General features: G+C 42.3%; 1 protein-coding gene across 1 annotated transcript; it reads right to left on the reverse strand.

Moving 5' to 3' along the window:
• Positions 1–50,649: 50,649 nt before the first annotated feature.
• LOC109898085 (beta-1,4-galactosyltransferase 6) lies at positions 50,650–99,621 on the reverse strand. Its single transcript, XM_020492867.2, has 9 exons — positions 98,816–99,621; positions 79,187–79,303; positions 68,864–68,977; positions 65,447–65,571; positions 64,576–64,692; positions 61,189–61,376; positions 60,438–60,560; positions 60,235–60,336; positions 50,650–56,237 (listed from the first exon to the last, which is right to left on the reverse strand). The coding sequence occupies exons 1-9, from the start codon at positions 98,928–98,930 to the stop codon at positions 56,090–56,092; spliced, it is 1,149 nt and encodes a 382-aa protein (XP_020348456.1). The 5' UTR covers positions 98,931–99,621; the 3' UTR covers positions 50,650–56,089.
• Positions 99,622–104,128: the final 4,507 nt, after the last annotated feature.

A 104,128-nucleotide genomic window follows, 5' to 3' on the forward strand; every position in this document is an offset into this window, starting at 1 on the left:
GCTGCTAGTGAAACACCTGTCCTGATTTGTCATAGACGCTTGCTAAAAACTTCAATGAGCAAGCCTTCCTTCATGACCTGGCCTCTGTAAATTGGCATAGAATCTGGTTGATCCCTTCTGTCGAAGACGCTTGGACCTTCTTTTTTGATAATGTTAACAAACATGCTCCAATAAAGAAAATGAGAATTAAAAACAGGTTCAGCTCCTGGTTTGACCGTGATCTTGCAGAGTTACTCCACCTCAAGAACTGCATTTGGCGAAAGGTTCAGCACAATCATACTCAGGCTGGCTGGCTCTCGTTCAGGCAAAAGAGAAATAAGTGCACTCAGGCTATCCGGAAGGCCAAAGTTTGAGAACTTTAAGGAGCAGTTCTCTCTCTGTGGGTCTAACCCCAAGACCGGGAGAATAAACCCTCAGAGAGATTAAAGTAGATGTCACGTGTCAAAATTTTGATTGATGACCCTATGTGAACCTATGTGAACGCTATGTGAACCCTATGTAGTGATGACGTGTGCATGTCTTCTGGTCAGGCAAGCCTGGTTAGGTGGGGGCTATGGGGTGAGTAAGGGTCCATTTGACAGGCCGTTAATGATTGATGACCCAAGCCTGATAGGCAAGCCTGGTTAGGTGGGGGCTATGGGGTGAGTAAGGGTCCATTTGACAGGCCGTTAATGATTGATGACCCAAGCCTGATTTATGACCCTATGTAATGATTTATGACCCTATGTCATGTAGAAGGGTGCATGCCCAGGGTTGAGTAAGTGACCATGTGTCAGGTCAACCTGTTACTGTTTCTCACGGTTTGGGGTGGTTAATGCCCCTTATAAAGCGCCTGAACAATACCTGTTTAAGAGTGCACAAGATCTTAAGAATAACCATGGAATTTGGGATCGGTACCAAACAAGTGATGACGGTAACAACTGAAGCAGGCCCTCGGGTTGCCCATAGAGCAAGGGCAAAGTATCAACCAGCAATATATGATGCGCCAAAAAAACGTTTTTTAAATGTGTATAGAACCCAAATACCGCCAGCAAATGCTCTGACAGATCAAGTGTTGATGTCTAATGGCCAGCAGTGGGGGTATCGGTTTGATTACCTGGCCTGTAGAGTGACCCTCTATACGGTAGATGAAGGAGAAGAATATACAGACCAGACTGTAGGCTTGGAATATGGTGTTGAAGACTGGTCGGTTTTTCGCAAGGTTGTGTGTCCTGAACTGAGCCTTATCACCAAGGGGTATAGTGTGTTCACGGGCCACGAGACCCGTTGGGAAGGTACCCCGGACTCCTCAGGACAAATATTTCACAGGGTGAAAATACAAAGAAAGAATGGCCGACCGTGCGGCAGCGTGGAGTTCTATATCGGCACCGAGGCAATCCGAAACCACAACCTTAGGGGTGGTGGCCTGACTGGGGATACCCGACTGCGTCTGCTTATTCCTTTTAAGAGTTGGGATGTACTGGAATTGAAAATGTTGCAACCGTTGGATGCTCTCTTTGTACAGAGCCAACAGCGTCAGAGCCTTGTTCATTTAAAGAAGTGCATAATATATACGAATCGTAAAGATTACGATGCAAAAGAGCCTCAAGAAGATACAGCGTCAGAAGAAAACTAAGTAAGCGGATGCTTTAACCCCGCCCCCCAGATACCCAATGGCCTTGTTCTACAATAAAAAGAAAAAAAGCAGCCAGTTCTTCATTTCAGCATACACCATGGATCTCCAGACCATCTACGAGGAAGCCACTACGTCATGGGGGCCCGACACTAAAGACTCTATGCCACGAAGCCCTACACTCTACGCACCCCTGGCAAGACCCGTGACACCCCCGACATTTACCCAGCCTGAGGATGTGTTTGATGGGGTGGCCAGTACTATTTTTGTGGATACAATCAAGGCCTCTGTAGCTACACTTTTAAACGTGGTGATTGGCGAATATATACGAGAAAAATGCATCGGCTGTGAGATCAATCATCCCAGCCAGCGTCGTCATCCTTGCCTCTACGACCCTCCTAGATACTACTTTTTCAATCATTTTGAGGAGCTGGTGAAAAGACTGTGGTCCTGCCGTTTTATACCAGCGCTGGTCATCGCCCTGGAGTCTATGGGTATTGCGCCGTCTATCCCTAGAGTTTACGGGGTAACCGAAGCCTTCCTACATGAACTGAAGGAGGCCATCTTCATCCATGAGAAACTCAAAGAAATCCGACACACCCTGGTGGACGACAACAAATACAGGGAAGCTGTGGTGGCTGATGTGATGCTTTTCTGGCTCAATAAATCCCAAGAGACCGAGTGACATTTGTTTATTTAGAGCTATGGGTAACTATGTGTCTACGATGTTTGAGCGAATAAATACATTTTTTCTTTTGAGAGACCTTACAAATGTTATGCATCAGATTATTGAAAATAAAGTGAACAATGTAAAGTTCTACACAACCCACAATACAGGGGTTATTGTAGAGCGTGTGTTAAAAATGGAGCAAATCATGAAACATGTCCGACATACGGGCGAGAGTTTACAATGGTCACATATGGTATCAAGGCTTGTTGAGGATTCTGAAGAACTAGAAATAACTTTGGCTAAGATTTTACATTATTTGTTTGAACCACCCTTTAATGTGAATGTGTATCATATTTGTTGTTTATATACTTATATATCAGACGTGTGTGTTTTAAAAATTCAGCGAAACAAACCTGTAAATCTAAACAATATATACAGGGTGTTGCATGCTGTGATTGTTGAGAAAACGGGGACTTGTATCTTGCAACAAATCCTGAATTGTCTGTATACGTAATAATTGTTGCATTCTTAAAATAAAAATTCACAAACTGAAATGTTGTCGTTATATGAAAGTGGCTCATTACAGTTATTGTACCTCAGAGAGGCAAGAAGGATGGCTGAGCAGCTGTTGAAAAACATATATTATAATCCCTCTAACCCCGGGTCTTATGGGGGTAAAGAGCGTTTACAGAGAGCTATAGTCGAAGAAACAGGTAGTCTGTTAAGCGATGCTAAAGTGAATGAATGGTTATCAGAGCAAGATGCCTACACTCTACATAAACCTGTAAGAAAACATTTTCCAAGAAATAGAGTTTTTTCTACGCATCCATTATCCCAATTTCAGGCGGATCTATGTGACATGCAGTCCCTTGCCGATAAAAATGATGGAAATCGCTACATGCTAACGGTTATAGATATTTTCTCTAAATTAGCCTATGTAAGGGTGTTAAAAAATAAGAGCGGGGCAGAGGTGACCAGGGCCTTTGAATCGATCTTGAAGGCAGGAGGCGCCCCCAAGAAAGTGCAGACGGATGGCGGAAAAGAATTTTTTAATAAAACATTTCAGAAGCTAATGAATAAGTATAATATAGTACATTTTGCTACAGGCTCTGATTTGAAAGCTTCGGTTGTGGAACGCTTTAATAGGACTTTGAAAGAGCGGATGTGGCGCTATTTTACAGCTCACAACACCAACCGATATACAGACATAGTTCAGGATTTAGTAAACGGGTACAACCACAGCTACCATAAGACTATACGTATGAAGCCCTCGGAGGTCTCTTCGGAAAACTCTTTTCAAGTCTTTAAAAATATGTATGGTTTGTTCCCACTTCGCCGTAAGAAAAAAATGACTTTTAAATTCCTAGTGGGTGACTTGGTGCGTATATCAAAGTTGAGGGGTGTTTTCGACAAAAAATACGAACAAGGCTTTAGCTCGGAGTTGTTTACCGTTACCGAATGTCTGCCACGCATTCCGCCGGTCTACAAATTAAAAGATTATGACGGGGATCTTATAGAGGGATCTTTTTATGAGAAGGAATTACAGAAGGTCCAGTTGGGTAAAGACAAAGTCTTTCACGTGGAGGAGATTCTAGATCAGAAGAGAGAAAAGGGTAAAAAATGGTTACTGGTCCGCTGGAAAAACTGGCCTCAAAAGTTCAACAGTTGGGTATTGGAGCAGGATGTGGTGGAGGCAACGGGGGTTAATTTAAACCCCAAGTCATGATAACTAGCGCATCATTCGCGTGTACACAGTTGGGCATCATGGAACACAGCGGCTTCTACCTGACTCTCCCCAGTAATGCGTCGGCACAGATATATCGTAATAATCAGAGTTCGAAGTATACAACCAATTTTCCAAAGCCTATAGAGTTATCAGAGGCTTGGGAAGTAGGTCTCAGCGAGATTACATACCCCCATAGTTGGTATAATATCAAAGCTAAGGACCGTGATTTTTATTGCAAAAGGTTCTCGGAACCTGCGATACTTATTAAGCTTAAAAAAGGTTTCTATAGAACCGTCGACAGGATCGTCTCAGAGTTGAATGAACACCTAACCCTGAACAAGATGGAAATATTCCTATTCTACAATCCAATCCATAAAAGGATACAAATCTCAGGGCCTGCTAACGGAGGTATAAAGACCAGCGGTAATTTATCCTACATGTTGGGGATGGGTCCCAATAAATGGACGTATGTGAACGATAAATTATTCCCATTCCCTGCGGATATACATGCAGGCTTTTACAACATATTTGTCTATACCGACATCATAACCTATCAAAGGGTCGGAGACAGCTGTGTGCCCCTCCTGCGAACAGTTCATATAGACGGCAAGGATGGGGACATCGTCACTGTCAATTATGACAAGCCGCACTACGTACATGTCAGCAAGAACTATATTGAAAACATTCTGGTTGAGCTTAAAACGGATCAGAACGAAAACATTGAATTTACTTATGGTAAAACGATTGTAAAACTCCACTTTAGACCCACCAAAACCTCTCTACATATATAATAGCTGTATTATATTTATAAACATAATACAAATAAAAGTGTTATGGAGCACCATCAGCTCGACCCTAACCGTTATGTTTCATACTATGTGGATCAAGTGGGTAATGGACTACCAGGATATCATGGAGCGCCGACAATGTATGGTTCGGGGATAGGAGGTATATTCCGTAACCTCTTCAGGATGGTTTTACCGTTTATGAAGAGAGGCTTCAGCATAGCCAAACCACATTTAAAATCAGCGGCTAAAAATATAGTAAGTGAGGTTGTAGCCAATGCTATGACCCGAAGGGCGTCACCAGAGGTGGAGCATCAAGAAGGCTCGGGGCTTATGATATTGTCTCGAAGGCCAAAAAAGAGACCCCCTGGTTTAAGGTGTGGACCGGCACCTAAAAAGCGGCGGTTAACTGTTAAAAGAACCTCAGTAAGTCAAAGACGGGGTAAAGTGAGGAGGTCTGTACCAAAACAGGCTAAAAGAATAAGTGACATGGCTCTTTTACATCGAATGTCCTCTGAAGCTATAAAGACAGAACTTGATCTTTTCACGGCACCGTTAACGCAGCATTCAATAGATAGATCCAGTTATGTGGAGATAGCCCCTCTCTCTGCTATTACCGATAACGGGCCTATCGAATTTTTCATACCAGGCCATGGTGACAACTATCTGGACCTCAACAACACCTTGGTGCATTTACGTCTAAAAGTGACCAAAAGAGATGGGTCTAATATTGCAGACGATGCCAAAGTGAGTCTCATTAATTACCCCTTGGCCACCATTTTCTCCCAAGTTGATGTGACTTTGGGTGAACGCCTAATCAGTCAAAGCAGCGCTACATACCCTTATAGAGCCATCATGGAGTGTTTACTAAACTACTCCGAAGACACTCTCAAAACCCAATTTAGCGCCGGGCTGTTTAGCAAGGATACTGCAGGAGCCTCTATGGAATCGACAGACCCTTCCACCGGTGCAAACAAAGGACTAGCGGCACGAGCTCGCTACTGCGCCGAATCTCGAGAGTTTCATTTGCTAGGCCCTATACACTCTGACATTTTCTTTCAAGAACGGTTACTCTTAAATTCGGTTGATTTAAGATTAAAATTAACCAGGGCCAAGGATGATTTTTGCCTGATGTCTCCCCAAGACGGGGATTTTAGTTTGAAAGTGTTGGGGGCAACCCTTTTTATTAAAAAAGTATCTGTATCTCCGGCCGTGCGCCTGGGTCACTCACATGCTTTGATGAAAGGAAATGCCCTTTACCCTCTCCAAAGAATTACCATGAAAACCTTTAGCATACCTGTGGGCAGTAGAATCTGCAGTCAAGAAAACCTATTTCTAGGCCCTTTACCTAGATATGTGGTTATAGGTCTGGTTGATCACGCCTCTAATACGGGCAGTTTAGATAAAAAAACCTTTAATTTTCAGCACTTCAATGCAGAGTATGTAGCGCTCTGTCAGGACGGACGTCAGGTTCCGGCGAAGGCTTTCCAACCACAATTTAATAACAACATATCTGTGCGAGAATTTTACAATCTATTCCTGGCTACAGGGCGACATCTAAAAGATCTCTCTTTACCTATTGACAGAAATGATTTTGCAGAGGGTTACACATTGTATGCTTTCAATTTATCACCTGATGATGACACCTCAGGAAATCTGTCTGTGGTGTCCCAAGGTAACCTCAGGCTGGAAATGCGTTTCCGTACACCTTTAGCCTGTACAGTTAGCATGATTGTTTACGCATGCTCTGATTCAATCTTGGAAGTGAATGCCCGAAGACAGGTCTTAGTGGATTATTATTAAGGACCTTTGAACAAAGACATGAATACCCAAGAGTTGGACGGGCTCATGAGCCGCTTGATTGGAAAACAATTTTGTGGAGTGTTGGCTTGTGATGAATTACCTATTGAGATATGGTCTGAGAGGCCTGCAATGTTTATTGTCAATACCCATCCTAAACACATGCCTGGTGAACATTGGCTAGCTATGACATTAGAACAGGAAGGTGGACGAAAAATCTCAACTTTTTTTGATTCCTATGGCTTTCCCCCCGGTTTTTCACATTTCCCTAAATCTATTAAAGATTTTTTGACCCTAAACGGTACAAAGATCTACTACAACATCAAACAAGTGCAAGATAACCTTTCCACTACATGCGGTCACCACTGTGTATTTTACCTGTGCCAAAGAGCCCGGGGAGTTTCTTTTGAAGATGTTATGTCTCTTTATAAGGATGATTTAAGAAGTAATGATAACCTTGTATCTTGTTTTGTTAGAAAATATCAAAAGTGTTCAAATGTGTGTCCTTTAAGAACGCGTAATCAAGGCGTATGCTCACGTCATATGTTTCAAGAATGCCACAAATGTTAACTTGCTTATTTTTCAAATAAAAATTTTATTGAATTTAATCATAGTCATTCAAAAGTCATTTTCAAAAGTCTAACCACGCCGAGAGATCGGGTTTAGGAAAAGGTCCTGAGACGTTCATGGGAGTAAATGAGTTAGCATCATCGCTTTCATATGGGGCCGGTGTCGTTGGGGCATCTTTAGGGGTGCTGTATCTCGTTGAAGGCTTTTGTTTTAAAGCTTGAATCTGTTGACGAAGCTTATGGTTGGGTACACCGGAGAGGGGGATGTTGAGGATTGCCAGGGCCTTAAGAAACTGACGCCAGCCGGGAGGCCTTCGGTCATCAGCAACCTTGTGGGCAGCCGTGGTACTTTTAAGCAAGTCCTGCATATGGGACCCCCTAACCACAGAGCCCTGAAGGATAAACTCTCCAGAGTCGTTCCAAGCAGCTATCCCCTTTGAGTCTTTTATCTTGTTCATAATGTATTTAACATTCTTCCTGTTACGTAAAGGCACATGTGTCAGTAGGTCATGCATAACTTTATCTTCAAATGGCATTTGAGCTTCACCCGACATATTATCTCCACTAGGTAAGATCGACGGTACAGGCCTTACAGGGGCATGGCTATCGTTAGGTTCGACATCTGTTAAAGGGTCCGGTAGGGAAAGGGTTAAATGGTTAGTCTCTCTCTCCCCTTGCTTTACCCGAGTCAAATACCTTTGCATTAGGTTTGTGTATTTTTGAATCTTATCATAGGGGTTCAATCCTTTTCGGTTCAAAACATCCTTCATGGCCGTATCCAAATCATTTTCCGCTGTTTGTCTGATATCTTCAGGACCCTGCATTTGTTTTTTAAGTCTATCCAACTCTTGTTGAGGCACCAAGTACATTTTAGTGGCCATCACACCACGTGTTCAACCCCCACGTCTGGCCGCAATAAGGCTGGTGATGAAGGGCACGGCTATACTGAGTAAAGGTAGAAGAAAACCCCCAGACTGTTGTATACTATGTCTTTTCTTTTGAAGACTGGCCCTTTTATTGGCAAAGAGTTTGATCGCTGTCTTTTGTCTCCTTAATTTTTTCAATTGGTTCAGGGTGAGTGGAATGCGTCCTTTGAGAAGATTCAAAGCAATCTCACATAGGGCTAATATGAGATCTGAAGAACAGCGACCCAAGATGGCCTTCCGTTCTTTAGCTGTAGAACCCACTAGCCTTCTCAAGAGGGGGAGGTTTCTTTTTAAACGCAGAGACATAGCGTTTACTTTTTAGGAAGGTATGCAGCAGGCCTCTCCCCCGGAAACAGCCCTGTACGTAGCCTAAGGTGTTCTGGAGTATTTGCTTTTAAATCCACGATTAAATAAGAAAATGGCTCTTTGGTAGCGTCCTCATAGCTCTCCATAAAGTATGATTTCCGTCCAGGGTACATCTGCTGAGCTAGAGTGCTAATTTGCAGTTTGTCTCTAGGATTTTTAAACAATACCATGTAGTTGGCATTCAAGCTAATGGTCCGACTATTTTTACCTTGGTGAAACACATTCTGGACCAAGTAAAGCACGGACAGGTTTCTATGATGAGTATATTGGGTAAAAGCTCGTGCAATTTCAGGGTGTTCGCTACCAGCAAATAGCATATCGTCCAAAACCAGCAGATTATTTACATGTGGGGGGAGAAGTTCATCATCAGACAGAGAATCGGGTATTCCTTCAACAAACTTGATTTTTATTGTCTTCAATAATTCATCATACAGAGGTTGGTAACATGAATAACACCATACAATATTGTCAGGCTTTTGAGATAACACATGTTCAGAATTCTCTAAAATACTTTTTACAAAAAAAGTTTTACCACTGTTTGAAGGGCCTGCAATTAATGCTGAAAAAGGCAATTGTAGCCGGGGGTCAAAACCCTCGACAGCAGTCATAATATCTTAAGCTTTAAGACACACTGGGGCTTGTAGCATAAGTCAGTAGCCAAAGGGCAATGTGGTACCGTCAGGCAATAGCTGTCTCTTGTCATAGACTACCCTGAATCTTTTAGTGAGTGGTGCGTTTCTTAGATGGAACCCCTTTTTATCCCTCACTATTTTGTTGTAGGAGCTCAAAATCTCCAAGTCACTATTCTTGTCCTTTACGAACCCCTCGACCAAGCGCGTGATTGATTCCAAGTTTACACGCGGTGCATTTTCATAGTTTTGAGTCACGCCTTTGGCTTTCAACACCACGTGATTGGCTTTAGTCCTAAAAGCATAGCTTTTTGGACCACATGAGGACCATTCTGTAATATGGTCACCCTCTTCGAGTTCACTCGTTAAACCCCCAAGATAGTTGCTAAGTGGGGGGGTCCAATCCCCCGGTTTGCTTACATAGACCACAGAGTCTGTGTCGTGGTAAAGAACCCGCCTCTGAAGCTGTTCCATGAGGGTGTACAGTTCAAGGCGGCCATAGGCTGTGATAAATGCTGCAAGAAACACATTTACATTACCCGGGGGTAGAACCCACTTTTGGTGGCGCCTCCATTGCACCAAGGCAATGTCTTGACTCAAGAAGGAAAAATGTGAAATTTCGTATTGGTCCGAAAAAACAAATTCCAAAAATTCTTCGGGGTCTTTAATGATCGAAGTTGTTAGCATATTGCATCTCTGCGCTAATTTCCCCCAAAGGGAGTTCAAGTACAATTTCGACACATTTCTTTTGGTTTTGTTGACCTCTATTCTGTCAGGGTCAAGAAGTATGCCTTCTCTGTCATGGTAGTCTTGAATGTACTGGTCTTTACTTTCTTGATCTGTGACCGATGCAGGATAGCCTGAAGCCATCTGCTTGCATCTCAAGAAGGTTTTGATGTACTCTTTAAAAAGTGTGTCTGATTTCCTGGAAAAGTTCCACACTTCAAAGATTTTGGCCACACGATACCCCTTCTCTAAAGCCTTAGAGAATTCTACAGTGACCCATACACCGGTCAGGGCTCTTTCTTGATCTGTGTGATCACAGGGGTTTTCCTGGTTGTGGTTTTCACAGCATGTGCGACAAAGGGGAAAGAAAAGTTTTCCTTTAGGACCCTTGTAAGGCAACACAGGTATAAACAGCCCCCTAGGAGGGTAGACAGTCGCTTTGATTAAACCAAAATAATTTTGGGGTTCGTCAAAGTCGCTGTGAATAATTTCAGGATGCCCTATAGGATAGAATGAGGAACTCATTACATGAGGATATAGGGATGTAAAATCTACATAGCCTATTGTCTCGTCGGGTTGAGCTACATAACGCAATGTCAAAGCATTGGTCCGGCCTCCAAACAAGGCCTGTCGCGGTTCCAGGGGCTCTGGAGGGTCATAATGGGTAAGGAAGGCCTTAACACTAGGATCTGCCTTTTTGAGGGCTGTCCATTCGTGCTCCCACAAAACCACAACTTTTAACCCGTAAGTAGCCTTTAAAGAATTCAGTTTGTCTTGAAACTCTTGGTACATTTCCCCAAAAGTCTTTTGGGTTAGGACACACAAGGTCTGGGGGACAAAGCATAATTTACAACCGTGGAAGAAACAACCGTTGTACTCATACACTGTCTCAACCCCGTCAATCTGTGTGTATCCATCTACATGGTAAGGCCCAAAAGCCTTCTCCCCCCGATTCAAAGCATGTTGGATAAAAATATCTTTATCCTGGGCCAAGTACTCCAACCATTGAATGGAACCACTAGAGTAGGCCTTGAATTGGCGTCGGTAGTTGTCTGGCGATGGGATAGCTATAGATTCAGGAGTTAGATAGTGTGTACGATAGGTTTTCATGCACGCTGATGCAATAGTTGTACAGCTCCAGGGGTCAATGCCCGCATCTTTGATTACCTCTTCTCTGAATCTGAGGCATCCTTCACGAAGTATAACAACGTCATTGTCACAGTATGATTCCATCTCTTTATGGAAATCAAAAGTGCCATGTCTTACGGTCTCGTACCATGTCATGAATCTCTCACGCTCTTTGGGAGACATTTGATCACACCCGTACATTTCGGGGGCTGGATAAGATCCTATATAATGTAGATTCTCCTCAGATGTGAAGAAATGAGGGAAATAGCCTTTGACAGAGTTTTCAAAACCCAAGGCCTCTGGCATTTGAGCCAATCTCATGGGTAAGAAGCTTAAGCTGTCAATGTATCTCTGTTTGAAGGCGGGGTCAACAAAGCATAATATTTTACTCCCTTGAGCTATGACACTGGGTGCCACGCCTTGCTGTATCAAAGGGTTCAGAAGCAGATAGGAGTCATAGGCCCTAGCATTGTGAGCTATAAACGTGAAGTTTCTGTACTGGGCTTTTCTAAAATGTTTTAGAAAGAGCCGGGCACAATTGGGTCCCTCGGCCGACCATTTTTCACCCTTGAAAGTCATGGTTGACACAAAAATAGGCAAATGAACCCCTGATTGCTGATTTGTCTCAAAATCATAAAACACATATTTCTCTGTATGTTCATCTTCAGCCAAGGGCTGAATGTAACACTCATGTGTTACTTCTTGAACCGCTTCCGCGTCTCTGCTTTTCAAAGGACCTTTACAGATTGGGCAGTGTATAATTCCACAAACATGAGGTTTAGGGCTATCTATTTTAAGGTTGTAATTGCAATGACATTTTGGACATTTCTTGTTAATGTCACAACTGCTTACAGATTTACATGCCTTGGGATGCCATGTTTCAGTATTGTGTTTTTCGTAACAGTAGGCCGAACAACATGTGCGGTGACAATCCGCACAGGGGGTCAAGTTTAGCGGCTGCATAGGGCAATGTTTATCCAGACATACTGAACAGTTGTAACGGCACGAGTGCCCCCCCATGCGTGTGTAGCCGGTATGACAGGCTGGACAGACATATGGCGCGCCTAAAAAGGCTGTGATGTTAGTTACGGCATAGTAATGCTCATTTTGCACATAAAAGTACATAGTCTTAGGATGTGGTTCGGGTATATTTTGGAACTTGAGGAGAGCGTCATTAGCCCTACTGTGGTACAAAACCACAATCTTGATGTTCAGAAAGTTTTCAAATTTGACTATGTCTGAGAAAGCCACAGCATCCTGTATACCGAGACCCACCGCAGTTTGTAGCTCTCGAGCTTTTTGTAACGCGGCTTGATCAGTACATCCTGGGCTGAGTAAGTGGGCCAAACCTATGGCAAAACATAGCTTATTACCTGGATTGTGAACGTTTATGAGATAGGCCCTTTTATTGCTTATGATTTCGGACTGCATTAAACTCTCGAGCTTTCGTCTCTGACCCCCGCCCCCTTGTGGTTGTCGTACTAATTGTACTACAAGTTCGAGGGTCCTATCTGCTAGCACGTTTAAATTTGACTGAACAAGGCGTTCTAGCAGTTTAACAAATTGTTCAAGCTCTGCTTCACCATTCTGTAAAATAAGCGATACCTTGCTCTGTAGACTGTCTCCACAAATTTCCAACTGTAAGAGATCCCTAGGTTCGCTATAATCTCTAATCCTCGCTAACAGTTCATTCAAAGTGTCCATAAGCATTACGTAAAACACAGCATATTCCCGAATCTGACCCCCCCATGCGAAATTGAAAAACTGGCGAACCTCAATATTGTTGAATTTATTTCGACGCAAAACATGTACACTTCGATCAAGACCTCCCCCCTCCAGATTTGCTAGGCAATTGTCCAACTGTTCAAAAACATCGTATTGGGTTTCAGACTCTTCGGACATTGGTGTTAAAGGCTGATTTATAGGTGTCTGGGGTGCCGAATTAAACCTAGCGCTCTCGTTCTGTACACTGATCTCAAGACCACCCCCCTCCAGATTTGCTAGACATTTGTCCAACTGTTCAAAAACATCATATTGACTTTCAGACTCTTCGGACAATGTTGTTAAAGGCTGTCTTAGAGGTGTCTGTGGGGCCGAATTAAACCTAGGGCTCGCGTTAAGCTGGGTAATTAGAGATATGATGGTTTCGGGAATCTGTGTTAACATGTTTTCCTCGGAAGGCCCTGACTCATTCATACGTGTAATAATGTCTATGAGTTCGGAGGGAATCTGGGATAATAGATTTTCATCTATTGTCATTATGTCAATTACCCCCGAATCATTCATATGGTTAACTATATCTTGGAGCTCTGTAGGGATCCTGGCTAAGAGGGTTTCAATTGTCTCACTTTGGTCTATAGGGGGCGCCATCTGTCTAATTAAGGATGTGTGTGTGTGTGTGTGTGTTTACATGTGTGTTTTTTAACGGCGGTATTTGCTTGTTTTAGCCCTAATGTTTTTTAACATACGGGGTAGCTCGCTACGCCAGAATGACACATCCTGATTGTATTGATGCTCGAGTAGAATACACATGCGCCTCTGGAGTAGAGCCTTTCGTGATTTTAAACCCAGGGTAAACGCTTTGAAAAAACGTTCTTGGTCTATTTCAGAATCTGCTGTTTCCCCCACAGAATTGGCCGATTCAAGAAGGTTGGCAGCTTCACAGAACATCAAATCGTCTACCTCAGAAATGTCATTTAAATCTTTGACATCATCAGGTTTCGCTGTTTTCTTGACTGGTGTCTTTGGAGCCTCCTCGGGGATGCTTGTCTGGGCATCCTCCGATGTTTGTGCGTTATCTTTATAAGCCGGTGAGGAGTCTGAAATAAAAATAATACATACAAAAATAGGTTATTAACCCTAAAATATGTTAAAAATGCCAAATACATTTCAGATATAAGCCTATATATTAACAATACATTAATTAAATACCTCGGCTTTTTTGACGAGGGCTGTTCTGAAGAAGCTCTGAAACCAGGGGCTGATGTCTTTGTTCAACCTGTATTACAGCATCTGCAGGTTCGGTAGATGGTGAGCCTGAAAAAAACAAAAAACAAAACAAAAAAAAAAAAAAAACAGCATTAGGCCTTGTTTTAACATATTCCGGCATAAAAAAAATATATAAATATTAAAATAATAATATATATAAATAATAATATATAATTGATTCATACCTAGTCCTTGGAACGACGTCTCGTGAATATCGGCCAAGTAGAATTGTTCGGGTGAAGCGGAACTGTGGATCTGAGCACTAATTATCCTTTGGTGTTTAGAAATATGGGGGACAACGTTGTCCTGGCCAAGGGGAGTTGACCTGCCGTTTAAAGTCTCTGTTCGCTGCTTTTGTGTAAATACATCCTGGGAGTAGGGCAGAATTGTCTCGTAGTCATATGCTTCGCAGAAACCGTTCAGGCTCCATAGGGCCTCGTTTAACCTTCTAGGCTTTAGGTCCTCTGTAAACATATAAAATAACTTTTAATATAAGATGCCCACACTTTTTGTTTTTAAGGTATAAATATTTTTATGTATGGAATTCTTGGAGCTTACTTACGTTGACAATTCAGGGCAGGCGTTTGTTTGTCTGCACTTTGTTTCGGAGCCCCATTGGATGGTTCGAGCTCAGTTATACCTCGGAGTATCTGCGTGAATGCTTCAGAATCTATAAAACATTCGACAATATTAAAGCTATAATCACTTTAGCTAATATTGCCTTGTTATACGGTAAGCATACTGATCCTAATGATTGTTTAATATTTCTATAACATCCCACGCTTTTCAAACAATTCCCCACAACAACCAAATCTAATAAAGATTTATTTCAAGAACTCACCTTGCGATAGATCCATTAGACTGTTTTCCCCGATTATCTTTTTTAACGCTTCAGTCCGATAACGATTCTTGGAGTTTCTGGAGGTGCTGTTTGCATCGGAACTAAAACGCTGCTAACATTGCCCATGGTTTCTAGCGCTTTTGTACCCTACGACCTAGAGAAAAACCCCTGAATGATTTTTTACATAGCATTTGGGGTTTGTCGTTTTTTTCGGGCTATACCCCCGCCCATGGTATATTTGACACATTTCAAACACATGGTATTGGGTGTGTCTAAACATTAGGATCCTTTTGGATCTTCTAAAATCTCCGGGGTGCTAGCACCTAGATGCATGGGGGGTGGGTTGTTCTCGACATCGCTGGGATGAATGACTTTTTAGCCCACCTAAAAAAATAGTTTTATGAAAGGCCTTTAAGATTAGGAGTCGTAAGACACAATATTATTGTTGGGGGGTAGGCATCTGTTTTGCAGGCTAGTGTAAACCTTGGTTTCAAACGACCCACCAGGCATGCAAGGGTATTTTTTTAACAAACAACCCGCCCCCCCTTTTTCTGTTTTTGAAACACACACACACACACACACACACACACACACAGCCACTACAGAAAACTCCCTCACGCACATACGCGCGCACATGGCTTTTTCCGCAAGTTTTTTCTCAGGGACAGACTGCGCTAAGAGTGAACAAACGCGAGAGTTCATAACGTGGTGAGATTCTGATTTTAAAACCATTTATTTCATTCAAAATATTTAGTACATACATTTTATATCCTTACATTCTTAAGGTATTTTACGATGCCTTTCTTACAGATCCTGGGAGCTTATGCAACCAACCGCCATTGTCCGTGTCGAGTTCACCCTCAAAAGGCAAGGCTCTCTTGCTAGGTCCATCAACACTTGGTAAGTTTTCACTCCAGGGGTAGATCCTCCGTCGGGCCTTTTGGTCTTGACTCTGTCTCAAGGAAAGCCTCGCCCAGCGCTTTAACTGTTCCCCATTTTGGAAGAGAATGTCCAGCTTATTCATAAGTGTTATGAAAATTGGATAATCCACCCATTTAAAACTAAACACAGGAATAAAAAAGTTTACATGTTTGCGTGCTCTGGAAGCTACAGGAGAATTGACAGACTTTGTAGCATTATACTTATCATAAAGGTCACAGGCTAAAATTGTCACTTTGTTGTCAGGGCTATAGTCCATTGAAGCAATTCTTAGAGCCTTGAGATCACTGCGGCCGCAGACCTGTTCTTCCAACGCTTATCCTGGCACATTTGTAACACTCAGGACCTGTTCAATTTTACAAAGAGCCAGCCTGATGTTTAGCCATTCTCTCATCCCCAGAGCCGGGGGAAAACTCCCAGGTTTTGCAGGATAAAGGGGTTTGGGTCCACGGTCTGTGAATATCTTTACCGTAGAATCCTCCGGGTGGAATATGTAAGACATGTGGCCCTCACTCGTACCCAAAAATCCTTTAAAACATTCTGGAGATTCACACAGAACTTCTTCAAGGCTTTGGTCACTGGGTTCATGACAAGCCGAGCATAACATCCCTAAAATTGGCATAGGTGTCATTTTTGTTTAATATTCAGGGGGGTTATCATGTACAGTCTTAAACAGGTATTGTTCAGGCGCTTTATAAGGGGCCTTAACCAACCCAAACCGTGAGAAACAGTAACAGGTTGACCTGACACATGGTCACTTACTCAACCCTGGGCATGCACCCTTCTACATGACATAGGGTCATAAATCATTACATAGGGTCATAAATCAGGCTTGGGTCATCAATCATTAACGGCCTGTCAAATGGACCCTTACTCACCCCATAGCCCCCACCTAACCAGGCTTGCCTATCAGGCTTGGGTCATCAATCATTAACGGCCTGTCAAATGGACCCTTACTCACCCCATAGCCCCCACCTAACCAGGCTTGCCTGACCAGAAGACATGCACACGTCATCACTACATAGGGTTCACATAGCGTTCACATAGGTTCACATAGGGTCATCAATCAAAATTTTGACACGTGACATCTACTTTAATCTCTCTACCCTCCTCCTCACAGTTGCCCATGTCCCTTAAAGTTGATGATGTGGTTGTTACTGACAAGAAGCACATGGCTGAGCTTTTTAAATCACCACTTCAATAAGTCAAGATTCCTATTTGACTCAGCCATGCCTCCTTGCCCGTCAAACATTTCCTCATCTCCCACCCCTTCTAATGCGACTAGCCCCGTTGCTCCTCCCTCTTTTTCCCCTGCCCCGCTACAAAGTTTCTCTCTGCAGGCGGTCACTGAGTTTGAGGTGCTAAAGGAGCTCCTTATACTTGACCCCAAAAAAACATCTGGGTCAGATGGTTTAGACCCTTTTTCTTTAAGGTTGCTGCCCCTACAATCACCAAGTCTCTCTCTGACCTTCTTAACCTGTCTCTCCTCTCTGGGGAGGTTCCCATTGCTTGGAAGGCAGCCACAGTTCATCCTTTATTTTAAAGGGGAGCTGAAGCTGATCCTAACTGTTATAGTCTTATTTCTAATATGCCCTGTTTATCAAAAGTGTTGGAAAAACTTTTCAATAATCAACTGACTTGCTTTCTTGATGTCTATAGTATTCTCTCTGGTAAGCAATCTGGTTTCCGCTCAGGTTATGGATGTGTCACTGCAACCTCAAAGGTCCTCAATGATGTCACCATTGCCCTTGATTATAAGCAATGTTGTGCTGCTATTTTTATTGACTTGGCCAAAGCTTTTGATACGGTAGACCATTCCATTCTTGTGGGCTGGGTAAGGAGTATTGGTGTCTCCGAGGGGTCTTTGGCCTGATTTGCTAACTACCACTCTCAAGGAGTGCAGTGTATGAAGTCAAAACAGCTGCTGTCTCAGCCACTGCCTGTCACCAAGGTTGTACCCCAATGCTCGATCCTAGGCCACACGCTCTTCTCAATTACATCAATAACATAGCTCAGGCAGTAGGAAGCTCTCTCATCCATTTATATGCAGACGATACAGTCTTATACTCAGCTGGCCCCTCCCCGAATATATAAAAAAAGTTATACAACAAAGCTTTCTTAGTGTCCAACAAGCTTTCTCTGCCTTTAACCTTGTTCTGAACATCTCCAAAACAAAGGTCATGTGGTTTGGTAAGAAGAATGCCCCTCTCCCCACAGGTTTTATTACTACATCTGAGGGTTTAGAGCTGTAGGTAGTCACCTCATATAAGTACTTGGGAGTATGGATAGACAGTACACTGTCCTTCTCTCAGCACATATCAAAGCTGCAGGCTAAAATTAAATCTCCTCTTTCACTCCAGCTGCAAAACTAACCCTGATTCAGATGACCATCCTATCCATGCTAGATTACGGAGACGTAATTTATAGATTGGCAGGTAAGGGTCCTCTCGAGCGGCTAGATGTTCTTTATCATTCGGCCATAAAATTTGCCACCAATGCAACTTACAGGACACATCACTGTACTCTATACTCTTCTGTAAATTGGTAATCTCTGTATACCCTTCACAAGAACCACTGGTTGATGCATATTTATAAAAGCCTCTTAGGCCTCACACCCCCATATCTGAGATATCTACTGCAGCCCTCATCCTCCACATACAACACCTGTTCTGCCAGTCATATTTTTTTAAAGGTCCCCAAAGCACAGACATCCCTGGGTCACTCGTCTTTTCAGTTCGCTGCAGCTAGCGACTGGAGCGAGCTGCAACAAACACTCAAACGGACAGTTTTATCTCAATCTCTTCATTCAAAGACTCAATCATAGACACTCTTACTGACAGTTGTCTGCTTTGCGTGATGTATTGTTGTCTCTATCTTCTTGCCCTTTGTGCTGTTATCTGTGCCCAGTAACGTTTGTACCCTGTTTTGTGCTGCTACAATGTTGTGCTGCTACCATGTTGTTGTCATGTGTTGCTGCCATGCTATGTTGTTGTCTTAGGTGTTTATTTATGTAGTGTTGTGTTGTCGTTATGTGTGTTTTGTCTTATATTTTTATTTTATTTATTTTTATTCCCAGCCCCCGCAGGAGGCCTTTTGCCTTTTGCTAGACCGTCTTTTAAATAAGAATTTGTTCTTAACTGACTTGTCTAGTTAAATAAAGGTTAAATAAAAATAACAAAATATGGACTTGGTCTTTTGCCAAATAGGGCTGTCTTCTGTATACCACCCCTACCTTGTCACACACAACTGATTGGCTCAGACATATTAAGAAGGAAAGAAATTCCACAAATTAACAAGACACACTTGTTAATTGAAATGCATTCCAGGTGACTACTTCATAAAGCTGGTTGAGAAAATGCCAAGAGTGTGCAAAGCTGTCATCAAGGCAAAGGGTGGCTACATTGAAGAATCTCAAATCTAAAATATATTTGGATTTGTTTAACACTTTTTTGTGTTATGATTTCATATGTTATAATTCATAGTTTTGATGTCTTCTACAATGTAGAAAATAGTTCTAATATACCACAGGTATGACAAAACATGTATTTTTTTGCGCGCTAATTACATTTGTAAAGAGTTTATAATAGCAATAAGGCACCTCGGGAGTTTGTGGTATATGGCCAATATACCACGGCTAAGGGCTGTATCCAGGCACTCAGCATTGCGTCGTGCATAAGAACAGCCCTTAGCTGTGTTATGTTGGCCATATACCACACCCCCTCATGCTTTATTGCTTATACATATTATAGTCATAGCAAGTAAGAAGTTTCTGTAACCGTTACTGAGAATGTTGTATCTGTTCGGCCGGCTACTTGCAAATGTATTTGAATACAAAATACTGTACATGTATTCTAATTAAATTTCAATAGTTTGCAAAATATATATTTTTTAATTATACCGGGTATTCCAGAAAGCCAAATTAGTGACTAAGCGAGATCAGTCAAACCAGAACTAAGTCAGCTAAGTCAGAATATCCGGTTCCAGAAAAGAGCTTGAAAGAGAGCCTGATCAGAAACCATAGCAACGAATGCTCTGAAACAAACCCGCTACCTACTAGGTTAACTTGATCTTAGCCTGTCCTGGTGAATAAGTATAAAGTACTTTATCGAGTCAGCCTAAACTACATATTCTTACCTCAAGGCCTCTCGGAAGATGCCGAGATCGTCTCCTCATCATAATGCTCATCCTCCAACATAAAAAGGTTCTGCTGTTGTACCGCAATGTATTCAGTTGATGACCCCTCCAGAATAGTGATTGAGCGGCCAGTGACTGAAATAAAGAGAAGGAGAAGCATTCATATGGATTTATCTTAACATTCAAATGTGATAAGGCTACCCTTTATAAACGGGCTCCTGTCCAGGGGGTCCTCTTTATTTAACTAGGCAAGTCAGTTAGGAACCAATTCTTATTTACAATGACAGCCTACCACGGCCAAACCCTAATGACGCTGGGCCAATTGTGCGCGGAGTAGGACTCTCAATCACGGCCGGTTGTAATACAGCCTGGAATTGAACCAGGGCCTGTAGTGACACCTCTAGCACTGAGATGCAGTGTCTTAGACCTGCCGCGCCACTTGGGAGCCATTTTTGAGCCTCTACTGTGGTCCAGGACCAACTTCTCAGCTGGGGTGAACCCTGGAGGTGGAGCCCCCCCCTGCTGTCTTCCTCTGTTCAACCTCTATTTTGGTGGCTGAAGGAATACAGTGCAACAAATAATATAATCATCAAAACTGGCCTTTAGATAAATCAAAGAAATGTGATGACTTTAATTAGCAAGTTACATGATTTTAACTCCGCGATTTTCTTAGCAGTAGCCTGTGGGCTAGAGGATACCATGGGTTAGGCTACAGTTTATGCAGGCCCAGAAACTACTTTCCGGGCAGGGTGCCATCTGATTAATATGAAAAAAAAAGAAAAAAAAAGATCAAGTTGGGGTTATCTGTTGCCAGGTTATTTTGGCACCCCGGGGTTTACAACTAAACACAGAATAGAGGCATTGTCCTGAAAAGCACTATACATCCAATACATTATTAATCCTAGCGACATTTGCATTGTGACACAGGCTGCTATACAACTTACAGGCTACAGCCTTGACACATAATATACCCAGCATCAATAAAAGTGCTCTGTAAAGTGAAAGCATTATTACTAAACACATATGTGTATTACATATTGAAATTCTGTCACTTCACTTACGCATTTACTCTGTCAGTCATGTTCTGCCATGCTCCCTCTGGCATTTGCCGCTGCAGTTGTGTTACTTTTTTTGGTAAAGATTTCAAGATAATCCTTGTAGACAGTTACTACCCTTTCTTGTTCTTGAGGTGTAAAATGTTGCACCTGAGCGCAAACCATGCCTACTCAACACTAAAGCTCTTGTTTAAATAGCTAAAAGCTTAGCAGTAAATGTTCAAGTTGATTTATAGTGGAATGTCTGACTAATTTCTTACATCTCTTACACTCCCCTGCAGAGTTCTGTCTTCACAGTCACACATTTCTCAGACAGTTTCTTCATAAGAGGCAGAGAGCCTAGAAAAGTATTGTGGAACAATATTAAACCTCATAATGTACATATATTGTTCATCTGTAGTCTAGGACCCTACAAATGTAAGGAGGGAGGGGTTTTATAATTATTCTATTAATACAACATAAGCATAATCAATTATCATAATACATCAAACATTTGGTACAGCCCCTATCATGACCCCTAGGTGAACCCCTTTCACTACCATCACAAAAACCATAGCCAAATCAACACGGGTGTTTCTAATGGTTTGCCTTGTCCAGGTAGAGTCTGTTGGTCTTCCAAGTGTGCAGGGCAGATAGAGTGGAGGAAGCCTGGGACTGTTTGAGGAAGGTTGTGTCTGTGAGGTAATTATGTCCCCCGTACTGTCCGGAGGAGAAAAAGCTACTCTGTCCCTTATCTGTCATCTGATACATGCTCTCCCGATTCAGATTGATTGTCCGCGGACCAATCAGAGGAGGACCTGGAGCCGAAGACCTCTTCCCTTTCTGGTCCAGAAGCCCAACTAGCCCCACCCCTTTCAGGGAGCCGTCTGTGTCCACTGCAACACCAGTGGAAGGTGCAATCAGCAGGACAGCAGATTTCTGACCAGAGATATCAGAGGGTAAGGACAATGATAATGGATGTCCACAAACACACATATCAACAAACGCACAAGTACACAAACACACAAACTCATCAATGATAGATGAGCTAGGCCAGAGGAAAACTGATCTCACCCCTTCCTCTCGGAGAGCCTCTGTTTTAGACTTCAGCAACATTTACATTTTACATTTGCCATCACTAGAGACATCCATGTAGATCTTCACTCCCTTAGTGGTGCAGTAAAACAAAAATAATAGACCTGCATATGAAATAGAGTTGACAAAAATGATAGACGTGTAGTATCCTGTAGGATAAGTCATATTAATATCCAATGGTATGTGCAGTCTGCGTAGTGAAGTATTTTATGTAGTAATAAAAGGACAAAGTATCAGATGTGACTAAGTGATGATATGGAATGAATACACATGTGGGGGTAGAGGGATAGTGGGAGGGATGGAAGGGAGTTTAAAGGTGATTGACAATATGAAGAGGGATGGAATTATAGAGAAAGGGGATTTAGAAAGTTAGGTAGAGAGAGAGAGAGGGGGGAATAAAGTTAGAGAGGGCAGAGTGTGTGAGAGAGAGGGAGAGAGAAAGCAGAAGGATTACAGTGGTATCCAGAGGACAAATGCACCATAAGGATATCATCTTTTGAATGTTCAGTGTTCAGACGGTTTCCCTCCATGTTTGGTATTCTCCTGTGTTTACATGCACAGTAATAATTATATACACTTTTTTAGCCAGGCAAGTCAGTTCAGAACAAATTCTTAATTACAATGACCGGGGTACAGAGGTTAACTGCCTTGTTCAGGGGCAGTACAACAGATTTTTACCTTGTCAGCTCAGGGATTGGATCCAGCAACCTTTCGGTTACTGGCCCAACGCTCTAACCACTAGGCTACCTGCCGCCCCAAAAGGTAACACCTTAATCGGCATTCCAGCAGTGTAATTCATCAGCGCATGTGCTAGCACCAGCTGAGAAAGCCTCCCTCTTTAGCATGAGTGAAGTGAGTTCGGAACAACTGAATGTATGCGTCTTAGAAGTGGTTTTCACATACAAACTTTATATGTCCAAACTCAAATATGTCCAGAATCAAATATGCTTCCCCAAAATAACATGGTCGCTGTGGTAGAACGTTTATATTGATTGCCGATTTTCTGCATTTATCATCAGTTAGCCTGATTTCAGATTTGTACATGTAAACAGGATTATTTAATCAAACTATTATATTAATCTATCCACAATAATTGCATTATTGTGTGCATATAACCATTCTGTGTGTGTGTGTGTGTGTGTTTGTGTGCCCTGCATGGTATTTGTGTGCCTGACAGTGTACAGTATGTGCCTTGCAGCATATGGGAATGTGCCCTGGAGTCTGTGTGTGTAATGCAGTGTGTGTTTACCGAAGTGTGTATGACCTGCGGTATGTTAGTTCTACTGTGTGTGTGTGTGTGTGTGTGTGTGTGTGTGTTTACAGCATTATTAACATTCTAAGGTATGTGGTTGTTTAGGGAATAATCCACTTACTCAGCAAATCTTTCAGTGTTATATCTACACTGAGAGTAAAATATTTAACACTGGTCCAGTGTCTATATGCGTCCACACGTTTCAGTGATAAATAAACACTGCTCAGTGTAAAGCCTTATTTCCATATTTCCAAGAGTTGCTTGTGGAGTTACCACCCATGACAGCATTTTCTAGTGACAGAGACATGGTTGTTGCATTTATCAATATCTAGTCCTGTGGCTTTCCCCATGTGAGATCATAACTAAATTCAAATTAAATTATTTGACTTTATTTTGAGGGACTATTTTTACCCTAATACAGTGGCCTGACACTCATGGTTTACAGGCCACATCAGGCCTGCCAGTCACATTATGCTGGTTGGCAAAGTGATGTGTAATTCCTATTGGAATCCAGCCAGTGTGGGGATATCGAACATTTTCATTTTTATTCATCCACAACCTGCATTCAGGTTAGGAAGACTAAAATATGAGAATACCTAAACCATGTAAACTGGAACAACTATTTTAGTAACGGGTGCAAGTAACAAATTGGATTAGTTTAGAAAAATGTATGCTATTTATATTTGCGCAGCACAAGACTGCTTGATTTTTATTTTTTACCTTTATTTAACTAGGCAAGTCAGTTAAGAACAAATTCTTATTTTCAATGACAGCCTAGGAACAGTGGATTAACTGCCTGTTCAGGGGCAGAACAACTGATTTGTACCTTGTCAGCTCGGGGGTTGGAACTTGCAACCTTCCGGTTACTAGTCCAACGCTCTAACCACTAGGCTACCCTGCCACCCCATTAATCAAGCAATGTACATGCAAAAAATGTATATTTAACAAACAATTATAAAAATCTACCTGCAATAGAGCATGCTTAGAAATACGCTAACGATGGGCTTGGTTTTGGTTTAACACTGGTTACTAACACCAACAATGGGGATTATTTTACACCAATGAGAGTTAATTTAACACTTACAGTGTTAACACTAGGTAACACTGGCCAATTGCTGTGTATTTATTAACTCTGCCACTAAATGGAGGGTGACACACACAAACACACTCTGCCACTAAATGGAGGTTGACATTTTCTGTGTGCTGCCTGACATTTAGTTTGACATTTCACTCTTTTGAGGCTGCAGAGGTCTGGCTAGGGCTGATACACACACACACAGAGGTCTGGCTCTGGCTACGTCTCAAAAGCCACCCTATTCGCTATATGGACTGAATGAAAATATAAACGCAACATGCAAAAATGTAAAAGACTTTACTGAGTTACAGATAATATAAGGACATCAGTCAATTGAAACATATACCTTAAAAAAGGTAGGGGCATGGATCAGAATATGAGTCAGGATCTGGTGTGACCACCTTTTGCCTCATGCAGCGCGACACATCTCCTTCGCGTAGAGTTGATCAGGATGTGGATCACCTTCGCATTGAGTTGATCAGGATGTGGATTGTGGCCTGTGGAATGATGTCCCACTCCTCTTCAAAGGCTGTGCAAAGTTACTGGATATTGGCTGGAACTGGAAGACCCTGTCGTGCACGTCAATCCAGAGCATCCCAAACATGCTCAATGGGTGACATGTCTGGAGAGTATGCAGGCCAGAACTGAGACATGCAGAACTGGGACATTTTCAGCTTCCAGGAATTGTGTACTGATCCTTGCAACATGGGGCCTTGCATTATCATGCTGAAACATGAGGTGATGGCGGCGGATGAATGGCAAAAATGGGCCTCAGTATCTCGTCACGTATCTCTGTGCATTCAAATTGCCATCAATAAAATGCAATTGTGTTCATTGTCCGTAGCTTATGCCTGCCCTTACCATAAACCCACCTCCATATGGGGCACTCTATTCACAACGTTGATATCAGCAAACCGCTCGCCCACTTGACGCCATAATTCCTGCCATCTGCCTGGTACAGTTGAAACCGGGATTCACTCCAGTGTGCCAATGGCCATCAAAGGTGAGCATTTGCCCACTGAAATCGGTACGATACAGAACTGCATTTAGGTTAAGATCCTGGTGAAGACGACGAGCACGCAGATGAGTTTCCCTGAGACGGTTTCTGACAGTTAATGCAGAAATTCTTCAGTTGTGCAAACCCACAGTTTAATGAGTTGTCCGGGTGGCTGGTCTCAGATGATCCCGCAGGTGAAGAAGCGGGATATGGAGGTCCTGGTTTGGCATTGTTACACGTGGTCTGTGGTTGTAATTTAACACCCACCTACTAGAGAGCAGAGACACACTATGACCAGCTAATGAGAACTACCACACTCACTTATCACTGCTGTAACTTAGACAGACATGCACACGCAGGCACACACACACACGAGAGAGAGAGACAAGTCTGCCAAGACAAATTCCACACTCAGCTTTCCAAAGAGCTGCCTCTGAATTATAACAGTGTGAGCATATTATATTGGCATCATTAATCTTTCTGTCAGTGTCTCAGCCAGTATCTCAGTCTGTAGTGCTCTCTCACTGTAGCAGTATTTTTGTTTGTGTCAGTCGAGTAAAAGACAAGAATTGACACCCAAAAAAGTGTTGACTAACAGAGTAATAGCATACCCATTAAATAATTGGGAACATACACTATAAACACAAAAGTAGTGGATTCGACTGCGTCAGTCACACCCGTTGCTGACAGGTGTATAAAATCGAGCACACAGCCATGTAATCTCCATAGACAAGCATTAGAATCGCCTTACTGAAGAGCTCAGTGACGTTCAACGTGGCACCGTCCTAGCCACCATTCCAACAAGTCAGTTTGTCAAATTTATAACCTGCTAGAGCTGCCCCGGTCAACTGTAAGTGCTGTTATTGTGAAGTGGAAATGTCTAGGAGCAACAACGGCTCAGCCACAGAGACCTATTGGTCACAGATATGTGAACATTTTCATATTTGATTGTAAAACCTTCGAGATAAATTATTGCAATTCAAGATAATCCATAGGATTTACTACAATCATGCCAGAATGCATGCAGGGCACCCTGAAATGTCACATCTCTGTCGGAGATGCAAAAAAATATATAAAGGAACTCTATTACATATGCTGCGGTCCTGTGACAAACTGACACCATTTTCATATGGCACATTACTAATGGTGACCAATATCAATGTTTTGTAACTTAGGTCTAATTGCTGCAAAATAATGTATAGCTATCAATTGGAAAGCATTGTACTCACCGTCAATAACAAACTGGAGGGCTGAACTACATAGTTACGTTCCAATACATTCTGTGTTTTATCAAATTAAGCAAAACAAATTATGTTTGATATAATCTGGAAACCTTACATTGACCATCTTGAGGAGTGTGACATTTTCCCAACAGGTCAATAATCAGGTTTGAATTTGATTTGTACACTGTGTGTACAAAACATTAGGAACACCTGCTCTTTCCATGACATAGACTGACCAGGTGAAAGCTCTGATGACTTATTGATGTCACCTGTTAAATCCACTTCAATCAGTGTAGCTGAAGGGGAGGAGATTGGTTAAAGAAGTAGGATTGTGTATGCGTACCATTGAACGGACTATGGTAGCAGGTGCCAGCAACAATAGTATTGTGTGTGTATCAAGAATGGTCCACCACCCAAAGGACATCCAGCCAACTTGAAACAATTGTGGGAAGCATTGTAGTCAACATGGACCAGCAAGCGTGGAACGCTTTCGACACCTTGTAGAGTCCATGCCCCGGTGAATTGAAGCTGTTCTGAGGGAAAAGGGGGGTGCAACTCAATATTAGGAAGGTGATCCTAATGTTTTGTACAGTCAGTGTACATGTGTATTGAGAAGAGAGGCAACAGTGTGTTTTTGTGTGTTCATGGACAAGTGGAGGCATGTTGTGGTGTGTGTCAGGTGTGGTGGTTGTGTTGTTTTTGTGTTAAGTTGTTTTTTTATAAATAAAAGTAAGCAATACAACATGTTGTAGTCCTTTGTAGCTCAGTTGGTAGAGAACGGCAGTATAGTGGATTCGATTCCTGGGACCACCCTTGTGTAAAAAAAAAATGTATGACTAAATCGTTTTAGATAAAGCATCTGCTAACTGGCATATGTTGTATAATTTTAAAGCAATACAGAATAATTGAGCAAACAATTCTCTGAATACTTTGAATTTCGCCTCCATATAGAAGGCATCATTTGATGTGGCAATCAACAGTAGAAACAATAACAAAGTGTCCGGTTCGGTTCAGTAAAAAGCTGAGGGTTGAGCCTGGAGACATATAACCACTCTCATATTCATAGACAGAGCTATGGATGCAGGGACTGAGCATCCATGATATCAACATTTGTTTACATTTTATCTGTTCACAAACATTGGAATTATATTTTGGGTTCTGATGGGATAAGACAGTTGAACTAACCTCATGAGGCATTTATAAGTTAAGTTAAATTCTTCAAGAATCAATGAGTACATATCATTAACTGCTGATTGCCCCTTTAAGCGATAGTTCACCCAAATTACAAAATGACAATTCCATAGTTCATAGACTGCTTAAGGGCAAGGAAACCAACATGTCATTTGTGTGAACTTTAACTTTAATTTTGTGGGTTTTAAAACTTCCCATTAGTGCGGCATGAAAGTGTCACTTTTGCACTTGTTTTTAAGAACACAGCTCAATATTGCCACACCTCCCTCAGCGCAAGCGAGCGGATATAAGACAGGTAAATTGCCAAACCTGGCGTTAGGAATGGAATATGCCAGAGATGGGATCAAGTCACTATTATTTGAGTCATAAGCAAGTCTCAATTCATAAGGGCCGGATTCTCAAGTCGAGTCCCAAGTAGAACGGGTCAAGACTCGAGTCAAGTCCAAGTTGTGCAAGTCAAAACTCAAGCACAGTAAAATAAAATAAAAAATGATACATGCAGTGCCTTGTTCAACTACAAATCTTTGTCTATTTATTGAGGCTACCGACAGACCTTTTCATTATTTTTCTCTACAACAGATTTCGATTAGCCTATGTAATTGCAAAATAGGGACCTTGTAGCAGTCGTAAGGGCATGAAATCAGCAGAAGGCCAGGCAGGTTGACGGGCTCAGAGTGTAGATTTATTTACAGGTCTTGGTGATCCAATGGTGAAAGCATCATATCATACAAAATATACAAGCAGATTTACTAAATATGCAAGGTCCTCTGTATCGGGCTTAACCTGTCCAATCTGAACGGACAAAGGTAGAGGGCAAGACAGTGCAGCCTCCCATTGAGAAACCAAATCGAATCTATCCAACAGGAGCTCAAACAGGTAGGTCTACACAATATACTGTAAGCACTTGGCCCCCAGGACCATACAATTACCCAATGATTTTTTAAATTACATGTATTTAACCCTTGCGTTGTCTTAAAAGGTCAAAAATGACCCGCCACTATGTTTAACAGCAGAGAAAACACTCAAAATTATGTTTTTTCAACTTGAAATTTGATGACTTTTCCTAGAGTGACCCCAACATTAGAAAAAGAGAAACATCGCCTTTGTTCATATTTCCATGAAAGCTGTACACCACCAGGTTACATAGATTGTCTTCGGGTCATTTTTGACCCGGCAGTTATAAAATCATTTACACACCACAAAAACAACAAAGACACAAAAACCACAAAGACACACACACACACACACACACAATAAGAAATGAAGATGATGTGTGCTACTGATTGAACTCAGACAAAACTAAAACTTTCTTGTGCATGTGCAGTATCTTTCCTCCACGACCTCAGACATGTGACTCAAGTTCACAGACAAAGTCAACACAATTTCAGACAAAATAAACATTTCTTCAAAGCATTGTTTCCTAATGGGAAATGCAGTCAGATGCTACAAAGGTGCTGCAGAAGACGTTTGAGTGCACATTTCAATGCCCAACAGGTCGTAGATCTGATTTTTTTCAGATGTCCAGGAAGAACAAGAGAACTGTGATTTAGAAGAGGAGGGAGGTATCTGAAGAAGATGGTGGGGAAGTATACAACCCAGAGCACGATGCATCATCTTCAGATGAAGAAGAAATCCCCCAAGCTGAAAGAGAGACATTTTTATCAAAGAACAGCAAAATAACATGGCGCTTGTTGCTGTATGCCAGCAGCATACCACCCTGCATCCCACTGTTGGCTTGCTTCTGAAGCTAAGCAGGGTTAGTCCTGGTTGTTGTTCCCTAGATGGGAGACCAGATGCTGCTGGAAGTGGTGTTGGAGGGCCAATAGGAGGCACTATTTCCCCAGGTCTAAAGAAAAAAATATATATCCCAGGTGACTGACCTGTGTATGGTGCAGTCTTTCAGATGGGATGTTAATAAACAGGTGTCCTAACTCTCTGTGGTCACTAAAGAGCCCATGGCACTTATTGTAAGAGTAGGGGTGTTAACCCTGGTGTCCTGGCTAAATTCCCAAGCTGTCCCTCACGCCACCTAATCATCCCCATCTTCCAATTGGCTATTCCTCTCCCCTGTAACTATTTCCCAGGTCATTGCTGTAAATGAGAATGTGTTCTCAGTAAACTTACCTGGTGCAGGATGGCAGCACAAAATGTCATAAGGATGACTCCAGGGCCCACAAAACATGCAGTTGCCCAGGACATCGCCTCCACATGTTCATCACACCACCCATTCCCACACCACCCATTCCCCACCCATTCCCACAACTGGAAAAGGCTGGATGAGATGGACTTGCATGCTTACAGAGGGCTGCTAATCTTAGCAGGTGTGTATAGATCCCGAGGTGAGACTACGTGAAGTCTCTGGGATGCAGAGAGTGGAAGGGTGATTTTCTGTGCCACGATGCCACTGAACGTTTTTCACACTTTCTCAAGAATGCTACGATTTGATAACTGTGTGAGAGACAAACTGGCAGCCATAAAAGAGGTCTGGGAGAAGTGGGTCTGGGAGCGTCTGCCATACCTCTGCAACCCTGGGCCTGAGGTAACAGTGGATGAGCAACTGATTCAATCAGAGGTACATTTTATTTTCATATCTGTAATGTAAGTGATTTACACTGTTAATATTATTATGTATTTCTGTAATATCATTGATTTATGTGATTGTTTTCTGTGACACTGATACTAATTTCTGATGGTAATTTTTTAAACATTTTTATTTAACCAGGTAGGCCAGTTGAGAACAAGTTCTCATTTACAACTGCGACCTGGCCAAGATAGAGCAAAGCAGTGCGACACAAACAACACAGAGTTACACATGGGATAAACAAATGTGCAGTCAATAACACAACAGAAAAAACGATATACAGAGTGTGCAAATGTAGTAAGATTAGGGAGGTAAGGCAATAAATAGGCCATAGTGGCGAAATAACTACAATTTAGCAACTAAACACTGGAGTGATAGATGTGCAGAAGATGAATGTGCAAGTAGAGATACTGGGGTGCAAAGGAGCAAAAAAATAAATAACAATATGAGGATGAGGTAGTTGGGTTGGCTAGAGATGGGCTATGTACAGGTGTAATGATCGGTAAGCTGCTCTGACAGCTGATGCTTAAAGTTAGTGAAGGAGATATAATTCTCCAGCTTCAGTGATTTTTGCAATTCGTTCCAGTTATTGGCAGCAGAGAACTGGAAGGAAAGGCGGCCAAAGCAGGAGTTGGCTTTGGGGGGTGACCAGTGAAATATACCTGCTGGAGCGCATGCTATGGGTGGGTGTTGCTATGGTGACAAGTGAGCTGAGATAAGGCGGGGCTTTACCTAGCAAAGAATTATAGATGACCTGAAGCCAGTGGGTTTGGCGACAAATATGAAGGGAGGGCCAGCCAACAAGAGCATACAGGTTGCAGTGATGGGTAGTATATGGGGCTTTGGTGACAAAACGGATGGCACTGTGATAGACTACATCCATTTTGCTGAGTAGAGTGTTGGAGGCTATTTTGTAAATGACATCGCCAAAGTCAAGGATCGGTAGGATAGTCAGTTTTACGAGGGTATGTTTGGCAGCATGAGTAAAGGATGCTCTGTTTGCGAAATTTGGAAGCCAATTCTAGATTTAATTTTGGATTGGAGATGCTTAATATGAGTCTGGAAGGAGAGTTTACAGTCGAACCAGACACCTAGGTATTTGTAATTGTCCACATATTCCAAGTCAGAACCGTCCAGAGTAGTGATGCTAGAAGGGCGGGCGGGTGCGGGCAGCGATCGGTTGAAGAGCATGCATTTAGTTTTGCTTGCATTTAAAAGCAGTTGGAGGCCACGGAAGGAGTGTTGTACGGCATTGAAGCTCGTCTGAAGGTTTGTTAACACAGTGTCCAAAGAATGGCCAGATGTATACAGAATGGTGTCGTCTGCGTAGAGGTGGATCAGAAAATCACCAGCAGCAAGAGCGACATCATTGATGTATACAGAGAAGAGAGTCGGCCCGAGAACTGAACCCTGAGACAATATTGTCTCTTATCGATGGTGGTTATGATATCATTTATGACCTTGAGCATGGCTGAGGTGCACCCATGACCAGCTTGGAAACCAGATAGCATAGCGGAGAAGGTACGGTGGGATTCGAAATGGTCGGTTATCTGTTTGTTAACTTGGCTTTAGAAGACTTTAGAAAGGCAGGGTAGGATAGATATAGGTCTGCAACAGTTTGGGTCTAGAGTATCACCCCCTTTGAAGAGGGGGATGACCGCGGCAGCTTTCCAATCTTTACGGATATAGACGATACAAAAGAGAGGTTGAACAGGCTAGCAATAGGGGTTGCAACAGTTGTGGCGGATAATTTTAGAACGATTGTCTATCCCAGCTGATTTGTAAGGGTCCAGTTTTTGCAGCTCTTTCAGAACATCAGCTATCTGGATTTGGGGGAAGCAGAAATGGGGAGGCTTGGTCAAGTTGCTGTGGGGGGTGCAGAGCTGTTGGCCGGGGTAGGGGTAGCCAGGTGGAAAGCATGGCCAGCCGTAGAAAAATGCTTCTTGAAATTCTCGATTATCGTAGATTTATCGGTGGTGACAGTGTTTCCTAGTCTCAGTGCAGTGAGCAGCTGGGAGGAGGTGCTCTTATTCTCCATGGAATTTACAGTGTCCCAAAACTTTTGGGAGTTTGTGCGACAGGATGCAAATTTCTGTTTGAAAAAGCTAGCCTTTGCTTTCGTAAGTGCCTGTGTATATTGGTTCCTAACTTCCCTGAAAAGTTGCATATCGCGGGGGCTATTCGATGCTAATTCAGTACGCCACAAGATGTTTTTGTGCTGGTCAAGGGTAGTCAGGTCTGGAGGGAACCAAGGGCTGTATCTTTTCTTAGTTCTACATTTTTTGATTGGGGCATGCTTATTTAAGATGGTGAGAAAAGCACTTTTGAAGAATAACCAGGCATCCTCTACTGACGGAATGAGGTCAATATCCTTCTAGGATACCCGGGCCAGGTCAATTAGAAAGACCTGCTCGCTGAAGTGTTTTAGGGAGCGTTTGAGAGTGATGAGGGGTGTTTGTTTGACCGCGGACCCATTACGGACGCAGGCAATGAGGCAGTGATCACTGAGATCCTGGTTGAAGACAGCAGAAGTGTATTTAGAGGGCAGGCTGGTCAGGATGATATCTATGAGGGTGCCTGTGTTTACGGATTTAGGGTTGTACCTGGTAGGTTCCATGATAATTTGTGTGTGATTGAGGACATCTAGCTTAGATGGTAGGTCGGCCGGTGTGTTACGCATATCCCAGTTAGGTCACCTAACAGTGCAAACTCTGAAGATAAATGGAGGGCAATTATATCACGTATGGTGTCCAGGGCACAGCTGGGGACTGAGGGCAACAGTTAGAGACTTATTTCTGGAAAGGTGGATTTTTAAAAGTAGAAGCTCGAACTGTTTGGGCACAGACCTGGATAGCATGACAGAACTCAAGAATGTGGTCCTCCTGAGCACACTGCACAAAATGGCTGAGATCAGTGATCGTGAGGACAGGAAGCCAGTTATCATCCTGAACTACAACCACAACTAAGGAGGCATGGACAACCTGGACAAGATGATTGGAACTTACAGCTGCAGGAGGATGAAAGCCCGCTAGTCATGTTCCATAACATCCTTGATGTGTCCTCATACAATGCCTTCGTGATATGGAACAAGATCAACCCTACCTGGATACCTGATAAGTGGAACAAGAGGAGGGTGTTCCTGGAGCAGCTGGGAAATGCTCTTGTATGAATGACAGGTTGTTTCTTCGTGAAAAATAGATTTGGGGATTAAAATTCAATTAAGCTGCTTTATTTTAGGGGTTTAGTGAAGGCGGGTGATGTTTTACCCTTAAGACATGGGGAGCATAAAGAATGTTAAGACTACACAAGGGTTAAACCCTTATTTTTTGTCCATTAACAATCTCCATATATACTTCCAATAATAGAGCAAAACAACCGACATGTATGTTTTGTTAGAGTCTCACCTTTCCACAGAGGGGTCACATTAGTGTGAATCCCAAACTGTTCAGATGCTACAGACAGATGTTGGCAGATCGGATGATTTTAGAGTCCCAAGACACTTTTTGGGGTTGTAGAGCAAAATGGAGAACACCATTGTGTTTGTGAGAGTCTCATCTTTCCACAGAGAGGTCGTTAATAGTTAATAGGCAAACCTTTTGGATGCTACAGACGATTTTGTCGAGAAGACTAATTTTTTGGGATGTTTCATGGTCTGACAAACATCTCTTGCGCTCTCTATCACCTTTCACAACAGATGTGAAAGTGCGACATCGGCGGATGTGGTGGATTGAGACGCAACAAATGCAAAAAAACATATCTCTAGCTTAATTTCACTAGGGTAGGGGGCAGCATTCGCAATTTTGGATGAAAATTGCTACTCAGGCCCAGAAGATAGGATATGCATATAATTAGTAGATTTGGATAGAAAACACTAAAGTTTCCAAAACGGTTAAAATAATGTCTGTGAGTATAACAGAACTGATATGGCAGGAGAAAACCCGAGGAAAATCCAACCAGGAAGTACTATAATTTTCAATGTCTGTTTTTCCATTGAAAGCCTATCCACCATACAAAGACTTAGGACCCAGTTCACGGTCTCTATGGCGTCCACTACACGTGGCCAGTCTTTAGGCATTGTTTAAGGCTTTTACTCTGAAAAATGAGGGAGATACAGCACTTTCAGTCAGTGGCCAGTGGAGATCTCCATTCACCAGCCATGCGCCTGATCGGGAACGCGTGTTTCTCCTTTCCTATTGATGAAGCTTTTGTCCGGTTGAAATATTATTGATTATTTATGACAGAAACAACCGGAGGATTGATTTTAAACATTGTTTGGCATGTTTCTACTAACTTTTATTGTACTTACAAAAAAACTTTTTGTCTGGACATAGTGCACGCACCTTAAGAATTTGGATTACTGGACAAAACACACAAACAAAAAGGAGGTATTTGGTCATAAAGAGGGACATTATCGAACAAAACAAACATGTATTGTCTAACATGGAGACCTGGGAGTGCCACCAGATGAAGATCATCAAAGGTAAGTGATTAATTTTAATGCTATTTCTGACTTTTGTGACACTCTCCTTGGCTGGAAAATGGATGTATGGGTTCCTGTGGCTTGGTGCAGACCTAACATAATCGCAAAGTGTGCTTTCGCCGTAAAGCCGTTTTGAAATCTGACACAGCGGTTGCATTAAGGAGAAGTTTATCTTTATTCGTATGTTTAACACTTGTATCGTTTATCAATGTTTATAATGAGTATTTCTGTAATATGATGTGTCTCTCTGCACTTTCACCGGATGTTTGTTTGAGCCAATGCATTTCTGACCATAACGTGCCAATGTAACCTGAGATTTTTGGGATATAAATATGAACTTTATCGAACAAAACATACATGTATTGTGTAACATGAAGTCCTACGAGTGCCATCTGATGAAGATCATCAAAGGTTAGTGATTAATTTTATCTCTATTTCTGATTTTTGTGACTCCTCTCTTTGGCTGGAAAAATGGCTTTATGGTTTTCTGTGACTAGGTGCTGACCTAACATAATCGCATGGTGTGCTTTCGCAGTAAAGCATTTTTGAAATCGGACACTGTGGTTGGATTTACAAGAACTTTATCTTTAAAATGGTGGATAATACTTGTGTGTTTGAGGAATTTTAATTATGGGATTTCTGTTGTTTTGAATTTGGCACCCTGCAATTTCACTGGCTGTTGTCGAGGTGGGACGCTAGCGTCACACTTGTACCAGAGAGGTTAAACTGACAGATTTGTATGGTGATTTTATTATTATGCTAATTTGATTTCCTTGGGGGCACGGAGATCGTCTTTTATTGTTTCGACAAGCATTGAAGAACTTGCAACCTCTTTTAACCTTTTGACCCTTCATTCAGGTGTGTAATTGTTGGCCATCCGGGCAAATTTGAGGCTTTTTGAACCTGACAACGAGCCATCCTCAACAAGGTTGGAAAGTGACAGTGAAGATGAGGCCTCAGAGTCTGATGTTCAAGAGTGTGACATTGAGGAGGTCCAGGGAGAAGACATGGAAGCCTGAGAGGAAGACAGCCAAAGCTTTAGTTTCTAGACTATCATTTTACCAATGGGAGATGTGATGGATCATTGGGGATCATTCAATATTCCCTTTCTTTTATTTGTTTAGTGAAATCATCCCATGTGAAGAGTCAACTCATTTAATAAAATTTTAATTTGTAACTAAATCGTTTTAAAAATTTACTTTGGAAGGATTTAATCATTTGCAATTATGTCTACTTATGTAAAAGGTTTGTGTTTCTGTCTCCACATATGGTAAATACAGTGGGGCAAAAAAGTATTTAGTCAGCCACCAATTGTGCAAGTACTCCCACTTAAAAAGATGAGAGAGGCCTGTAATTTTCATCATAGGTACACTTCAACTATGACAGACAAAATTAGAGAAAAAATCCAGAAAATCACATTGTAGGATTTTTTATGAATTTATTTGCAAATTATGGTGGAAAATAAGTATTTGGTCAATAACAAAAGTTTATCTCAATACTTTGTTATAAACCCTTTGTTGGCAATAACAGAGGTCAAATGTTTTTTGTAAGTCTTCACAAGGTTTTCACACACTGTTGCTGGTATTTTGGCCCATTCCTCCATGCAGATCTTCTCTAGAGCACTGATGTTTTGGGGCTGTTGCTGGGCAACACAGACTTTCAACCCCCTCCAAAGACTATGGGGTTGACATCTGGAGACTGGCTAGGCCACTCCAAGACCTTGAAATGCTTCTTACGAAGCCACTCCTTCGTTGCCCGGGCGGTGTGTTTGGGATCATTGTCATGCTGAAAGACCCAACCACGTTTAATCTTCAATGCCCTTGCTGATGGAAGGAGGTTTTCACATGGCCCCATTCATTCTTTCCTTTACACGGATCAGTCGTCCTGGTCCCTTTGCAGAAAAACAGCCCCAAAGCCTGATGTTTCCACCCCCATGCTTCACAGTAGGTATGGTGTTCTCTGGATGCAACTCAGCATTCTTTGTCCTCCAAACACGACGAGTTGAGTTTTTACCAAAAAGTTATATTTTGGTTTCATCTGACCATATGGCATTCTCCCAATCTTCTTCTGGATCATCCAAATGCTCTCTAGCAAACTTCAGACGGGCCTGGACATGTACTGGCTTATGCAAGGGGAAACGTCTGGCACTGCAGGATTTGAGTCCCTGACGGCGTAGTGTGTTACCGATGGTAGGCTTTGTTACTTTGATCCCAGCTCTCTGCAGGTCATTCTGGGATTTTTGCTCACCGTTCTTGTGATCATTTTGACCCCACGGGGTGAGATCTTGCGTGGAGCCCCAGATCGAGGGAGATTATCAGTGGTCTTGTATGTCTTCCATTTCCTAATAATTGCTCCCACAGTTGATTTCTTCAAACCAAGCTGCTTACCTATTGCAGATTCAGTCATCCCAGCCTGGTGCAGGTCTACAATTTTGTTTCTGGTGTCCTTTGACAGCTCTTTGGTCTTGGCCATAGTGGAGTTTGGAGTGTGACTGTTTGAGGTTGTGGACAGGTGTATCTTATACTGATAACAAGTTCAAACAGGTGCCATTAATACAGGTAACGAGTGGAGGACAGAGGAGCATCTTAAAGAAGGTCTGTGAGAGCCAGGATTGTTGCTTGTTTGTAGGTGACCAAATACTTATTTTCCACCATAATTTGCAAATAAATAAATAAAATATCCTACAATGTGATTTTCTGGATTTTTTTTTTTCTTCTCATTTTGTCTGTCATAGTTGAAGTGTACCTATGATGAAAATTACCGACCTCTCTCATATTTTTAAGTGGGAGAACATGCACAATTGGTGGCTGACTAAATACTTTTTTGCCCCACTGTATATTGTACAACAGCTGATGAAACTAACCCTATAAAATTATGAACAAATTTGATCAGTGTTATTTCCTGATAGTTGCTAGTTGAAAATACAATCTACACAGACGCTTCAAATCAGCAGGTTTGCATGAGTGAGAGTTTTGGCGTTCCACGGTGACATCACCATGCAGAAAATTGGTTAATAGACCAATAACAAAGTGAGTTCCAGCCCTCTCTGCCAGTAACAGCTGGTTTCAGTTCCCTATCAGTCGGTCAACTTGGTACAACTACTATGCGGAACTGGAGCGGTAGCACCCTTTCTTGAAGAACCTTAGAATCACTCATGACAAGGCAGATGAATTCCTTCCGCTCTTCACCTTGAGCGGAGTAGAAATATGTTAAGCATTCTTTCAAATAAACATGGGAATGCAAAACCTATCAGACTTCACTCCAATTTAACCGTTCCACTTAATGAGGGTGTGTTCATCCTTCTGCATGTTGTGTGTTGGTGAGTGGTTTTGTGAGTTTCCTGCTGAATATGTTAGTTAGACTTCTGCCTATTCAGCCTGGCTAACTGGCTGAGTAACATGGCTAACACAACCAAAACAAAGAACGCTAAGGGTTCGGGTTCGAGACCATGCCCAAATAAATGAAAAGCTACTCAGGTTTTGTCGGAGCGGTGCATGCTCCGGCTGCCCCCACTCAGGTCAGCTTGTGTGCGGGATGAGTAATGTGTGCGTGTCAGTAACAGTGGCTTGGCACTGGGCAATTCCACTCCTCTGTGGACTGCGGCAGGTACTGTAGTGGTTAAGAGTGTTGGGCCAGTAACTGCAAGGTTGCTGGTTCAAATCCTCAATTCGACTTGGTGAAAAATGTGTCAATGTGCCCTTCAGAAAGACCCTGATTGCTCATAAAGTCGCTCTGGATAAAAGTGTCTGCTAAATCTCCCTAAAAATAGGGAGGCGCAGAGGTGTCATAAAAGGTCATGCCTGTCAAAAGAGAAGCAGTAAAAGAAACACACAGAGACCTGCAGTAACTTCACACACTCACCACAAAACATGTCATGAGTCAAGACAATAGCACATTGTGACGGCCCTGAATTTTATTGAACCGTCTCAGTGTTTCTCCTTCCAATAGGGCGCTTTCCCTTTAATTCCCAATTAAATAGCCAGCGTCAGCTGCGCAAAAGTGGGGGTTGTGATGGAGACGTGAATGAGGATGTGTTCAACACTCAGTTCCGAAGCTTCTCTATTCCGGTTGTTTTGTAGCCTAATAGAGTTTACCCAGGATCGGATCGACTCTTTGCGTCCGTGGACTACACCTCTCTGTTCTTCGTGGCCTTTTAGGATGAAACAGTCAGAAATCACTAAGCGCAACATAGCTTCTGCGTGCATATCAGCTAGAAAGATGTGTCGGCATCGAGTAATTGTCTCTGGCCCCCTCCCAGTTAGGGGGAGTGATGAGCTCTACAGCAGAGTCTCACAACTCAATCGCTGGTTGAAAACTGTTTTCTGCCCCTCCCAAAAGTTAGAATTTGTAGATAATTGGCCCTCTTTCTGGGACTCACCCACAAACAGGACCAAGCCTGACCTGCTGAGGAGTGACGGACTCCATCCTAGCTGGAGGGGTGCTCTCATCTTATCTACCAACATAGACAGGGCTCTAACTCCTCTAGCTCCACAATGAAATAGGGTGCAGGCCAGGCAGCAGGCTGTTAGCCAGCCTGCCAGCATAGTGGAGTCTGCCATTAGCACAGTCAGTGTAGTCAGCTCAGCTATCACCATTGAGACCGTGTCTGTGCCTCGACCTAGGTTGGGCAAAACTAAACATGGCGGTGTTCGCCTTAGCAATCTCACTAGGATAAAGACCACCTCCATTCCTGTCATTACTGAAAGAGATCATGATACCTCACATCTCAAAATAGGGCTACTTAATGTTAGATCCCTTACTTCAAAGGCAATTATAGTCAATGAACTAATCACTGATCATAATCTTGATGTGATTGGCCTGACTGAAACATGGCTTAAGCCTGATGAATTTACTGTTTTAAATGAGGCCTCACCTCCTGGCTACACTAGTGACCATATCCCCCGTGCATCCCGCAAAGGCGGAGGTGTTGCTAACATTTACGATAGCAAATTTCAATTTACACAAAAAAAAATGACATTTTCGTCTTTTGAGCTTCTAGTCATGAAATCTATGCAGCCTACTCAATCACTTTTTATAGCTACTGTTTACAGGCCTCCTGGGCCATATACAGCGTTTCTCACTGAGTTCCCTGAATTCCTATCGGACCTTGTAGTCATAGCAGATAATATTCTAATCTTTGGTGACTTTAATATTCACATGGAAAAGTCCACAGACCCACTCCAAAAGGCTTTCAGAGCCATCATCGACTCAGTGGGTTTTGTCCAACATGTCTCTGGACCCACTCACTGTCACAGTCATACGCTGGACCTAGTTTTGTCCCATGGAATAAATGTGGTGGATCTTAATGTTTTTCCTCATAATCCTGGACTATCGGACCACCATTTTATTACGTTTGCAATTGCAACAAATAATCTGCTTAGACCCCAACCAAGGAACATCAAAAGTCGTGCTATAAATTCACAGACAACACAAAGATTCCTTGATGCCCTTCCAGACTCCCTCTGCCTACCCAAGGACGCCAGAGGACAAAAATCAGTTAACCACCTAACTGAGGATCTCAATCTAACCTTGCGCAATACCCTAGATGCAGTTGCACCCCTAAAAACAAAAAAAATGTCTCATAAGAAACTAGCTCCCTGGTACACAGAAAATACCCGAGCTCTGAAGCAAGCTTCCAGAAAATTGGAACGGAAATGGCGCCACACCAAACTGGAAGTCTTCCGACTAGCTTGGAAGGACGGTACCGTGCAGTACCGTAGAGCCCTTACTGCTGCTCGATCATCCTATTTTTCTAACTTAATTGAGGAAAATAAGAATAATCCGAAATTCCTTTTTAATACTGTCGCAAAGCTAACTAAAAAGCAGCATTCCCCAAGAGAGGATGACTTTCACTTTAGCAGTGATAAATTCATGAACTTCTTTGAGGAAAAGATTATGATTATTAGAAAGCAAATTACGGACTCCTCTTTAAACCTGCGTATTCCTCCAAACCTCAGTTGTCCTGAGTCTGCACAACTCTGCCAGGACCTAGGATCAAGAGAGACGCTCAAGTGTTTTAGTACTATATCTCTTGACACAATGATGAAAATAATCATGGCCTCTAAACCTTCAAGCTGCATACTGGACCCTATTCCAACTAAACTACTGAAAGAGCTGCTTCCTGTGCTTGGCCCTCCTATGTTGAACATAATAAACGGCTCTCTATCCACTGGATGTGTACCAAACTCACTAAAAGTGGCAGTAATAAAGCCTCTCTTGAAAAAGCCAAACCTTGACCCAGAAAATATAAAAAACTATCGGCCTATATCGAATCTTCCATTCCTCTCAAAAATTTTAGAGAAGGCTGTTGCGCAGCAACTCACTGCCTTCCTGAAGACAAACAATGTATACGAAATGCTTCAGTCTGGTTTTAGACCCCATCATAGCACTGAGACGGCACTTGTGAAGGTGGTAAATGACATTTTAATGGCATCGGACCGAGGCTCTGCATCTGTCCTCGTGCTCCTAGACCTTAGTGCTGCTTTTGATACCATCGATCACCACATTCTTTTGGAGAGATTGGAAACCCAAATTGGTCTACACGGACATGTTCTGGCCTGGTTTAGATCTTATCTGTCGGAAAGATATCAGTTTGTCTCTGTGAATGGTTTGTCCTCTGACAAATCAACTGTAAATTTCGGTGTTCCTCAAGGTTCCGTTTTAGGACCACTATTGTTTTCACTATATATTTTACCTCTTGGGGATGTTATTCGAAAACATAATGTAAACTTTCACTGCTATGCGGATGACACACAGCTGTACATTTCAATGAAACATGGTGAAGCCCCAAAATTGCCCTCGCTAGAAGCATGTGTTTCAGACATAAGGAAGTGGATGGCTGCAAACTTTCTACTATTAAACTCGGACAAAACAGAGATGCTTGTTCTAGGTCCCAAGAAACAAAGAGATCTTCTGTTGAATCTGACAATTAATCTTAATGGTTGTACAGTCGTCTCAAATAAAACTGTGAAGGACCTCGGCGTTACTCTGGACCCTGATCTCTCTTTTGAAGAACATATCAAGACCATTTCGAGGACAGCTTTTTTCCATCTACGTAACATTGCAAAAATCTGAAACTTTCTGTCCAAAAATGATGCAGAAAAATTAATCCATGCTTTTGTCACTTCTAGGTTAGACTACTGCAATGCTCTATTTTCCGGCTACCCGGATAAAGCACTAAATAAACTTCAGTTAGTGCTAAATACGGCTGCTAGAATCCTGACTAGAACCAAAAAATTTGATCATATTACTCCAGTGCTAGCCTCTCTACACTGGCTTCCTGTCAAAGCAAGGGCTGATTTCAAGGTTTTACTGCTAACCTACAAAGCATTACATGGGCTTGCTCCTACATATCTCTCTGATTTGGTCCTGCCGTACATACCTATACGTACGCTACGGTCACAAGACGCAGGCCTCCTAATTGTCCCTAGAATTTCTAAGCAAACAGCTGGAGGCAGGGCTTTCTCCTATAAAGCTCCATTTTTATGGAACGGTCTGCCTACCCATGTCAGAGACGCAAACTCGGTCTCAACCTTTAAGTCTTTACTGAAGACTCATCTCTTCAGTGGGTCATATGATTGAGTGTAGTCTGGCCCAGGAGTGGGAAGGTGAACGGAAAGGCTCTGGAGCAACGAACCGCCCTTGCTGTCTCTGCCTGGCCGGTTCCCCTCTTTCCACTGGGATTCTCTGCCTCTAACCCTATTACAGGGGCTGAGTCACTGGCTTGCTGGGGCTCTCTCATGCTGTCCCTGGAGGGGGTGCGTCACCTGAGTGGGTTGATTCACTGTTGTGGTCATCCTGTCTGGGTTGGCGCCCCCCCCCCCCCCCCTTGGGTTGTGCCGTGGCGGAGATCTTTGTGGGCTATACTCAGCCTTGTCTCAGGATGGTAAGTTGGTGGTTGAAGATATCCCTCTAGTGGTGTGGGGGCTGTGCTTTGGCAAAGTGGGTGGGGTTATATCCTTCCTGTTTGGCCCTGTCCGGGGGTGTCCTCGGATGGGGCCACAGTGTCTCCTGACCCCTCCTGTCTCAGCCTCCAGTATTTATGCTGCAGTAGTTTATGTGTCGGGGGGCTGGGGTCAGTTTGTTATATCTGGAGTACTTCTCCTGTCCTATTCGGTGTCCTGTGTGAATCTAAGTGTGCGTTCTCTAATTCTCTCCTTCTCTCTTTCTTTCTCTCTCTCGGAGGACCTGAGCCCTAGGACCATGCCCCAGGACTACCTGACATGATGACTCCTTGCTGTCCCCAGTCCACCTGGCCATGCTGCTGTTCCAGTTTCAACTGACCTGAGCCCTAGGACCATGCCCCAGGACTACCTGACATGATGACTCCTTGCTGTCCCCAGTCTACCTGGCCATGCTGCTGCTCCAGTTTCAACTTCCACCTGACTGTGCTGCTGCTCTAGTTTCAACTGTTCTGCCTTATTATTATTCGACCATGCTGGTCATTTATGAACATTGAACATCTTGACCATGTTCTGTTATAATCTCCACCCGGCACAGCCAGAAGAGGACTGGCCACCCCACATAGCCTGGTTCCTCTCTAGGTTTCTTCCTAGGTATTGGCCTTTCTAGGGAGTTTTTCCTAGCCACCGTGCTTCTCCACCTGCATTGCTTGCTGTTTGGGGTTTTAGGCTGGGTTTCTGTACAGCACTTTGAGATATCAGCTGATGTACGAAGGGCTATATAAATAAATTTGATTTGATTTGATTTGATTTCTCCGCTGGAGATTTGTTGGCGGATTGGATTGTCTGACTGACCACAACCTTTTTGTATAATTTGTTTTGATGTATACTGTGATGATTTATGTAGTTAGTTGTAGTTGAGGACTTAGTAAGAGTTGATACGCTTTTAAGTTCTGTGGTAAAATAATTGTTATATTGATTGTATGATTAATATTGGGTTTACCCTACACTTGAATGAACGGACAAACATTGCGTGACAAAGGTCACTGGAGTTCCCCGAACTCCTTTACCGGGCTGGACTCTTTTTAGGCCCGAGGTACAGGACATTTCTGGAGGAATCAGAACTCGTGTTATATTATATGTGTGTGTAATCATTTATGTTGTTAATACAACCCACTCAAAAGAATAGTTGTTTTTGAAGTTCTTTCCAATGTTTTAAGGGTTTATGAAAAGTTTATTTCCATCCTGACTTTTACATAAGTTTTTTGTATTGGTGTAGACTTAACGGACCAGATGGGACTCATTCCCTCCCAAACCAAAAGGAGAAACCAATGTTTTCTCTGGTAGGCACAACCTACCTGGCACCCCTATAAATAATAACCTCAAGTCAAAACCGTTACAACATGCACCTGTTTTATTTGCAAATACTCTGATTCATTACTTCACACCCTCTTTTCCAGTTTGTTCTTGAATTTGTCCTCCAGCATTTCCTACTATTACAGCTCATCTAGTGGTTAAGACATGTCATGACAGGTTGAAGAGGCCAAATGTATCTATACTGAACAAAAATATAATTGCAATATGCAACAATTTCAAAGATTTGACTGAGTTACAGTTCATAGAAGGAAATCAGTCAATTTTAAATAAATTCATTAGGCCCTGATCTATGGATTTCACATGACTCGGCCAGGGCACAGCCCTGGGAGGGCATAGGCCCAACCACCCACTGGGGAGCCAGGTCCAGCCAATCGGAATGTGTTGTTTTCCCCACAAACAAGCTTTATTACAGACAGAAATACTCCTCAGCACCCACCCCCACCCACCTCAGACGATCCCACAGGTGAAGAAGCTAGATGTGGAGGTCCTGGGCTGGGGTTGTCACACGTGGTCTGCTGTTGTGAGGCCAGTTGGACATACTGCCAAATTAACATTAAATTCTCTGGCAACATTTCTGTTTCTGCAGTCAGCATGCCAATTGAACACTCCCTCAAAACTTGAGACATCTGTGGCATTGTGTTGTGTGAAAAAACTGCACATTTTAGTGGCCTTTTATTGTCCCCAGCACACCTATGTAATGACAATACCGTTTAATCAGCTTCTTGACATGCACACCAGTCCGGTGGATGGATTACCTTGGCAAAGGAGAAATGCTCACTAAACAGCGATTTAAACAAATTTGTGCACAACATTTGAGAGAAATAAGCTTTTTGTGCTTATGGAACATTTCAGTGATCTTTTATTTCAGCTCTTGAAAAATGGTACCACTCCTTTACATGATGCGTTCATATTTTTGTTCCGTACATTTTCAGTGTTCCGCAGAGTAGTGAACAGTCCAAATTACTGCTTTATGAGCCAACATTCAGAACTTGGCAAATGGGGAATAGAGATCAGTGTCTGAATATAAGTCTACCCTCGATGGTTTATGACTAACCAACATGAGCTATACTGTACATGCTTTGGCTCCATCTTCAGGCTAAATGTAAGATACCCAAACCTGTTTCTCACATATCGTATTACAGTAGGTTGGCACACTAAAATGCAGTAAGCCTCTATCAATAGCCAAGAGGAGAGGAATTAAAACAGGACAATTTTATGAACTCAAATAGATCTCTGAAGAGTCAACAGTTACCTAGGGCCTTGAATTAATTCTTGAGGAGCCAATCTGTCAATTACATATTTAGGAGGGGGGGAAAAAATCATAACTTCAATTGATTAAGGTGTTATTTATATACGCTACTGGACCCATCCATTGTTGTTCCAGATTAGACTAATCTGTACTCTGAGAAGTCAGGTACACACACGTAATCATTTGATCCTCTTCCTAATCCCATTTTTATAAAATGACCAGAAAGCGTGGTTTGTGTGCAAGAGTTTATGATTCCTTCATTTGTCAATAATGGGGGATATAAAGGTACCAGAGAGGGGTGTGTTGCCCAATTCCATGCTAGTCAGTCAGCCTGTCTACAGGGCTGCCAGTGTTAGAGCTGTCAACCAGTTATCGCTCCAAAATGGATAGATCATTGATCTGTGTGCTACTAGCCACTGCTGTCCTGCTCTGCAACACTGCCCCAGTGATGAGTAAGTGTGTGTCTGTTTTTGTTGGGAGGGGGGGGGGGGCACAGTGCCATTCTGTGTGGGCTTGTCATGGTATGTTGTCAGGGCATATTAAACCAAAGAGGTGTGTACAGACAGATGTAAAGGTTGCACTTCACTGATCGTATACAGGTGGTGGACACTGTACTTGTACTGTGTATCCTCCAGAACACAGGTCTAACATGATGTGTGTATAAAGAGCATGCAGGCCAAGGTGCCTATGGCTATTAGAGCAAAAGGGTGTATGACACTAAATGACCTAGAGTTTTGTGTCCTATTTGAGATTGGTATGAGGGAAGTGGCATATATAGTGATATACAGCAGATACATTTGCTGACATTTTATATTTACGTCACTTAGCAGACACTATCCAGAGCAACTAGGGTTAACCTGATTACGGGCAGGGTTCCCTTTTGGGAACGACCCCTCCCACGTTCAGCTGGAACGGTGGCGCACGGAATGCAAAAATATTCTTAGAAATATTTAACCTCCACACATTAACAAGTCCAATAGCTCAAATGAAAGATAAACACCTTGTTCATCTAGCCAGCAAGTCAGATTTCTAAAATGTTTTACGTCGAAAACATAGCACATATTTATGTCAAACCACCACCAAAGACACAGCTAATTTGAATAGCCAAAAAATGCAATCAACAAAAGCAGGATTAAAAGAAAAATAATTCACTAACCTTTTGAAAGTCTTCATCAGATGACAGTAATAGGACATGTTACACAGTACATTTATGTTTTTTTCAATAATATGCTATTTATATCCATAAAGCTCTGTTTACAATGACGGCATGTTCACAAAATGCTACTCAAATGTCCGGAGAAATTATGATAGCGCCGGCAGATAACGTCAGATAACAAGCAATACACATCATAAACTTTGACTAAATATACATGTTCTACATATAGATAGAAATATACACTTCTTCTTAATGCAACCGCTGTGTTACATTTATTTTTAACGTTACAGATTTCGTTCACTGGGTTATAATATGAGACGGCGCTCAGAAATTAGCATTATGTCTCCTCAATCTCGGAGTCCACAGAAACCCATAATTAACACATAAATATTCCCTTACCTTTGATGTTCTTCGATCAGAAGACGTGGAAGGAGTTATACTTACCAAAAACTGTGTTTGGTTTTAATGTCTGTGTCTTTAGGTTACCAAACGCGACAAATTCCGGTTGAAATGCAGCCAAAATTCTAGTCGATGCGCATCTAAACTTCAAAATGACATTATGTGTCGACTAAACTGGTCAAACTAAGTGCAGAATCAAGCTTAAACATGTTCTAAACATGCAAAACAAATGGTTAGCAGATGTACTGTACTGAGCTCGCCTTCTGGATGACAGCGGGGTGAACAGGCAGTGGCTCGGGTGGTTGATGTCCTTGATGATCTTTATGGCCTTCCTGTAGCATCGGGTGGTGTAGGTGTCCTGGAGGGCAGGTAGTTTGCCCCCGGTGATGCGTTGTGCAGACCTCACTACCCTCTGGAGAGCCTTACGGTTGAGGGCGGTGCAGTTGCCATACCAGGCGGTGATACAGCCCGCCAGGATGCTCTCGATTGTGCATCTGTAGAAGTTTGTGAGTGCTTTTGGTGACAAGCCTCCTGAGGTTGAAGAGGCGCTGCTGCGCCTTCTTCACGATGCTGTCTGTGTGAGTGGACCAATTCAGTTTGTCTGTGATGTGTATGCCGAGGAACTTAAAACTTGCTACCCTCTCCACTACTGTTCCATCGATGTGGATAGGGGGGTGTTCCCTCTGCTGTTTCCTGAAGTCCACAATCATCTCCTTAGTTTTGTTGACGTTGAGTGTGAGGTTATTTTCCTGACACCACACTCCGAGGGCCCTCACCTCCTCCCTGTAGGCCGTCTCGTCGTTGTTGGTAATCAAGCCTACCACTGTTGTGTCGTCCACAAAGAGAGCTCCGGACCAGACGTGCGCATGAAAGTACATGTATTTTCGGGTGACCCGGAGGTTTCAGCCCGCCAAAACTCGAGGGAGCACACGATTCTCACAAAGAGAGGCCCCACTGAAAGAGGACACCGGAACAGATAGGAACTGTTCCCAGGTCTGTAGCTGGTTGGGAAGGGTGGGGGCGATGACATCAAAGTTGGGCCAACTTTCATGATGGCAAGAGAGAGTTTGGTAGAATGGCTGCCCTGAGAGTTCTGCTTTACATACAGACATAATTTGAACGGTTTTAGAAGCTTTAGAGTGTTTTCTATTCAATAATAATTATTATATGCATATATTAGCAATTTTTAACAGATTTTCTTTCTGTTTACTATGGGCACGCAATTCCTCCAGACAGATTTTTCAGCTCGCGATTCGAAACAGCGACCTTTTGGTTACTGGTCCAACCACTAGGCTATCTGCCGCCTGGTGGCTGACTAACTTATGGTAATACACTGATTGGACCTCATCATACTGGAACGGCATATGAGTGTGCTGAGCAATGTTCTGTACATACAGTAGAACATAACTTCTGTGGCCTTAATTAGGATAGTTAACCTGTAATAACTTTTGCAATGCATGTCATAGATAGCTTTCATATATTGCATATTGTTATGTAAACTGATAAAGGTTTATTAGCCGTTTAAACATACAGTACTAGATCAGGAAAAACATACTTAGAATATTAAACATTTGCACAGTTTTTTTGTGTTTGAAGTTGAGATATCAGAAGCTATCTTCATCTTAGTATGTGTGTGCATGTATTACGTTCAGGAGTTGACCATCAGTGTAACATCACCACCTGTTCATGCTGGTGAACATCTGCACTTTGACCTTTTTGTCCTAACTACACTAGAAATGACTCAAATCGGGGGGGGGGGGGGGGGGGGGGGGGGGGGGTTGTCTTTCCACTCCATTTTACTTGGGAGCACAGGAACAGACACATTTCCTGTTATTCCTTGCCTAGGCTTACCTACAATTTTCTATCCTCGAAATCCAAAGCTCATACATGACAAAACGGCACAGTTGAGAGAGAATGAGAGAATGCATACAGTAGGTTACTTTCGTTCTCTAGGACCATGGTTGGTGTGTTGCCATGTCTGTATTTCTGACCTTGATGGCTGCATTGTGTCTGGCATAGCAACATAGATGTGCCAATACTTGGCGCCAACTGATGGTGAAAAGTGTTACTATTTGTCTATATTGGTGGTCAGTTTGTAGTGTTGGTCTTTGTATACCAAGCCCTGTGTTATGTGTATGGTTGGTTATGACTGTGTTACTGTGTGTGACTGTTCATGGATTGGTATTTTAGTTATATCAATGGCAGTGGTTTGTGGTCCAGAACAGGCACGGTGAGTCAGACGCTCAATGCCCGTTGATGGTGAAGATTTTACATGCGGTGAAGGGTGTACCAGCAGGCTCCATGGCACGAAGTGTCTCCCGACGAGACACCAATGGAATGATCTGGGCACAGGTTGCTAGTAGGTACGTATGAGGATGCACTACTGTTTGATGTGTACATGTGAAATGTTGTTCATTACTAATTTAAAATTTACATTCTACTATGCGGACATTTTTAAACCAATTGCAATATTAAATGGGATTCTACTAATATAGAAAAAGTTTTCAAACTGTGACAGCACTCGCTCTCCTTCAGAATGACAGATGTGACAAGTACATCATTTGATCTCAGAGCAGGACTTCCAGACAGGGGTGTACCGTGTTGAGTTTGATTCTGAAGCCTACTGGAAGTCTCAGGGAACCACGCATTTTCACAACACTGCCGAATTGAGTACAATCCCTAACCCGCTCACAGAGACCTAGTACACAAATTTAGGTTATGTAGCATGATGTAATACTCTAACCGGTTTTGTTTTACTATGGTGTCCCCTTTTCTTATTAACACAGGTTGTACAACTAAATGGTTGTGTGAACATTTTGTGCAGAGAAATTCTGTCAAATCTTGTACATCAGTACCACTGGAGTGTGTAATAAGCAAGAGTGGACATTTGTAAGAGGAATGTGCCTAGAGACTAGATTACCTTTAGTACTACAATAGTCTTGTCCCCAGACCAGAAAAGATCAACAGAAATGACTCACCATGGAGTAGACAAACCATGTAAACATTTGGAACTAAAAAAAGACAAAAAATTATTAGTTGGGTAGAGGGAAAATAAAATGTGACAGTATAAAATCGCATGAAAAGTGACTGAATTGCTTATGACCGCACACTGGCTTTGATTCATTAGCCTTTTCTTTGCTACTCTACAAATTTGTTTGTCCTCGGTGAAGAGGTCACAGACCTAGTTGGCCAATGGTTATCTGCCTTCCTGAATGTTGGTCTGTGGGAGTGAGGTGAAAAACCAGTACAAACTGATGTGCCGTGTACAGGTGGTGTTCGAGGTCCGCGCGGAGGGACATCGTCACAACACCCTGGCCCTGTTGCGGAGTCCCTTCTCCTACACTACCACGGCTGTCGTGATAATCGCACACACACCTGACCAAGCTTAACAAATAAAGAGCAGGTAAACGACTGAGTGAACCTTCCTTTGTTTAACGAACACTGCCACACACACATTACTACGTAAAGTGGGACGATTGTCTGCACTGGCCAGTTAAGGGATGAGCGTCTCAGAGTAACACCAACTCCTGGGAAGAGAACGCACATGAATGATTTAGCTCAGCTCCCTTCTATAGGCTACTGTGTAGGTTTACTAGTGATAAAAGTGGTTCATTGTAGGGAAGGTGAATCCATGGGTAGCATATACCTGAAGCCTACAGGTACTGTATAACGTATTAGCCTGTAAGATGTCTGTTTCATTTGTGTAGGACTATGTATTACTTTTTCAGTGTCCTACTGACAAAAGAAAAGTTATAAAAAGCAGTGGTGAGAGATGCAGAAAAAAGACGTGAGGTTTCAGAGGTGTTTCCCAGAACATGGCAATGAATGTGTTTTATTAATATTTTGTTGACAAAAAAAACAAAACTTTACAAAGTCCAACAGTTCAACTCTAGTCTAGTCTTTTACTGGCTGTTATACCAAAGATTGTGGAAGATTGACAAGATGGCTAACCGTTCGGCTTCACCATGTAGAAAGTTGTCTGCGTTGTCAAGGGGGGGGGGGGGGGGGCAGGAACTCTAGCAAAATGAAATTGCTAAACTAGACACAAGAGGCGCAATTAGTAGGCGCTACATCGAATTAAGCTAGTTTTTTGGGACCAAATCGACAGTGTCTACAGTTCATATTTCTATAAATGCATCTTCCGAACAATCTAGTACAAACCCATAAAGTCAAATGAATATGCCTGACATTGAACGAGCAAATATATTATTTGTATACCAGATTTGACACTTCATTCCCATAGATTCAAAAGTCACTACTTCCTCTCTGTCATCCTCCACTTCCTGATGGATGGTAGTAATGCAAGAGTCTGCACTCAGGCTCCAGCTATGACTCTTTGTTCAGACAGAGCAGAGAATAGTGAGAACCGGAGAGCTGAGGATCCAAGAGGATTGTACATGTCATGGTCGCAGCCAGAGTAGAACAGGCCTCTGATTGGACAGCAGGAAAAATTGAATACAGCCAATCATTGATACAATAGACAGACACTTGAGTAGGAATCCTTCTGGAAACCTACACAGCCTGTTGTCATGGAAACTTTGTGCCAGAGCTCCATTCTAGTTGGAAAATAAAAAAGCAAATACACTAACTTCAGTTTAAAAACAATCCAAACCTTTACTGTATCTTTCAACCAAGAATCCAAAGTGAAAACAGTTTGGAAAAAATAAAAAATAATAACTCAAGGCACAAATATGAATACTGCAAAAATGTCATACTATACATTACAAATTATGTAATGGTGATTATACTCATTAGAAAAATTGTATATCTATTTTTGGATATTCGTACAACCAACAGAGGCAGTAGGAGGGGAGAGTAGGGGGGGTCCCTTGCCCCCTCCCAATTGGGCTGGGGGTGTAAACCAAACCACTAGCGACCGGGTGTAGCCAGCACACTGCCCAGCCGCCCCCTAAACTACCCTTCCTTCCATACCTCGCCCCCTACTCCTCTCAGAGGCAATAACAATATGTACAACTCTGAGTTATGTCCCAAATGGCACCCTATTCTCTATATAGTGTACTACTTCTGACCAGAGCCAGTAGTGCATTATATAGGGAATAGGGTTCCATTTGGGACACAGTGAATAATGACCCTAGATAATCTTCAGTGATGGGTGCTTTCTCTAATTCGTCTCTTTAATACTCGTCACACTGTTCCCTGAACAGATTGAAAGACAGACACTATGACAGGGAGAGAGAATATAAAGAAGCGGAATCCCTTCCAGCGAGTGAGATGCCGGGATCCAGAAAAATAAGCTACTGACTCAGAGTGCATCTCTCTGCTACAGTAACTCATAGTGCCCTCAAGTGGGGGGACAGCTTGGCTGCCCATAACTTCTACAGTGTATATAAAAACAATGACAGCGGTTATCCTCTTATGCAAAAATCTGTTACTGGGCAAAAGGCATAGCAAAAGAGAAACCCCCCAACCCAGTCCCTAACACTGACCTATACCCAGAGACATATACAGAGATATATAGGTAACTACCAAAATAAAATAAACACTAAATGAGGGCTACAAAGTATAGAAAGCAGATGCTTCCATGCAGGTGTGGTTCCTGAGTTAATTAAGCAATTAACATCCCATCAATGTTAGGGTCATGTATAAAAATGCCCAGTTGCCCATTATCAGACACTTGTAGAATCTATACCAAGGCGCATTGAAGCTGTTCTGGCGGCCCAACGCCCTATTAAGACACTATGTTGGTGTTTCCTTTATTTTAGTCGTTACCTGTATGTTGTGTATATGGCTCTTTTAACACTTACACCCAGATGCCTACTATCAACACTAGTCTATCTGGATGCTGAAACACCATAGTGGAGCTCATGGGAGGAGAATTAATTTTAAAAAAGGGAAGGAAGGAAAGACAAGCAGAGAGAAGAAGTGTAGAAGAGGCAGGTGGAAGAATTAGGATGGGTAGGTATCAGAAGTGGAACTTTGGCACAGTTGACCACCTCCAACAGAATGTCTCATCACTACCGTGTTTTCTTTGATTCCGTCTCACCTCACCCGATTGGTCAGAAATACACCATTGAGGTCTTATGTAACCGTAGCAAATGTCTGTTAACCAAAACAGACTTGAGCCTGGCACTTTGTTAGCCACTTTAGCTTTGGAGCGAAAGTGACTGTAAACATCTTCAGGCCGCTCCTCCACAGCACTACAAGAGTGACGGGACAGAGAGAGCTAGGCTACGTTCCAAAGTACCCTACTCCCAATATAGTGTACTACTTTGACCAGGACGAATAGGACTCCATTCAAAAGTAGTTGCACTATATAGGACTCAGGGTGCCATTTTGGACAAACCCCATGTTTGGAGCAGGACAGGAGGTTCCCAGTACTGCAATACTGTGATGGAGAAAACATGGGTAGTTTGAATAGAGCAGTTCTACTTGAGACATACATTTGATAAATCAACGTCACTAGCAAAACACCCAGACAATTTAAATATGAACTGTATGGGCAAAATATATGTAGAAGAGAAAATGCTAATAGGTACAAAGAAATTAACTGCTAATCTTTGCAGTGCTCAAAATTTTAACAATTTAAAGTATTCATGGCCCAAATTTCAGTTTGTGCCATTCAAGAACAGGGTTAACTGTTAGCTTTAGCTGCTGTTCTTTCATTCTGGCCCCTAAATACCTCACCAGCCTATAAGGACCATATCACAGTTCACACACACACACCAGCCCAAACCACAAGCTCATGCGCATGGTCCACTTACCTAACACACGAGACGCACATGAGCCACAGACACGTCTGAAACATAATCCTGTGCCAAACACGCTATTCACACTGTATACACTCCTCCATAATAGCAAACTACACACACCAGAGGAAGACAGAATGACATCTCAGCTTACCATTTAGCAGCAACAGTCCTTAGCTCTGGTCCAGGGCGTTACGTGTGGCTTGCTGTTGAAGGCTCAGCATCAGAAAACTACACATAACAGCCTGGACCAGAGCTACGACAGTCCTTTGAACCCTGGCCTCCATCTGTCTTTCTGTACAGGAACACACTCCATAAACATCCGTTAGTCTATTTTCACACTGTGCGCCTCGAGAAAAAAAAAAAAACACTAAAAAGGCCAAACTGAAAAAGTAAACATCTTGAAATTATCAAATAAATTATGCTTAAAAACCCCCATCTAGTAACAAAATAAATCAAGGCATGCAAAAGATAGTCAACCTAAGAGATTTTTTCATTTTAAAGCCAAATGTCCATCTATTGTTACATCTTCCCAGTGAAATGGAAGAACCACTCACTCTGTTAAGTCCTTTAAGTCCTCAGGAAGAAGGTAGCTGCCAAAACAAAATTCAAATCCACTGGAATAACTTAACAGGCTCTGAGCGTTTAAAAAAGGCCAAATATGTACATACGTGTTCCGTGCTCAAGCTTTTAAGTGGCCAGTATTTACACGTGTTCTGTGCATCATGCGTGTCGGCAGTGCAGCAAAGAAACAGCAAAACGCTCATCATGTGAAACACAGAGACGTAGGATCGAGTGATCTAAAACATCCGTTAAAAAAGGGAACAAATAAATACTAAGAAAATAGATCATATCAGAAAATGTACATCACAATAAACACAAGTCGCGCCTCGCTTAGCTCCTCTCCTATTTCCTCCTCTGTAAGGAATATGTTTGAATACATGTTTCATCTTTAAAAAATGCCGATGTGTAAAAAAAAATTATATAACATGAAGACAAAAATGTCTGTTGGCTCGTAAGGTGATACTGAGACGTTAGAAGTTAAAGCTGTGCTGAGAGATAAGGTCAGAGTCCCAAATGGCACCCTATTCCCTATATAGTGCCCTACTTCTGACCAGAGCCCTAAGGCTTTAAATCGAGTTACATATAGCAGTATTATTTTTTTACGATATCAATACCTGATTCTACGAATCGATTTGTAAAATAAATTTTTGTAACTTTTTCCCTCTCGTAACTGTAGCTAGCGCTAGTCGGCTGTACCTGTGCCAAACCTATTGGATGAAAAATACCATTGCTTGTTCTCAATCTTTTTAAATAGGGATCCAAAAGGTTTTTAGCACTTTCATTTCCCTGACCGATCAAAACTCGTCTTCTCACGCTCTCTCGTCTCTCTGCAGCAGACATAGACTGAGTGTACAAATCATTAGGAACACCTGCTCATTCCATGACAGAATGACCAGGTGAAAGCTACGATCCCTTATTGATTTCACTTGTTAAATCCACTTCAAAAATCAGTGTTGATGAAGGGAGGAGACATTAAAGAAGGATATTTTAGATCTTAAGACAACTGAGACATGTATTGTGCGGGCCATTCAGAGGGTGAATGGTCAAGACAAAAGATTTAAGTGCCTTTGAACGGGGTATGGTAGTAGGTGCCAGGCGCACCGGTTTGAGTATGTCACTGCAACGCTGCCGGGTTTTTCCACTCTCAACAGTTACCCATGTGTATCAAGAATGGTCCACCACCTAAAAAATATCCAGCCAACTTGACAACTGTGGGCAGCATTGAGTCAACATGGGGTGGCATCGCTGTGGACAGCTTGAGACACCTTGTAAGAGTCCATGCCCCCAATGAATTGAGGCTTTTCTGATGACAAAAAGGGGGTGCAACTCAATATTATCAAGGTGGTCCTAATGTTTTGTACACTCAGTATATAGTGAGCAATATATTTAGAATATCAAATGGCAATAAAAAAAATTATCAAATAAAAAATAAACGAAAAAAAATTGCAGTACCGAATAGCAATACATATCGGCACCTAAGTATAGTGACAATATCATATTGTGGGGTCCTTGGCAATTCCAGCCCTATAGGGAATAGGGTACCATTTGGGAGGCAGCCAGAGAGCCGTGGTTCTGAGGCTGAGCCTGACACTAAGGCGTTGCAGTAAACATCAGATGTGGGGGAAAAAAACGAATGCTGTCCTTCCCTCCTCATACTGTATTGTGAAGTAGCTCAGTAGCTAAAGCCGGCATGAACACACTGACATGCAGTGACACACAAACACAAAATGTCAGACACACATCCTTGCAAGCACACACACACATACACAATCAATTGTTCGATTAAACAGACCCTATATGCCCCTTCCTCTTTCATGTTTTTAGTTGTTTTTTTTGAGTAAAGTTTCTTGGCGGCGTTACATGGTGTGCCTCCGACTCCCACCCCCAGCCCCTCTTTGCCCAGCTTTGGGGTACTGTTTGAGGCTTGAGGGAGTGTGAAGGGTTTAAGGGGTCAGGTGGGAGTCAGAGTTCAGTAGTCTGCGATGGGTGCCAGATCAGGGTGCAGGTCCACGGTGATGTTCTTATACAGGGAGCTCAGGGAGATCTCAGGGGTGTAGTTAAGGTTGTTCAGGCCATCCAGGTGCTGCCTTTCTTTGGAGTACCTCAGCAGCTTGTACCTGCAGAGAGAGGAAAGGAAGGAGGATTAGCTAGCAGTTCGCATTCATACCAGCAGTCACAGCTCAAAATGCCCTGATCAAAAGTAGGTCACTGTGCAGGAAATAGGGTGCCATTTCAGGTGCAGTCACAGGGAGAGGAGGATAAGCTAGCAGTTGGCATTTATACCTGGAGTCACAGTGAGAGGAGATGAAAGGGGATTAGCCTAGTTAGCGGTTAGCATTGACAGTAATGAATCCAATTATACACACACACCACCACAGGGATCCTTAGTTAGCGCTAATGACATTCGGGAGATCCATAGTTAGCATTTGCATAATGAAACCAGGAGGATCCTTTTGTTAGTGTAAGCTGATTCATTAGCGTTAAAAGCTGTCTGGAGGAGCTTGTGCTCTAGTTGCAGATGGAAAACCTTTACCCAAAGAGAGAAACTCTTCTGCCCCCTCTGTCCCTCCCTGATCTCTGAACATAGCCCTCTAGTGCAGAGTTACGATGAGGACTGTAATGCGGATGAGACCTGGTTGACTTGTGTTAAAAAGGGACTGTCAACTGTCAACACGGCGAAAGGGACTTGGCCAATGAATGGGGAGTTAACTCAATGCTGGCACAGAAAACACCCACGCACATACAGTAGCACAAACCACTGACACTTGGCCTGGAAGGGTAAGCAACTCTTATTCTATCAATCATAGCTCTGTGGTTGCACCAACGCTAGAGTGAACACAGAATTGTGTTTAAATAAATAAAAATGTATTCCAGTACCTGGGATACGTCCCAAATGACATTCATTACGTATATAGACCACTGCTTTAAGTACATAAAATGTACTTAAATGTTCCTTCCTGTTTGGCCCTGTCCGGGGGTATCATCGGAAGGGGCCACAGTGTCTCCTGACCCCTCTGTCTCAGCCTCCAGTATTTATGCCGCAGTAGTTTGTGTCGGGGGGCTATGGTCAGTTTGTTATATCTGGAGTACTTCTCCTGTCTTATCCGGTGTCCTGTGTGAATTTAAGTATGCTCTCTCTAATTCTCTCTCTCTCTTGGAGGACCTGAGCCCTAGGACCATGCCTCAGGACTACCTGGCATGATGACTCCCTGCTGTCCCCAGTCCACCTGGCCGTGCTGCTCCAGTTTCAACTGTTCTGCCTGCGGCTATGGAACCCTGACCTGTTCACCGGATGTGCTACCTGCCCCAGACCTTCTGTTTTCAACTCTAGAGACAGCAGGAGCGGTATAGATACTCCTAATGATCGACTATGAAAAGCCAACTGACATTTACTCCTGAGGTGCTGACTTGCTGCACCCTCGACAACTACCGTGATTATTATTATTTGACCATGCTGGTCATTTATGAACATTTGAACATCTTGGCCATGTTCTGTTATAATCTCCACCCGGCACAGCCAGAAGACTGGCCACCCCTCATAGCCTGGTTCCTCTCTAGGTTTCGGCCTTTCTATGTAGTTTTTCCTAGCCACCGTGCTTCAATAGCGGCATTGCTTGCTGTTTGGGGTTTTAGGCTGGGTTTCTTTACAGCACTTTCAGATATCAGCTATATAAATCAATTTGATCAAATGTGAAGTAAAACATGCGTGCAGATGGCTGGATACAGCGAAAAGTTAAAAGGTACTGAAATAAAATAGAAATGAAGTTACTTACTTCTGCCTGCAAAGGTGCATGCTATTCAATCGATCACTGCCCGCACCTGCTCGCCCGTCCAGCATCACTACTCTGGACGGCTCGGACTTAGAATACGTGGTCAACTACAAATACCTGGGTGTCTGGTTAGACTGTAAACTCTCCTTCCAGACTCACATTAAGCATCTCCAATCCAAAATTAAATCTAGAATCGGCTTTCTATATCGCAACAAAGCATCCCTCACTCATGCTGCCAAACATACCCTCGTAAAACTGACTATCCTACCGATCCTCGAATTCGGTGATGTCATCTATAAAATAGCCTCCAACACTCTACTCAACAAACTGGATGCAGTCTATCACAGTGCCATCCGTTCTGTCACCAAAGCCCCATACACTACCTGTACGCTCTCGTTGGTTGGCCCTCGCTTCATACTCGTCGCCAAAACCACTGGCTACAGGTTATCTACAAGTCTCTGCTCAGTAAAGCTCCGCCTTATCTCAGCTCACTGGTCACCATAGCAGCATGCGCTCCAGTAGATATATCTCACTGGTCACCCCCAAAGCCAATTCCTCCTTTGGTCGTCTTTCCTTCCAGTTCTCTGCTGCCCATGACTGGAACGAATTGCAAAAATCTCTGAAGCTGGAGACTCACATCTCCCTCACTAGCTTTAAGCACCAGCTGTCAGAGCAGCTTACAGATCACTGACCCTGTACATAGCCCATCTGTAAACAGCCCATCTAACTCATCCCCAAACTGGTATTTATTTATTTTGCTCCCCAGTATCTTTACCTGCCCATTCATATTCTGCCGATCTACCATTCCAGTGTATAATTGCTATATTGTAATTACTTCGCCACCATGGCCTATTTATTTCCTTAACTTACCTCATTTGCACTCCCTGTATATAGACTTTCTGTTTTCTTTTGTTCTACTGTATTATTGACTATGTTTTGTTTATTCCATGTGTAACTCTGTGTTGTTGTATGTGTCGAATTGCTACGATTTATCTTGGCCAGGTCACAGTTGCAAATGAGAACTTGTTCTCAACTGGCCTACCTGGTTAAATAAAATAAATTAAAAGGGCGATAGAGATGAGGAACAGCTGCACTCAAGTAGTAGGATTAACAGCAATCTCTACCTTGAGATTTTTACAGCAAGGGACTGTTTTAGGTACACTATATATACAAAAGTATGTGGACACCCCTTCAAATGAGTGGATTTGGCTATTTCAGCCACACCTGTTGCTCACAGGAGTATAAAAATCAAGCACACAGCCATGCAAGCTCCATAGACAGTGCCTTTACCTCCCTTATCTTATCTTAATTTGCTCACATTGTATATAGACTTATTTTTCGACTGTATGTTTGTTTTACTCCATGTGTAACTCTGTTGTTGTATGTGTCGAACTGCTTTGCTTTATCTTGGCCAGGTCGCAATTGTAAATGAGAACTTGTTCTCAACTTGCCTACCTGGTTAAAGGTGAAATAAAACATACAATAGACAAACATTGGCAATAGATTGGCCTTACTGAAGAGCTCAGTTACTTTCAACGCGGCATCGTCATAGGATGCCACCTTTCCAACAAGTCAGTTATTCAAATGTCTGCCCTGCTAGAACTGCTCCGGTCAACTGTAAGTGCTGTTATTGTACAGTGGAAACATCTAGGAGCAACAACAGCTCAGCCGCGAAGTGGTAGACCACACAAGCTCACAGAACAGGACCGCCAAGTGTTGAAACGCGTAAAAAATAGTCTGTCCCGACCTCACTAATGCTTCCTGGCTGAATGGAAGAAAGTCCCGGCAGAAATGTTCCAACATCTAGCGGAAAGCCTTCCCAGAAGAGTGGAGGCTGTTATAGCAGCAAAGGGGGGCAAAACTGTGGCCCCAATCAGGCTCCCGAGGACTGGAATTTCCCACCCCTAATTGAACATCTCATTCCAAAATCATGGGCATTAATATAGAGTTGGCCATCAATTAGGGGTGGGAAATTACAGTCCTCGGGAGCCTGATTGGGGCCACAGTTTTGCCCTAGCCCCAACTAACAAACCTGACTCCAATAATCACCTAATCATGATCTTCAGTTTAGAATGTAATTTGATTAAATCAGCTGTTTGCTAGGGATGGAGAAAAAGTCTGACACCAATCAGGCCCCTGAGAACTGGAGTTTCCCACCCCTGCAAGGTGTCCACATACCGTTGGTCATGTAGTGTATTTTCATGAATACCACATATAACGAGGACTTCCTGGAGCAACGCTGTATTGAGAGCTAAGCTAATGTGATGTTCGAGGTTAAGTTAGGTAAACATTCTTTGACATGGTTACGGCGCCTGCTATGGACTGCTAGCATGCATGTACTGACCTGCCCAGGAACTGCACCTCTCCCCGGTGGTGGTGTGGGATGGACTTGTATTTACCCATTTCTCCCTCCGGCCTTGTGATGTTCAGACCAGCATAATGTACTCTATGAGAGAGAGAGGGACAAACAAAGCCTTTCATTAAGTTACCCAATCAGATAACCGATTTGTCTCTTTCAAACACACACACAGACGCACACTAACTGACCTGTTCCAGAGGTCGTCGTCCTCTCCTCCCCAGCCCCAGAACGCATTGGGAAAGCCATTAATCTTGCGGAACTGTTCCACTGTGAGTCCACTCACGCCCCCAAAGAACTCACTATATGGTAGTCTGTGGACAACACACACAGCGTTACACACACCTGTAACACGCGCAACACACTTTCAACACGGACAGAGGGACAGACACAGACAACATAGCCTAGCTTTGCCTGGGGAAAGACTGAGTTTTCAACAAAACGACAGAAAGGGAAAAAAGAAAAAAAAGGAGAGACCTTACCAGTCAGTATCACAGGAAAGCAAACAGGTAACAAAGAATGAGTTTGGCTGTGATACAACACACAGACACACAATTATGTTTTCAGACAATTTACCATTCAGTCTGCAAATTTAGAAGAGACACACATAGGCAGACTGGAAACTCTGTTCATAAATTAAGCCTTAGTCCGGGACCAGTGTTTCCCCTGTATTCATTTAGCAGCACCAAGACCAAAAAATGAAAAATAATTATAATTTTTAGAAATACATTTTCGGGATTGTAAAAACACTAAGTGTAAACTTAAATGACTAAAGAGGATTACTGATGGTGCGTGCAGGGTACATGTCCAGAGGTCCCAATGACAAAAAAAATAAAATTCTCGAAGCTACATTTAGAAATATATAGAATTGTAGGAAATTAGCTGAAAAACAGCATTTTGCCATTTTCCGCCAATTCCGGACTGATTTAAGCCGTGACTTACAGGTACATGTACTTGTCCAGTTTGGCTGCGAAGTGGCGTGGCATCTGACCACAGCCGTAGTAGTTACGGTCGTTCTCTGGGATGTGGTCGACATCGTGGAACACCAGACAGTCCCAGTCCAGATCCTTCATGGCTTCCAGGAAACCCACATTAAACAACATTGCTCTGTTGAACGGCTGGGTACCAGACTGATGGAGGGAGAAAGAGGAGTTAGACTAACCCTAACCCAAGTTAAACAACATGGCCCTATTGAAGGGCTGGTCCAGTGTTGCATTTTGTCAACAAAAATAGTGACAGAACTGACAAGACTAGAAAACAGACTTAAAAAGAGTCCCAGAAAAAAAGACTAAACAAATTATTTTTCACTTTGCTTGAGGATAATGAGACAAGACTAAAGTATGTCTGTGACTAAAATCTGACTAGTAAGTGAGAGTTTTTGGAGAGCTGTTCAGTGTCCTTTGTTTAGTCCAATCAAAAGCATGCAGAATTGTAAGGCTTTCTTATCGCAATGCGGTAGAAAATAAATACCATGCACAGGTCATTCATGAGTCACCTCTCTGCCCAGCAACCGTTCTCCAATCTGGCAGCAACAAATCATTGATGCAAATAAGGCACACGCCATGGCTACTCTCCCGATGGTATAAGCTCCCGGTAGAAAAAGGGTCAATGTTTGCGAGTCACTTTACTTATGTTTATTCAAACAAGACCTAATGCAATGTTTCCATGGGAGAAAAGACAGTGTTTGCACCTACAAGATGACGGGGAAAAAAATACTACCAACCTCACTAGAAATCTGAAAGCACATTATTCCAACATATACGCTCAGGAAATAAGAGATTGATAATCCTAGCTAATTATCTTGCTGCAACCTATCAGACCACTACTTATGACAGAACTTGAATTAGAATATAGCTACAGTATGTCAAGGGGCAGGGCTCCACACCGCAACCATTGTCACATTTTGCGACCCTTTGACTTAGCTGTGCGAGTTACATCTTTTATTGATCGCTTCAGTGCGAGCTGAAAATTCATTACACGGTCATCTCACAAAAAAAAAATTGTCTCCTGTCTGGTGTACCAAGAAAGTCATTGGTCAACTGCAGAACCTGCAGAATGCTGCAGCATGGGTACTGACCTAGACCAGACAGAGAGCAGCACACATTACACCGGTTTTAAGGTCTCTACACTGGCTGCCTGTGAGTTTTAGAATTAATTTTTAGATTTTTCTATTGGTTTTTAAATCAATCCATGATTGTGCACCCAAATGCATGTCAGACATGCTTTTAATTTATGTACCCAGCAGGTCTCTCGGGTCCTCTGGCAGTGGCCTTTTAACTATTCCAAAGCCTAGGACCAAGAGGCATGGAGAGGCAGCCTTTAGTTATTACGCCCACAGCCTCTGGAACAGCCTGCCAGAGAACCTGAGGGGGCCGAAACTGTGGACATAATTAAAATATATATTTTCCTGAGGGTGCTTCTTCATAATTTCTAATAATTTCATCATTTCTGTGAATAACACATACAGAATCATGTAGTAAATCAAAAAGTGTTAAACATATCAAAATATATTTTAGATTCTTCAGATTCCACCCTTTGCCTTAACAGCTTTGTACACTCTTGGCATTCTCTCAATCAGCTTCAAGAGGAATGCTTTTCCAACAGTCTTGAAGGAGTTCCCACATATGCTGAGCACTTGTTGGCTGCTTTTCCTTCACTCTGCAGTCCAACTCATCCCAAACAATCTCAATTGGGTTGATGTCAGGTGATTGTGGAGGCCAATTCATCTGATACAGCACTTCGCCAATTCATCTGATACAGCACTTCATCACTCTTGGTCAAAATAGCCCTGACAGTCTGGCGGTGTGTTGGGTCATTGTCCTGTTGAAAAACAAATGAAAGTGCAGCTAAGCACAAACCAGATGGGATGGCGTATCACTGCAGAATGCTGTGTTAGCCATGCTGGTTAAGTGTGCCTTGAATTCTAAATAAATCACTGAGTGTCACCAGCAAAGCACACCCACACCATCACACCTCCTCCATGCTTCACGGTGGGAACCACATGCGGAGATCATCTGTTCACCTACTCTGCATTTCACAATGACAGGGCGTTTGGAACCAAAAATGACACATTTGGACTCATCAGACCAAAGGACAGATTTCCACTGGTTTATCGTCTATTGTTCGTGTTTCTTGGCCCAAGCAAGTATTTTCTTATCGGTGTCCTTTAGTAGTGGTTTCTTTGTAGCAATTCGACCATAAAGGCCTGATTCACACAGCCTTCTTTGAACAGTTGATGTTGAGATGTGTGTGTTACTTCAACTCCGTGAAGCATTTATTTGGGCTGCAATCTGAGGTGCAGTTAACTCTAATGAACTTATCCTCTGCAGCAGAGATAAGTCATGAGAGCCATTTTCATTATTAGCGCTTGATGTTTTTTGCGACTGCACTTGAAGAAACTTTCAAAGTTCTTGAAATTTTCCGCATTGACTGACCTTCATGTCTTAAAGTAACGACGCATCTGTTCTTGCCATGATATGGACTTGGTCTTTTACCAAATAGAGCTAGCTTCTGTATACCACCCCTACAAAAGGAACCTTTAACAAGGCACACCTGTAAGTTAAATACATTCCAGTTGACTACCCCGTGAAGATGGTTGAGAGAATGCCAAGAGTGTGCAAAGCTGTCATGGTAAATGGTGGCTATTTGAAGAATCTGAAATATATTTTATATTTTGATTTGTTTAACACTTTTTCGGTTACTACATGATTCCATATGTGTTATTTCATAGTTTTGATGTCTTCACTATTATTCTGCGATGTAGAAAATGGTAAAAAAACAAACAAAAAAAACTCTGGAATGAGTAGGTGTGTCCAGACTGATTTTAAAGCTGCTGCGGAGTAATGTGTTCTTCTGCCAATTTGGCTTTTGGGAAGAGAATCATGCGATAGGATGTTATGCCCGAAAAATATATTTTGGTAGGACAAGGCTGTGTGTGTTTGTGCACATCGAAGTCAGTGATTTAAGTTAATGAGGCAATAAAAATGTGATGACTAAAAATGTGACTAATAAGACATTTAGTTTACTTAAATGTCATTTTGACAATAACTAGACTAAATCAGTATTCAAATAATAAAAATGTGACTAAGACTAGACAAAAAACAAAAAAAAGTGCCAAAATTAACACTGGCTGGGTCCCAAACTGATAGGGGGGGCAGAGGTCGAAGAAAGCCCAATGTTGTGAGCTAATCTGTCTACAGCTCATCTTCATCATAGATTCTACATTTCTCACCAGTGGGTGGCAGAGTTGACAAAGTAGTGAGGCCGAATAGGGTGAAGGGAGACCAAATGTGTGCAATAATAACAGAACTTGTTTAAAAGCGGTGTTACCTGCTCGATGACGTAATAAGCAAACTGCAGCCTCTGTCTCTGCAGCATGGGGGTGAGGTGCTGGAACAGGATGGGAAGGTGCTCGTAGCGGTTACGGAACGGGATCAGGATGGCCACCTACACAGGGAGCAGGACAGAGGAGCGGACAGTCCGACACACAGCATTTAGGGAGCAGGACAGAGGAGCGGACAGTCAGACATACCGCATTTAGGGAGCAGGACAGAGGAGCGGACAGTCAGACATACCGCATTTAGGGAGCAGGACAGAGGAGCGGACAGTCAGACACACAGCATTTAGGGAGCAGGACAGAGGAGCGGACAGTCCGACACACAGCATTTAGGGAGCAGGACAGAGAAGCGGACAGTCCGACACACAGCATTTAGGGAGCAGGACAGAGGAGCGGACAGTCCGACAAACAGCATTTAGGGAGCAGGACAGAGGAGCGGACAGTCCGACACACAGCATTTAGGGAGCAGGACAGAGGAGCGGACAGTCAGACACACAGCATTTAGGGAGCAGGACAGAGGAGCGGACAGTCCGACCCACAGCATTTAGGGAGCAGGACAGAGGAGCGGACAGTCAGACACACAGCATTTAGGGAGCAGGACAGAGGAGCGGACAGTCAGACACACAGCATTTAGGGAGCAGGACAGAGGAGCAGACAGTCAGACACACAGCATTTAGGGAGCAGGACAGAGGAGCAGACAGACCAGAAGTAGCAACTCAAATGCTTCTAATAGAGGAAAGACACTGGTGTCTACAAATATGGCTTACAGTTCAATTTCATTTTCTAATAGAGAGGAGAATAAAAGTAGTAAAATAACTGAACCGCACACATATTTCCTCAGTCATACATGTCAACAGTCATTACCTTCCAGCGTGGTTTACAGTCCTTGGGTCTCCAGTGTCCTCCAAAGTGAACATCCAGATACTTCGAGAACTTCAGATCAATCTCCTCCATAGGGATCTGAGTCATGTTGACGTCCATAGGACCCTCTGAGAACGTACACATAAACCTTCAGTAAACACACACTGTGGGATTTTAGTCAGTCCATCCAGGATGCATTGCTTTAAAAAGAAAATAGTTGCAGGCAAAAATGCTGGATTTTTCTGCAGCATTTCTGACATTTTGCATGGCCTGTTTTTCAATGTTTTTGTCCAATTTGCCACAAAAATGCACTTATGTAGAAAAAGATGTGGCTTGATTGAACCATATTATGCGGTAAAAGTGTGATGAATAGTTCATTACGAGCTCTTTTTCTATTGCAGTGATTTGACAGTTTAATGCGGAAATATAATTTTGATTTAACTGTTTTATATAGAAACAAGTGCAGTGATGGTAATTTTGAGTAATATGGGGGAATTGTTGATTTTTCCCCCAAAAAGTTGAGCACAGTCAAAAAATCCTGGAGGGACTGTTTAAAAAAAAATCCACATCAATCAACACACAATACCCCATACGACAAAGCTAAAACCAGGTTTTTAAAAATATAAGCAAATGTATTAACAATAAAAAAAAACTGAAATACCATATTTAAATAAGTATTCAGACCATTTGCAATGAGACTCGAAATTGAGCGTCGGTGCATCCTGTTTCCATTGATCATCTTTGAGATGTTTCTACAACTTGTTTGGAGTCCACCTGTGGTAAATTCAATTGATCGGACATGATTTGGAAAGGCACACACATGTCTATATAAGGTCCCACAGTTGACAGTGCATGTCAAAGCAAAAACCAAGCCATGAGGTCGAAGGAATTGTCAGTAGAGCACAGGGACAGGATTGTGTCGAGGCACAGATCTGGGGAAGGATACAACAACAACAAAAAATTCTGCAGCATTGAAGGTCCCTGGTTGGGGGTCACCTTGGGGTCATGATAGGGGCTGCACCAAATGATTGATGTATTATAATTGATTATGCTTATGTTGTATTAATAGAAGGGGATGGGCTATAAGACACTCCCCCACTACATGTATAGGGTCCTGGACCACAGATTAGCAATATATGCATTATAAAGGTTTAATACGGTTCCACAGTTCTTTTCTAGTCTCTGCCTCTTATAGAAACGGTCTGAGCAGAAGTGTGAGCAATTGCGGTCAAAACAGGTTGTGTGTGAGAAAGCTCCTCAAGGCTAAAAGAGACAGACACCTGCAGGGGAGTAAATAGATAAGAGACAAGTCAGACATACCAACAAGTCAGACATGCTGAGCCCTTAGAAAACACTGGACCATTGTTCTCCTGCAAGTTTGTATATGTGGATATGCATGGGCTTGGTCTCATGAGTAGAAGGTGTTGACGTAGGCAGTTACACCACTAGGGGTTGACTGCAAGTATATTCAAGCAACTTTTACCGGTTTTATTTTGCGGGACTTACTCTGAAACATACGTGCTGTGTTACCATTGTCAACTTCTGCCTGCAATTGCATTAATAAAGGTTTGATTGATTTACTTGAAGGTATGTCTGACTGCTGATTTCACCATTAAGCCAATGATTGACAACAAACCTACCCCGGCATCCCCAAGAACAGTGGCTTCCATCATTCTTAAATGGAAGAAGTTTGGAACCACCAAGACTCTTCCTAGAGCTGGCCGGCCAGCCAAACAGAACAATCAGGGGAGAAGGGCCTAGGTCAGGGAGGTGACCAAGAACTGGATGGTCACTCTTGACAGAGCTCCAAAGTTCCTCTGTGGAGATGGGAGAATGTTCCAAAAGGACAGCCATCTCTGCAGCACTCCACCAATCAAGCCTTTATGGTAGAGTGGCCAGATGACAGCCACTCCTCAATAAAAAGATACATAACAGCCTGCTTGGAATTTGCCAAAAGGCACCTAAAGGACTCAGACCATGAGCAACAAGATCCTCTGGTCTGATGAAACCAAGATTGAACAATTTTGCCTGAATGCCAAACGTCACGTCTGGAGGAAACCTGGCACCATCCCTATGGTGAAGCATGGTGGTGGCAGCATCATGCTGTGGGGATGTTTTTCAGCAGCAGGGACTGTGAAACTAGTCAGGATCGGGGAAAATATGAACGTGGCAAAGTAGAGAGAGATCCTTGAGGAAAACCTGCTCCAGAGCTCTCAGGTCCTCAGACTGTGAAGAAGGTTCACCTTCCATTAAGACAATGACCCTAAGCACACAGCCAAGACAAAGCAGAAGTGGCTTCAGGGACAAGTCTCTGAATGTCCAAGTGGCCAGAGCCCGGATGTGAACCCGATCAAACATCTCTGGAGAGACCTGAAAATAGCTGTGCAGCAACAATCCCCATCCAACCTGACACGAGCTTGAGAGGATCTGCAAAGAAGAATAGGAGAAACTCTCCAAATACAGGTGTGCCAAGCTTGTAGCGACATACGCAAGAAGACTCCAGGCTGTAATCGCTGCCAAAGGTGCTTCAACAAAGTACTGAGTAAAGTTATACTTATGCGAATGTGATATCAGTTTTGTTTTTCATACATTTGCAAACATTCCTAAAAAGCTGTTTTTGCTTCATCATTATAGGGTATTGTGTGTAAATTGATGGGGAGAAATAACAATTTAAATCATTTTTAGAATGTGGGGATCTGAATAGTTTCCGAATACACTGTGTCATGGAACTCTCCTACCGTTTATCTCCAGATTTCAATGATAACAGAGGGGAAATGGGTAATGCAATACGTTTAACTGTAGCTAAATTGCCTATGTAGATATAACCGGCATGATAAGCCACACACATCCTACAGGGAGAGACAGTGTGACAGAATGAGGAGTGAGAGAAATAGTAAGAGAAAGAGGACGCACAGAGACAGCAAAGAGTAGCTTATCTCATGAGTTACATAATAACATGACCTGATCATAGTAAAATTCAAGATCGGCAGGAACTGCTTCTCACGATGTTAGCTAGCAAAGCTCATGCGCAGAAACACGTCATTGGGTCTAATGGTCGTGTCGAGCAGAACTGAGCATGTGCAGGCCTGTCAAATCAAAAAGGCACCTGCTCGATATAAAGTTGTTTTTGACCATTTTAACATGTCCATTTTGTCACTTTCAGAAGGTTGTAGTAATGACAGTTTCAGCTACTTAAGACATTGGCTCAAATCTGTGTTGTCTTTAGTTTGGGGAAAAAAGAAAAAAAAAATACTAAGGACACATTTTTCACTCCTCCCAGCGACTTGCCAAACCCCAGCCTGGTCCGTCGAGTCTGCTTCGCAATGCATTCCCGTAAGTATCATGCGTTTGAAAACCCAGTGGTAAAATCCTCTCAGTAGGCAAACTGATGGTTTGAAGACAAGCGTTCTGGTTACTTACTCATAGAAGGTAAGCGTTCTGGGCAGGGGAGGTTCTGAGCGTATGTGAAGTTCTCAGGGAGGTATGCTGTTGGCTGGGACATGTATTCACTGGAGTTACTGCCATCTGGGTAATCTACAGGAACACACAAGACATTCATTTATTTTTTTGATTGATTGTATAAAATTACTTTTCTATATTCCCCTTGTAGGGAGCTTAGAGGTGGATCATGCTGATTAATAGGTAGTGGAGGGGAGTAGACGGTGTCTCAACCAACATGTGTCGAAGTAAAGCCAAAAGTCAGAAAAACATATTGGAAGAAAAATAGGCCTAAGCCTGACTGACTCTAGCAGCTAGAGTGAGGGTCATTCTTGGGGTGTTTGGCTGCCCATCTCATATTGGTTGAAGCACTGCCTACTCCCTCCACCACCTACTAAAATCAGCAAGATCCCACTCTCTCTTAACAACCTAAAAGGGAGATGATTGAGATGTCATTTATACACTCCCCTACATAAATATTTGGACAATGAAGCTACAACTTTTAATTTGGCTATACAAAATGTTTCATAAGGCGACAGTATATCATGCAACATTTTCATAGATATGTTTTAAAGTTTAGAAATTGAGCGATTTATGTATCTAGTCCCCCCTTGTCAAACAGTGCACTACGGAATTTTTACACCTTAGGTAAATATGAACAAAAAAAGGCTGGAAAAAATGTCATATGAATTTTACCTTTTATTTAAAATTGTTCAAAAACAGTCAGTAGGAAAAAAACATGCATTGTCCGTGTGGCTCAGTTGGTAGAGCATGGTGCTTGCAACACCACATTTGTGGGTTCGATTCCCACGGGGACCCAGTATGAAAAGAAAACAAATATGAACATGTATGCGCTCACTACTGCAAAATCGCTCTAGATAAAAGCGTCAGATAAATAACCATTTTTAAAAATGTAAATAAGGCTTATTGGCACCCCAGCATTTAGTACTTTGTGCACGCTCCCTTTGCCAAGATAACAGCTCTGAGTCGTCTCCTATAATGTTTGATGAGGTGGGAGAACACATAGGAAGATATTTCAGACCATTCCTCCATACAGAAACTCTACAGGTCCTCACTTGTAGACTCTCCTCTTCAGTTCACCGGGATGGCCATTGCAAAAGCTTGATTCTATTGTCAGTGAGCCATTTGTGTGTGGATTTGGAAGTATGCTTCGGATCGTTGTCCTGCTGGAAGAGCCAACCACGGCCCAGTTTTAGCCTGCTGGCAGAGGCTGATGGGGTTTGGCCTAATATCTCCTGGTATTTGATGGAGTCCATGATCCTATGTATCCTAACAAGGTTCCCAGGGCCTTTGGAAGTAAAACAGCCCCACAACAGCACAGATCCACCAACATAATTCACAGTGGGGATTAGGTCATTTTCTGCATGACTATGGCTCTTATTACACCAATCCCACCTCAGGTGTTTGTTGCCAAAAAGCTCTATTTCAGTCTCATCAGACAATATAACCTTGTTCCAATCCAAGTTCCAATGCCCTTTAGCAAACTCCAGGCACTTACATTTGTGGTTTGGTGACAGCAGAGGCTTTCTGGCAACCCATCCAAATAACTTGCTGGCATGGAGGTGGCATCTAATTGTAGTTTTGGAGACTTTGTGACCCCAAGATGTAACCAACTTCTGCAATTCTCCAACTGTAATCAGAGATTTTCCTGCCACTTCAACCATCCTTCTCACTGTGTGTGGAGGAAAAATACACTTGCGTTCTCTTCCAGGCAAGTTCATCACAGCTCCAGTTTTTTTTACATTTCTTAATTATTGCCCTAATAGTAGAGATGGGTAGTTTCAGGCATGAAGCTATCTTTTTATAGCCATTGCCTGACTTGTGAAGGTCAACAAACTATTGTCTAATTTCATGCGTTTGTTCTCTGGCCTTTCCCGTGTTGATGGATGACTAAGGGAGTTTAGCCTGTGTGTCAACTCATATTTATACCCCAGTGAAACAGGAAGTCATGGTTGACCACTTAAGAGCTCACAAAGAATTTAAAAAAGGTAAAAATCATCAATCGGTATATACATCAATTCGATTTTGTTCATCAGAATTTCTAGGGGTGCCAACAAGTGACACGCATGTTTTTGAATAAAATATATATATTTTTTAACCATTTTAACTCAAAGGTGAGATTCATATGATATTTTGAGTACAAGATCAAGCTGATAAACTCAATTTTTTCACAGCCTTATTTTTCATATTTACCTATGGTGCCAATAATTCAGGAGGACGCTAAGTATTTGGACAAATAAAACTATTCATTGCCTATGGAAGGTATTCAGACCCCTTGACTTCTTCCACATTTTGTTAGATTACAGCCTTATTCTAAAATTGATTTAAATCAATCGACAAACAATACCCCATAATGACAAAGCAAAAACCGGTTTGTAGAAAGTTACTAATTTATAAAAAATAAAAAATAAAAACCTTTGGCAGCGATTATAGCCTCGAGACTTCTTGAGTATGACGCTACAAGCTTGGCACGCCTGTATTTGGAGAGTTCCTCCCATTCTTCTCTGCAGATCCTCTCAAGCTCTGTCAGGTTGGATGAGGAGCATTGCTGCACAGCTATTTTCATTGTTCTCCAGAGATGTTCGATCGGGATCAAGTCCGGGTTCTAGCTGGGCCACTCAAAGATATTCAGACTTGTCCCGAAGCCACTCCTGCATTGTCTTGGCTGTGTGCTTAGGGGTCATTATCCTGTTGGAAGGTGAACCTTCACCCCAGACTGAGGTCCTGAGCGCTCTGGAGCATGTTTTCCGCAAGGATCTCTGTAATTTGCGCCGTTCATCTTTGCCTCGATCCTGACCAGTCTTCCAGTCCCTGCCGCTGAAAAACACCCCCACAGCATGATGCTGCCAGCACCATGCTTCACCGTAGGGATGGTGACAGGTTTCCTCCAGAAGTGACGCTTGGCATTCAAGTTAGAGGTCAATCTTGGTTTCATCAGAGAATCTTGTTTCTTTAGATGCCTTATGGCAATCACCAAGCAGGCTGTCATGTAACTTACTGCGGACTGGCATCCGTCTGGCCACTCTACCATAAAGGTCTAGTTGGTAGAGTGCTGCAGAGATGGAAAACTATCTTGAAGGTTCTCCCATCTCTACAGAGGAACTCTGAAGCCCTGTCAGAGTGACCATTGGGTTCTTGGTCACCTCCCTGACCAAGGCCCTTCTCCCCCGATTGCTCAGTTTGGCCTGCCAGCCAGCTCAAGGAAGACTCTTGGTGGTTCCAAATGTCTTCCATTTAAGAATGATGGAGGCCACTGTGTTCTTGGGGACCATCAATGCTACAGAAATGTTTTGGTACCCTTGCCCAGATCAGTGCCTCGACACAGTCTAGTCTCGGAGCTCTACAGACAATTCCTTCGACTTCGAGGCTTTGTTTTTGCTCTGATATGCACAGTCAACTGTGGGACTTTATATAGACAGGTGTGTGCCTTTCCAAATCATTTCCAACCAATATAATTTACAACAGGTGGACTACAATTTGTAAAAACATCAAGGATGATTAATATAAACAAGATGCATCCTGAACTCAATTTCGAGTCTCATAAGAAAGGGTTTGAATACTTTTGTAAATAAAGTATAATTTTTTATCGTTAATACATTTGCAAAAATGTCTAAAAACCTGTTTTTAGCTTTGTCATTCTGGGGTATTGTGTGTAGATTGATGAGGAAACATGGAAGAGAAACTCTTAAGAGGCTGTGAATTTTTGCAGCTTTTTGTTAAAAATCGCACAAAATTTCAACATCCTGCTACTCATGCCAGGAATATAGTATATGCATATGATTAGTATGTGTGGATAGAAAACACTCTGAAGTCTCTAAAACTGGTTAAATCGTGTCTGACTATAAACAGAACGTGTGTAGGAGGCAAAATCCCAAGGAAAACTGTTCACAAAAACAATATCCCTCCGCCAGTCTCTATTGTCTATGGCAAAGGAAATTAGCATCCAGTTTACAATGCCTACAGCTTCCACACGATGTCGCCAGTCTTGGCAATTGGGTTGAAGTTTATCCTTGGTGAAATGAGAAATAGGCACTTCCTGTCATCGAGTACACCGGAGGAAGTTATGAAAGGGAGAATCAGACGGGCTTCATAAATGGACATTTGGGTATACATGGACGGATTTAATCGAAAAAAAAGACCCAATTGTGATGTTTATGGGACATATAGGAGTGCCAACAAAGAAGCTTGTCAAAGGTAATGAATGTTTTATATTTTATTTCTGCGTTTTGTGTAGCGCCGGCTACGCAAATTATTTTGTTTGCGTCCCCTTTAGGTATTTCGGGGGTTGCATGCTATCAGCTAATAGCTTCTCATGCTTTCGCCGAAAAGCATTTTAAAAATCTGACATGTTGGATTCACAACGAGTGTAGCTTTAATCGAGTACCCTGCATGTGTGTTTTAATGAAAGTTCGAGTTGTATCGAGTACTATTAGTTGTCACTCTGAAATTTCCGCTGATGTTGATCCCTGTACAGGAACAGCAGCCATAAAAGGTTTTAACTTAACCCATTTTAGGACAAGGCTAGAACGTAACAGGTTGAAAAAGTCAAGGAGTCTGAATACTTTCCGAAGGCACTGTTTGTGTGTTTTAAGAAGTCAAAAGTTTTGTATTTGATCCCAAATACCTAGCACAATGATTACATCAAGCTGTTGACTCTACAATCTTGTTGGGTGCATTTACAGATTGTATTTCAGATTTTGTTGTGGCCAATAGAAATGACTGTTAATTCGTGTATTTTGTCATTTTGGAGTCATTTATATTGTAAATAAGAATATGTTTCTGAACATTTCTACATTCATGTGGATGCTACCATGATTACATATAATCTTGAATGATGAGTGAGAAAGTTAGAGGCACAAAGATCATACTGCCCCAAGACATCTTAACATCTCACGATTACCAATAACATGGGAGTGTATTATATTTATGCCTCTGACTTTCTCACTCCTCATTATTCACAATTCATTCATGATTATCATGCGAGCATCCACAATATACAGTGGGGAGAACAAGTATTTGATAACCTGCAAAATCGGCAGTGTTTCCTACTTACAAAGCATGTAGAGGTCTATATTTTTTTTAAATCATAGGTACACTTCAACTTTGAGAGACAGAAACTAAAAATCCAGAAAATCACATTGTATGATTTGTAAGTAATTAATTTGGATTTTATTGCATGACATAAGTATTTGATACATCAGAAAAGCAGAACTTAATATTTGGTATAGAGAGCTACGTTTGCAATTACAGAGATCATACGTTCCCTGTAGTTCTTGACTAGGTTTGCACACACTGCAGCAAGGATTTTTTGCCCACTCCTCCATACAGAGCTTCTCCAGATCCTTCAGGTTTCGGTGCTGTCGCTGGGCAATACGGACTTTCAGCTCCCTCCAAAGATTCTCTATTGGGTTCAGGTCTGGAGACTGGCTAGGCCACTCCAGGACCTTGAGCCACTCCTTAGTTCCCCTGGCTGTGTGTTTCGGGTCACTGTCATGCTGGAAGACCCAGCCACGACCCATCTTCAATGCTCTTACTGAGGGAAGGAGGTTGTTGGCCAAGATCCTGCGATACATGGCCCCATCCATCCTCCCCTCAATACGGTGCAGTCGTCCTGTTCCCTTTGCAGAAAAGCATCCAAAGAATGATGTTTCCACCTCCATGCTTCACGGTTGGCATGGTGTTCTTGGGGTTGTAACTCATCCTTCTTCCTCCAAACACGGCGAGTGGAGTTTAGACCAAAAAGCTCTATTTTTGTCTCATCAGACCACATGACCTTCTCCCATTCCTCCTCTGGATCATCCAGATGGTCATTGGCAAACTTCAGACGGGCCTGGACATGTGCTGGCTTGAGCAGGGGGACCTTACGTGCGCTGCAGGATTTTAATCCATGATGGCGTAGTGTGTTACTAATGGTTTTCTTTGAGACTGTGGTCCCAGTTCTCTTCAGGTTAATGACCAGGTCCTGCCGTGTAATTCTGGGCTGATCACTCACCTTCCTCATTATCATTGATGCCCCACGAGGTGAGATCTTGCATGGAGCCCTAGACCGAGGGTGATTGACCTACATCTTGAACTTCTTCCATTTTCTAATAATCGCGCCAACAGTTGTTGCCTTCTCACCAAGCTGCTTGCCTATTGTCCTGTATCCCATCCCAGCCTTGTGCAGGTCTACAATTTTATCCCTGATGTCCTTACACAGCTCTCTGGTCTTGGCCATTGTGAAGAGGTTAGAGTCTGTTTGATTGAGTGTGTGGACAGGTGTCTTTTATACAGGTACAGTTAATACAGGTAATGAGTGGAGAACAGGAGGGCTTCTGAAAGAAAAACTAACAGGTCTGTGAGAGCCGGAATTCTTACTGGTTGGTAGGTGATCAAATAATTATGTCATGCAATAAAATGCTAATTAATTACTTAAAAATCATACAATGTGATTTTCTGGATTTTTGTTTTAGATTCCGTCTCACAGTTGAAGTGTACCTGTGATAAAAATTACAGACCTCTACATGCTTTGTAAGTAGGGAAAAAAAACTGTAAGCAGTGTCTCCAAAATGACAATATATTATATTGCTCCCAAGTGGCACAGTGGTCTAAGACACTGCATCTCAGTGCAAGAGGCTTCACTGCAGTACCTGGTTCGAATCACATCTGGCCGTGATTGGGAGTCCCACAGGGCGGCGCACAATTGGCCCAGGTTAGTCTGGGTTTGGCCCTCATTGTAAATAAGAATTTGCTCTTAACTGATTTGCCTAGTAAAATAAATATATTTGCATCCAACAAGCTTGATGTGCCTACAGAGGAGTATTTTTCTGTAATAAAGTCCTTTTGTGGCTGGGCCTAGCTCCCCAGTGGATGGGCCTATGCCCTATAAGGGACACTCATGGCTGCACCCCTACCCAGTCATGTGAAATCCATAGATTATGGCCAAATGAATTTATTTCAATTGACTGACTTTTTTTTGGGGGGGGGGGGGGGGGGGGTAGATAGTGCTTTCATTTCTAAAACGGTAAAACAGATATGAAAATACTCTCAAATTAAAAGGTGACATTATGTACTGTTGCCTCACATGAAACATTCAATCTGAGTATAGAGCCAAATTCAAAGAAAAAATTAGTAGGGTATTCAATGGACATTGACTTTCCTTTTTTTGGTAAGAGAGGAATGCTGGTTAAGACAGGAGGTGGAGGGGAGTGGACAGCAGTTAGACCAACGTGACAAAGTCCAGCCAAAAATCACAAGAACCTCAGAAGGAAAATAGTAGCAACTGCAGTCCCTTTAGTACTTGGCAAGATGGCGCCGACAGAGATGGTCACCTCGCTTCGAGTCCTTAGGAAATTATGCAGTAGTGTTTATGTATTATTTCCTACATTTTTAGCCCAGAAAATCTTACGTGTTATTACATACAGCCAGGATGAACTATTGGATATAAGAGCGACGTCAACTTACCAACATTACTCCCAGGAATACGACTTTCCCGGAGCAGATCCTTTTTTCGGACCTCCACTCTGGAAATTGGATCTAATCCCAGAGGGCGACCCAAAACAACATCGCCGCAGAAGTAGACGGAGCAGCCTCCTGGTCAGACTTTGAAAGCGTGCACACCACCCAACACTTCCGTATATTACTCGCCTATGTCCAGACTCCAGGCAACAAGGTGGACGAAATTAGGACAAGGGTTGCCTTCCAGAGAGACAGAGATTGTATCATTCTCCGTTTCATGGAAACATGGCTCTCTTTGAATGTTGTTGGAGTCAGTACAGCCACCGGGTTTCTTCCATGCGTCACGCCAACAGAAATAAACATCTTTCTGGTAAGAAGAAGGGCGGGGGTGTGTGCTTCATGATTAACGACTCATGGTGTAATCATAAACGGCCTTAATTTTGCTGGACCCCAGGAAGAGTAGCTGCTGCTTTGGCAGAAGCTAATGGGGATCCATAGTAAATACAAATAACATACAGGAACTAAAGAATCCCTGTCCACCACACCTATAATTCCTTACAAATCAAATGCCGACCATTTTATTGCCAAAGAGAATTAGTCAGTTATAATCCCAGCTGTGCATATCCCCCACTCAAGCAGATACCACAACGGCCCTCAAGGAACTTCACTGGAAAACATATATCCTGAGGCTGCATTTATTGTAGCTTGGGATTTTAACAAAGCAAATTTGAGAACAAGGCTACCTAAATTCTATCAACATAATGATTGCAGCACTCGTGTGGGCAGTACACTGGACCACCACTACCCTAACTTCCGCAATGCATACAAGGCCCTCCCCCGCTCTCCCTTCGGCAAATCCAACCACGACCCCATTTTGCTCCTGCCGTCCTATAGGCAGAAACTCAAACAGGATGTACCCATGCCTATAACCATTCAACGCAAACCACAGCATTTAACCATGGAAAGATGGCTGGGAATATGGCCAAATATCAACAGTGTAGTTATTCCCTCCGCAAGGCAATCAAACAAGTGCCACCGACACAGCCGGCTACCAAGGACTGCGGGCCTCCCCTCTCCTTCTCCGTGGCCGATGTGAGTAAGACATTTAAACGTGTTAACCCTGACAAGGCTGCCGGCCCATACGGCATCACTAGCCACGTCCTCAGAGTATGCACCGACCAGCTGGCTGGTGTGTTTATGGACATATTCAATCCCTCCCTATCCAAGTCTGCTGTCCCCACATGCTTCAAGATGGCCACCATTGTTCCTGTACCCAAGAAGGCAAAGGTAACTGAACTAAATGACTATCGCTTTGAGAGGCTAGTCAAGGATCATATCACCTTCAATTAACCGGCCACCCTAGACCCACTTCAATTTGCTTACTGCCCCAATAGGTCCACAGACGATGCAATCGCCATACCACAGCCCTATCCCATTTGGATAAGAGGAATACTCATGTTAGAATGCTGTTAATTGACTACAACTCAGCATTTAACACCATAGTACCCTCCAAGCTCATCATTAAGCTTGAGGCCCTGGGTCTCAACCCCACGCTGTGCAATTGGGTCCTTGACTTTCTGATGGGCAGCCCCCAGGTGGTTAAGGTAGGAAACAATATCTCCACTTCGCTGATCCTCAACACCGGGACCCCACAAGGGTGCGTGCTCAGGCCCAAGTGTACTCCCTGTTCACCAAATACTGCATGGCCATGCACGCCTTCAACTCAATCATCAAGTTTGCAGACGACACTACAGTAGTAAGCTTGACTACCATCAACAACGAGACAGCCTATAGGGAGGAGGTGAGGGCACACTGCGTGCGGTGTCAGGAAAACATCCTCTCACTAAACGGCAACAAAACAAAGGAGATGGCAGAGGAAGCACCTCACTATCCACAGTTCCTCAGCGTACACATTACAGACAAACAAATTGTCCACTCACAGACTGTGTTGAAGAAGGTGCAACAGCGCCTCTTCAACCTCAGAAGGCTGAAGAAATTTGGCTTGTCACCTAAAAACACGAAACTTTGACAGACGCACAATTGAGAACATCCTGTCGGGCTGTAGCACAGCCTGGTACGGCAACTGCACCTCCCTCAACTGCAAGGCTCTCCAGAGGTTGGTGCGGTCTGCACAACGCATCAGGAGGGGCAAACTACCTGCCTTCCAGGACACCTACAGCACCCGATGTGATAGGAAGGCCAAAAAGATCATCAAGGACAACAGCTACCTGAGCCACTCCCTGTTCACCCCGCTACCATCCAGAAGGCGAGGTCAGTACAGGTGCATCAAAGCTGGGACAGAGAGTCTGAAAAACAGCTTCCATCTCAAGGGCATCAGACTGTTAAAAAGTAATCACTAACTCAGAGGCTGCTGCCTACATAGACTCAAATCATTGGCCACTTTAATAAATTGATCACTAGTCATTTTAAATAATGCCACTTTAACAATGTATCTTACATTGCTCATCTGTATATGAGTATATACAGTATCTTATACCATCTATTACATCTTGCCTACGGCGCTCAGCCATCACTCATTCATATATTTATATGTACATATTCTTATTTCATCCCTTTAGATGTGTGTATTAGGTAGTTGTTGTGGAATTGTTAAGATGACTTGTTATTAATGCACTGTCGGAACTAGAAGCACAAGCATTTTGCTACACTCATTAACATCTGCTAACCATGTGTATGTGAACAATAACATTTTATTTTCAGAATTTGAGCGAGGGCCAATCTTGTGATTTTTGGCTGCCCATCGTGTCATGTTGGTTAAAGTGCTGTCTTGTCTACTACCCTCCTAAGATTGGAGACCCCGTCTGGCTCACCTCCTACCAAACTCACCTGTGCCGTTGAGAGTACTGTTCTTATTGGTGTAGAGTCTGATCATCTGACCAATGGTCCTCACATTATCCCTCAACATGATGCCCTGGGCCTGCACCATGAAGAAGTAGGTGTTGGCTGGAGAGAAGGATTGAGACAGGGAGAGCGGGAAGAGAGGGTGAGGAAAAGGAGGGAGAGAGACATAGGAAAGAGAGGTACAAAAGGAAAGAGAGTGCAATCACTTTAGTCTGACTGGTTCAATTACACCCCCCTCACGTACCAGTCCACAACAGTAAATTTGCTGACTGCTCATGTCGTCAGCGTAAAAGCTTTCCCTCCCCCAGTCTCTTGGCCATAAAGGAACAACCTCAGCTGACACCCAATGCCACTGTTTAACTCCATCCTAGCAGCTAACAGTGATGAGACACAGGGAGGCGAGATAAGCGGCAGGAAATCCCGGTCTCTGGCTACGTCCTAAATAGAGACCTATTCCTTATATAGCGCACCTCACCCTATAGGCCCCAGTCAAAAGTTGTGTCTATTCAGGACGCAGTCTCAGTCCCACTCCCAGCCTAGAGGCTGCTAGGGGCTCGAATTCATTTAACATTTACCACTACTGCAGCAAAACAGCCAGGGCACACACACACTTCATCAGCTAAGGTTACACACCTCATCAGTTTACACACTCACGCATCTCATCAACTCACACACCCATCTCATCAATGACGAACACAGGCACCAAATAAAATTACACAAACTCACCTACAGACACCACACACTCCCAGCCCCGCACACCATCTGATCTATCAACCATTACAGAGGACCGGTCAAGCACTTAGAGTCCATTACACTGAAACACCAACTAATGGGTCTGGGCGGTATACCGTATTTTCCAATATACCGGTACTGACGCACGGACCGGTATGAGTTTTTACTTTACTTTCTATAATGGTGTTTCAATGTTTGCTTTGTTAAATGTGATGTGCAACTCCGGCGTGTAGAATACCATTTTTTACCCCATTTTCTACTGAGTCATATGTCTCCCTATCCTCCTGCATGCTGCTAACCACACCAAGCCCTGACACTCAAGGAGATAGCAGTTGCTTGACAACTTGCCGTTCATTCTGAATGGTCAGATGGATGCAACAATGTTGGTGACATGCTGCTTCCACAAGTCTTACATAATTACACTATTCGTTTGTGTAACTACTGTCTGCTAGTTTTGTTTTTTTCTTAGCAATGTGTTGCTAAAATTACTTAGCCGCTAATGCTAATCGCTAGCTAGTTAGCTTGCTAAATGTACTAAGAGTCAGAGTAGCCGTAACTAGCTAGCTAAAACTGCCTGGTACCATTGCCTAGATAAGATACCGTTGCACAAACATGCTTATCAGAGAGGAATAGGCTAAGCATGATTATGTTGTTTAGCTAGCGAGCCAACAAAACTTGTGATCTAATATCTAATTAGGGTCCCCTGGAAACACTGACCAACACTTTGGTTCCTACTCTGTCAATAATTCCTCCCTGGCTTATTAATTCATTGTCATGTCAAACAACAATGTATTCTAGGTCCTGCCTACTATATAATTAGAATTGTTATATTTCCAAGATTCCAAAAGTTCACCAATTAATTAAACTAGGACTAGATTTGGCCCATATCATGACGCGTGGCAGTGTGGAAATAAGAAAATTATTTTTGTTGGGAGTATAAATGGAGAAGGCCCCCATTGAAATCACATAATGTGTGTGTTGCCACCCTTGGGTCATGAACTACTCAAGGCATATTTAGAAATTGTATTATTTAACAACTAAATAGTCATACTGTCAAATGTATTAAACAAATAAATAGTAATATGATATTTTGTCCATATTGTCCAGCTCTACCAACTAATACATTCACAGAAGCCTAGTTTTGAGAAGCCTTCTGAGGCTAAATAACCAGATTTCAACCAACATATCTGACTAGCCTGTATCCCAGCAACAGCATAAAGCAAATATCCCCTTGTTACTGTTAGAGACCGAATCAGATTTAACAAGAGAGTATTACAATAAAATTATTAGATTGGACAGGTAGGCCAATCTCAGAGTCTGAATCACCTAACATTTGCATATCAGGGTCAGTGCTGTGCCCTTTCACCACAACTTGGGTGGTACCACACTGCTTTTGCATTGCTTTACATAACAGTCCACTGTCACACAGACACACACTCCCGATGAGAAGGTGTGTGTGTGTCATCATACACCACGCTCTCTGTGCTGACCATATCTGACTAATAATGACTGACCAATTGACCATATAATCCAGCATTATCATCTTGTTAGCCTACATAGTGACACCGTCTCAGATACTGGACATACACATCTGATATTAAAAAACAGATACTCAGGAATAATATGGGATATTAAACAGAGGATAACCTATGGGACTTCCACAGGATATGAAAAAGAAAGCTGGTGTTCGACAGCTCAGGAGGATGAAAACGCATTCTCCAGACCTACTGAACTTCTCAGTTATTACTAGACCTATATTAAATGGTATTTTCCCATGTCTGTCTACTATACTACACATATAGCTGGCAGTGGTTTACCTTTTTGATATAAAAAATTAAACAATCTAGTCCTAATCTTTCTAGTACTGGTTGAAGGACATATATTTGAAATTTGTTTTTGTTCTCAGACAGTTGTGTCACATAGCTACGCTGTGGAGATGTGGAGGGCGAGATGCCTTGAGCGACAGGTAACTGCCAAAATAAGGGAAACACTTGAGTAAATGAGGGATACAAAGTATATTGAAAGCAGGTGCTTCACACAGGTGTGGTTCCTGAGTAAATTAACATCCCATCATGCTTAGGGTCATGTATAAAATGCTCGGCAGGCCATTATTTTGGTTATAGTGGCTATACCCCCATAGAATGACAATGCCCCCATCCACAGGGCACAAGTGGTCAATGAACGGTTTGATGAGCATAAAAACGATGTAAACCATATGCAATGGCCGTCTCAGTCCCCAGATATCAACCCAATTAAACTTATGGGAGAATCTGGAGCCGTCAACAAAAACACCAAATGATGGAATTTCTTGTGGAAGAATGGTGTCGGATCCCTCCAATAGAGATCCAGACATGTAGAATCTGCCATGTTGCATTGAAGCGGTTCTCGCTCGTGGGGCCCCAATACCCTATTCAGACATAACGTTGGTGTTTCCTTTATTTTGGTAGTTCTGTACCTGCCCGCGCCCAGAAGACCTGATCTGGCTGCTCAGCTCCCCGTTGACCACCTGAACCTCCCTCTGCTTAAGCCTTGTGCTTGACTGTCTCGCCATCTGTTAGAGGATCGCACTACTCAAAGATTCTTAAGTTCAAACCTATACTCATGTCGTTCATACTTTAATTTATGTTTGTTTTGCTTTTCAAGCACTTTAAAATGTGTTTATTTGTACATTGGGTATTCACCCCCTGGATTTTTTTCACATTTTGTTGTATTACAAAGTCAGATTGAAATAAGATAGATTGTCATTTTGTCATTGGTCTACACAAAATGCTCCATAATGTCAAAGTGAAATGAAAAGCCTACAAATGTTTACTAATAAATAAACCTTTTATAAAATAGTTGTTGCATAACTCTATGCATGAGGACTGTTTTGAACAATTTCAACAAACAAAACATCTTTACTGGAAGAACTGTGCAGATGCAAAGTCTGGTAACAGAATTATGGTAAAATAATTTGAGATCACATTTTCCAAAGAATATCTGCTCCGAATTAAGATTCAACGATATCTGAAGAAAGAATGTGGTGTCAGCCATGACGTGACACCTTGAGTAATATATATATATATATATATACACACACACACACAGTGCCTTGCGAAAGTATTCGGCCCCCTTGAACTTTGCGACCTTTTGCCACATTTCAGGCTTCAAACATAAAGATATAAAACTGTATTCTTTTGTGAAGAATCAACAACAAGTGGGACACAATCATGAAGTGGAGCGACATTTATTGGATATTTCAAACTTTTTTAACAAATCAAAAACTGAAAAATTGGGCGTGCAAAATTATTCAGCCCCTTTACTTTCAGTGCAGCAAACTCTCTCCAGAAGTTCAGTGAGGATCTCTGAATGATCCAATGTTGACCTAAATGACTAATGATGATAAATACAATCCACCTGTGTGTAATCAAGTCTCCGTATAAATGCACCTGCACTGTGATAGTCTCAGAGGAACAAGGAACACACCAGGCAGGTCCGAGATACTGTTGTGAAGAAGTTTAAAGCCGGATTTGGATACAAAAAGATTTCCCAAGCTTTAAACATCCCAAGGAGCACTGTGCAAGCGATAATATTCAAATGGAAGGAGTATCAGACCACTGCAGATCTACCAAGACCTGGCCGTCCCTCTAAACTTTCAGCTCATACAAGGAGAAGACTAATCAGAGATGCAGCCAAGAGGCCCATGATCACTCTGGATGAACTGCAGAGATCTACAGCTGAGGTGGGAGACTCTGTCCATAGGACAACAATCAGTCATATATTGCACAAATCTGGCCTTTATGGAAGAGTGGCAAGAAGAAAGCCATTTCTTAAAGATATCCATAAAAAGTGTCGTTTAAAGTTTGCCACAAGCCACCTGGGAGACACATCAAACATGTGGAAGAAGGTGCTCTGGTCAGATGAAACCAAAATTGAACTTTTTGGCAACAATGCAAAACGTTATGTTTGGCGTAAAAGCAACACAGCTCATCACCCTGAACACACCATCCCCACTGTCAAACATGGTGGTGGCAGCATCATGGTTTGGGCCTGCTTTTCATCAGCAGGGACAGGGAAGATGGTTAAAATTGATGGGAAGATGGATGGAGCCAAATATAGGACCATTCTGGAAGAAAACCTGATGGAGTCTGCAAAAGACCTGAGACTGGGATGGAGATTTGTCTTCCAACAAGACAATGATCCAAAACATAAAGCAAAATCTACAATGGAATGGTTCAAAAATAAACATATCCAGGTGTTAGAATGGCCAAGTCAAAGTCCAGACCTGAATCCAATCGAGAATCTGTGGAAAGAACTGAAAACTGCTGTTCACAAATGCTCTCCATCCAACCTCACTGAGCTCGAGCTGTTTTGCAAGGAGGAATGGGAAAACATTTTAGTCTCTCGATGTGCAAAACTGATAGAGACATACCCCAAGCCACTTACAGCTGTAATCGCATCAAAAGGTGGCGCTACAAAGTATTAACTTAAGGGGGCTGAATAATTTTGCACGCTCAATTTTTCAGTTTTTGATTTGTTAAAAAAGTTTGAAATATCCAATAAATGTCGTTCCACTTCATGATTGTGTCCCACTTGTTGTTGATTCACAAAAAAATACAGTTTTATATCTTTATGTTTGAAGCCTGAAATGTGGCAAAAGGTCGCAAAGTTCAAGGGGGCCGAATACTTTCGCAAGGCACTGTATATATATATATATATATATATATATTCTGGTTATTGAACTACAGTATATGAAGTGGACTTAGATACAGTAACATAATTATGGTTACGGAATAACATCATGGGTCCCTAATCAGTACTATAGAGAAAAGCATTATTATGGATATGAATAAAAATGTTCTTCATTGTGATGTATATTTCTACCTTTGTAACTATTCAGGATACAAGAGACCACATTTGGTTGGTCTGGACCAGACCAAATCTGAACCCAATCACAGACATCTATGTTTCACAAGTTTGAACAGAGTACAGCACAGTACAGTGCATTATACTGCACTCGTGTGCTTTACTCTACTGTTCTGTACTCTACTGTATTGTACTTTCCAAACAGACATCCATGATTGGTTCAGATTTGGTCCTGCCAGGGTGGAGTGACCAAATTTCAACATCCATGGACGTTGAGTCACTGGTTGCATCACTGCCTTGTATGGCAACTGCTCGGCCTCCGACCGCAAGGCACTACAGAGGGCAGTGTGAACCGCCCAGTACATTACTGGGGCCAAGCTTCCTGCCACACAGGACCTCTACACCAGGCGGTGTCAGAGGAAGGCTTTAAAAATGGTCAAAGCCTCCAGCTACCCTAGTTATAGACTGTTTCACTCTGCTACCACACGGCAAGCGGTACCGGAGCACCAAGTCTACGTCCAAGAGGCTTATAAACAGCTTCTTCCCCCAAGCCATAAGACTCCTAAACACCTAATCGAATGGCTACCCAGACTATTGCCCACACCCCCTCTTTTACACCACTGCTACTCTGTTATCATCATCTATGCAGTCACTTTAATAACTCTACCTACATGTACATGTTACCTCAGCTAACCGGTACCCCCCCCCCCCCCCCTGTATATAGTCTCACTATTGTTATTTTACTGCGGCTCTTTAATTACCTGTTACTTCTTTTTCTTATTCGTATGTTGTTGTTTTTTTTAATTAACTGCATTGTTGGTTAGGGGCTCGTAAGTAAGCATTTCACTGTAAGGTCTACACCGGTTGTATTCAGCGCATGTGACTAATAACATTTGATGTTGGTCAGTGCTCAGTGGGTGAGGATGCTTGTTACAGTAAATGGAAAAAGGATAGGTGGTACGCGTCATGGTAGGTGTTATTAAGAGACATTCGAGAGAGAGCGTCAGAGCGAGAGGAAGCCTGAGAGGTTGTCCAGACTATTTCAGTCTTGCTTTGACCACAAAAAGAGAAGAAAAAAACATTATGAGCTGAACATAAGTGTGCTAGTGGAAGGCAGGACAGTAGCAGGTGACCCAACTGTGTTTTGTCAGTACTTGGATTTCCCATTGTAGCTTAATTGCAGTTATTACATTACACATTTTTCCATAATTCAATTACGGTAACAGAATTACAGGTTTTAAATCACTTAAACAAACTTGATATCAGTAAAAACACTAAATTGGTAGGTCAACCTTTACTTGCTACTTCTGTGAACTTTCAGTATCGTCCCTCACGACGAAGAGAAGAGAAAATATCATAAAGATGTGGTCTTTTGGTAACGGAATTACAAGGCAATGTTATTTCAACTTAGAACGCAAATAAATGTCTGTTCCAGTACTCAAAACAACATTTTTAACCAGAGATGGAAAAAAAATGAAAATACAGTAAAACTACTTGGTAGATGTGCTTTGTGGCTTGTCCCGAAAAAGAAAAAAGAAAGTTTAGTTCCCATTGCATGTGCTTTTGCGGGGCACCACAAAAAAGAAACCAAGCATCACTTTTCCCTAAATTCCCTTCCTTCTCAATGCCACACTCACTAATATGTGTTTTGACCGCTCCCTCTACACACCCGTGCTGAGTGCACACACAAGCTCCTGTTAGACCTACAGAAATAACAGACTAGAAAAAACGGTGGGATACACAATTTACATTCCTTGCAAAATGACGAGTTTTATCACAAATTCAAAATGGACTGATTGAAGTAGGAAAATACATGTTCCAACAATGAGCTGCAGTTTTGGAATAATTGCGTCCAGTCTACTATTCGCCTAAGCTACTGTGAGAACTGCTAGTGCCGTTTAAAAGTGGTTAGACTAGGCTATCACTCCCTAAACAGAAAGGTTCCAAACTGAAAATATGAACACAAAAAAAAAAAAGTCTCAAAGTCAACAGTGAAGAGGCAACCCTTCTAGGCAGAGATCCTCTGTCCAGTGTCTGTTCTTCTGACACTCCTGTCTCAGCCTCCAGTATTTATGCTGCAGTAGTTTATGTGTCGGGGGGCTAGGGTCAGTTTGTTATATCTGGAGTACTTCTCCTGTCCTATTCGGTGTCCTGTGTGAATCTAAGTGTGCGTTCTCTAATTCTCTCCTCTCTTTCTTTCTCTCTCTCTGAGGACCTGAGCCCTAGGACCATGCCCCAGGATTACCTGACATGACTCCTTGCTGTCCCCAGTCCACCTGGCCGTGCTGCTGCTCCAGTTTCAACTGTTCTGCCTTATTATTATACGACCATGCTGGACCTGAGCCCTAGGACCATGCCCCAGGACTACCTGACATGATGACTCTTTGCTGTCCCCAGTCCATCTGACCGTGCTGCTGCTCCAGTTTCAACTGTTCTGCCTTATTATTATTATACGACCATGCTGGTCATTTATGAACATCTTGGCCATGTTCTGTTATAATCTCCACCCGGCACAGCCAGAAGAGGACTGGCCACCCCACATAGCCTGGTTCCTCTCTAGGTTTCTTCCTAGGTTTTGGCCTTTCTAGTGAGTTTTTCCTAGCCACCGTGCTTCTACACCTGCATTGCTTGCTGTTTGGGGTTTTAGGCTGGGTTTCTGTACAGCACTTTGAGATATCAGCTGATGTACGAAGGGCTATATAAATACATTTGATTTGATTTGATTATTTTGCCCAGCTTAATGTTTTCTTTTTATTGGACAGTCCGAGATATGGCTTTTTCTTTTAAACTCCGCCTAGAAGGCCAGCAGCCCGGAGTCGCCTTTTCACTGTTGACGTTGAGACTGGTGTTTTACGGGTACTATTTAAGGAAGCTGCCAGTTGAAGACTCAAAATAGACACTAATGTACTTGTCCTCTTGCTCAGGTGTGTACCGGGGCCTCCCGATCTTTCTATTCTGGTTAGAGCCAGTACGCGCTGTTCTGTAAAGGAAGTAGTACACCGTGTTGTACGAGATCTTCAGTTTCTTGGCAATTTCATGCATGGTATAGCCTTCATTTCTCAAAACAAGAATAGACTGACGAGTTTCAGAAGAAAGTGCTTTGTTTCTGGCCACGTTTCTTTTTTTTGCTAAGATAGAGATACATATACAGTTGAAGTCGGAAGTTTACATAGGTTGGAGTCAGTAAAACTCATTTTTCAACCACAACAAATGTATTGTTAAACTCACAGACATGATTCAAACAGTTTTAGAAACTTCAGAGTGTTTTCTATCCACATCTACTAATAATATGCATATCTTATATTATTGGCATGAGTAGCAGGAAGTTGAAATTGGGCACGCTATTTATACAGAATTGAAAATACTGCCCCCTATACCTTAAGTTAAAATCAATCCTTCGGTTGTTTTTGTCATAAATAATCAATAATATTTCAACCGGACAAAAGCTTTGTCAATAGGAAAGGAGAAACAAGAAACGTGTGTTCACCATCAGGGCGCATGGCTGATAAATGGACATTTCCACTGGCCACTGATTGAAAGCGGTGCATCTCCCTCATTTTTCAGAGTAAAAGCCTGAAACAATGCCTAAAGACTGGTCACATCTTGAGGAAGGCACAGAGCTCGTGAACTGGGTCCTAAGTCCTAAGTCTTTGTATGGTGGATGGGCTTTCAATGGAAAAACAGCCTTTCAAAATAATAGTACTTCCTGGTTGGATTTTCACCTGCCATATCAGTTCTGTTATACTATATATACATATTCTATCTTCTGGGACTGAGTAGCAGGCAGTTTAATTTGGGCACGCTTTTCATCCAAAAATCTGAATGCTGCCCCCTACCCTAGTGAAGTTAAGGACAGCAAAGTCAAGGTATTGGAGTGGCCATCACAAAGCCCTTACCTCAATCCCATAGAAAATATGTGGGCAGAACTGAAAAAGCATGTGCGAGCAAGGAGGCCTACAATCCTGACTCAGTTACATCAGCTCTATCAGGAGGAATGGGCCAAAATTCACCAAAGTTAAAGGCAATGCTATCAAATACTAATTGAGTGTATGTAAACTTCTGACCCACTGGGAATGTGATGAAAGAAAGAAATAATTCTCTACTATTATTCTGATATTTCACATTCTTAAAATAAAGTGATGATCCTAACTGACCTAAGACAGGGAATTTTTACTAGGATTAAATGTAAGGAATTGTGAAACTGAGTTTAAAGGTATTTAGCTAAGGTATATGTAAACTTCCGCCTTCAACTGTATACACACACACACACGTGTAATTAAGTCTCATTAAAGTGTGGATTTTCAGGCACATTCTTCATGTCAGCATCGGCTATAACCTACACCTCGACATGTAGGCCAATTATTTATGTACATTCACATATACTTGTGTTTTCCCTTAAGAGAATTGCTTGTTTTCGGTTTTCAAATCCATTTAAAAATGGCCTATTTTGGTTAATGGACTTAGTGCACAAGCAAGATGGCCTTGGTGCCCTGGCAGATTGGGCAGTTCTAAAAAGGCCAAGCCCTCAAATCACAAAATTCCAGGCCTGGCTGCAACAGAGGTCACTGTACAGGGAAAGTTCAAGGGGCTGCGCTTTGCGGCCAGGCTGGGGACATTTCGGAGAAGCCCCAGAGCCATGTTTTCTTTGGAGGGGTGGATTGTGGATTTTGCTCAATTGGAAAGTTTATTCTGTGATCTTAGGATCAATGTTGTCACAGTTGCTTCTTGTTGGTGATGCAGCTGCTAACCTTAGCTTGCTATATAGCTAGCTATCCCTCTTCCTTTCTGAATTAATGTGGCAATTTCTTTCTAGCTAGCAAAGTAAGTAAACTAGATTGATTTTGTTTGTGTATGTTGATAGCATACAGTACCTTCAGAAAGTAGTCACACTTTTCCACATTGCGTTGTGTTTCAGCTTGCATTTTAAAAAATGGATTCAATTGAGATGTTGTGGTCTCCACACAATAGCCCACAATGTCAAAGTGGTATTTTGAATTTGACTAATCAATTAAAAAGCTGAACTATCTTGAATGTGTAAGTATTCAACCCCATGGGTATTGCAAGCCTAAATAAGTTCAGGAGTAAAAAATGTGCTTACCAAGTCACATAAGTTGCATGGACTCACTGTGTGCAACAATAGCCTTAAACATGATTTTTGAATGACTACCTCATTTCTGTACCGTACACATACAGAAAATTGTAAGGCCCTTTTAGTCAAGCACTGAATTTAAAACACAGATTCGACCACAAAAACCAGGGAAGTTTTCTATTGCCTCGCAAAGAAGGCAATCTATTGGTAGAGCGGTAAAAAAATGAAGTCTTTGAGGGTGGAGAAGTTATTCATTACACGTGGATGGTGTATGAATACCTAAATGAAAAGAAGCAAGCCTGACCAGAACACATTCATCCTGTTTGCAATGAGGCGCTAAAGTGAAACTGCTAAAAATGTGACCAATAAAAATTACAAAAAAATGGTGTCATGTCCTGAACTCAAAGCATTATGTTTGAGGCTAATCCAACCACACATCACTGAGTACCACTTCATATTTTCAAGCACGGTGGTGGCTGAATCATGTTATGGTTATGCTGGTCATAGGCAAGGACTAGGGAGTTTCTTTTGTATATAAAATATATATATAGAATGGGGCTAAGCACAGGCAAAATTCTAGAGGAAAACCTGGTCCAGTCTGCTTTCCGACAGACAATGGGAGACCAATTCACTTTTCAGCGGGACAATAACCTAAAACATATGGCCAAATATACACTGGAGTTGCTAACCAAGATGACATTGAATATTCCTGAGTGGTCTAGTAAATTTAGACTTAAAATCTACTTGAAAATCTATGGCAAGACTTGAAAATGGCTGTCTAGCAATGATCAACAACCAACTTGACAGAGCTTGAAGAATGTTGAAAAGAATAAATGGAAAAAAACTGGGAGTGGCTGAGTTGGAAGGTAGGCCTTGAAATACATCCACAGGTACACCTCCAATTGATAAATGTCAATTAGCCTATCAGAAGCTTCTAAAGCCATGACATCATTTTCTGGAATTTTCCAAGCTGTTTAAAGGCACAGTCAACTTAGTGTATGTAAACTTCTGACCCACACGAATTGTGACAATGATTTAGAAGTAAAATAATCTGTAAACAATTGTTGGAAAAATTACTTGTGTCATGCAAAGTAGATGTCCTAACCAACTTGCCAAAACGATAGTTTGATAAGAAATTTGCGGAGTGGTTGAAAAATGAGTATTAATGACTAACATAAGTGTATGTAAACTTCAGACTTCAACTGTATATCCGTACCTGTTGGATATATAAAAGTGTACAAGAGATCATACAAAAGATTTTGCTGCGACTCTTATGTGGATGATGTAAAAAATATTTGTTGGTCTGATGTGATTAATGAGGAGCATCCAAAAGCTGCACATGTTGAATTTATGAAATTGCTTCTTCCAATTATTAATAAACATGCACCTGTTAAGAAACTGATTGTTGGAACTTAAGGCTCCATGGATTTATGAGGAACTGAAAAACTGTATGGTTGAAAGAGATGGGGCAAAATGATTGGCTAATAAGCCTGGCTGTACGTCTGACTGGCTTAATGCAAATTGAGAAATTATATTACTAAATGCCACAAAAAGAAGAAACTTTATTATGAAGCCAAGATCAATGATATCAAGAATAATGGAGAAAAAAAAAACGTAGTTTAAATTAAAATTATGGGCAGAAAGACTCCATCCATCGAATCAGATGGATTATTCATCACGAAACCATTTGATGTTGCCAATTATTTTAATGATTATTTCAGTGGCAAAGTGGGCAAACGTAGGCAGGAAATGCCCATGACAAACAGTGAGCATTTATAGCATGCATTAAAAAAAACTAATATTGGAAGCAGTGCAAGTTTGAATTTTGTAAAGTTAATGTGGGAGAGGTGGAACAATTATTGTTAACAATCAATAATGACAAACCTCCTGGCATTGATACCTTAGAAGGAAAGCTACTGAGGATGGTGGCTGACTCTACAGCCACTCCCATCTGTCATATTTTTCATCTGAGCCTAGAGAAAAGTCTTTGTCCTCAGGCCTGGAGGGAAGCCAAAGTAATGATGCTACCTAAGAGTGGTAAAGCGGCCTTTACTGGTTCTAACAGCAGACCTTAAAGCTTGCAGCCAACTCTTAGCAAACCGTTGGGAAAATGTGTTTGACCAAATAAAATGTTATTTCTCTGTAACCAAATTAACAACATACTTTCAGCGTGCTTTTCGAGAAGGGCACTCAACATGTACTGCACAAACACAAATGACTAATGATTGGTTGAAATAAATTGATTGTAAGAAGATTGTGGGAGCTGTACTGTTAGATTTCAGTGCAGCCTTTGATATTATTGACCATAAACTGCTGTTGAAAAAAAAGTGTTATGGCTTTTCAACCTCTACCATATCGTCGATTCAGAGCTATCCATCTAATAGAACTCAAAAGGGTTTTCTTTAATGGAAGCGTCTCTAATGTCAAACATGTAAAGTGTGGTGTACCGGAGGGCAGCTCTCTAGGCCCTCTTTTCTATTTTTACCAACGACCTGCCACTGGCATTAAACAAAGCATGATTATTGTCCATTCGTGTGGTCCAGTGCTGCAAGGAACGACCTAGTTAAGCTGCAGCGGGCCCAGAACAGAGTAGCACGTTTTGCTTTTCATTGTAATCAGAGGGCTGATATTAATACGATGCATACCAGTCTCTCCTGGCTAAGAGTTGAGGAGAGACTGACTGCAAGAAACATTAATTTGTTGAAAATCCCAAATCTTTTGCATAGTCAACTTACACACAGCTCTGACACAGACACTTAACCCACCAGACATGCCACCAGGGGTCTTTTCATAGTCCCCAAGTCCAGAACAAATTCAAGAAAAACGTACAGCGTTATATAGAGCCCTTATTGCATGGAACTTCCATCTCATATTGCTCAAATAAACAGAAAACCTGGATTCAAAAAACAGAGAAAGCAACACCTCGCGGCACAACGCCTCTTCCCTATTTGACCTAGATAGTTTGCGTGTATGCGTTGGTATGTAGGCTACGTGTGCCTTTTTAAAAATGAATGTAGTTCTGTTCTTGAGCTGTTCTTGTCTAATGATATTCTGTATTAATGCCATTCTGTATTATTTTTCATGTTTTGTGTGGACTCCAGGAAGAGTAACTGCTGCTTTACCAACAGCTAATGGGGATCCTAATAAAATACCAGCAAAACAATCCAAACCTATTTATTTCACTTACTTGCTGTTTCGTTGTTAATTTGTTACGTCGTTTCATTCTCAACCAGGATTTCATCACACCTGTCAAGCAGTGAAGTTTCAGTCTGTCAGTGGCCTCTCTTCCTCGGTGAGCACTGTGTCCATTTCCATCTTGTCCAGCTGTGTATGTAACATTTCACGTAAACCCTGTTTCTTGTCTGCATCGAAGTAGCGGTCCTTGTACCTAGCATCGAGCACAGTAAAGAGGCTCAGAGAGAACACCACCGAATCACTTGTTCACAGCATCGAGTACATTTCTAAGTTTCGGCAGTTTTGTTGAGCAGGCGTTTCAATGCATTGACAAACGGAATCAAGCCTGCTGCAGATGCAGTTGATTAGCTTATTTCTCAAGTCAGTTGTTCGAATGGCGCTAGGAGTGTGTTCCTGTCTCCAAGTTTCAAACATGCTCTCAAATGCCATTGAAATGGCAGCAGCGGTATGAGAACCAGCCCATTCTTGAGCATGCAATATGGCTTTCCTCAGTACATAGTCCTTGTCACTCACTGTGCCATCATACTCAGAATGCTCATGGGGCTGATGTCGCTGGTCCAAATGTCAGTTGTGACGCCCATAGCATAATGAACTCCATTATCTTGGCGTTAATGGGTTTCGCATTTGAGTTGTCTTGCTGAAATGTTCTTACTCTTTCAAATGACTGCTCAACTTGTTTAGTTGTTTGAAGAGTGCGCTTAGTAATTCTGCTTTTGTTCTGGGTAGCGCTGTATTTATAGTGGCGTCATCACTTACGTTATATACAGTGGGGCAAAATACTATTTAGTCAGCCACCAATTGTGCAAGTTCTCCCACTTAAAAAGATGAGAGAGGCCTGTAATTTTCATCATAGGTACACTTCAACTATGACAGACAAAATTAAGAAAAATAATTCTACAATGTGATTTTTCAGGATTTTTTAATGAATTTATTTGCAAATTATGGTGACCTGGACTAAAGCATCCGCCAACTCCTGGACAGTCTGTGGTGCAACGTGGCGTTGGTGGATGGAGCGAGACATGATGTCCCAGATGTGCCCAATTGGATTCAGGTCTGGGGAACGGGCGGGCCAGTCCATAGCATCAATGCCTTCCTCTTGCAAGAACTGCTGACACACTCCAGTCACATGAGGTCTAGCATTGTCTTGCATTAGGAGGAACCCAGGGCCAACCGCACCAGCATATGCTCTCACAAGGGGTCTGAGGATCTCATCTCGGTAACTAACGGCAGTCAGGCTGCCTCTGGCGAGCACATGGGGGGCTGTGCGGACAAAGAAATGCCACCCCACACCATGACTGACCCACCGCCAAAACTGTCATGCTGGAGGATGTTGCAGGCAGCAGAACGTTCTCCACGGCGTCTCCAGACTCTGTCATGTCTGTCATGTGCTCAGTGTGAACCTGCTTTCATCTGTGAAGAGCACAGGGCGCCAGTGGTGTTCTCTGGCCAAACGTCCTGCACGGTGTTGGACTGTAAGCACAACACCCTCCTGTGGACGTCAGGCCCTCATACCACCCTCATGGAGTCTGTTTCTGACCGTTTGAGCAGACACATGCACATTTGTGGCCTGCTGGAGGTCATTTTGCAGGGCTCTGGCAGTGCTCCTCCTGCTTCTCCTTGCACAAAGGCGGAGGTAGCGGTCCTGCTGCTGGGTTGTTGCCCTCCTACGGCCTCCTCCACATCTCCTGATGTACTGGCCTGTCTCCTGGTAGCGCCTCCATGCTCTGGACACTACGCTGACAGACACAGCAAACCTTCTTGCCACATCTCGCATTGATGTTCCATCCTGGATGAGCTGCACTACCTGAGCCACTTGTGTGGGTTGTAGACTCCGTCTCATGCTACCACTAGAGTGAAAGCACCGCCAGCATTCAAACATGACCAAAACATCAGCCAGGAAGCATAGGAACTGAGAAGTGGTCTGTGGTCACCACCTGCAGAACCACTCCTTTATTGGGGGTGTCTTGCTAATTGCCTATAATTTTCACCTGTTGTCTATTCCATTTGCACAACAGCATGTGAAATGTATTGCCAATCAGTGTTGCTTCCTAAGTGGACAGTTTGATTTCCCAGAAGTGTGATTGACTTGGAGTTACATTGTGTTGTTTAAGTGTTCCCTTTATTTTTTTGAGCAGTGTATATTAGTTAATACACAGCACCAACTACATAAATACACTACAAGACCAAAAGTATGTGGACACGTGTTTGCCGAACATCTCATAATTTTTTAAAATAATGGCCATTAATATGGAGTTGGTCCCCACTTTGGTGCTATAACAGTGACTACTCTTCTGGGAGGCTTTCCACTGGATGTTGGAACATTGCTGCAGGGACTTCCTTCCATTCAGCCACAACAGCATTAGTGTGGTCATGCAATTAGGCCTGGCTCGCAGTCGGCTTTCCAATTCATCCCAAGGTGTTCGATTGGGTTGAGGTCAGGGCTTTGTGCAGGCCAGGCAAGTTCTTCCACACAGATCTAGACAAACCATTTCTGTATGGACCTCACACAGGGGTATCATCATGCAGAAACAGGAAAGGGCTTTCTGCAAACTGTTGCCACAAAAGTTGGAAGCACAGAATCGTTTAAAATGACATTGTATGCTGTAGCGTTAAGATTTCCCTACACTGGAACTAAAGGGCCTAGCCCGAACCATGAAAAACAGCTCCAGACTTTTATTCCTCCACTAAACTTCACAGTTGACACGATGCATTCAGACAGGTAGCATTCTCCTGGCATCCTCCAAACCCAGATTCGTCCGTCGGACTGCCAAATTGTGAAGCGTGACTCATCACTCTAGAGAAATTGTTTCCAATGGCAGCGAGCTTTACACCACTCCAGCCAACGCTTGGCATTGTGTATGGTGATCTTAGGCTTGTGTGCAGCTACTCGGCCATCGAAACCCATTTCTTGAAGATCCCAATTAACAGGCAGAAATGTGACGAACTGACTTGTTGGAAAGGAGGCATCCTATGACGGTGTCACGTTGAAAGTCACTGAGCTCTTCAGTAAGGCCTCTCTCTACTGCAAATCTTTGTCGATGGAGATTGCATGGTGGTGTGTTCGATTTCATACATCTGTCAGCAATGGAAGTGGCTCAAATAGCCCAATCCACTAATTTACAGGGGCGTCCACATACTATTGTATATACAGTAGTCGATTGTTTGGTCGTTAGGCATTTGGTCAACCTAGTTTGTTTTGGAGCAGTGGAAAATATATAAAAATGATTTATGGCACACGAGACACTTGTCTGATTCACACCTGTCTGAGTGGACTAATCCATTGCAGAGGCCGTGGGGATGTTAACACCAGTATTACCAGCAGTACATTTACTGTTGGTAAACATGATTTCTAATATACAATGTCTGTTTGGTAACGGTAATTTCTGTTAATGCATTCAATAAATTATTATTACAGTCTTACCGTTATTATTGTAGGACATTGGCTGAACAGCACAAACAAATCTGGGACCAGGATAGTCGCCTGGCTGTCTTGTGTTGTCCTGTTCAAAATAATGCTGCAGAATATTGTATATTATATCAGCACTAGTGGCAGTTGGTGGGAGGAGCTATCGGAGGACTTCCTCATTGTAATGGCTGGACAAAAATGTATGGAACCGAGTGAAACATGTGGTTTACATGTTTTTGATGAGTTTGACAGTTCCACTGATTCTATTCCAGCCATTACAATGAGCCCATCCTCCTATAACTCCTCCCACCAGCCTCCTTTGAACAGCACTATGTCCATAGCATGATCCTTATGATCTAGCAGTAGCCAAAACACTGTACCATTCGCAGTGACAGCGTTGTAACTACAGATATAAGCCTAACAGCTGGTTAACCATGTGTAAATAAAAGCTAACACCCTTTTCCTGTGTTGCTTCAGACAAAAGGCCCAATTAATTTTAGCTGCTGATATGCTGTAGGGATTTTACCCCTGGGACCACTAATATGCTCAGCAAAGAAACAAACTGTTTCAAGACACGACTTACTTGGCAAATATGCCAGCTTTTCCCATCTTACTAAACATTGGCTGATTGAATTAATGGCATAAACATGGATCTTAATCTAGGTTACCTTGCTCACTCGGTTAATGTGAATATACATATAGGCCTATCAGATGTACACTACCTAGCTACTAAACCACACAACTGGATGGTTATCAGTGTTGATTATGTGGCTCTACTTGCTGGCTCTGTCAGCAACTCCATATCCCTTCCCACCATGGCATGGTTCAACAGCATGGCAGATATTCATACGAGATTGCTGCTTGTGTAAAGTTACTAAATTAGACCTAGTGAATAATCAGTTAAATCCTTTCCTTTCTGAAATCTGTGTAAGAAAATGAATAACTCAATTAGTTAAACTAGCTTGTTTACTACATTAGTAGATGGCTTGTTTCTGAGCAAGGACACACTTTGTAGAAGAGAGCGCATGATTGTTCAATGTTGACTAACGTTACAGCAACCAGATGGCAGCTCAATATAACATCATGTTTTTTTAAATAAAAACAAACATGATATCACCTTTATTTAACCAGGTAGGCTAGTTGAGAACAAGTTCTCATTTACAACTGCAACCTGGCCAAGATAAAGCAAAGCAGTGCGACAAACACAGAGTTAGACATGGAATAAACAAGGGTACAGTCAATAACACAATAGAGAAGGAAAAAAAAAGTATATACACATTGTGTGCAAATGGCATGAGGAGGCAATAAATAAGGCAATAAATAGGCCATAGTAGCAAGTACTTACAATGTAGCAAATTAACACTGGAGTGATAGATGTGCAGATGATGTGCAAGTAGAAATACTGGATTGCAAAAGAGCAGAAAAGTAAATAAAACAATATGGGGCTGAGGTAGTAATATTGGATGGGCTATTTACAGATGGGCTATGTACAGCTGCAGCGATCGGTTAGATGCTCGGTTAGCATATGTTTAAAGTTAGTGAGGGAAATACAAGTCTCCAGCTTCAGCGATTTTTGCAATTCGTTCCAGTCATTGGCAGCAGAGAACTGGAAGGAAAGGCGGCCAAAGTAGGTAATTTATCATGCAATCATCCAAATGATTATCTAGCTATATATCGAGATGATAAATAATCGGTTCACTAGTTAAGCCTAATAAATTGTAAACTGATCCCTGGACGATTAGCTAGCTTATCTAACTAGCCAGCAGATCCGACCGGCTTCCTTACAGCTTAACTAGGGTCGGACAACATTCCGGTGTATATTAAGACACCGGGGACACGACGCGAGATATGGCTTGTAGAACAAACCTATCTTCAACCCAGGGATGAGAAATACGTTGTACTCCGAATTGTCCCATTATCACAACTGTTACACCACGAAGACTGAAAGACTGCTAGTTAAATTAGTCGTTCAATCTAATCAGTGTGACAGTTGATGTAATGGGACAGTTCGGAGTACAAGGCATTTCTCATCCCTGGATTGAGGTACGTTTTCCGAGCCATATCTCCCGCCGGCTCCGCTGTGTCTTAATATACACAGGAATACTGCTGTAGGCATGCGGATCTGATGGCTAGCTATCCAGCTAACTAACGTTAGTTAAATAGCTATCGTTAAATGGCTAACCTAACTAGGCTAGCAGGAAGCTACAGTAGTATTAACTGGCAGAAAGCATCCCCACAGTTTCACTGTACTGTCTATGGCATCCCTGTTGATGTCAATGTAGCTTGCTTGGCACAAGCTTGGATAACAACACAAAATGAGGTGTTTATGTTAAGATAATAAACTCACCTATTCCAGGAGCCACATATATGAAGTAGAGACCAGTCGTAGACATGGAGAAGAAAAAAATGAAGGCCAAAAATGAGCGGTTCGACACCCGCAGCAGCCGCTTCCAATTCACCATATTTGCTTCGAATTTACCGATAATCCCATAAAAATTTACCGTTTAGATAAAAATAAAATGATATGCTAAAAGTAGATGATATGATCATCCAAAATCAATGCAACGACACAACACGCATCATTTGAGTCGGGGATGCAGCGAAAAAGGCTAATGCTAGAAAGTCATGAAATCCCGTATGGGCGGCTTTCCCCAGTCAAGAAATTTCCAGATAGAAAAAAGCAGGCCTGCAATCAGGCACTGTCAAGCTTCAACGAAACCATCGATCGGGCATACTGAAACCGTTAACTACTGTAGTTACTGACATGAGTAGACAAATAATACTGGCTAATTTCTTAAGAATACTCGTGATACTGATCCATGTTTAGCTTGCTAGTTAGATATGTATTTTCTCGCCCGGCGACGAAGGTTTTAAAAAAGACCATGGGAACCGAACGGGTCTGCACCGCTGCCTCCTCTCATACAAACCTCAACGATGTTTCTAACACACTCACACTTGGCTACCTACTTCACTAAATCGCTGAACGGAATCCAATAACGGCGAGCGGTTTAGCAGGTATATCGGGCGATTCTCATTGCACCAAATATACATTTGTGCGGGGATTTTAGAGTGATCACATAAATAAATTTGGATTCGTTCAATTTCATTTCTGCTGGAGCTGCAGACATGGTTTCCGGTGGGTGTAAGTAGTCTCTTTCCGTCCGCCCAACCCCCTTATATTTTGTCGCCATGGACACCGTGGGGCTGCAGTAAGGGCCTTTGGGTTCATGGGGTCGCTGCTTCTCTCAAATCATTTCTTATGTGTGTGTCTGAAAGTAGGTGGGTCAACAGAAGTGGGAGGATCAACAGCGATAGGTGTTACACCAGCGCTCTGTAATTGGTTAGACGGTTTTGATTGTTGTTTTTAATTTCTTATCACGTTTTTGTTGTTAAATTCCCTACTGTGTGAAATAAGACAGTGCTACAAGCACTAGCTCAGGTCTTGATAGAGAATCACACTGTGCCATTTGAATGTTAACAAAACACACAAACAACTCACTTATAGCCTAAATATGAAAGTAAAGTCATTTCGACCTACCTAATAGTCTACCACATTTTTTTTATTACCAATGAATCATCATTATTAGACCTATAACCAATGTTAACACTAAGCTCCAGGGTGCGATGCCCCCACAGGACTGCGGCACAGAAGAAATATCAGTGTGCAGACAAGCACGAGATTGGACCTCACTCAACTATCTTGAGTTTTCCCCATTAGTTAACACTATCAATGTTTACATTTATTGTGAGAGTTGTGATCAAATCAACACCATATTAGCCACTTTAAATGCAACATACTGAAACAAAACTAACCATGCAAGACCTAGTATGCAAAACTAACCATGCAAGAGATTTTGTTGTATTTTTTTATTTATTTAACTAGGCAAGTCAGTTAAGGACAAATTCTTATTTACAATGACGGTCTACTCCAGCCAAACGATGCTGGGCCAATTGTGCACCACCCTATGGGACCATGCACTATAGCAACACCTCCTGCACTGAGATGCAGTGCCTTAGACCTCTGCGCCACGAGGGAGAACACATCAGACTAGTATTCTATTGCATTGACAGGCACCGCTCAGGCCCATACTCCACACAGACCTGTGCAGCATAACCAATCAGAGCTGCAGTAGGCCTATATGCAAATATACCATTGCCATATAAAGATCTGTGCCATTCACTTTGAACTGGCCTGTTTTTACAGCATGAGCAGTCCTGACTAGAGGCACTTGTTTTGAGATCAAACCTGGAGCTACATGTAGTGAGTTGTGCACATTTTTACATTTGTTTTGCTAGATAGTGAGTTGTTAGCCCAGTTATAGATCATTTGTGGAGGAGTGATTGAGTGATTGCTTCCTACAAAATGTGTGCATTTCCAGACATCTTTGAAAAGCGAGTCAGGTAAAATAGATTATTTTTTTGTCCAAAAGGGGCTGTTGTATTTTGAATCATCTAAGTAGCCAATAGGCAGAGGGTAGCATCATTTGTCTGATTCTCTGTAATAAATGGTATGGGAATAATATTGCATTTTATTTTATGAAGTGGTTTCTTGCATCAAATAACAACATTTTCAGTCACTTCTTGTCTGAAGTGTATAAACAGGTTAATGTCAAGCTCTGCACGTTTAAAAAAAAGTCTGGAATGTAGACCTACATTGAACACCACACATTGGCTGCTACTGTAGGCTGAACGATAGAACAGTTATTTCCATTTTCTCCATAGTTTTTGATGGTAGGCCACTCTGGTAGGCCTACAATATGATCATTTTGCCTCAGTAGCCTACTTGGCCACTGTTAAAACTAACTTAAAGCCGGTACTGCCTCAGTGTTAACAGTAAATGTGTGCCGGAAGTTGCACAGAATTTTCACAACATTCAAGTTTGCGCTCAGCAGACCTGAAATTTTCTCAGTGATTAAAAATATTTGAGGGAACATTGCCTATAACTCATTATGACGTCTCTTCGGCTATCATCTGATGTTTAAAATAAAAGTGTGTTTTGTGAATAAGGCTAATTATAATTGCGGCCCAATTATACAACAGTAAACAGCCTACCGATATTTTCATTTACCAATACATCTATGTTTGATTATTATAAATCGTGACATCTATTTGACTATCATCAGATGATGACAAAAATTTTGTTTAGTTCAATATAATTACTCTTGTAGAATTGGGCAGCAAACCAGCTTAGAATTATGAGTATTCAAGGACAAGGGTTAACAATAAAATCCATCCCTAATATGACTCCCACCAGAAAACCACCATACACAACAAAGACAATGGCAAATTAACTTAATGACTTCTACATTAAGTTTGACTGACATTATTTCTCTGCCAAGTGTGTTAACAAGTTAGAATTTAACCCTAGAGGCCACAAGAGTCTTTAAGCAAACTGGCAACAGGCCACAATGACATCTATGCTTTGTGTATAGGAACTTACACCAGACTGGGTCCCTGTCAGCGGTCTGTGCATTCCCAATCATCACCCCTCTTCCCCAAATCCTTCTCCTGAAGAAAACAAAGACTGTAAACATGTTGCTCTGACCTCCATTATAATGATGTGTCTTGAAAAGATCATTGTGCGGAAGCTTCAGTCAGCCTAAACACACTGTTGGACCCCTATCAGTTTGCTTCCAAATACAAATGTGGCATTGAAGAAGCAATCCTCACCATAGTGCATCTCATCCTGAAAAAATCTGGAGAACCCCAAGGCCTATGCTCCACTGCTATTTGTGAATTTTTGTTCAGCATTTGACCTCTTGCTGCCATACATCCTCATCAGTAAGCTCAGACAGTCAAACCCTACAATTAGGTGCCTTGATGCATTTCTGACCAACAGGAATCAGCAGGTCCAAGTGAACGAGACCCGGACTGAATTTAAGGTCACTAAGGTGATAAGCTGATAGTTCACCCATCATGTTCACCCGTCATATTCACACTATAAACAAATGAATACACAAGTAAACACCCTGCTAACTATATAGTTTTCCGATGATACTGCCCTTAAACTTTTCACACATTTTGTTGTTACAGCCTGAATTTAAAATTGATATATTTGACATTTTTTGTCACTTGCTTACTCACACACTACCCATTAAGGTCAAAGTGGAATTATGTTAGAGATGTGAGAATACAAACATCTAAGCCTCATGTAATCACAAAGAGCAACTTTTAAAAACTTCAGTGAACAGGCTTTTTTTTACATGATCTTTATTTTAGTGACCTTGATTGTTTTTCAGCTATCCCTATCTAGCGTTGAGCCTTTTTTGAAGATGTCTTCAATACTATTGTGGATAATCATGCTCCCTTTAAAAATCATTCAGAGTTTCAGGAAGTCCTGGATGCTTTGCTAGCAGTAGACAAGAAATGAGAAGGCCTATGTGTAGCTATCTGTAACATCATTATTCATATGATATGCTGCCAAACACAAATATAAATGACAAATAGTTTTGTAAGCTAGCTAGCTAGATTAGTTGATAACATTAGAGAACAGTTTCTCACCACAAACAGGACTCTCTGTGACGATAGCTAACGTACTTTAACAGTTGGCTAACGTTAGCGTGGTAGATTATAGCCACATACAATTTAGACAGCAATAAAAAGCTAGTATACATCTACGAAGAACTTTGAAAACACAGCAACTAGAAGTTTGAAAGAAGCTTGAAAACAGCAACCACCCAAAACATTGAGTGGAAACAAATCTGCCCAATTAGCTGATTCGCTTTCCATACACTCACTTCTGTTGACACACCCTCTTCCAGACACACTCCAAGTATGTAGTTACCCATGACTCAATTTAAAGTCTCTATGGTGGCAGTTGGAGATGAGACATCAAATGCATGAAGATAAGAGCCTACTCAGAACATTTCAAAATGAGAATTATGCATATTGCATTTTGCTGCAATTGATTTATTATTATATTATTATTTATTTTTATTTCTACTTTGCACATTCTTCCACTGCAAATCTACCATTCCAGTGTTTTACTTGCTATATTATATTTACTTTGCCACCATGGCCTTTTTTTGCCTTTACCTCCCTTATCTCACCTCATTTGCTCACATCGTATATAGACTTGTTTATACTGTATTATTGACTGTTTGTTTTACTCCATGTGTAACTCTGTTGTTGAATGTGTCGAACTGCTTTGCTTTATCTTGGCCAGTTCGCAATTGTAAATGAGAACTTGTTCTCAACTTGCCTACCTGGTTAAATAAAGGTGAAATTAAATAAATACATTTAAAAAATTGTGAGATCATACATTTTACAGGCTTTTTGCCTGTCATAAGCTGCATTTAGACAGGCAGCCAAATTCTGATATTTTTTTCATTAATATCTTTTTTTAACCAACAGATCAGCTCTGAAAATGCTCTGGTGTGATTGGTCAAAATACCAATTAGTGGAAAAATATCAGAATTTGTCTGCCTGTATAAATGATTAATGAGGAGCATCCAGACGCTGCACTTGATGTATTAATGAAATTGCTTCTTGCAATTATTGATGAACATGCACCTGTTAAGAAACTGACTGTTAGAACTGTTAAGGCTCCACGGATTGATAAGGAATTGAAAAACAGTATGGTTGAAAGAGATGGGGCAAAATGAGTGGCTAATTAGTATGGCTGCACATCTAACTGGCTGACTTAAAGCAAATTGAGAAA

The sequence above is a fragment of the Oncorhynchus kisutch genome, linkage group LG10, assembly GCF_002021735.2.
Source record: "Oncorhynchus kisutch isolate 150728-3 linkage group LG10, Okis_V2, whole genome shotgun sequence".
Lineage (NCBI taxonomy): Eukaryota > Metazoa > Chordata > Actinopteri > Salmoniformes > Salmonidae > Oncorhynchus > Oncorhynchus kisutch.

Coding starts and splice junctions, on each gene's coding strand:
- LOC109898085 (XM_020492867.2), bottom strand. CDS start 98,930: ATGGTGAATTGGAAGCGGCTGCTGCGGGTGTCGAACCGCTCATTTTTG. Junction 65,572..68,863: donor AGAACGCTTACCTTCTATGA/GTAAGTAACCAG, acceptor GTACGTTCTCAG/AGGGTCCTATGGACGTCAAC. Junction 64,693..65,446: donor ACTGTAAACCACGCTGGAAG/GTAATGACTGTT, acceptor CTCCCTGTGTAG/GTGGCCATCCTGATCCCGTT.